The sequence below is a fragment of the Phaethon aethereus genome, assembly GCF_964289735.1.
Source record: "Phaethon aethereus genome assembly, chromosome: 1".
NCBI classification, from domain to species: domain Eukaryota; kingdom Metazoa; phylum Chordata; class Aves; order Phaethontiformes; family Phaethontidae; genus Phaethon; species Phaethon aethereus.
In genome coordinates, this window is record NC_138575.1 from 41552337 (window position 1) to 41684332 (window position 131996).

Below are 131996 nucleotides of genomic sequence, written 5' to 3' on the forward strand. Positions count from 1 at the left end.
TGGTTTCAGAAAGCAATTTCTATTTAGCAACGGCTTTGATTCTACAAGTGCATCTGTGTTGTGCAGTACTACCTAATGTAGCCACGTGCCTATTTGCACAACTTGAGCTAGCACAGATTTGCATTTGTCCTGAACGATGCATCAGCTCTCTGAAAGACAGCTCAGGTATACCTCAGGTATACCTCAGGTATACCAATATAGGTATAGAGAGGCATGTAAACACCCCTGTTCTGTGTCATGATAGAGCCCTTGTGAGTCGAAATTTCCACTGACTTAAATTAAAATTAGCAAAACAGGGTACGAAGTGAAAGATTGGCCCCTACAGCTATAGAGTTAAGATAACTGTGAAAGGGAATGAGTCCCTGAACTTATATTTGGCTCAATGTGAGCTGACCCCTCTATCGTTCATAACTACAACCTAGCTCAGTTAATAGATTTTTTCTGGGGCAGAAAAAACAAGTCTTGAAACCTCACCCCTCAAATCCCAATGTTGTCCATCATGTGCCTCAAAGCCAGGTATAAAGGACAGAGAAGTCCCTAATGTGAGGATGCTTTCAAAGCAGGCTTTTTGCTCCATTCATTTGCCTGCGTAGAGTGTAGATTGGTAAATGGCATGTACTGGGTGCCTTAATGGGTTGAATGCAAGTGAATTGTGCACAGCTATCTAATAAATCATATTTATATGGGGCACTTATAGAGCAATCACATGAAAGCAGTGAGTTCTAAAAATCTCCAGTTTATTAAATCTATATATGTATCAGACAAAGTCTAACTATATCTGCATTCTGCTGTCCTGGCAACATCTTGGGAAATTGCTGAAACACTGAAGACGCAGATGCTTCACAAACCTGAAGGAATATTGTCCTGTTTCTGTGCATTACTACTGTCAAGCCCAGTAACAAAAGGATAAAAAAGTTACAGATGTGTTAGTAAAACTAAAATTATTTTAAGTAAACATACATCATGCTACAAAGCAAATTGAAGAGTGATTGTGACTTCTCTGTCGATAACATCTAGAAGGTGTTAACAACAGCATCTGGAAAGAACGGCAATATCAGCTACATAGCTTCCTTCATTCTTCTGATAGGCTCTATTAGGGGCACATGCCAGTACTACCATTAATCCTTTGGACTACATGGTACGTTCAGCATTTTCAGTAGGTATCACTGAACAAACAAAGACAGTTTTGCCAATGACGTTTTCAATGACAGTTCCTCCTGGTAAAATAGAGGGGCAACTTGTAAAAAGAATCACATGAGGCTTCTCCAGGTTATCTCTGTAGCTTCTGATCATGATTTTTTTCTATTTCCTGAAAAACTGTCTAGAGAATCAAGTGTATTTTGACCAGGGAGGACTAACTGGGGACACAGTTATTTCATCAGGACTATCATCATAGAACTACCAGGATGTTTTTTAACCTTCCTCCTCGTATTACTTACGTTGTAGCTGGGTTCATCACTGCTAGCATGTGACTGATCTGGTCACTTTGTTTCTTAAATATTTCAGACTGTTCCTTCAGAATTGCCCTTTGTAGATTAGGCTTTATTGAAATATGTCTCATACTAATTCTGGTATCATGTTTGCAGAGACAGTTTTATGGAAGATTAGTAGAAAAAGCATTTTTTTGACAGTTACCTTTAACTGAAATCACAACACAGGCCCAACCAAACCTGTCATCTGACATGTTCATAGCAGGATGATGGGAACTTGTTATGGCAAGTTGATCTCGCCACTTTTTCACATGTAATTCAAACTCCCCAGATAAAAAACAAACTCCATATCCATCCATGGCCTAAAGAACTGAGAAAATCACACTGGAAACTGGAGTGAGTGAAGGGAAGGAAATATTCACAAAGGCCTTAGCCTTCAAAGACCAGACTTGCTAGGCTACTTTCATTGTTGATAGAAGGAGGTAAGCTGTATCGGGAGAAAAAATCAGGAATGTCTGGATTGTGGCTTCTGCTCTGAACCATCTTCTAAAGAAGCTTCTCTTTCTTGTGAATATTCTATGTTTCCCTGCGTTCCTCTGGCATTTTAAACTTCTCTTTCATATAACCTATGTACTGCTGTTCAGTACTTTGGGGAAGGATGGAGAGTTCACATTCACTCACCCTCTCTCCCATGCAGTGAACGGTTGTGTCAAGTAGCTCTGTTGTAACAGTTGGTCTAAGAGATGGTGTCCAGGATTCCTTTTGACTTGAGCTGTATGTGGTTTTCCACAGCTTTATTAATAGCTATTAGTTGGTACAGGGGACATGCAGCCATTTTCCTTAATGCCTGAGGAGCTCCCTAATCGCAAAGGCCTGCTGGTATGCAAAGAGTGGAAGGGCAGAAAGTGAGTACAGGCTCCTCTCTTTACACAGTTAGAATGCAATTTTCTACCTGGGAATATATATGGTTTTTCAAGCTAAACATGGGGTTAAAGGCTGTATTATACAAACTCTTTTTCATAAGCTTAACCTTTCTCTCGCATTTAGGACAGAAACAGAGAACAATGTAAGCTGGAAGGAACTTACAGAGGTTATCTGGTTCAACCTCCAGACCAAGGCAGAATCAAATTCACCTCAGGTTGCTCAAGACCTTATCCAGTCGAGATCTGAAAAGAAATCAAAGGATCTTGAAATAAATTATGCCCCAGAGCCTGGGGACGGCTAAAAATAAGGGAGAGATGAGACATTAGTTTCCTTTTGAGCTTTACATGGGAATTGGGATTCATTAGACTGCATCCTCGTTTCTTCAGTCCCCCATCTCTTTTAGCACCTGAAATCACAGAAAGTAAAAACCTGCTTCTGCCTAGTATTTTCTTTATTTTCTTTTCCTGTCTGCCTGATGCTCTTTACCATAGAACTGTTATTACTTCAGGGAGTCCGGGCATTTCAAATGCAAGTTCTATACTTCTGTTGTATTTTAAAGGCTAGATTAAATCTATTTTAATAGCCACTCCGTTATATTTTTGCCTTCAAAGTCTAAAATTGTTTAAAATAAACTGCAACTCGTGTCTTCTCCATTGGATTGCCTGGAGCGCCTGCTGACCGTCCTGGGGAAGGGCGCAGAGCGACGGCAGCAGCCAGCAGAGGGCGCCCATGCTTTTAGCGTCGTGTTGTCGTACTGAAACCGGTGAGCGACGTCAAAAGGCAACATCAAGCGCACCAGCTTCCGCACAGATAAACTCCAGCGCTGATAAGAGGCGGTAACCAAGTTACTTTTTAATTCAAGCAGAAGTATCTATCTCTTGGGTGTGCGTGCTTCTGGCAAAACAATAAATAAAATCCACACCTTCAGGTAATAAGCAGTAAAAAAAGTTATTTGCTGTGAATACACAATTGCATGGGAACCCATTCAACTTCTTCACAGATCAGCTTGTAGATACAGTTGGAATCTTTTAATTAACCCTTGGCCTCATATGCCTTTTTGTCTGTCACCACTTTTTCAAAAGTCAAAATAATACCCTCACCTACCGCTTCACCTTCATCAGCTCAACCGCTGCTTTAGACTCCAGCCTTGCAAACAAATACATGCACTTACTTTGTCCATATGAAGAGTCACAAAGCAGTTGTGCAATGTACAAGAAACACATTTATAATATGTACCTGTGACTTTCCCAAAGAGTAGTTTGTTCTTTTAATGTCTGAGATCTAATTGTTTGGGTTATTTGGTTTGTGTGGGTTTTTTTCCAAATAGCTCTGTTGTAACTCACGTTAATTACTCTTTGTGTGAAAGCATTAATAAAAGGTACCTTATTTTTCATGTGTTATGGATATGTTTTTACAGAAATTTCTCTGAACAGTTGCAATTCACCTGAAAACAATTCTAAACTTATTAGATTTTACTCTGCTGAGTTACTGAGATAGAAATAGGAAGAATAGCCTTGCATGCTAAATGCAATGGAAATACCACAAAAGCCTCTGTTATCTGGACAGCCCACAATAAATAATAAGCTGCATTTGAGAAATGTCTGTGTACCTGATAACACATTTTCCTTATATCTATCAACCCACAGCAATACTAAGAGATGAAATAACTTAGTCTCACCAGATTACTCCAAACTTCTACACCTCAAAATAATTTAATGATAAAATTAACTTACTGTTGAATTTAATGCTGTCTCTCAGATACATATTGTCAAGAAATATAAAGTAAGAGTTCTTACTGCATGGAAGAAAGTTGTCTTAAAAAATGCAGTAGGAAAAACTTTGCTGATACACTGATGCACAACTGTAAAACTGGAGGAAATTCTAAAAATTAAAGCTCCAAAGTAAAATATACCATAAATAATCATCTTTGATCACCACAGTTAATCTGAATTTAGGATTTCAAAATATCTTAGTCTAACTTTTCAAACTGTTTTTAAGTTGTTCTGAATTTTTAATTAAGTTGTGCAAAGTTAGGACAGCAAAAACTACTAGTGTCTCAAAATCAGCAGTTAGATTTTGAAAATGTAAATAAATAGAAATACCACATTCTGAAGATTTCTGGGCACAAATGAGTATTACTAAAGAGTAGCATCTGATTTGACTCAAATTAACCTGTGAATAATACGCTCCTGCCCTAAAAAATGTTGAATACAATGCTAATGTATACACACATGCATATACATAACATAATGCATAATCTGACAATTTATCCTAAAACTCTGACACTGGATGGAAGGGGCAGATTTTGCTCTCTGTTACAAATGGGTATAGCTGCAAGTTGTTGAGAGGACAGAACTCTGAAGCAAAATAAGAGGACAGCTGAATTCTGCACGGCCACCCACGAGCAACACAGCATCCCTTATGAATTCTTCTTCTCTCCCCAAATCATTTAAATTGTGTTAAGCTCCCATGTTCAAAGAAATGCTCCCTAAAATCATCAGCCAACAGACCTGACACCTGTGACTTCTTTCCATAATAACATTTTCTAAAATTCTGCATTAATCATTATTATTCTTAAGTGCATTAACTGCGTATTTGTTCTACAGATGAAGATACGTTCCTTGAAAAGGAAAACCTATAATGGAAATGAAAGTGAAAACATACAAATGCATTGCTTTTGACTTGGTGCTTTTGAAATCCATTCCAAGTGGTCAAACTTAAAAGTAATTATTTTTCAATACAAAGCATTGCTTTCTCCTTTTGTAATTTTCTTTCTCTTCATATATTTTAAATTCCATCTGTTTTCACCATAGTTCACAGAAATATTTGAGAAAAATTAAACTTGACCAAATGCTGCTTTCTATACCATTGCTGCTTCTGACAGATTCCAAGTGGCATTAGACCAAAATGATTAGTATTGATTTACTTTCAACCTTCTGTTTCACCAATCTCAGGGGCTCATAGTTTGAGCCAAACGCAGACCAAAAAATGTACATAAATGGAATATACTAAGCCTGGGATTTTCATATTAGTCCTTGTTTGCCAAAGTTTCCTCTTTCCTGCTTATAACTTCTCAGGGCTCTGTTCTACTGTAGCAGCAATGCTAATCAAAATCGATGCAAGGATACTTTTGCATAGCAACCTTGATTTAACTATCCACAAATACATGAAATTAATATAGGTGCTTTGAACCACCTTCTGTAGGAGTCTATTACTCTTAATCAGCTTCAGAGAGATGCCTGAGAGATTAAATTTGGGTGGTATGAACACTCTTTCCTCATCTCCTACTGTCTCCACTAATTACTAAAGAAAAGTAGCCAAATCCTCAGAGGGCTGACTTATTAACAGAAATGAATGTATTGGCTTCCGTGAAACGGTACTAATTTTGTATTGCTGAGAATCTTGTTTTTTCAGCTACTCTAACAAAATTAACCTTACTCTGGGTTTACAAGAGTCCAACAGATCTGAACCAGGTCTATAAACTATAAATTTGAACTTCTTTCAGTCTTTTAAAAAAGAAGGTCCTGCAGCAACCACGTTTGGAAATTTCAGTGCTAATGACAGCAACCGGAGGCATATTCAAACCATCCAGCATGGGCAATGGTATCAGCCTTGTAAGAGGCTCTCAGGTTCCCCATGTGATCTCCATGGACAGAGATAAGATTTCTCTCAGCTTGAAGCCAGGGGCCAGCAAGTGCCTTCTGCAGGTACCTCTTTGTCTTCAATGATAACAGATGAAGATAAAGGATGCAACACCTTGCTCCCTGCTCTTGTAAAGATGTTGTGTCATGGGTCTATGATGATGCTCTGTTAAGGTGGGATTTATAAATATAAAACTGTTTCAAATAAGTTGCTTGCCTCAAAGGCAAACACATCCCAAAATAAACGTGCCTCCCCTGAAGTCAGCTAACCAGCCTTGCCAAGGAACAGAAGAGCAACCCAATGCATGTTATAAACATGTTAATGTTATATAAGGCTCTGATTCTGACACTCAGTCCAGAAATATATCTCTGTATCTTTCAAAAACATTGAACGCAAATACATAGCAGTTCAGAGTATTAACACTATCATGGGCAGTGTTTGTAGAAGAGCATAGCAACTTAGGAGTTCTGTGTTTCAACTGGTTGAGTTTATTGCAGGTACCAAGACTTCTTGCCTCTTTCTTTTGCAGCTTTTTTGTGGGCCACCTTCCCTCCTCTTCTCTGTAAAGATCTCCCTACCATTCCCCTGCTCTAAATTTCCTATTAGTTCTGAGTATCCCCATTGCCTTTTTTCAAATACAAGGGCTCCTCCAACCCACCCTTTCTCATCTTCCTATAAGTACCTGTGCTGCCATCATTCTTCCTCCTGTTGCTCCACGCACCCCTGCATGAGGGTCCTTCTATCTGCAGCTCCTGGGCAGCTGTAGGCACACAATCACACTTTTCCTTCTTGTTGGTTGCTTTGTCCAAGTTCTTCCCCTTCCTCCACCTACAGCAGGGACCCTGCATGATTGCCAGCTGTGCAGGAGAAACAGTATTTCTTCTACTTCTATGTAAGCGTTCTACATTACCCGTGTCACTGGCAGGCTCTGGTGGAGGCTTTGTGCATGTGTCAAAGGACACAGACCTACCTTTTGCTACTTCCCTCCCTTTGTGTCATTTTGCATTACTGAAGATGGGACTGCATCAACTTCCAAGAGTCAACAGAGGTGGGTTAACGCATCCTGCCAGTTTGTCACCATGTTACAAAGTGAGGATGAAGCATGTGAGCCACAGAAACACAGACACTTCAACATCTGGTCTCAGTAAGTATGTACTAAAAAGATTTGTTGATTAATTTTGCACTGGGCAATATGCAAATAGTTTTCCAAAACTTCTCAAAAAATGAAGTCCGATAAGGTATTTCCTGTTTGATTTGTCCAAAGTCCTAGTCAAGAATAGGAAAAGTACTGCTATCACAATGATAGAGATGTTTGAAATGTTTTGGTCTTACTCACTAATGAGAAATTCTTGACTTCCATCCCTTCAAAGAAATCTGCTTTTTCTGTGCTTACACCTCAGAAGCTGTCGTGGTTTAGCCCCAGCCGGCAACTAAGCACCACGCAGCCGCTCGCTCACTCTCCCTCCCACAGCGGGACGGGGGAGAGAATTAGGAAAAACCTCGTGGGTTGAGATAAACACGGTTTAATAGGACAGAAAGAAAGAAGGGAACAATAATGATAATACCAACAAAGGAATGTATAAGAACAAGTGATGCCCAATACAGAAATTGCTCACCACCCCGTGATCGACAGCCCGTCCCCGAGCAGCGATTTCCGCCCCCCCGGCCAACTCCAGTTTATGTACTGGGCATGACGTCGTATGGTAGGGAATATCTCTTTGGCCAGTCTGGGTCAGCTGTCCCGGCTGTGTCCCCTCCCAGCTCCCCGTGCACCCCCAGCCTGCTCGCTGGCAGGGCAGCACAAGAAGCTGGACTGTCCTTGACGGCTCAGCAACAACCCAAAACATCAGCACATTATCAACAGTTCCTCATCCCAAATCCAAAACACAGTCTCACACTAGCTTCTGTGAGGAAAACCAGCTCTATCCTGGCTGAAACCAGGACAGAAGCCAAATACACAGAGACAGAAATAAAAATACAGATCTCTCCCCCCTTCTGGAGAGGAATTTACATGAAAACAACGTATTACACCACATCTAAAGCCTACCTACAATTTGTCACAATTAGGTGTTTCTTTCTTAGATACATTTCTTCTTTTTGCATGGCATCTGATCCCAAAATGACTAAAACTATTGCAACCACCACAAAAAAGAAAAAGAAGAAAAAAACCATTATTGTGACCTCCTTCAAACAACTACAAAACAATGTAATCGCTCATTATACAGTATCATGCAAATACACTTCAAAAACCACAGGAACCCCAGGGTGTTTGCCACACAGACACAGTGAGAGAAGGAAAGATGAAAAGAATTGGACAGAATTTCTATATGAGCTGCTAAATTAAGAAATGACTCTATGCATGCACATGGTATGTATCAACTCTTGTCTTTTACCCAGAGAAGAATGTAGATCACCACAGCATGTCGAGGACACAGAAATACATCACGCATCTCCACACACACATATTCAAAGGTTTTATGTTTTACAAGTGTTAAGGAGGAGAAAAACCACCACCTTACAACCCTCTATGAACTGGAGTTAACTTCCTCACAATGTGGAGGTATTGGCTTTCCAGGGGAGTGCTGTTTGTTGCTTTAAGTGAACAATATTTTGGAGACCTTCCTCCAAGTCCCACTGACAACCACCACAGAATGCAGCACTCCCTGGACTTACTACCGTGCTATAATGCACAGTAAGGCATTGTTTAAATGTTTGGCTCTGACATCTGCTATTTTATGGAACAAGTAGCTATTGATTAGTTTTGTGGAGTAAGAAAGTAAAGTCACAACACTGTGCAATTCAGGAAACGGTCAAAGAGATTCATCCTTCACAACATATCCTTCCAAAATGCACATCCTTCTTTCAGTCTTTTCTGAGAAAGATTCGAGCCCACTTGCCATTTGTGTTCAAACCTACTACGTGTTTTTCTGTGCATGTGAAAACAGGACAAATCAGTTCAGAGACCTGTTGCAATGATTTACTGACTATCAGAAGGCATGGTTAAGACCACAATATAAACACCTGGCTAGAGGAAGGCTACACTCAATTTGACCTGCCTTGCTGCCACAGTCCCATGTGTCACAGTCCTTAAGAAACTGTATCGCTGCTGATATGATTCTCTAGGGCTAGAGAACAAGCCTTGAATGGGCAGTTAGATATAGCTTCTGAAAATGACTGATGAGCTCTTGTCTGTTTTGAAATATTAATTGTTCTGATAAAAGATATTACTCCTCATCAAATGCCTTACCATTCTTCATGTACCTTTAGACACAGCTTACATGCTCTCCTCTTTCTTCTTTTGGCTTCATGTGAGACATATAAGGATAAGGTAACAGACCAGTAAATGTTAAGAGTTAAAAAGCATTTTCATTCCCTCCAAACAAACATTCAGTAAATCTGCATCCTATGCATTTACATTTTTCCCTCGTTTCTTTTCCCAAATGCCTAGCTATTAAAATGTGTCTGGCTAATTCTGATTTTTCCACTAATGTTGCATGCTCTACTATCAGGTATTTTCAGACTAAAAATAATGTTCATGGCAGCATTTGCTTCAAAGTTATATGGATAAGTCAACTGTCACTGTATGAATTGTAGCAGTAATAATAATACTGTTTTTCTCTTTTTGTCCCTTCTTCCTGTCAGCAGCTTGACTATTGAAGAATATTTCATGTGAACCCAAGTAAATCTTACCTGTCAAATGTTTGATCTTGGTCCTACCATCACACTAACTACAGAACTCTTAAGGGAAGAGTGCAGCTAGGTGGCAGTGTGCCAAACAAAAGCATCAATATAAAAAGACGATTTTTAAAGATGTATGACATAGAATGCCTTAAATAGCATGAAAACCTGGACAAAAACAAGTTGATGTCACATAATCTGTAATATTGTTGGTATTGACGGGCTGTAGCCATGTGGTAAATTGGGACAGCATAATTAAAACTCCTGTATTTCTTTTTTGGTTCTAGGAGAGACTCTGCCCTAACCATCCTACATTTTGGGTACCAGCATTTATCACTAGAACAGAAACGGTGCTATCTGCCTTGGTCTGAAGGACATTGTAAGGCTTAATACAGTGATATAAATACATGTGTTAGCTTAAGATCCTCAGTGAAACATGATAGATACATGATGCAAATGAACGTGAACATATACTGATAGTGTAAATATGGAATAAAATGAACACAGTATATAAATAGCCTTCTGCTGTATGTATAAAAACCCCATATAGTGATAAATCTTAGAAGACATGCACCATTCTCCAGGGCTAACCAGAATAAAAGGACAGATCGGGTGTCCTGCAAAGAGGAAAGGTTCCTTCTGCACAGATCACTGGGCAGTCGCAGCACTGCTCTACAGCAGCAAAGCCTAAGGGCTAGAGGAGCTTCACACTTGCCTAATGAACCCTTTCCATGGAATGACTTCAACACATCCAATGAAGAATTTCCTCCCCAATGGACAGAAAAAGAAATCCCATCCTGCACAAGAGCTTTATTTTCTCCACAGCCTAACCACATGGCTGCACTGCCTTCTAGGAACTTACCCTCTTCCGTAGACAGGAAAGGGAAAAACAAGCTACATTCAACTGTAAGCTTGTCCTTCGCTGATGTGCTTTTTACTTTGGAGCTGTGGTGGATTTGCCTTAATATTTAAGTACTAGCTGCTACCTTTGCAGGATCTGTTAACATTTCTGCTTTAAACTCCGTTTTGGCTGGGACCACTGATCATTTCAAGATTCAGCATAAATTTCCACTGTTAAGCACTTTAGCCACACTCTTTTTTAAAATCAATTAATCAAACTTGTTTAAGCTTACAAAGCTGAAATAGCAGTGAATACTTCGGATATCCGATTTTCTTTTTACAGTCCCATATTTTAAAATCAGATTTCACATAAAGTCTAAAATCTGTCACGGTCTAAGTAACGATCTAAAAGATGCATGTTAAAATATGTATCTGCTGTGCATTCTTGACATACGAATTGGTATGCTTTTTGTGTGTTAACAATACATAATACAATGTATTGTTTTGTTTATTCATATGTAACATTCCATGAAGATATCTTTTATACTGATAAACCGTAGGCTGGAGGGTCGTCACATTATGTATCGCGTTCAGAAGACAGGGGTTTTTTGCCTGAATATCAGGAAGGCAGGAAGATATTCAAGAGATCCCCAAGGAGTTTGTTTACTATCTTGACGAAAGCCGAAGACCACTGATGGCTGTACCATGGATGTCACTCCAAGTGACCAGGACATTATGCTGAGATGTCAGAACCTGCAGGAAATCTTACAGTCCCAATGGCCTTTTGGAACTGTAACAGCACCTCCCAGAGACATTACCAAACTGACAGCTGTTTTTCCTTTCCTCTTTATGGAGAAACAGAGACCTATGAGAAACATGAAAAGGAAATAACTGTACAGCCTAATTTAGATGTACAAAGGTAGGAATTATGCATATCCATTCCTATCAAATCCTTCTTTTGATCTTGAAGCTACCCTTCTTTCAAAAATCTTTAAGTAAAATTGAATAGAAGTACATGAACTGTTTCAAAGCAAGTCATTAGCTGAACAAATGTATTAATACAAAATAAACATCACTCAAAGGAGGTTTTTTACAGCTAAACCCTCATAACTAATTAATCTATGTCTGTGTAATTTCAGATATCTTACACAAGCTAATCAAATCCTCAACAGGAAATGAACAAATAGCATACACTTTGCTTTCTAGAACAAACAAAATACGTGTGTAATGGCCCCAGGTTATATAAATACTGTTTCACTAGAGTTATGAAAAATATTTACTTATTTGTTAACTACAACTATTCTGATGTCTTTTGAGAGTGCATGTTAGGGACTCTAATATCATGCAGTACAGATGCCTAATAGAAACTATTTCACCCTAGAAGTAAAGTATTCACAATTTATCAAGCCTGTAGCATGTACCTATTCAGCACAGCACGAAACTTCTTAAAAAAATGAAATTCAGTGACGAAGGTATCGCTGCTTTGCAGTGATATTAGACATGGGTAAGAAACAGTCAGCGGGTTTTGGGGTAATAGGTCTCCTGGACAAGTATCATGATACATAATGAAAACTCCATAATGAATTCTCCATAATGAGGAGAATTTTTTTTCCTCAGCCATTTCTTCTGGACAATCTATGCTTTCAGCCATTGTTTTTATTAGTTTAGGATAAGGTGATGCTTGGGGAAAAGCTTTCCAGCAGCCCCATAGGCCTAGATTTACAAAGCATTCTGGCCTGCCTAACCAGCCAGACAACAGATCCCTTTTTTATTATTTTAAATAAAGCAGTAGAGCTCCAGTGCAAGATCCTGCTGCAGCTCAGATTTCACCAAATGATGGTCCAGAGGTGGGAACAGGGATTATAAACTGGGTAGAATATAAATCATCTGTTTTGCCAGTCTTTTCATTAGGCTCTCATTTCAGATTTAATTGTAGATTCAAAGACAGTGTAGCAGAAAACCTTTAACTAATGCTCTCCAACGCACACCGAGTAGCCTGACCAACCATTTAGTCACCAGTCTAAACAAGAATTGGGCTGAAACTGGGTTATTAAACTGGTAGCTAGTCTCAAATCTGGAGCTTGCGGTCAACTTTGTTCGCACTGAAAACTGATTTTGGGGAAAAAAGGTTTAAAAGAATTGCCATCCTCACCTTTCCCTCACCAATGGCTTTAGCACACTCAGTCACAGGAGTAGAGTGAAAGCCACTTTCCTCACAGGTGAGGAGCAGAAACCTCCGGCAAGAAGCTGGGTGAGGGACAGCTCAAGAGCTTTCAATGGCAGCCTCGCTGCAAAGGCCGTTCCCCCCTTGGCAGCTGGTCTCCTTTAGAAGACTCCTGCCTGTTGGCATGGCTGCGATTTAACCGAGCGGGAGCGAGGGAAGCGAGCGGATCCCCATCTCCGAACAGGACCGCGGCTCCGCCTGCAGCGGCTCACCAGCGAGCAGCTCTCCAGACCGTCATCAAGATCTGGGTTAGACCTTCCTTCCAGCCCTGAGGAGCACCCAAGCCTCTGTCCCACCACCCCCAGAGACCCTCCGCTAACCGCCTAAGGGCCATACCCCCGACCCCCGCGCCAACCGATGCTCTGATTTCGAATATTATTTGGGGGGGGGTGAGAAGAAGAAGGTTCTGCCGCACGCGCTGCCCAACCGCCCGCCTCGCCGCCTTCCAGAAACGTCCAGCGCGCGCGCCCTGCCCTGAGGGGCGATCACCGCCCTGAGGCGAGCACCGAGTCGCGGCGGCCGCGGGCCCGGCGGGCGGGCGCGGAGGCGGGAGGCGGGGGGGCTCCCCCTCCGCCTCCCGCCTCCCCGCCCGCCCGCCGGGCCCGCGGCCGCCCCCGCCCGCCCGCTCGTACGGCGGCGCGGGCAGGGCCCGCCGCGCTACGGCGGGCAAGGCTGGGGCGGCGTCAGCGGGCGCGCGGTGCCGGCTCCAGGGCTTTAAAGCAGCGTGTAAGCTGAGATGCTACCAGAGACAGCGGCGCGGCGGCGGCGGCCGCAGCAGCTCCCCGAGCTCAGCCGGGCGCCCGCCTTTCGCCCCTGCCGCGCCGCGGGGCATGAGAACGGCCGCCCCACGGCTCTACCTACCCCCCGGGCCCCATGGCGACGTCCCGCTCTGCCCGCGCCCTCCTCCTTCTCCTCCTCTTCTGCTTGCCGGGGCTGCGGCGGGGGGCGCGGGGCGGCGGGCAGCGCCCGCGGGGCTGCCCGGCGCCGTGCCGCTGCGAGCAGGAGGGCGTGCTAGTCCGCGCCGACTGCTCCGACCTGGGGCTCACGGCCGTGCCCGCCAACCTCAGCGTCTTCACCTCCTACCTGTAAGTGTGGGCAAGCCCGCGCGGGCGGGCCGGGGAGGGGGCACCGGCGGCCGCGCCGGCAGCGGCAGGGCGGCCCGGCGGGAGGGCCCGGGCCGGTCCCCCGGCGGTGACAGCAGGCGCGCGGGGTCGGTGCGTTGCCGTGCCGCTACCTATAGAAAAAACACCCGACTTCAAATAAGTTTCTAATCGCTTTTTAATCAGCGGGCGGGTTGTAAAGCGTTTGTAGGTATCTGGCTATGTCGGTGCCAGGTCCGGCGCCTGGAGGATCGCTGTGTGATGTGCCGGTTGGAGGGTAATTAAGCGCGATTGCAACAGCAGAAACTCGATTAGATCTGCAGGGACGTTATCTTCACCTTTGCTTCCCGGGACAGAGCTTTGAACTGCGGTTGCTGCTGATTTAATCTTTAACAGATCTCCTCTCGGGTTGAGGAAAGGCAATAAATAAAAGCCAGCTCCCCGGAGGCGGCCGCGCGCGGGGAGCCGTGCGGTGCCCGGGCGGCCCCGCGCTGCCGCCGCGGCGGGCAGGTGGCTGTGCCCCGGGCCGGCCCTGGGCCGGCGCACCGAGCCCGCCGGAGCCCTACCTCTGCCTCAGAGTACCCGCCTTACCGGGCATCCCCGCTGCGCCGGGCCGGCCGCCGTGCTTGGAAACGCCTTTGCATCTCGGGCGCGCTGAACGACAGCGTGTGGGGACAGTGACGGCAAGAACGGAGAAAATTTGGACAAAAAGACCACCCCAAACCGTGGGGAAACTTTTTGTTTCCTTCTTTTTGGCAGATGGGTCATTGTTTAGCCTCCCTTGGTTTTGTGTGCTGAAAGTGTTGGTGCACTAAAAGCGTTAGCTTAGTGCCCTCCTTACTGATCTTGTACAGTTCTTTGTGATTGCACGTCCAGTTGCTTGTTAATTTAATTCTTATCCTCCATATCCAGCATACAGTATGTCAGCTTCTGAATGTGCTTTTCCGTCTGTGTATTTTGACATGCTGTTGACATGCTTGCTACTATGGTTACTGTAAAGATGCTTTCACAGTATCGTGTGTCTGGGGCACTAAAGTGCTAATTCTGAACTCACTCCTGTTAATACCGTACGTCAAAGGACATAAAACATATGTTGCATCTGAGAAAGTAGATGAAACTAAACTAGAAATGGCCTTGCTGAGAGAAGTATAAGCATGACAACGTAGGCAAGGTAGGAACGAAGTGCAACCAATAAAATCTAAGTATATGTTAGGAGAGACTTTAGTGAAAATAGCATTGGTTTAGAATGAGGATGTGCAGCTGAAAGACTTTTCTAAGTATTAAGCATGTAAATACTGTTCTCAAATTTATCTTAATAAGATCAGGTTTAGATTATTTTATCATAAGCATTTCAAAGTCAAAGCTGTTAGTAATGTTAAGAGGCAGGAGTCAGCATTAGTGATTGACTGTTTACAGTAGGGCAGAACTTTAGCTATATGTAATAAAGGTAGTCTTTAAGACACATACAAAGTCTGCCACTGGTTTCAAAAGTAGCAGGTCAGGATTTTTGGTATACTCCAGACAAATGTTTTGTGGTGCTTTGCGAAGTCATGAGCAGATAGATAAACAAAGGTATAAAGGCATACTGAGGCTGTACATACCCTGTGTCAAGGAGTAGATGCCCTAAATTCATGGTTGCTTGGAGGAATGATAAAACTGGAAAAACTTTATAGAGAACCCACTACATGACTGTTCTATGAAGAAAAGGAGAACATAATTATGCATGATGATGTCAAAATACCACTGCTGTGGTCTTCTGCTGTTGAAAAGATATGTACCTCCAGTATACCTGTTTCTCGGTAGGATTGTGATCTGGTCCGTATTTTTGTTTTTAAATCCTCTTGTCCTTCAACAGGGGAATGTTTTTCTCCAGTCAAGAATTCTGTGCTGTTCAGTAGTGTACACCCTGAAGTAGAAAACGCCCACTGTGGGACAGGCAGGCTTTTAAGTGACGAAGATTGCATACGGGCAGTGTAACAGTATAAAAGACTGGTTTATACATGTGGGCAGCTACATTTACCCTTTTCCAAATTTACCATCCTGCTATCCTTGGATTGATTAATTATTGCCTAAGTATGCAGAGTTGTAGCTCCTGCCTGCCTTCTGTAAAGAACTGTCAAGTCTCATTTTCTGTAGATGGCTAAGCAATGGCAAATTCTAAAACGTGCCTGGCTTCTTATCGAGATGTTTGCTTCCCTGAGCTTGGTAGTGGCCAACAAGATGCTCCTTCGGGTTTTTTTCCCCAGAAAAACAGAAACGTCTTTTCATGCTGTGACAGTTTTTACTTCAGATCAAACCAGGAGATTTAAACTATGTACTCACATTAACCTCTTTCCAGCAGAAAAAAACCATCTTCTCTAGTCAATTCTGTTCCGGCACCATAGACCTATCTGGCCAAAAATGCTCTGTGGTACTACCTTGTGTTGAGTTTGGGCTTTTAAAGATCTTTTTTTTCTAAATTTCGCTCATTTTTATCTTACCTGGACACTTGCATAGGGGAAAAAAAAAAAAAAAAAGGTAAATCTTTTCTTGGTGTGCACTGGAAACTGTGAAAAGTTGAAATGCCAAAGCCATTAAGGTTTGGTTTATGTTGGGACAAATGTGTACAGAGCATTATATATTATGGTGACTGAATTTTGCATGTTTTTTATGACAGTGCTCTTGCAGCAGAGCTAAATGTAGTCTACAGATGGACCTGCTACACATTTCTGCATTCTCATTTATATTGCCAGGCAGCAATTCTTGCCTCCCATCAAAAATCTTTTTATTTATGATTATGTGTCTGCTGCCATGAACTGTTGGACTTTTTAAAAGCAGACGAGGAGAATCCAGGAGTTTCTTTCCATTCCTTTTTCTTCATTTACTTTCAGGCTAAATAATGTACTCAATGTATTTAATGCAATTCCTGTTGACATAAATGTGAATTCCATGTGCTGGTGAAGGGCAGCACTGAGTCTCTGTTTCAAATTAAGAACATGTCACTTTCCTACCAGTACACAGTGAAAAGAAGCAGCCAGGATCTACAGGTCTTTTGCACATGGGACCCTCATTAATTCTCAAACCAAACCTGTGAGTTAGTGAAATATTGTTACCATCTACTGTGATGTGGAAAACTGAGGCAAAGAAGGGCTTGCTCAAAGTTAAAGTTCATGACAAAGCCAGTAATTAAAGCCAGAATGCCTTATCCTAACTCCATTCTTCAAGCACAGGCTCACTCTACTTCCCCTAAATAATTACTCATTAAAAATAGTGTAAAATCTGGCAACTCCTGTTCAAGAATATTTAGTATGATGAATATAAAAAAAATCTGTTTTCATATCTGATGTGATGACAATAAAGAAGATAGCTCTTAAAGACTTCTAGGGTCTCTATTATGTGCCTGGATAGCACAGAAAAGTAAATTGATTATAAATGCCAGGGCTGTCTAACAGTTCAGATGCTGTGTTCTTTGTGATCAAAAGTTCTCAATTATAAACTTAGTGGAATATTTTAAGTGGAATATTAAGTGGAATATTTTCATAGTGTTACCATCTTAGATTGACACACATGCATGCATACATGCGTAAATATTGCAGCATATGGTATGTTGTCTTTTACATTGTAGTTTACTTAATGAGTTATTTTGGGGTATGTTATTTATTAAAATGTTTCATTTTGAATACCTTGTAAATAAGCACAGTAACATTTGGGAAAATCTGATTCATAGAATTTTTAATTTTTTGTAGAAATAATTAAAAAAATATATTTTTCAAAACTGTGATAACATTGATAGTATTACGGTAAAACCTATGAAGAAGTCATCAATGCACATTATAAGGTTCCTAACACATTAGTCTTCAAATAAATTTTGGCCTTCTGCTTCATTCGTTGCCATAATATTGTATTTGATGATAAATATTCCTGTAGAGCACAGTCAAAACTCTATAGGGTATCTGAAAGTGTTTAAGACTACTAAACACAAAAAACCCCAAAACCACCACACAAAGAATTTGGGAGAAAAAAATATTTACTTCTTGAAAGTTAAAAAGTATATTCCCAGAAATTAATTACACTTCTGAAATAAGATAGTTGTTTCTGTGTCAGGAAACCCAAAAACATTAAGACCAACCTTTTGGGGTAACTTTGCCCTATTTGGTCCTGATCTCACAGAGCAAACTCAAGTTTTGTCTGCACCTTCATCTAAGGTGTCTTGGGAATGACCATTGTTTTTCAAAGAGATCAAACAACAAGGTATGTTCTTATGAAGAAGTAAGCTTTATAAAGTGACTTAAAGATTTAGGTGTTAGGTAGTCAGTAAAATGTCTGCCTTTTCTTAGAAAGTACTTCTTTACATAGCTACAAACTCTTTAAACCATTGTTGTGCCTTTCTAGTTGAAATAAATTAAATGAATGTCATGTGTTTCAGTTAATAATCTGATTCTTGTCCCACTTGAGGATGACGGTGAATCCAGGCTCTGGATTTAGAATTTAGTGTTAAATCCCCCTTTTGAAAAGAAAGCAGGTCATTTCCTCTCTACTCATGGCAATAGTAGGTATGCAAAGGTAAAATGTATGCATAGTTAAATTAGAAGTACATAAAACCTGAAAAAGTAACAAACTATTTAAAGTCCATGTTTGCCATTTTTCAAGAGATTTGCTTGAAATTTCGAAACAGTGTGTGTCAACTCAAAGTTAGTTTCTTTGGGAAAAATTTGGATTAAAAATGTATTTAAGAAGAGAATGTCACTCTTCCCACTTGAAAATACAGTGCTAAAAATAACTCTACACTGCTTCCTAAAGAGCCTCATGGTGCTGAGAAGTGGGAAAAAGGCACTCACACACTACCTCTCTCCTCTGTAGCATTGTCTCTGTGGAAACGCTGCATAAAATGACAGGGAAAAGGAAGCTGTCTTTAAGCTGGTAGAATATAAGGAGCTGGCGGGGTGAAGGCACCTTCGGTTTGGTTTGGTATCTGAAGTGCATAGGACAATTGGCCGGGCAGAGGGAGCCTGACTCCAGCTGAGAACGCGTGCACTGGGCTGACCTTCCCAGTCAGCATGCCAGCAGAGATTAGACTTTCCTCAAGTGCTCCCTTGTTAACCCAGTCTTTTCTCCGATGTCATTTGTCTTTCAAATGCTTAAAATTCTTACCAATTTTGCAGCGGTCCAGATAGCTTTCTTTTTTTCTGTTTGTTGGCCAAGATAATACTTCATCTGCATGCACTGCTTACTTAATTCTCGATTGGTTATTTACATGGTCTTGATTAATACAATTTAAGGCATTTTCCCTGACTTCCTTCCTTGAACTGTTCAGCAGATCCCTTTTTTTCTCCAGTAAAAATCATGGTAAATAATGTGTGGTTCCTTGGGCTCCAAGCAAAATGACTGAGGGCAGAAGATGATGTGGTGTTTTTGACATACCAAAATAGCTTTAGACTTCAGTTAGAAGAAAATACCCTAACGTCTCTAAAAAGAATGAGATGTGATCAAAGCATGCTTACTTCTCGGAGATTTAGCAATTCATGTGGCAAATCCTTATGCTACATGCTCTGTACTGTTCAGCGAGACCTGAGAAACTTCTGTACAGTTCAGATGTGAGAACTTTAATGCCTGGAGAATTATAAAGGAAATAAATGTTGGGGAGCGGTAGGGCCTGAAATAATGTTACCGTTACTTGTTGAAGGAGTGCTACCCTCTCTTCTCTCTCTTGGAATCAAGATTGAAATGACAAATGCACAAAAATAAGACAATGAACAGCTTTGACTATATATGACAGTAACCCATGGTAGCACTGTTTTTAGTTCCAAGAAGCATGCTTTTTTCCTAAAAGCCTAGGGACAACAGCTTGGAATTTTTGAATTGGAGACCTTGGAATGGGTATTAAAGCAGCAGCACCCAAGTAGAAATACCATTCTGGAATGTCTTTGCTGTTTAGATGAAAAAAACACCCGTAAGCTGCTGCTCAGAGAGGTGTGATCACTCAAGCTGAGGGAGCCCAAGCCAGCTAGTGTTATAACTAGGCACCAGCAGTACCTGGAACTCCGAGCAGGAATGAAATGGGATAGCAGTGCGGATCCCCAGGAGGTGGTACAGCATGTCCCCAGCTTGATGAGACCTTTGCTAAGACGGTGCATTCTGTATCACCTTCCAGTTTTATTATTTTGCTATGTTTTACTAAGTTTTAGCTATGAGCTTTGGGTTTTGGGGGCAGTGGCCACAGTGCTGAGGTCCATCCCAGAAAGGACAAGTTGTATTTTCATGGCTAGACACTGCTGCAAAAAATAATTCTGAAGTGTAGTGTTATCCAACAGTGATAATTATAATAATCAGCCTCTTCCAAATTAAGATTTTATTGGTAACAAATGGGCTCTTCGTTTGGGCCCAGTTGTATGATTTGGCTCCAGTCCTGCAAATACTTATCCAGATACTTAACTTTAGTGTCAGGAATGGTTCCACTGAAATCACATGTGCAAATGTTTGTTGGATCAAGGCCTTGAATAATTCTAAAACAATTATCCCCTTCCCCAATTATCAACTCATTTGTGTGGAATATCACTAAGATGTTCTGCTACACTGTCTCATTACACAACCTAAAGCATTATGTATATCACAGATTGTTTAAAAGCTTGTCTTTCAAAATTTTTCAAAAGCTTATGTAAAATGAATATTTAGTTTAATCTGGAACACACTGTCTTTCAACGGTATTAAGTTATATAATTGCAATTAAGTAATTTTAAGGACATGGTTTTGATAAAAAATTGCTAAAACTTTTTGCATTATAATATAATAGTATAGTCTTTTTTACAGGAGATATGATATTGTGTGTTTATGGGAGGGGGTTGTATAGATAGGCTTTGGGCCAATTAAAAAATGTATGTTATCAGCCTAAAGCAGTGCAAACAACTATAGCTCCCACCACACAAAATCTCTCTTCTCTTTTGCAGACACTTGAATAAATGCTTTCTTTTTTATTGAGAGTAGCCATGCTTACTAATGTTACCAAACGTAAGCATTAGGTATTTAAGTAATGCAGCAGCATTTGCTGGATTGTGACTTAATTTGTATAATGATTGTGTATAAACTTAACTCTTTAAGTCTTATGATTTTTTTTGTGCTTGTGTCATACAACTTTTCTCATGAAAAGTGTACAATGATTTTGTGTTGGTATTTATGAAGGGGAGGTAGGAGGTAGAAAAATAAGGCTGGTGTTTAGTACTACTACTTCTTATTTTCTTCAGGTTTTTGCTGTTAGTTCCTTTACCATACAGTTCCATCTGCTTTGCTTGAGGATGGACAGCATTGGTATTACACAGAAATAAAACTTTCCTAGCCCTTGTTTCTGCAGCAGTAGGCATCTTATGATGCCAGTTATACCATGTCTTCTGGATTCTGTGATAATATAAATGCTAGTCTAAGAGAATGAGAGAACAGATGTGAGATGATGTCAGCATTAAGGGGAGTGTAACTGCACTGATTTGGCATTCACTGAGTTTGTAAATGAGTCTCTGTGTACCTTGAGGGGAGAAGTAGATCATAGCTGGCAAAGGAACCAAGTAAGATAAGACAAAGTTCTCTCTCACCCATCACTGAAAGTTACCTGTTCTGAACCACCTTGATGATTAACTTGCCTTTGGGTCTTTTATCCTTGATCAGCTTGGCATGGAGGCTGCCTCAGAAATTAAATCTTTCTTCTGTTGGTCTCGCACATGATGAGATTGCAGTTATGTTTGTGGTGGGGTGCAGACCAAGTTGTCCTGTGTCCAGAAATGACATTCATCTGTATGAAGGCATAGAAACCAAAGTTTCTTCAACACCCTGGTTCACAGAGATTGCCATTTCCATTTTGGAAACATGACGAAGGACAGGAACTGCTTCTGGCAATAGGGAGTATGATCAGATAGCTATAGCTGGGATCTAGGTAGTGCGACCTTTGAGTTCTGCTCCTGGACACAGTAATGAAGTAGTTTACAAATTGAAGCAAATCAGGCAACTTTTCTGTAGTTTTACTCTATATATGTGATGGCTAAAACAACTACCTACATCTGAGTTTGACTTAATTTGGTAGTGGCTGGTAAATGCTGGAGATGTGTAGATTAAAAACACTTAATGAAGTGCTAATTATGAGTATGACATGGTAAAATAAGGTGAAATCCCAAAGGATTTTCTTTTCTTCATAAGGATGTATGTCTGCCTTTCAGTTTTGCTCATGACGGTTTATGTGGGCTGAACTCTCTGATATATAAGATTCTTATTGGAACACATGAAGTCTATGCAGGTGTCTGAAAGCAATATTTGACCTGCTGACAAGAAAATACAGGATCCATATGCTTGGTGCAATATGGAAGTATTGCCTGCACTCATGCTGAAGTTGTGCAAAGACAAGGATTTGGAAGAGGGCCAGAAGAAGTGCAGGTTCAACCTTGTGACCTGACAAGGGTCTCGGGGAGTAAATTCCAGTCCTACAGTGTCCCTGCATAAAGCCTCACTATATTGACTTTAACGTGTAACAGGCACACACAATTACAGGAAGATAACAGAGAAGCAATTGTCTACATTGTGAAGATCCAGGTAGCTTGGGAATCCGCCTGTATTATAGAGTAGTGAACTGTGTCTCTCATCAGGCAGCTCAACTGATTTTAAACCCTCAGGAGAAGGAGCAGTAATGCAATTCATGGTTTACATTTTTGGCATGTGTCTGCAATAAGACTTTGTAGGGCACAGTTACCTTGGCATGGTAATTATCGGAGACATTTGTGACTAACTGGCACTAGCGGAGATAGGTCTAAATATATAGTTGTGGTGGGGTGAAAAGTAAGAGGTTGCAGTACTGCTGCTGGGTGTTATTAAAAATTGAGTGTGGGGCACTGTGGAAGAGTAATTGGGCAGAATAAGGAGTTCACATGGTGTTATTTAGGCCTAGCACTGAAAAAGGACAATGTGAAAGTTGATCATCTGAGAATAGCATCTGGGAAGGCTGTAAGTTCCTCAGCATATGGAGACTTCACGTTGCCTCTTACCTGTTGCCTGTACATATGTAGAGTAGTGTGAACTGCTGAGTGCCAGAACTTTACTTCTTTCTGGCCAAGACAGAAGATGTGAAAAGAAAGGGCAGGACAAGCATCTTGGAACATCCTATCTGCCTGAAGGCCAGAGGCGGTACAAAACATAGCTGAACACATTCTTGAAATTTTGAAGTACATGTTTTTAGAATAAAATAAATGCTTCCTGAATACTGGTAAGGTGAAAAACTTTCATCTGGAATAGAAAAAGCCATTCTGTAGAAACAGATATATGTGGAAGAATTTTATAGCAGAAGTATTTCTTAGGTTATTTGGATGGGGTATTTAAAATAAATCATTATAGAAATGGACCCAGTGCCAGATTTATCTCTGCATATCATTCCATGTGTGTAATTTAATAGACTTAGCCAAGAAAGACTTCAGGTAGTTTTTGCTTTGCTTATACTAATGGAACTAACTTAATTCTGTGGAATTGGTACTGCTTAAATAAGTTTAATTTGCAAAATTTGAAGATTTTGGAAAAACATTAATTAACCTAACTAAAATTAATTAAAATTCACTTCAGTATTAATGTGCCAGCTCTCTAATATGCCATTATTGTGCATGATGTCTGTCTTTCTGAAATAAATAAAAAACAACATTTTTTTTTTAGAAAAAAAGATTTTAAGCATACAGCCAAATGATCATTTTTGCCTTGTTTGTGTCAGGATGTAGACTCTGTCAGCAGAGTTGTGTTGTGTCAGGGAATCATGGTCAACTGTACAGACTTTCCAGCAGTTTGAGGAAGGAGGGATTTTCTTTTGTTTTTCAGTCTTTTTGTTGTCATTGTTGATAGCGTTCAGTGAAAAGAGCAACATACTTTTTTGGAGGATGCTAACACAGCACTGTGATACATGCATTCTGTTTATCATAGACAGAAAGAACTGTCATACCAAATAGAGTTATCAAATCACATTTCTGTACATGTTGGTGCCTCCGCTGTTCTGCCTTCAATGGCTGAGACTGATCAATCTGTGAGGAATCCCATAAACCTGAAGCCAGATGTGGTCAGTTTTCTACATTTATCTTCAACCATGGATACAGCATCTTGCAGTCATGTAGCTCTATGTTCCTGCCTGCCTGACCACAGAGCCACACTGTAAGAGCATCAGATTTCACAAGGAATTTGTAATATCCAGATTCACTGGACGGTATTATTTATAGTGTTTTATCTCTGTGTGGGAAGTATATAGGGAAATGCTGCATGCTTTCAACATGCTGTTAGTTTAATCTGTTCTGATAAGGGTTTGTGAAAACTAATTATGAGCCAATTTGGTTCCCAATGAAGCTAGAACTGAAACTCCTTTTGATGATATGGATTGAGCTCCTGGTATGTCACAGTTTTATTGTAGAGAGTTCCGTTGGGTCATGGTGAGTCTAATCTAAGGGAAATTACTCACTCTTTATCCAAATATAACCATATGTTGTGTACACAAACAGATTTGGTTTTCATATTTGGTGAATGAATAATTACCTAAGTACACAACGATAATAATTAATTGTAAATGACATTCATTAGTGGTTGTGATTATCTCAGCATGGAGAGCTTCCATTAGAGTGTTCACAGTTTTTATAAGGGAGCATTAAGGTGGTTGTTCAATAAATATGTACTGATCAAGATTAGACAAAATGAAAATAAGCACCCTGTGTATCATCATGTAATGATATAAATTTGGTAAATGGATGGCTGTCCTAGCCACAGGAAAATAATAACAGAAAGACATAAAGGGGAAAAAAAATACACCTTAGTAGCAAAGCATTATGTCTCTATTCTTTCAGTCAGTAATAGCACTACTGGCATTAAAGATAAATGAAATACATGTCTAGCTGTAAGAGCGTGAAAAAAAAAAATCAGACATTAAATAAGCCTTTTTTTTGTTTTCTATCTGTAAAATGGTGTCATTTATCAGAAACAATTTCAGCAATTAAAACATTTGGTAATCTAACATTTATTAGCAGGTTTTGGACATTAATCCGCGTGTTCCTCTGTGCTATCAAGTCCGTTCACAATGAAATACCTTGGACCGTTTCTAGCTAATGTGACTCTTGGAAGATGGGTCTGAAGAGTTGACAAAGCAACTAGTGTATTTGTATGCTGTTTAACTCCTCGAGCAGCTCCTGGCTTATTAGGTAAATCAAGGTCTTCAAACAGTGTTATGGGGAAACGCCTGAGTCAGTCCACTTGAGTGCAGTTAGAGCAGGCCTGTTGCTTCTGCTGTGACCTTGGGTGCACGTCGGGAACGCATGGTTCAAGACTGTGTAAGCTGACCTGAAAGAAATAGCCCAGGGCTGCAGCAGGTGGGAAGGACGACACTGAACAAAGGGAGCTCGAAATTTTTCTTTATGCACTATGGCACCATTATTGATGAAGATGAAATATGAGGTGGAATTTCTCAGTAGTTATAGTATGAGAAAGAGGCTTTGAAGTTGCATACTAAGACGATTCTACAGTGCTTCTTCAGAGGATATCATTCTTGAGTAAGTATTTTAATGATGCAATATATGCAAGTTTTTCACTTCTAGTTAAAAAAGACAGTTTTTTAATATTTTGTCATGTGTCAGGGCAAGTGTAAAGAAATAACTGCACACAGAGATTGATCTCAGTGCACAGGGGTTTCAGTGTGGAGAAAGAAACCCCAGCAACATTCAAATATCTGTCTTTCCTTTTACGTCATCATCCATCAGAATAGATAATGCAGCTCATGTAAAAGCAAGAGTTTCATTTCCTATGAATATTTTTTTATTTCTTTCATATTCATAATAATCTTGTTGACAGGTGGTCTCTGACTGACAGATTTAGTAAAAATTCATAATTAAATGTTCTGATAGGCAAGATGATGGTTAAGTTTACTGCTGGCATGAGATCATAAACTAATTTTAAGATTGTTGTAAAGCACTTGGAGCACAGATTGCATTAATGTCATATATTGAGCATTAACATATTAATTTAAGACACAGTATTGATGGATAAAAGTTCAATCTGGACAAATGAAAGTACACGTTAGACCATGAAACAATGTCTTCAAACATATGACATGGAATAGACCTGCAATTTTCTCTAAATAATTAACACTTAAGCTTCTCGCTGTAGAGAAACAAGTTTGAGGTGTCACCATGTAAATATATACACGAGGCTGAGTGATATTAAAATCAATAAAACGTTGATTTTAATCCTAGTTCTGTACCTCATGCTACTCTCTTAGTATTTCACAAAGCACATGATGCAGTTGACTTTGAAAGATACTGATTAAGAAGAATTCAGTAAGGGATACTCTACTGGAGTAGAGTTTATGTTGTTTCTAAAATCCAGGCCTGGCAGGCATGGCTAGAAGTACCTTTTTCCATTTTCAAATATTTTCCTTTGTAGGTTACTTAGAACAGCAACACAGCTTACAAAGAAAGTAGAAAAGGCCTAAGGCTGCTTTTTAGAAAAACAGTCAGCTCATAGATATCCTGGGAAGTGGTCCACTAGTCAGAACTGTCAAGCAAAGAATGTAAGTGTCTTTCGCTGGCTTCCGAGGAGGTTTGCTGTATACCATTGTCTGCCTCGTCCTGAGAGAGCTACTTAGAGGCAAGTGAGCCCCGTTCGGACTGATCCACAGCTCGGTCAGTGAAGCACTATTCCCCAGTTCTGTGAAAAATTGTGAAGATCTGTCAGAACTATCGATTTAGTTCAGTAGTTGAAATCATTGGCTTTTCTTGGATCTTAAAAAGCTTATATCTATGTTCTTAAAGTTTCACATTTAGAAGACCTGAAAATATAACTACAAGCTTTGCTAGTTCTAGGTAAAGGTCTCTGGTAAAATGATTGGCTTTATTATACATATTATGTTTTCTGGAGACATAAACAAATACAGGCTAATGCAAATGTGTGCATCTTAAGGCTAATGGTTTCAGCTACAGTGCTTCTCTATAGTGCAGAACCTCCATACGCTCATTAAGTCTTGCCCTTAAAGTGTAAAATACACAAAGATATACAAATTAGTGTCTTTTTCCTCAGTATTTGAATCTCTCATTCTGTCAAAGTGGAACTTTTGAAGTTCTGTTATACATTAACTTTTTCCTTGGATACCAAAGTATCCTGTATTCATGGGAGTTTGGCATTTACATACTTCTGGATATAGCTGCAGACCTACCTGTTTTGTGTTTGAAAGGAAAGACAGATCATGGTGTGACTGGTGTGACATCAGGCAATCCAGCTGTGGGGACTGTTAACCTCCATATCATCTGCTCAGTGCCTGGTCCCTTCCTAGTAAGTCTGTGTTTGCGATCTGCACCTCTAAGTACCTATACATCTTTTAAGACCTCTATCCTTACTGTCTTTAGGCTATTAAAAGTAGGAAAGAGATGCCTTACATGGGAAAACAAAGTTTTCTTCAAGCTTCTCAGCTTAGTGTTCTGGATCCAGGAAGAGGGTTTTTGTAAGATTTTTCTAGCTATTCGGTCTGAATTACATCTCACACTTTTTAAGACATTGACTGATAAGATGAAGATTATTTCCATTCTAAGTTTCAGTTGGTGGAACACATACAGATTTTGCGTGTGCCTGTATACAGGCTGGGAAAGAGATTCTGGCAAATATTTGGGCCTTGGAATATTGATTTTTACATCAATTTCTATATGCTATGTAATTTGGATGTACCTGTGTCGTGGTTTAGCCCCAGCCGGCAACTAAGCACCACGCAGCCGCTCGCTCACTCCCCCTCCCACAGTAGGGTGGGGGAGAGAATTAGGAAAAAAACCTTGTGGGTTGAGATAAACACGGTTTAATAGGACAGAAAGAAAGAAGGAAACAACAATGATAATACCAACAAAGGAATGTACAAGAACAAGTGATGCCCAATACAGCAATTGCTCACCACCCGGTGATCGACAGCCCGTCCCCGAGCAGTGATTTCCGCCCCCCGGCCAACTCCAGTTTATGTACTGGGCATGACGTCGTATGGTAGGGAATATCTCTTTGGCCAGTCTGGGTCAGCTGTCCTGGCTGTGTCCCCTCCCAGCTCCCCGTGCATCCCCAGCCTGCTCGCTGGCAGGCCAGCACAAGAAGCTGGACTGTCCTTGACTGCTCAGCAACAACCCAAAACATCAGCACATTATCAAGAGTTTCTCATCCCAAATCCAAAACACAGTGTCACACTGGCTTCTGTGAAGAAAACCAGCTCTATCCTGGCTGAAACCAGGACAACCTGGCAGTCACTTTGGAAATCTGTAAACCTATACAACGACACTGATTGACCAAGTGTACAGGCAGTAGAGAACAAGACAACTGTCTAAATCTGATCCTTAGATCACTGACTAGATTTCTGTCATGTTCCTAGGTCTGTCCTCTTTGTGGAAATAGTTATTGTCAAACAAATCTGAAAATCCTGTTATCACAGTGAACTGTGTAAGCTCTGATAAAATAGAATCAAATTATTGAAGAATCTACAAATTATAAAGCAATTAAACCAAGGAAAATCAGAGCTGAATTATTAGGCAACCTGTATTCTGAAGGGCAAAATACAAGACTGCAAAATGGATCAGACTAAGGTGGTTAAATCTGTATCTCATTCTAACAGCAACCACGCCTAGCTGCTTTGGAGGATATTTAACTGCTGCCTTACAAGTGGAAACAAATCCCTGTGTTCCATGGTATTTTAATATACTTGTGAATATTCTTATTCCTGAGAGCACACTGACCCTTTCTAAATGCTGTCAAAATACTATTTCAGCTGCCTTAAGGCAACAATTTTTGCAGATACAAATAGAGTGCTTTTGAAAGTATTAAATATTGGTAGTTTTATTATTACAGGAATGTCTTTATTATGAAGAGGATTGTTTCTTCAAAAACAGTGCCATTGCAGAAGCCGACTTTGAGATTCAGTTTTTTTCTTTTGCTATAATTACTGTGCCTGAAAGGACAACAGAATGAGGATGTAGTGGGTATCTTGGGTTCGGTCCAATGATTGTACTTGAGGGTAAGTCATGATATCTTACAACATTGGTGGTTTAGTGAAAAAGATGAGAAAGAGGGCAGGAAAAACCTCATTTATATTTATTTTCTGATATGTTTTATCTATACACTTTCTTTTCTGGTCTCATCAGCACAGAATCTCCTCATACAAAAGCATAAGAAACCAAAATGGACTTTTTCTCCAAGCTGTGAAACATACTTGCTAGATCTATGAGGAAAAACAGTTCAGGAAGGGTAGACCACCAAAAGTGAACTTCCAAGGTGCCAGCATGAGTGGTGACTCCTGACACTCCAGCTCAAGAACAATTGCTGATTTCACTTAGAAGGGCAGAGCACTGGGAAAAGAACTTGCTTTCTGCAGCGGAATTCCTTGAATAGCAGCTGCTTGTCTTTTCTAGTTAAGTTTCTGAATTCACAGAATTGGAAGAAGATAGTCCAGAATTTTCTGGAAGATTGGATTTGGAATAGGAAACTCAGAAAAAAATGTGCTTCCATATTAAGAGTCCCTCTGCAATAGAGACAGTTTAGGATGTTCATGTTGGCTTTCCCCCCCTCGAAGCCAGTTGTTCCCACCCTCCCAGCTCTAGGCTTTGTCTCTTTTAGCTGTGCTGACTCAGCTGTTTGTTGGGCCATGCTCCTAAGCAGATTTGTGAAATAATCCAGTTTAAAAAGAAACACATTTCTGGTCTTTGAAAAATATATATCTCGTTTCACTGATCTGTTTTAGAATGTAGCCACAGAAACAGCCGAACCATCGCAGCTGAAGGGACAGGGACAACTTATTTAGAGTACAGTGAGCAACTGAAGGGGAGTGGAAAACTTTTCAAGTACTCTTGTACCATTGCAGTTTTCAATGCAAGAATCAACATAGAGAAAATGATAGGGATGGAATTTTCTCATCTTTGATTTACTTGTATTCATGTGGGCATTAGCAAAAGTCTTTTGCCTTGATTAATTTGGTATAGTTGATAAACATAACATTTTGTAAAAATTCCATTGGAGGTGCTTACAACAGGCACAATATCAATTCTTCAGACTATTCCAGATGAGTCTAAAATTCAGCAAAACCGAGCAGGCAAACATTCTCAGAGAACTTGAGTTCATTTACAGTGGTTCAATTTAGTACTAAACTGAAAGAAAATTTTTCACCCAGACATAGCTCTATTAAAAACAGTCATGCAGAGCAGTTCTTGAATTTGTGAGTCAAATAAATATGAAGTTTATACACCAAATAATTTCAAAATAATGACAGAATGAAAAACTTTTCCAAAATTGTAAAAAAAAATCCCCTCCACTCCATATTGAAGTACCCACAAGTGAAATGTTTTCTCTGCTTAATGGCAAAGCTCACCCAAGATACAGATATCCTTAGCCTATAGACCACACAAGACCATGTTTAACAGAGTGAAAGAAGACTCATCAGATACGAGCTTACAGTTGAAAATGCCACCTTACCCTGAAATAGCTATGAAATATATCACCCAGAGCAGAACTTCAACAAATTATTAGCAACAAGACTCTAATAATTATTAACCCTGTTGGAGAGCAGTGTGGCTTGTGTGACATCTTTCTGCAATAATTTCATTCTTTTAGACACTGTGGCGCTATATACTATAACAGAAAAATTGTAAGAAGTGGTTGCAGCAGCCAATTTCAAATATACTTGCTTATTCCATACGCAGAAAGGGAATATTTTCTTCTGCCTCCCACCTGCCATTGCATGCTTTGAAGATCAAGCCAAATTCTGCATCGCCAACCAATGCTCAACAAGTAAACCAGATAGAAATACAGCAGTCACATTTACTAGGTTATCGTCTCATATATCACTTCACAAAAAAAACCCCAAAAGGTAGACATGTTTATGTTTCTAAAAAACTTAAACCATTCTCCAATTTTATGTTTCACTTTTCTAAAATTCAGGAATGTAAGAAATGGTACACTTGGAGCACTAAAGAAAATGTACCTATGAATTATCTGATTGTGCGTCTGTTACAGTAGCCAGAGACTGCACTTTACATGAGATGTACAACATGATGATACTGATCAGAATATTTTTTTGTTAATAAGATTTGTGTTTTAACATTTTCAAGCCAGTTCTGTCTTTCCTGAATACTAAATAGAAAATGCCACAAATATGTTTTATAATCACATTCTATGTATATAATGTTATCAGTAACTATATGAAATACGTAACAAGATAAGTAGAATTGTGTTTTAAAACCTTGCTTTTCTGACATAGTGTTTAAGGCAAAGAACACTGTTACATACAATTCTGTATAAAGTGTTTCTTAAAACTGACTTTATTTGTTTTATAGTTTAGAACACTCTGCAGGTAACCTTAAGAGCCTGTTCAATTCATTATCATTAAATCAACAACCAGAGCTTCTTTCTGCCATTCCCTGGCAGGATTAATGGATTTTGGCATGATTTGTGCATTTAACAGTGAAAGCTCTTGCTGGGTGAGCTAGCAAGCTTGACTAATTCTCAGTTGTGCTAACTTCATAAACTTATTTTAAGGTTTTAACTTTGACTAAAGATTAAAGGTAATGTCTTCACACTGATACCTTTGAATATATGATACTCTAATACGATTAGAGTTAATAAGTGTAAGTAAAATATCAAATATATGTTGCATGGTTCATGTTAAAATATGTATGTAATGGATATTTCACAACATCCTGTAAACTGTCATTTTTAATGGTTTAAAATGAGATTCCACAAAACAATTGGATGTATTAATATTAAAACACCTGCATATATTTAAATGCTTGAAATACTAAATGATACGCAGAATTAGTAAACTACATAACTGGAACAGATCATTTGTATTTCAAAACAACTTACACTTGAACCAGAAAAGTGAACAATTATGATTTGATTTGATTTAAAGCTGTCTTGCTCAGCAAGTCATTTTAACCTGTAAAGCATTCCTGTTACTACTGGGTTTTTCACCTTTCCAGACAACCCTAGAATCAGTATTCAGAAAAGCCTAAAGAATGGAGAAAAGAGAGGAAAAAATATTTTCAGCCTGTCTGACAAGACTACATAAGAAGCTTGTGATCAAAGGGTCTTAAATAGACATTACTGGTGTGACAAACAACATTTTTGTCCCTTTATTAGATTTATTTTTCTTCTGAAAACTGCAGTGGCCAGTGTATAGTTTGTGAAAGAAAGCTGGCAGGGTTGTATTCTTTGACTCCTAATTAACACCTTCAGTCTCAAAAGAGAACTAACAGAAATACCATAAAATGTTGCAGCTGCATTGTTATTCCGCTTGGTTGGTTTGTTAAAAGTCGGCTGGGCATTGGCAGCTGTGATAAAGGAAAAGCTCAATGGATGTTTTGTATTGTGCCCACTGAAGTGAAAGAAGGCAACCATTTTATTTTCAAATGGGCAGCTGCATAGTGATGTTTAAATGGAGCTAAATGTGAGATTTACTGTTAATTTATAGTAATTGGTTATAAATAAAGTAGCAGTATAGCTTGGCTTTCATCTATTAAAGCCGTAGAACACAAATTGAAGGGAAATGAGTTATGAAGGCTAAAAAGTAAATAGTAAAATACTAGAGTGATAGAAAATTCTGCTTAAAACAGTTACTTAGAAGGAGTAATGGTATTCATTTTTGCAATGTAATGCAGCAGCCACCTTGGGAGCAGCTAGCCAAGCCATTCTTTAGATTATGCTTTAAGAAGTAAAGGTAAACGTTGCTTTGTCCCACTGTAGTGAAAACCAAAGTTTTAATGCTTGGGATCAGAACCAAAGGCAACTCTGCCTGGAGAGCATAGGTTTGTATTTTGGGTAGTAGAATAAAGGAGGCATTTAACTCTCGTCAGATAAATCTCACTCACATTCAAAAAATGCAATTAGGGAAATATGTAAATCTAGATGTTTCATCAAATACTAGCTAAGGGGTTACCAGTTCTTTCCTTGCACAATGACTGAACTAAAGAACTTCAATGTCTGTATAAGAACCATTGTCCCAGCCCCAGAGCCTGTTGGAAACAGAGTCCAGACTGGCCGTGGGAAATACCTACATATTTGACACAGGCCCTATTTCTGAGAGAAAAGGGGGTGGAATAGAAAGTATGGAGATTTTACTGTTGCATTCTAATCAGCCATGATCTGCCTAATTTGCTTTGATCAGGAAGATAAACTAATTTTCCTATAGGCTGGATAAAAGTAATTAGCAATCCAATGCTTTCATGTTTTTGAAAAGGGTAAAGAAAAGAAGAGCAGAAATTGTAATGGTGGGAGCAAAGTACCCCTTTTCGGCTCATCTGAAAGCACTGTTAGTTGAAAATAGGATGATGCCATAGGAGAGAGGCCCTAATGAAGGTGGCTTTATGGGCTGGGGTGTCATTGTACACCGTGATCTATAATGCTATACAGCGAAACATTTCTGAAAATTAATTTCACATGAGTTTTAGTATATTTAGGTTCTGTTCTCTTTTATAGGAAAAACATAATCCCATGTAAATAGTATGTCTGCCGTTCTCTGAGGATGCTGTTTGATTTCCCAAGGCATTTTGGTATCTTTCTCCACAATCGCATTAGAATAATTCAGTGGTTAATTAAAGTCTGGATCTGCTGCTACCATAAGGCTTTACGATGAGGGTTTCTAAGGCCACATAGTGAAATCAAAACCACCATAGCCATAGCCAAAGCCAAATTACTGGATATCTCCATCTCCTGACTCTGTTAGGTAACAACTGTGTGGTGCTGTGGGCTCGAACTGTGACTGTTAGCCTGACACATGCGTTGTGGTGTAGTATGCCTCAACTAAATTTTCTGGGAGCTGTTACTCTTCTTCTCCTTGGCTTTGGCCATTCCATTTAAGTATAGGTCAAGATGTCTTGAAAGATACTAAGTTTCACTATAAAACCCTTAATATGCAGATATGATGAAATGCCAGGACACAAAACTGCCATCTTCAACCAGGCAACCAGTACTCATTCAGATAATCTTACTGAAGTCCATAGGCTGCAGAATTCCCCATTTTTAATCCCTGTCTTCAAAATGAAGGTTGTTTTGGAAATATTTATTAGCCATCTTAACTAGTATTAAGCAAAGAAGCTTTCAAAGAATATGTGTTGCTGTAATTTTTTATGTTTGACTGCTGTCGATCAGCAGTCTGGTGCTCTGTCAGTAACACGCGTATTATCATAAGCAAACGTCTCTAAATTGTCCATCACACATGACTTAGAAGAAATTACTGGACCGCATTGTTCAGCTTTTAGCTATCTCACTAACTTGAGTTACAAGGGTATAGAAGGTATTTCAGGGGGGCAGTAGGGGCCTAAAACACCCATTCCTTGTGGAGGCCTGACAGACCTTCCATAAACATTAGGACCTCACATTTGTACATACTTTTGTTCCATGCAATAATAATGCAGAGTAGAATCATGTAACCTTATGCTGTACTAAATGAAGGTTAAGGATTACATCTTCTGCTAGATTTCCCCATCTTTTGTATGAATTGAGTAGTTCAGCGGGCAGTTACAGACAGCCTGCTTAATAATTCTGTCCACCTACCTCTTTGTATTTTGAAAGTTATGTTTAAAAAGTCAGATAAGCACAAGGACTCTATTTATCATTTGTGTTACGGTTGTATTGCAGTCCACAGCCATAATTGGGACTGTGGATTCACTGTGTCAGGAACAGTTAAAACACAGAGGCAGGCTCTATAAAAACTTTCGAAGGAAAAAACCAGCTATTTGTGATGAATGGCAAAACCATTTTATGGCGTGGATAGAGAAACAGGGGCATATGTTCTATCTCAAAGACGCTCCTATTAAAAAAATAATATCCTTTAAAGACTTGAGTTTGGAAAATTAATTTCCCCTGCCAGCAAGATGCATTGAATAGTATTTGGGAGGAAAAACTATGTTCCCCTATGATAACACTCTTAAACTGACGCAGATAACAGATTTTTCTGTTGTCTTTCTATGTCCTAAATATGTTGGCATTATGAACATCTGCAGTATCTGTGTTCCAGCCCATGTGATGTGAGCTGCAAAAGCTATGTTCGTTTGAATGTGAGAACATGGATGCAAAAATAAAAATTGGTGGAAGACTTATAAAGAAAAGTAGAAACATTCATTGAAATACCGCTGAGAGTTGTGGTTAGCCTGGGAATAGTTATTGGTTTTGCTTAAGGAGGCAGCACCACCTCATAGATAAATCACTGATCGAGTTTCAGATGTGTATTTTCTCCTGTTTCCTTATTGCACTGCATAGTGCCACAGCAAAATTGGTTTATGTCCCACTCTACAGTCTTCTCAACTCCTAAACAGTAGTTAACGCTTTCTTTATGTTATTCTTTGAAAAGTATTCCATAATTGAATATTGCTCTACAAAAAGCGCAGGAGGGAAAAGCCAGCAAGCACATAATTACTTCATCCCAGAAAATTGTTCCCCCATCCCCTGCCAATACACATCCTTCTTGGACATGGGTGGGCAGAAGTTGCTCCCCTGGCACTCCCAAGAGAAGAGAGAGCAATTCCGTCTCAGACCTTTGAATTAGATCACATTCTCTGTAGGATGTGAGCTAGACTGCAGATTCTTACAGCTGTTATTCACAAACCTGAGGAAGGATGGGGGATTGCTTTTGTCCCTCTTTTCAAGTTGCACAGAAATTAGTTTCCTAAATCCTTCGAGTTTTTCAGCACAAAAACCATGAGGAAATCAGAGGATCTGTGACTCTTACAGGAGGAAGACAATGACCTTAATTATGAAAGTTGTCCTTCTTCCATAGTGTTCTATTCATTACAAAGCCAAGGGTTTCTAAAATAGCATTCTCGTGGTGATATGTAAATACATGACTCTCGAAATGGTGCAGAGAAATAGTTTTACAAGGAATACTTCACACTTTTGTGAAATCACTCATTTCTAGTCCCAGAGGATTCAACACACATATGAAGTCACATCTACGTAGAATTTTGTAGGAGGATGTGTGTGAGCTCTGCCCGTGTTCTGAGCCATCTGGAAACCATCAGCAAAGCACTGAGCCTGACCTTACCTGAGCACTAACCTTACCAAAAAAGGATGTTTTTTATCTAGAGACACCTAAGAATCTGCATGAGAGAGAAACATGCTCCATCTCATTGGACCTAGAGGAGTCTGACTACGAGATAGAACCTCACGTGAATCTGGGCTCCCTAAGCTCTACTTTCATGAAACGTATCCTGAGTTACAGAGAAGAAAGATTTCAAATGGCTTTAAGTGTTGTTACAGACTAACTTGCATTCCCTTTTGTTAGGGTTTTAATAATTTTTATGAAATCATCCTTACTAAGTATTCTGTATTTTTAGGAAGACCTACTTATTTATATTTTTATAAAAGAAAGGCCAACAATGAAGCACAAGTCTTAACATATACAGACAAAAGTAAAGGCAACTTCTCACTTTCACACATGAGGAAAAATAGTTTCTTTCATTAAAAGCAAAGCTTGAGTAAGCAACCAGGCATTACAGTATGCTTCAGATATAAGAAAACTTAAGCTGTATTGGTGCAGAGAAAGAATCAAGGAAGCAGGTTTCTTCATCTAATTTCCTTGCACCACCACTAGTATAAATATTGCACATACATTTTATCTTGTAATTTAGTTTCTCATGAAGTCAGCTGAACAGATATTCAGCTCCAGATTCACATACTGATCCAAAATGCAGCTGTCTAGAGTAAGCAGTGTCTCACTCTCCTAAGAGTCTGTGTAGTCCTAGTTGCTGGAGAGCATTTACCAAAGAAAGTCACTCATCTGAAAATGAGATAAATCTTTCTAGATTTAACTGACTACACTGGGAGCCCAGAAACCTGTTTCACATGCAGACAGCTAACAGAGCTGTTAGGAGCTGAATCCCAGAATCAGAGGTCAATGCAAGTGCAGAAGCATAGGTATCTATCTATCTAGTGCACTCGATTTGCTGTAGGGTATCTATCTCAGCTGTCCCTTCAAAAGGCAATGTGTTGTGTCATAGGTCATAATGTTATTTTGCTCGTGTGGATGTCTCAGGTAACCGATGATGTTTCAGATTACTCTAGGTGCCTATGTTTAGCAAACTAAATTGAGTCTCCATTCTTTAATGCAGCTGGAGCTTCATTTAGATGCTCGCACATACCTGTCTTGTGCCATTTAAGGTACTCCAGGTTATCTGAGGTGTCTCCATGGGATACATATGATATGGCCTCTGCAGGAATTGCATCCCCTATTGTATGGAGAGTGTTGGTTGGAAACCAGGCAGGACACCCTAAGTCATCTCAAGAAGTGACCCACAGATAAAAAAATCTGGCCTAATTTACTTTTAATCAGCCAAGAGACGCATGGCATATTTCCCCTAAGAAATCTTCAAGACACGTGGAGAATTGCAGTATTATTAATACAGTAATTTGGGGTGGGAGAAGGGGGCAGGTTTGGAGTAGAAAAACCTTTCTGTTTAAACTTGTGTGATAGGCTTCATATTAGTTTTACAGTGAGTTGAGCTGCGTGTGGATGATCTGTTATGTCACATCCAAGCTTCAGAGTTTTCTTATTTAAATTATGAGGTCTCTTCCACTGATAGCAAAACAAATGGGTAGGACATGTCCACGTAGGTGGTCAATAAGGCAAACGAAAGAAGCAGATGCAAGATGTAGCCTTCAGCCGTAGTTCATATGATTTCACATATATAAATCCTTGACTAAGCTTCTCCCTTTCAACAGTACTATAGGGAAGGATAATCTTTGTGTATTCTTGTGAGGCATGTCCAGTGAACTTCACTGATCCCCAGGCTGGGTGTTCTTGACATTCACAGTAAATTGTCCAGTATGGTGAAAAGGTTGATTTGTTCAAACAATGAGATCTATCTGGATTGGAGGAAATTTGACAGGGGTCTCATTTTTTTTTTTAAATATTAAAAAATTTGCCTAGCATTACATCACTGGCACCTCAGAATTTACCTGGAGTCTCCAGTGTGTGATCTTGTTCTGGTTTTCTTCTTTTCTATGATGCATGAACATTTTTACCTGATTATTTAATAATAATAATAGTAATAATAATAATAATAATAATGAAATGCCTTGTGCCCTTCGAAATAGCTCCTACCTTGGCTTTGGTATAACTTACCAGGTGCAAAATGCAAAAAAAAAATTAGAACGGAGAGAACACAAATATTATGAGGATGTAAGAACAGCCTAAAAAAAGAGTTTGTGTGTGTAAGGGGCAGAGGTTCCCAGGATTTAAAGTCTGTCCATGTGCTTTATTTGGAGAAAGGTAAATTAATACCGTATTGCCCTAAAATACGAACACAAGGCAGTATGTAACATATTATAAATTATTAAGCCTTGTAAATTTATAAGGTTTTTATAAAATATCATAAAGTAAAAATGTTGAATAATGATTTTTATAAAGTTTTTGTCTTTACTTTCAATATAAAACGAACAAAAATTCTTCTGACATCTGATTAAGGGAAATTTTAGACTGTTTCATTAGATAAAGCAATCAGGTTGTGCTTTAATCAGTTTCGTTGTTGAATTAGAAGAAACATACCTTCCACTCTTAAAATGGTAACGTAATTGTAAAGTTGTCAGTCTAGAGTTCCTATTTGAACTGATTACACTTGATAAAAATAACAAGCCGTGACAAATAGCGGGGCTAGGTTTCAGTAATTCACTGAAGAATGTCTCTACCAAGTCTTTGTGGCAAAATGTCTTGTTTGCAGGACAAATGCAGAGTTGAAATAACAACCCATGAATACCACTGGTGAAATGGCTATGTACACAAGGTGAATGCTAAAGTTTTCTCTTCTGAATGGACCTTTTAATCCAGGCATTATCTAGGCTCTGAAAAAGTCTTCAGTGGCCTTACGTACAGATTAATGGGAAAAGCTGAGACTCAGAGTCGGGCTATTTGCAGAAACAGTTTTCAAGATTTACTGATGGTTGACAAATGCCATTTAAGCTTTCAAAGCCATCAATATGCTATTGAAAGGGATTTAGAGGGAAATCCTCCCACTATAGAAGACGAGGACTTTGAAGGATCTCGGTGGAAGCCCTTGGTCTCCCCACCCCTTCAAACCTTTCACTGGCTTCCTTCAGCATATAGAGCCCTGAAACGCGTGGCTATGGGAAAGGGGGGGGAGGCCCCTTTCAAAGACGTTTGTATATAACTGAATGTGCCAATCTGCTTTTGTTCAGGCATGAGAACTGAATAGAAGTGTTTCCAGAAAAAGTCTCTTGTGCTCATGGTCAGCTTTTCAATAGGCTTTCTGCTAATAGATTTTTAATATGGGAGTTGGAAATGGTGAAATACAAGTTTGAAAATTTTATTGAATTGAAAAATTGCCCAGAAAAGCCTCTCTGCCCTATAGCAATTGTTAATGATGCTACCATTTCCTTCTTTAGCACTGTCTTTTAAAGAAAAGTAACCTCATACATTATACATGTGACAAGACAAATCACCTGAGCTTTGAGTTTAATTATTTAAAATAATGCCCTGTCTTTTTTCCACAGACATTTCAAAACCCATTTCTATGTTCATTCTTTTCTCTGCTTATTTAAAAGCTCATTTTCAAACCACATGCCTTTATTAAAAAATGTCCATTATGGAATTAGGTTAGAAAAAAAGACACCTTAGATGATCATGTTTTTGTTAAAGGGGTTTTAATTTAAGATCTGGATGTCTTGAAGTCCTCGTTTTTTCCTGTGCTGTGCTGAATCTGCAGGATTTGAGATTAAAATTCTGAAGAGCTTAATAAAATTGCACAAATGAAAAAGTGGCAGAACCCGCTGGACAGCTCTGGAGAAAGGATCTCTCTGCATTCTCTGGTGGATCATGCAAGGATATACTGGGGTTTTATTCAGGGATCTCCCGATGGGTTTGTGTTTTTCAGTCAGCACTGATGCCCACAAAAGCCCCTTTGTGGTCCTTTTGGTAGCAATAGTATCCCTCTAGAGCCATGTAGTGCCATCTTCTTCAGTCTGCCACAAGTACGTGAAAGTTGAGATCCACATGCCAAGACCATGACTGAGAGGGGCATCCTTCACACCACTGTCCACATGGGAAGGGAGAATAAAGCCAGCCTTTGGGCTGAGGTAGTGTCTTTATACCCTGTGTGTGGTATGAAGAGGAGCACCAGTCTGCCTCCCACCAACTCCAGCCCCCTCATGAAGGGATGGCAAGGCTGACTGGATTCTGCAGAGTGTGGAAGACAAGGTAATACCTCTCAGCAGAAGACCTGCTTCTGCTTAGCAAGTGGCCTGTCTTTATTTCTGTCCTATTTTTACATTTCTACCTGCACCATTTCCAAGCTGGCGTCTGTTTTGTCACCATTTGGGGGAGGAGTGCAACAATAGCAGTATGTGGCAGGTACTGTCTTGGGCACTCTTGTGCAAGCTGAGACCAATGGTCATCAGCAGTTGCTGTCATGTAGGAGGTGGGTGTTCTGTGTTCGTTTGTGCTACTTGTTCATCGCAAGGCAAATTAAGCCTGTAAGAGATCTCCCAGAGTGTCTGAGCCTTCTAGTTCCAAAATATTGATTCATCTTTGCCCAGAAAGAACCATCACAATGCAGATTATTCTGAATAATCCTTCTGGTTTCCTGATGGAGCTGATGGGAAAGCTGTACTTCATGTGAAAGGAAAATTGAGCAAAAGCTATGGAAAAGAGAGGGTGAGGAAGGGAAAATGAGCAGAATCAGCAGATTGCTTTGGAAGCAGAACACCAGGAATGAAAAGTCAAGTACCCAAATAATTGAAGCAGGCATGAAAACCAAACAGGAAGGAAAGAAAGAAAGACTTTAACAGTGAACTGTACAGAAGTGTAAGAAACAGAAATAAAGCACTTCCTTAGATTGTTGAACCTCCTCACTTGAAAAAAAGGTGTGAGGATGATTTCGTCAGCAGAAAATGTCACATGTTCCTCTCTCTAGTGACTCAAACCAAGGGCATCCCGCCTTTAACTCAACAGATTTTAGAAATGATAAAAGGGCTGGAAAAAATATGTGGAAATCTTCCCAGTGAACCCAGCAGTACTACATTCACTACTCCAGGCAAAGCGATGTGCTGTTGCATGATTTCCACAACTGTGAAATACTGCCTGTTGGGTAGAACCTGGCATTAGGCACTTGGAGGCCTGGGATGACGTCCTCCTCCCATGGGAGTCAATGGGAGTTTTGCTACCAGCATCAGCGGAGCCAGGTGTTTACCCCCAGGCACTGTTCTAGTGCTGACATTGACTTGCTGTGTTATAAGTTTTAAGACATGTACATAATAGGGTGACTGATTCTTTCCAGCATTTTTATAGCACTTGGAATAGCTAAAGGAAAGAGATCTTGGAAAGTTCATTTCATGTGCAAAAAAAGCACCAAAAAAGCAGAGCAGACAGGTGCAGTATAGGGGGGACACTTAGTTCACAATTGCACACAGGTGCAATAGTCTTTGCAGCAGCAGTTTACATTTGTTAAACGTTTGCTTTGGCTACTGATGTTTTGTAATATTGTTCAATATTGTCTCCAGGAAGACCCAAAACTGATATTTGAAACCTGAAACTGAGACACAGCAGTGGATTTGACTGAACAGCACCAGTTAATAGCTTGCCCTGAAGAGATTTTCTGTTGATCATCCTAACAATCACAAGAAGTGGTGGGTCACTGGCCTCACAATGAGGTTGCCAAACAGTGGACTATGTAAACACTGTGACTAAAAGGAAGGAAACAGGGATCATTTATTCTGGATCAGTCTGCTGCCTCTACACATACTAAATATTAGCTTATCCTCTGAACAGCCCAGCTGATCTCAGTAGAAATAGTCCTGAAGTATTTTGTCTCTGAATTAATTGTACAGCTCTGATCCCAGTAATTTAAGTTATTGGAAAGGGAAGTAATTTATCCAAAGAGAAGACACTTTTCTACTAGAAGGAGCACAGCCCTTTTCCCTGAAGATTGTGCTAGTATAACTACATGAAAAATACATGCCAGCCTTACCCAACACGTGAGGTCTCTACCAGAGATTTCTCCTTGGTAGGGTAAGTTAGCGCATCTCAGCCTAGCTCCTTGACCTGAATTGTTTAAAGTTAGCTCAGGTATTTCAATACTCTGCTGATCTGAAAGGCAACTGTTCAGTTACAAGCAAACAAAAAGTGTGGAGACCAGGTATATATGATGTCAGTGTAAGATTAAAGACCTGGTGTTTTTGTGTATTCAGACTCTTTTATACCAGCCCATGTGAAGGTATCTCATGATGAAAGTGAATTTTGAACACTTAGGAAAAAAAATTTTACTGATGGAGAAATACAGTGGTTTTAAGTGTGTTTAAAAAAAAAAAACAAACAAACTTACAAAGTTTTAATCTTTGTAAGAATCAAGCTATACAGATTTCCTGGCACTTACTATTGGAGAAGTCTGGGTGTTCAATCTGTCAGTGAAAAATCTGACAGCTCTGCCATTCCTCTGAGCTCTGTAGGAGGTGTTGGAAGAGGCTGTCAGCCAGCCAGGAGCTGGCAGATCTGGAGGCCCATTGTATTTCAGAGAACAAGCTCTGTCAGACATAAAGAGAAGACATGCATATAAAAAAAAAATCCACAACTTTGCGTATCTGAAGAAGATTTATGATATTTACGTCCTAGGTATAGGATCACCCTGCATTACTCTAAGCCAACACTGCCAACTGAAAAAAGCAGTTATGTTTCACCTTCCTTATTTGTTTCTCCTCTATACTTTAGCTTCTGGTAGCACAAACAGCAGCGCAATGAACAAGCTGAGGGAGCTGATTTAGATTAAAACTTTTTTTTTCCCTGCTGAACTTGTTTTAATCCAAATCAGTTGCCGACTCTGGCTGAACAGCATTCTCAAAAGGAATGGGCAGTGCTGGGGGGTGGGAGGGGCGGAGATCAGGAGTAATTCTTTTGGTAGCAACATTGGTCAAAACTGGGTGTTCTAGTAGTACGACATCAATTGAGTTGTCCATGCAACAGAGAGAAGATTCTGTAAAGAATTACTTCAGCTAAGCGACAACACAAAAATGACCAAATTAGTAATTCAGAGTAGAAGTCTAGTAGTTGTGATATAGCAGAGCAGAGTTTTCTCTGATGAAATACCTGTTACTCTTCAACAACACAAGGTACAGCTAAACTGTAATAAAGGCAGAAGTGACAGTGCTGTGTTAAAACAAGTCCAATCATTCAGCACCAATGCATGGGAAAATGGGAACCTATAGAATAAAGGTAGTGAAGAAGAGCAAACATTTTTATGTAAAATAACCAATTTTACTGAAAATTCCTCTGAGATAAAAACATCAGTTGGGATCAAAGACGTGGACTCTTGTCTTTGCTGAATGATGTTTTTGCCATTTCTGTTACCTAGCCAGAATTTCACCCAGTCTAGAGTATGTGTATTTTGCAGTGAACTGGTTTGGGAATACCAAGTTTATACATATGATAACTGCTACATTACATCACATCACAGAAAGTAGCACTGTGCAAACACCCTGCATTATGAAATTAGTACAGCTGTAGCAGCATTGTGCTGTACCTGGGGTAATTAGCCTTTCTGAGGGCACCTAACATGATATTGTAACTTCTAGCTCTGGACCTGGCTCACTCATCTGTACCTTGGGGACCTTTGCACTGTGCAATGTAGGATATATATTTCCTGCTCTAAATGCAGGTGTGTTGTGCACAGTTTTCCAGATACTCAGATCTACACCATTACTGTTAGAATGTGTTTACAGCAGATGCTCTCAAAGCTGTTTGCTTTTTAATTCTTCAAATCCTTGTGGTGGAATTGAGTTGAGGCAAATTAAGATTAGCAAAATAAGTAACTTACAGTGTATATTGTTACGAATTAAATCAGACTAATCCTGATTCATTTCCACCCTCAGCAGCCTCACTGAAGTAATATTGGATATTTCGGTGAAGGTGAGTTTTAAAATTGGTTTATGTAACATATAATCTATGATGTACATAACTTCCAGTTGGGTGTTCAGCCCAATTGGCTGTGTAGCCCATAATACTTGATTGAGGAATGTTGTACTTCATGACTTTAGGCTTGTGTTTTGAGTCTTTGTCTATACTCGGGTATATTTTTAATTAGCTTCTGCTGTAGTCAAGGTGTAGTACGCTGATAAGCAAACTATGCCATGTTTTTTGTAGATGCTTTTTTCCTCATATAAATAACCATAATTTAGGAGCAGTTTCACTGAGTTCAGAGGGATGAAATTATAGACCTGGAATTAGAAGGAAATTGGACCCCCAGTTTCTGAAATGGATTAGTATGTCCGTTCCTTCACAAAAGAAAAGGATGTTTTTCTATATTATTATAATTATTGTAATAAATAGTTGTAAAAATAAGCAACTTCTAGAGGTGCAGAAAATATCTTGAAACTAAGAGAGTCCAAGGTGTTTTTTTCCCGGACTTGATCACTTCTAATAAATATCTTTTCTCAATGTAACTGTACTTCATCAAAAATAAGATAAACAGTACCTGATAAATAAACAGGTAATGATGAAAAACAGAACAAACATTCTAGTAGTTGTCTTCATAAATTACAATAAAAACTGATATATTTTCCTGTTGTGCATTGTTTCAGTATCTGAACAAGATGAATCGTTTATGCAGTACTTGTATAATAGTAACTCACAAAGTAAAATAATACTAATACAATCTGTGAGCATGGGAGAAAGACAAATTCCATTCAGTCCTCTTTTAATTGCTCTTGCTGGCATCTGTATTATAAAATATTTCTTTAACTATTCAAGCTTTAAAATATGTGATTTAAGTACAGTAAATGATTGACATATTAGAACGTTTTTGTAACTTACCCTGGTAATTATGACTTAGCAAACTGAGTCTTCAGCGCCAAATGAACAGCCATGAACCAGCTTTGAAAGTAAATAGATAATTTCATCTAGGGAGCATCATGAATTTCATACACAAAAAAAGCAGAGGGCCAGAATCTTTGTACCTAAAATGAAATGTCAGGTGCTTGTCAGATTAATTCAGCACTGTGTGCGTTTGATCTGATCTTTGATCTTTACTTTCTTTTTGACCCTCATTGTTTGCTCTGCCCTGCTCCCTCTGCTGGAGTCTTGGATAAGCTGAATGGCAAAATTGTTTCCTGAAAAGATTAATCATGCACGTACTGTTTGCTTTACAAATGTTCTTCAGTCTAGATTTAAGTATGTCTTTGATGGCTGTTTATAAGACAGAATTGCCTTCTATGTTCAGGAATAGTGCATGCTGTTTAAAACAACTGTGTTACAGAACTTCTGCGGTAATAAGCAAAATTTTGCTATCTGTGACATTAGAGGAACCCAGTGACACATGTTGGGAGTGCAGAATTTTGGCCAAAGCATTTTGTTCGTTTGTGTTGAATCCAGACGTGGCCTATCAGCCTGGTTAGCCAGGATCTGATGTTTAATATTCACCCAATGGGTTATGGGCCAATACACAACAGCAGAGAAGAGGTGCAGACAGAGCCCTCCTGACCTTGCTGGATCACCTTTGAGGCTTCTCTAAGTTCAAGGTGCCTGATCCTTCCTATAGATACCTGTTTACAATGGCAGTGGTTGTATCTTCTGTAAGCAAAATGCACTGCTAGAACAAGCACTACTGGTCTGCCAGGGAAGGGAAGGACAGTGCGAGGGGGACAGTGGGAGTACTGTCCATTTACTGGAATAAAGCTCTTCGTGGGGTGCACAGGCAGACATACTCTCACTGCAGGGTCTATTCTCATGTGACCACACAATGTCACTTGCTTTTTGCAGGGCGTATTTTAATACAAAGGTGTTGGGTCTCTGGAAACATTGAACTTCGATGTCAAGTAACAGAAAATTTCTTTAAAAAATGGGTAACAAGTGATCTTGCTTTAGCCTTGCATCACTTCTGTGTTAATTTTTGAAAGTATAGAATGGGATCAGTTGCTGATAATTTGCTATTACAAATAATATTACATGGGATAATGAATTTTTAAATATTTAGTTTGGGCATTTGTCATTATCAATGTGCAGAAGGGCAGAAATATCCATGCTATCACCACTTCTTGTTTACTGTGAATACCTTGATAGAGGGATTGCCTGTTCTGTGTAATATCTATTATTACTCTCTCTCTTTACTGCTTCCTGCGAATCTACCACTTTTTTCCCCAAAGATTTTTCCAAATACAAAGATGCACTGCTTCAAAAGTGAATTAGTTAGTGGAAATTCACATCGTAATCATAGTTTACCACAAAGTCCTTTAAAGAACCACAGATGAAGTTTGAAGCTAGGTGTGAGAAGAAATGCAATGGCTCAATTATCAGGAAGCATTTTTAATGCTTATTTACGCATGCTCATACTATGCCCTGTGCTGCTCTGCATTGGTGTATTAAACATACAAATACATGACTGCCGATTTTCACATTGATTTTGGAGGATAATGTAATCTAGGACTACTAAAATGAAAATATGGTCATTGTTTTCTGAGGCCATTGACAGCTTATGCATCACCATTTGGAAAACCAGTATAAATGCCATGGGGTGGACAGTGTGATCTAATGAAAAGGGCAGTGTACAAATCATCATCAGTGTCTGGTTCCTCTGTGGTGTACAGCCTGCTGTTTGACTGTGAGCATGTCACTTTTCCTTCAGGTGTCTTAGTTTCCCTTCTGCAAAATGATGGTAATTATTATTCTATTTATTTATTGAGACCCTTGAATGAAAACATGCTATAGGAATTTATTTGTAAGAAATAGGAACTACTACAGTGTTGGCAACTTTAATAAGCAGTTGTAGCAAGTGAAGTTATTTTTGATATCCATAGTGAAGCATTTGCATTAGTAGGTGGCATGCACTTAATAGCTAGCATATTCTTCCGTTGTCCAGTGGAGCTACTAAAGTATTCTGCCAACAGTAGAAACAGGAGAGCTGTGTTAAAAAGATAGGCATAGCAACGGAAGAGTGGTAGTAATTCTTACCCCTTTTCATTATTTTGTATGACTACATATGAGATAGTGTCCAATTTTGCTGTAAATAGTTTAAGGAAATTGTCTTAGTTTAGGAGCTGTTCTCATCTGGTAAGAACTCAAGGAGTGCATTCAGTCTGTTGACAGTATATTTATATAAGTTTATAAGCTTTATCTTTCAAAGACTTCCATAAAAATAATCATTCATACATCTTGTTGGGCTAAGGCAGGGCTAGAGGAAACATAACTAATAATCCTAATTCCTAATAATATGTCTTGATAATTTTCTAAAAATCAACCAGGTTGCAACTGTTAAAGATAGGCTACAGAATTCATTGTCTTTAATATTGGATTATTTTATTAGCCATGCAATGGGTAGACAAATTTGTACCCTTCAGTTCAATAGAAGTTTAGCCTAGTGGTAGATTAACAGGTTGGTGAAAGCCAATAGAAGCCTTGCATATATCCTTGCATATATAAAGACAGATTTTTGTTCTCCTTTAAAAGACATAAATATAACGTGGAAAACTGATCTTCCATGATGAATAGTCACTGAAACATCTCTTGTAATAACAGCTAATAGCAGGTTAGTAACTTCGCCTCCAGACTCATCTATTGTAAGTTAAGAACTAGTTCACTTAACTTGTTTTACTGGCTTTTGGGAACTACTCACTTTTAAGATGGTGACTGGATATTTTTCAGCGTGTATATGCATGGACAACAAAACTGGGGGGAAGACCTGTTGTATCTACCTTCCTGGACTCTGTTTTTCAAATGCTCAGAATTTGCCCATATAGTCACCAAGAAAAAACAGATAGATGCATGGCGCAGTTTGCAATATTTTCTGTTCTTTGAAGATTTCATCACGGATAGATAGGATTCTTCTTGCAAGTCACTGGAGACACAGCATGGTGATTGACTGGCACGGAGTATAATTAAGATATCATTATAGTGAGCCATGTTGCCAATGCAGTCATCGAAGCAAATCTTTTTATCTTTTGAAAAGATAAAAGTTTAGTTTGCTGGTATGTTGCTTTTATAGTCAGCGGTCCAACAGGCTGCAGGAATGCTGATGGGAGAACAGATGATGGGTTCATCTGGCTGTTCAAAATAACCTATTGCCTTTCCAGTACAGTGTGTCGGCTCATGGTGCAGGTAGTTTTTCTAAAGGTAGATCCGGTACTATTGCTGTTTACATTAGGAGCATTTTAAAACTCAAGAGTATACTCTTACAATGCAGCTCCTACTGACATTGGTGGGGTTTCCATGTGCTTTGGTGGTGGGATATAGGAGTAGTTCTGTTACACTAACTTATTTAAAGATTTTCAATACTCTAATAATTGTTAAGATTTTCATCACTGTAGCTTGTAAGATTTTACCAAGTTTGACAAGAAGTGTTTGCACTTTCAGCTGGTTTGGTTCGGAGTATACATGCACAGGCACACGAAGGAAACTGAGGAACGGATCTGATATAAAATCAGAACTATTCCACTGAGCACACTTAAAGATCTAGTACCTTGATTTTAATATTTTTCAGCATTACACTACAAATTGTGATGTGCATGCCATCTTTCATCCCCCTCTCTTTTCTAGAGAGAGCAAATTGCTGATTTTGACAGGCTAGTGCTGAAAGGAGAAATCAGAATACCTGTTTGATGCACTTTTTGGAAAGAAGTCATTGCAGGTGCAGGACATAAGACATACCCATTACAATTGTTACTGTTTTTCATGGTAATAATATGTAAACCTACAGTTTACCAGCTAGCTCTTTCTGGCTGTTAGCTGGGCTTGATCTAGCTAATGGCCATAAATCTCATCCTAGCTATGTCTTCTTGGCAGTATGGTCCAAAGGCTGGCAAGTTTGCTGAGAACTTCCTTTATTTGTCTCTGGAGCACTGTGAGGAATTTCTACTCAGCAGCCCAGACCTTGCAGTATTGCTCACATGAGCCCAGTGACTGATTGCATTGCATTAACTTTTTTTGTTTGTCTCACTTCTCTGAACATCCACCCCAGAAGTAGCGCTGGGTGATAGGCCTTCTCTCATAAGTTCCTTAGTTCCCTCAGTGAATAAATAAAGGATGAAATGCATCCATGGTAATTCTGACCCAGAAGAGTATTCTGAGTCTAAAAACTGTAAGCGCAAATGAACAACTCTTTGCCAGTGTAAGCAATGTGAGGTTTTTAGGGAGAAATAATGTCACCTATTTAGCCAACGGGTACAGTTGGAAGATATAGAGGATTTTGATTTTTGTGCCTGAAAATTCCTCAGTTTTTCTAGCTGTATCAGCTAGCCTCATCAAAGAGACTGCCTCTCCCTACAGTTGTCTCCCTTATATTCGTGAACCCTTCTAGCTACAACAATAACACATCACCAGCATAGACTGGAATGGCCTGATCTTCCATGATGAATAGTCACTGAAAATCTCTTGTAATAACAGCTAATAAACTAGTATTAGTCACTAGTGTGTTAAAAACTAGTTTGGAAAGATGTTATTGAGCCAATTTGGAAATAATTTCTGTTACCTCCAGAATCCCTGGAGGTATTTAAAAGATGTGTAGACGTGGCATTTAGGGACATGGTTTAGTGGTGGACTTGGTAGTGTTAGGTTAATGGTTTGACTCTATGATCTTAAGGGTCTTTTCTAACCTAAATGATTCTGTGATTCTATGAAATAGGCATACTTAACATTTAGTAGTTCTGTTGCACAAAAACATCTTTGTACTTCATGTCCCAAGAAATCTGGGAAAATCTGGGAAAAAAGAACATATCTAATAGAATGAGATTATTTAACTAGTAGGTTTAAAAAGAGGTAGCAATTACTGCAGTGTAGACTGGGAAAAAGAAGAGGTTCTCCTCCATCATATGATGTGAAGCACATACTTTACCACATGAGTGGAGTCCAAAAAGGAGACTGGACATTGGAGTTCACTGTTGATAAATCCACCTATGGGGTCTAAAGATATTTTTAAGAAAAGTGCATGTATTGTTGATTTTCTCATTGTGCCTCAAAGCACGTAATGAAAGCCACCTTCTCTTACTCTGATCCTCTTAAGATATTAGGGTCTGGTCTGTAGATTGCTTGTGACTGCTGTCATCATGGAGTCTTGTGAGTGATACAAGCAGACAAGTGCTGCCTACTGCTAATAGAAATTATTATGCTAGAAAAACAGGGTTCAGGTTTCCCTGGTCAGCCAGAGCACTGGTTAACGTTGGTTTTGTAGATTACCCTAAATATGTGTCAATCTGAAGATGAATCACTCCCATCTTCCACCAAAGCTGGCTTTTTAAGTCTAAAATGTGATTTGGTATGTTTACAAAAACCCATTAAGACATGTGTTGAAAATCTTACGGTCAAAATTATATTGTTAAAATACTGGGTTTATCTTAATATTCAGTAGTATATGATTCACAACTTGGATGAGTTTTTCTTTTGCCAAATAAATCCATGTTTTTGTTCCTTTGCCAGAATAAACCCTTTGAGCCTTTATCAAAGCGAAAGGGTAATAACCTGCTAAACTGTATGAAAGAATTAGGTGATAAAGTATTACAGTAAAGAATGAATTTACTGAGTACAGAGTTCTCAAATTATATCTCGATTTTGAAATGAATGCAGAGAGACCTTACCCAACAATGATTTGATAATTGTTGTAAAGTATTAACACATTTCCTTTATTTCAAAATCTCTACGTGAAGTATGTTTTTAAATTATATATTTTAAAATTCAGCAGAAGTTCAAACATCAAAATTAACTATGCTGACTAAAAACATATATTCTGTAATGTGAAACAGACTGTGGGTAATAAAAACTAGATGGAATAGGAATAGGACGTCTGCCCACCAAAGTACAGATAACTTATTTACCTTGTAAGCTCTCAACAGCTGGAAGAAATAAAGTTATCTAAATACTACCCAAAGTAGCTGGAAACTATAAGCGCCACTACAAAACATATATATACACACACATATATGTTTAGATAGTGGGGAGTTTTACATTATCACATAACGTTTGCATAGAATATGCATGTCTCCAATATTTTTATTTCAACAGTCTAGAGGAATTTTGACATAGTTGTGTAAGTCATGTCTTCCACACAGAATTTTATTATGCAGTCTGCTTACAGTTTTTATACGTAATATAGAGCAATTAAAATGATACTGTGGGGCATGGGGAAGACAATGGAAAACAATGGAAAAGCATGTTAAGAATAAAAAGGTATTATATGAAATTTAGTCTAAAACATGGCTTGAATGAGCTCTGACAGAGCTGATATGGCTGGTTGTTTCCTGTGCCAGGAACTACCGTGGAACCCCACCAGGAAGTGTGCTACAGAGCAGGATCACATTACACCCTTGTTTTATGGTTCATTTCACTTATTTAATGCAATTTGAGAACCTGCAAAAAAAAAAGTACAAAAAAAGGGGATGTTTATTATTTGAAAATATGTCATTCCTTTGACTCAAGTAAGTTGGGTTTTGGGGACACAACATGTGCCTAATGTAAGGCAAGGCAAATCAGTATGACCGTGTAGCAGGTTGTACAGCAAAAGCAAAATGCTTCCATATTCGTGAAATGTAAAGAATGATGCAGATAGTTTGTATCTGTACACTTTTGCCTGACTACTTTAGTAAACCAAGTGTGCTACAGTGCTACAACAACAACGAAAATCGTTGTAGTTTTCCTTTACGACGCCAAGTAAATTTTAATGCAATACAGCGGTTTATTAAAATTATGTAGACTAAAAGGGTTAGTTAGTATTCCAGCTGATTTATGGAGCATGATAAAACATTCCAAAATCTTTGGAAACAAGGAACATGCTACAGCCTGTATTTGGTTTGACAAAGCTGTGTTCATACGAAAGAGGAATGTTTAACGTGCTAACTAGATAATGATTCATCAATTCTGGCAGAGGAACTAATTTTTGTTAATGTAGTACTTAAAAATGTGTGGAATGAACAGCTGGATACCGCAGTTGTGGCATGCCATATTAAGTCTCTGTCTGTTTTCCCCTACAGTGATCTCAGTATGAACAACATTACTAAGCTGCCCTCAAACCCCGTGCACAATCTCCGCTTCCTGGAAGAGCTGTAAGTATCATTGTATCCTTGATGGGCATAGTCAGCACTAGACACATTCCTGTGTTTGTCTCTCATACTTACTGTGGGAACCAGATAAAACGGTGCAGGAAAGCTGTCAGCCTGACACTTTTGGCACATGCGGAAACACTTAGTTGAAAAAAAACCAATTGCTTGTGATTCTGGAAATGAACTTATAAAAGAGTTACCGTGAGGGTACAACTTCTCTAAGCAGAGACAGAGCCAAACAAATTAAAATTTTTAAACAATGGCTGTTTAAAAAAGCTGGATTGATTTTTGGAAATAGTTAAAGCAGCAGGATATTAAAAGTTTGAATACTGGCTCATGTTTATTAAAATCGCAAGTAGAGCTATAATCAAAACCAAAGCCTGCTGCCTCATTCTGCCTGTGTCAAGGACAATTGAGTCCACATTTCATAGTCTGAAGGCTTCTTATCCTAATCACTCTTAATTACTGTTTCCTTACTCTTAAATTTAGCATCCCTAAAGGCTGTGTGTAAAATGCAGAATCCTGCAAAAAGCTTAGTTACGCTATCTAGTACGTTCATTGAGGGGAAAAAGTACACTGCGAAAACTAGCTAATCAAGCACAACATCAAAAGAGGAATGCTGGTTTGAAGTGATGGTGACTAACCAAAAGTGAAAAGTATTGTGCATTCATGAGACCTGGATTTGGCAGTGACCCTAGTTATAATGGCCCAGGCTTAAAAAAAATTTTAAGTTCCTGAGGAGTGATTGAGACTCTCTAACTGATGCACCATAGATCTTGTGGGAAAAAGCTGGCACCTACATTTGCATGAGTACCTCTAAAAGTTGATTAGAATCGTCTAGGCATCCAGCCTCTTATGAAACATGGTTTATAAGCTTTTAAAAGTGAAAGCCTCCTTTTTTTATAGCAACATTAGCTGCTAACACACCATAAAACCCACATAAGATATGCAAAGTCATGGTGCAGCCCTTCTTGCAAAGACGCGGTCTATTTTAAGTTACGAAATGTGTACACTCCTCTGTAATTTAGGCAGGTATTGCACTGACAGCTTTTGGTGTCCTTGCTAATGCTCATTTGAATTTTGCCACCTGGTCTTTCTGGCTGGCATCTATGAAATAAATTTAAAAACAAAATTTTGGTAATGCTAACTTTGAACAATATCCTATCTGCAAACAGATTTTCCTTTCCTGTCTTAGTTTTATTGCTGGCAGCATTTGTATTTCGAAAGGATTATTTCTTTTAATTTTCTCCCTTCCTTTAGTTACTTCTTTTCTTTGGTTATCATTATCTGTATTTCTGTTGGCGCAACTTTCAAATAAGATACAGACATGGACATAAAAAGGAGAAATATCACACACCAAGTGTTAACGGTATCACGTGTGTATGAAGTGAATCATGCCACACAAACCCTGCTTGTGGATTGTTGCATCATGTTCATGTTTGCTTGTCCAGTCTCCCGTCAACTGTAATAACCCTACTAAAAGCTTCCAACCCAATGATTTCTCTCCAGGCATTAAAGAAAAGAAGAAAAACAAAAGTTTGGGCTTTTCGTGCAAGGAAACTCTAATGCATTAAGACAGTTACCTTCGCTCATTCATATTACGGTCCAAAGTTAGATGACCCAAATAGTGAAACTTGTGTCGCTGCTTGAGAAACTGCTCAGTAGTCTACTTCATCTTCCTGATCAAGACCTTTGAAAGTGTTCTTACCTTATTCTTGTGTTGAGCGTACTTCTTCCACCAGAAATAGTAAACCATTATCCTTATAACCCTCTATTCCAAATTAAGTAATTCCAGTCCTTCATTGCTGGTAGTACCAGAAAAATATTTCTTTATTGTGTTGTGCTTTATATGCAGTCAGCTCCTCCATTCCTTTCACACAAGCCAACCATTTCCATTTCTCATTAATTCTGATGCTGTTTCCTGAAACCCTTCCAGTTTGTACTCACTTTTTAAATAAACATAGAAAACTGATGCCTTTGAAGAGGTGAGGCAACTGATTGCCTCTTCTTAATGCAGATTCAAATCCATTGCGCTGAGAGACTCTTCAGTGTTCAGAGGCATGTAATACAATTCAGTCTAGTATTACGTAGAAGGTATAGACAACGGAAAGGGAACTGGCTATTCGGTTTTGAAGTAGGGGTTAACAGCCATTGTAGTTCCCATCGTCATTTCTGAGCACTGATTGTACATTTGAAAATTATTTTGCCCATCCAGGCATTGCCACATGACTCTTATTCCCAGCTTACCTGGGAATTCTGTGTTTTGTTTATGTGGGTCAGTTAAAGGGGACTATTGCAAAATACAACTCGGTCCATAATGCAGACATTGTAAAAATAAGGTTTTACGAGCTCTTTAGACCAAAGCAATGTTTCCATGAAATTAAAATGCACCTTGGAAATGTCTATCTGCTCTTTGAAATACAACAGCAGGAGCTTAAAATGCATTTTTCAGGGTTTTTTAGTGTTGAAAAGAGTTTTACTAATCTCTTTATTAGAGGGCTGGTTCAAAAATCTGATAAAAGCTAACAACTGATCCACTGAGCTTTAGCTTAGATGTTATGTCCTAGATATGTGGTTTGGCAATACTGTTTTGACTCCAAAGCAAGGATGTATAAACCAGGTCTGTTCAGGCAGTTCTGACGTTCTAGGCTGAATCTGATCCACTCTTCCAGACAAGGTTAGACACCTTTGCAAGCAGCATTCTTGCAGTCCTGATGGTCATGCCTAGTATTTGTCCTTAATCAAAGACTTTGATCACTGAAGTACAACATATTGAAACTATGCTGTATTTTTGAGGTGCATGCTCCTCTAAAAAAGTTTGGAAAACATTGTGGTATTTTGAAAACTGAACTGTTCCAGCTCTTAAAAAGTTAAGTTTTGAGCAACAGCTTTTATTTGTGAAAATGATGGGCCTTTCAGGCTTGATTTTCTCTTAAAGTGCATGTGATGGAACTCCCACCAAGAAAGAAGTATGCTTTGGCTGCTTGATTATCAGCAAGTTGCGCTGCATGAACTTGTACAACACCATTAAGTCAAATTCTTCATTATAAATTCAAAATAACTGCAGATATGTATCAGTATGACTGAGTCCAAGACTCAGTCTCATGTGGAGTATTTCTAGATGTATGTCATTCTACAATATGTGTAGAATGCCCATGTTAATAGAGCAGTAAGTTAGAATAGTGCATAAAAAAAAGTTTTTTTAAAAAGTGTAAAGAACTACCTAGGGTGGGACTTAAGACTTTAAGAGGCAACTCCATCTGAGTGTAGACATACAAGTTTGTGATTACTAACACTTCAGAGCAGTGCCTGAAACTGTTTTATTTTATAAATCAATGCCTCTATGAAGAGTGAGGAAGAAGGCCAATAATAATTTAAAACTATTTGAATCAGACCTAACTACAAACATCTCCAACTAGATATACCTACACACATACGTATGCATATGCATGAATATATGCACACAAACCCACACATGCACATATATAAGGCTTTTATTTTAATTTTAAACACAGGAACATTCCACAGATAAGCAAAACTCAAGTGATTTTTAGTACATTGCTATTTTTCAACAACTTAAAATAGGTGTTTTAGTAAATCAGCAACAAAGGACTGTTTTATTACAGTTATTTCACCTACAGAATAAGACAGTTCCAAGTAGCTTCCATTTCACAAAATCAAGCAGCAAAGCCACCTTAAATTAATTGCAACCTACATACAGGTGCGAGAAAGCTTGCTGACACTCATGTTATTTCTTAAAATAACCTTGAAGGGAATTAAATATATGTACAAAGTTTTTCAGATTGATCATAGTATTATTACAGCAGTTACTCAAGCAGAAATGCCTTTAAAAGTGCATTTTACTGCAATATTGAAGTGCAGCATTACAGATACTATACAAAACAGATGTATTATGCAAATCTCACCATGATTTGCGTGGAAATCCCTTTACATTGCAGAAGTGGTCAAGAGGCCACTATATATATGAAAATGAAGTCCTAAGTTACCAGGCACAATCTATTATCATCCGTTCTTATTTATTGTTTTCCCTTTACTTCTCTCTCTGCTTTTTCTTCCAACAAAGAAAAAGGTTTTCGAAGCTGTTAATGGCAGTGAGGTGTTCTTTTCCCCCACTGACTTTGAGCAGTGGAATTGAGCTCTCCGGTCCTTCACATCTTTGAAAACTGAGAATATTAGCTCCTGGAATCTTATACAGTCTTTATTTTTGTGCTGGTGCAGGCACACTGTGGCTAGCACTGAAAACTGATTCTGTACTTTTTACCATTATGTAAGCTAAAACATGAAAGTGCTGTAGCCATAGTCCAAAACTTTTTGGAGAAAGTGGGGGAATCTTGCAAAAATCTTTGGACAGGATGCTTAAATACTAAAATCTTTCCCAAAGCTTATCTGCGTAGGTTTAAAAACCTCCAAGGCAAAAAAGCAAACATACCTTCAACTGACTTGCATAACAGAAGTAAAAATGGAGAATTCATATAGCGGTCTCAAACTGTCCACACATGCTTCCTTCCGACGTCACTTGAATACTAGTTTTACAGTTCTTGCACAGCAGGTTTTAGTGGAGCTGTTCCTGGTGTAAATTAGCTTGTGCCACCTCCATCAGCTGAAGTTTCAAGAACTTTCACTGCTAAATGGCTTAGCATCCCATAGGTAATTTCAGAGATGTGCACAATCCAACACATAAGTTGTGAATTCGATTTCTTCACATAAATTGTGAATTTGGTTTCTTCGCTTCATACATGCATACATGTAGAGGCAATCTGTTCAGACTATGTCACTGTGTTCGGTACGTGGTGTCTGTCAGTGAGAGGTACCTGTCACCAGCCAGGCAAGTGGCCTATGGCACATTGTACATTCCGTTGCTGTAAGACAGACTTTGTTGATAACTCAGGGCCGTGGCTTCCCGGCTTTGCTTTAATTACATCCAGGGAGGCACTCAAAGTCCTGACAGAGGGAAAGTGCACCGGTCATCTTGAAATTAACCATATGTTGGTAAAAACAGCCAGAAGATGTTTAACTAGTTAACCAGTTGGAAGCAATTACGGTAGTTTTCTCCCCTAGTTTTTGTATACACAGTTAAGTTTGATTTACTAGAAAAGAACAAACCCAGATGCAGAAGATTCCCACTGTACAAGATTAGAACTTGTAACCTTTACATTCACAAAACAAGGGCCCTGGTGTTCTGGAGTTGTCACTCCCTTTGTTGCTGTCCCTTTGATGCCACCAAAGCGAGTAACAACAAAGAACTCTCCCATGTGGATGTGTCAGCCTGGCACCCTCCGAACTGCCCTTTTCGCTGTCTTATCAAGAATGACAAGATGAAGAACAAAAAAAAAAGAGAAACAACAGAGCAAATGCCTTACCAAATTAGAGCTGCTTGCATTGCTTGTTGAATAGCTTGTGCTGACCGACAATTATTCTGGAAATGTTAGTGCAAATTGCACAGAGCAGCCTTGACACTGGAACTGCTGTGCATCTGTGGTGTAAGGGGGCAGAAGGGGAGAAGATGGGGAGAAGATGTGGAGAAGATGGGGGAAGGAAGAAGATAAAAGAGAAGTGAAAATCGTAAGATATTCATGCAAGTGGAAACAACAAATGTTCTAGGTTGATATCCAAGAAACTTTTTCGGTGCTGCTGCGTTGCTCTTACTGAGCACATGCTGAAGTTTATTTTTGGCTTGTACCTTGTAAATGCTTTCTGGAACTTGTCATTTATTATCCAGCAATATTCATTAGGAACTGGTTTAGAACATCAAAAAAAGTCATAGGAAGAGCTTTTTGTGTTATGCGATCAATACAGATAGTGAAATTATACTTAATTAAACTACGGTGAAATGACTCTTTATTAAACGTGCTATATATCTGTAGATCCTGAGGCAGGATTTTAATTTAAGTCTTACACATTCTGTGTGTACTGCAGTAGCAAGTAGGTTGAAATAGTATCTTTTTTTGTCAGTGGAAGTTCAGCCTGTTTGTAGACTGCTTGATTTCAGTGTAGTGAATACTTCTGACACTTACGCTCTTCAATTTTCCACTTGCTTAGGCTAATGGGTAATGAATTCAGCTAATGTCACATTTATATCTAATAGTTTCACCAGAACAGTAAAACCAGCTTCTTCTCTCTAAGTCATTTTTTTGGATTTCCAAACAGGAATAGCAGTAATTTCTCCGATTATTCTTTGGTGTTGCTTCATTGTACCATTCAGAGAACAGTAGTAACCTCAAAACTTGCATCTACACAATATGTGTCCTTTGCCTATCACACAGGAATGACAAACAGCTAACACATTTTTCATTATCGATAGTTTGATCATGGTATGTCATACGGCAGTACACTTCAGCCAATTCTCGTTATTAATGATTATTATTACTGGTTCCTACCCTTTCTGCTGATACTGGCACTACTGGGATAAAACCAGAACCAGCTTCATCAGAAGTGTAGATGACACTTCAAAGACCCAGCCTAGGAAATGTAATGTATACGACCCACCACTTACTGCTCCACCGTGCTGTAATGTTTAAACACAGAGAGAGGAATTTTAACAAATTTAAGATTGTTCCGGGAGTGGTGGTTTGGTGAAAGCATTCTTTAAACACGGAAGTGATTCTCTTATTGGTGGCATCCTTGGGATCCGCTGCTGGGAATCGTCGTGGGATTTCCTGGCTGATGTCAGAGTACCTCCCGGCGGCTATCCTTGCTGCAGTCGGAAGGCAGGGACCTGGCCGCCTGCGTCGCAGAAGGACGCTGCCTTCTGCAGCGCTGAGAGCAAAACCGCTTGTTCTTGGTGCTGGCCATGGACAGCTTCACGAAAGGAGGGATCAGTTGTCTTTAGCAGTTATTGGATCACACACATGCCAGGTGCAGAAAAAGTCTCTGCCTTTTATAAGTGGAGAAAGAAATAGTACATTTTAGGCGATATCCTTAACTGACAAAAATCTGTGATCTGTTTTATCAAAGCCGGCTCAAGATCAAATACACACTGATTTCGTTCCAACTGCTTGATGTCAGTTGGAGTTATTCCAGTTTACACCCTATGAGAATTTGGCACATGCATTTTAAAAGGCAATTAGGCCCTAAAGCAAGAGCAGACTGTGTTATACCTGAATTTCCAACTAAATTGTAAGTATCAATAAATATAATATACAGCACAATTATGACTTGCACGCTCCCCTCCCCTTTTTTAAAGAAAGGAGACTATCTTTACATTTTCTTCTTTGATCTCTCTGAACATCAGATATTTTAATACATCTTTTGACCTATATTTCTCTTCATATTACTATAATGATTGCAGTTTTAATTAACATGACAGATTGAAATATAAAGAGATAATTAAAATACAGAGTAATATTTAAATTCCTAGTCTAACAAAGTAATTCCTTAAAAACACTTTCAAATATATCATCCATTAATTAACTAATAATTAGTACTGTAATTAATCACCCATTCATTCATACATTTTTATTGCATTGGCCCAAGAATAATCACTAATAAATATTGAATTAAACTCTTACCTCAAAATTTTAGTTGACTTAGTGTAAGTGCTTGATGAGTATCCATATTGTCAAAGGTTTTTTGGTGTAAGAGGCAAGAACATTTCATGTTACCTATTTATAGATGTATACATAAGCTGAAGAGAGTTATAGTTATAGAAATATATAAATTATATATTGGCTTTATATTTATATAATTGGACTAAATATATGTGTAGTTGCATGCTTGCGTATCTTTGATTAAGTTTGATAGGAAACAAAATTGCATCAAAAGATTCAAGATCGGTAATTCTTCCTTGAACAGAGGCAATTTTTTATATCCAGAACAAGTTGGTTTAGAAAAATATTTGGAAATTTATGTTTTCCTGCTATACTTCCATGTTGTTCCTCCACAAATACATAGCCATTTCCTTTATTAGAAATGGAGATAATACTTTCAGGATTGGTACTAGTGCTATTGGTACAGCTCCTCAGAGAAGAGGTAAATGACTGGCAAACATGATACTGATGCAAATGAGAGTCCTATTTTTACTTGTGTCAGCACAAATTTTTCCAGAGGCATCAATGAGACTAAGGTTTCACCACGGAACTTTATCAGTTATTCAGAACAATTATGGCAGTTGGAGAGGCGGATCAGGCTTTTAGAAAGAAGTTTCAAATTACAAAAGAGAATTTCTTATCTGCACCCAAGGTATAAAAAACACACAGTGCACCATTACGTGAGTTTTAATGGAATTTTCTACATGGCATACTAGTGTTTTAGCACCAAAGTCAGGAAGGTTAGTACCACGTAGCAGCAAAACTGGCCCCACTGTTGGGATTTTTCACTGTCGGGATTTTTCACTGTCTCAGGCCTTCTGTAGTTTCAATTTCTATTCACAAAAGCAAAGGTATTTTTCACCCGTCTGTAGGTTCTCCTGTATAATTCCTTTTCAGTTTTCTGTCTGGAGAGTTTGTTAATTGTATAATGTAGCAAATGAGGAATGAAACTTCTGTTTTCCAAGAAAACAGACAAATATAAAACTGAATTGTCACATTACTGATGTTAACCTACTCATCTTTAAATATGCATATATATATATAACGAAATTCATGATAGCATTCTCTTAGCATGTGCTCTCATTCCTTAAATAAAATCAGCAAACCATTTAGTGAACATAAGTAAAATGCAGAGTGAAAGGGACATCAAGGCAAGATAGTAGTTCACGGCATTATTTTTGTAGCAATCCCTCAGTTGAAGGATGATTTCAGATTGCACTCAATTACATTCTGTATAGGATATTGCAGTACATGTGAACTGATTAAATATAATGCAACACAAGTGATGCAATGATATAAAACCTAATCTGTATTAAAGGGCATGCACTGGCACTAGTCTAGGAACATTGAGTCAGTCTGGTATTGCTATTACAGTTTACCGGCAGAGTAATGAGTCTCCAATCTGTTTATCATAAATTTGAGTCTAATGAGGTTCTACTTAACTGTATCTGTTCTGAAATAGAATTTCAACAGATTTCACTGGATTTTCACTTCTTAATAGTGGAGCTTGACTCTTTTACACTGCTTATTCCTGTGATCTGTTGAGCCACGGTAAGATCCAGAGCACCGTCTATTCTCCTACGTTTCAGCGCTTTGCAAGATTTGATCAGTAACTTGTTCCAGAAAATTCCATTGTGCTAATCCTGTTAGAACACAGCATGAATATTAATTGATGTAAAGGTATGCTTTTTCCCAAGGAGACTATTATCTTCCTTTCATGTCCTTCCTATAGGTTTGATGCTACTAGGTTTTGAAATACACTTTACAGGTGCGTGTTCAGCATTTGCTGGACTAAATCTTACTTAAGGAAAGAAGAAAAGCAGCCACTACCCATATCGTACTGTCACTGTCTGCTGCAGACAATGAGGATTAGATTTGCCACAGCTGCTTTCCACAGTTAGTGGAGAGGTGCTTTCTTTATTAAATGTCACACTTCGTTGTCTGTAGAGAGAAGGCTTTTTAGTGTTTCAAGTCCCATCCCAGTAGGTAATGAGGAGACACTTGGTACTAGGCAAGGCTTGTCCTGATGCAGAAAACATCCAAGCACAAAGCAGTTTTGAGCTGGCAAAGAAAAATTATTGTACTAGAAATGTAAAGGAAATAAATAGTTGACTGTGCTCAGTCACAACTTCATATTTATTTGCTTCTTTCTGAGGAGCGAAGTTTTTCTTTTCAGACACAAGCAACAATTGAAGGAGAAAAAAAAAGCTGCTGAGAATTTTCAGAGCTTTCTGTGAGCGTCTCATTAGTTGTGTTATCTTTGGGAATGTTCTCCTGACTTGGTGACCACCATTTCTCAGAACTATGACACTGCAGGAGAAGCCGGAATAGACCAAAGGGGTAAACAGATGGGGAACACTCAAAGGAGAGCCCAGACACACCTTCTCTTAGATCCCACCATAGGCCAGCTATTCCAACAGTGAGCAGAGATTGCCAGCTGGGCTGAACTGCGTTGAAAGATATTTTATAAATTGCTGCCATTTTAGAAGCAGGAAACATGCTTTTCTCTCAGCTCATTTATTTTAAATCTTTTAGAAAGAAACATACAGTAGCATAAAAACTTAGCCTATGCTTAAGTCAAAAGTGTCCTGGTGTCTTGACTCCAAGTATGTGGTAACCTCCATTAATTTGCAAGATTATATGAAGCAGCATAAGTAAAATCTAGTTCTAAAATAATATAGCTCTATATAGCAACATAGTAATGCTGTGTACTTTTGATTACTTTTTCATTAAAGAGATGTGATACATTTCAGCCTGAATGTACGTAATGACATATTTCTAAAATAATGTCAGAACTGCTGGAAATAAAATAAATAACTTTTAAAAATTGAAATTTGAAGTTGTTCAAAGAATACAAGCCAGCCATTTGGTTATGTAAGCACTATAAACAATCTAGTTCATTCCTGCTCTCAGAAATCATTAACTAAATGTTGAACTATAGAGACAGATAGTATGTCCATCCTCAACTGTTCAGGGAAAGCGGTATTTACCCATCCAGACTAAAATCACTACCCAAAGTCCATCCAAAGTTCAGTAAAATACTGGGCAGCTTCCCTCAAATAATTTAGGGTAATGGAAAACAAAATCCCTGAAGTGGAGAAGAGTAAACCCTTAGAGATACTTGATAGGTACCGTAGTGTCAACAAGGGGATTAATTTTCCCCTATGCCAAGACTGAGAATAGAAACACAGTAATAGCAGGAAAAACCTGCAAGGAAGGCATTAAGAATGGTCAGGAACAAATACGCCAAACTTAGTGAGCTTTGCATCATGCCTTAAAGAACTGGTGTGCTAACGTTCATCCCGGAATATTGAAAGAATTACACAATGATCCCAATGAATTGTTTTTGCTGATTTTTACCAAATACTGAGGGTTCCAAAGGGCTGGGAAGATGCTACTGTTGTGCCAGTGTTCAGAAGTGGTCTCATGGAGCGTCTGGGGGATAGGTGGTTTGCCTGAAGTTGGTTCCACAGAAAATCATGAAAAGGCTGTCACGAGAAAGAATTTAATGACTGAAGATATCCTATAAGACAATATTAATTACTGCCTTCAAAATTAGTGAGAGCTCTTTCCAAACTGAAAAATATTCAAAGCAGAACTTAAGAATGACCTGAGGTTTGAAAAACTCATAAGGAGTGAATGCAGCAGCTGTGTCTACCAAAAAGAAGATTAACATGTGGTTTCATCTGTCTAAAGTGTTTGTACAAGACATATTTAATAATTGTGAAGTTGTGATCTAAAAGGAAAAGAAGCAGAATATAAAACAAGGGATAGAATCTGAAACAAAACCAAAAAAAAGGAGAGAGGAAAATACTACATCTCAGTTTAACAGCGCAGGTCATTATCACTCAGAACAGGAACATGGCTCATTATCCCTCGCTTACAACTGTCTCTCAGCTTTGGATATTCCTCTGAAAGATGTTGGAGTTGGGGCCGTGCGGAGGGGTCAGGCTCTTAGGGTGGAATATAGCGGGTGGCGAGATGATCCAAATGGACCTTACAGTCAGAATGACAACAGTTTACTCTGAAAAAATCATCTCCTGAAGACAGTTTGACGGAAAACCTGGCCATAAAAGGGAACAGGGAAAAAAGTTACAAGGAAAAATTTTAGCCATCAGAGACTAGCTGGAGTACAGCCAAATGCAGTACAGTCTGGTTAAAACCATCCTGAACGTCAGTGAGACGTGCAGCATGTACATGCACCGGTGTGTCTCTGTGCTTAGGTATTTCTTTCTAAAGTTATTAGATACACATTACAGGTACCATACAAATGTCTTTAAAGTTATGACAGTCCATTTTCAAAAAATGCCAAACATTAAGCTTACGATAGAAAGCCATGATGATGCTCTGAAGCTGGGAAAAGTGAGTATTACACATTGAAACAAAAATTTAAATCTGCATAATGTCCCAATTAAATTGCTGCAGTCCTGCATTTGGAGCAGGGAGGGGCATGCTTGGTAATTGCCAGAGTCCTTCTCCAGGACCTCTTAAACAGGTCTGGTTTTCTCAGCTGGCACGTTTTACGAAGAGTATTCCAATTCAAACAGACAGTATGAACATGTAGTGTGTTTGGCAGTTTGCACTGCAACAATTATGAAAATTGCTGCAACACAGCCACTCTTAAGAAGGGTTGGTGGCCTGACAGAGCACCAGCTTGAGTCTTTAAACACATGGGTTTACTCTTCTGCTCTTTATCAAGCTTTCCATATGACATTCAAAGCAGCAAATTATAGTTGTAAGTGAAAACCTCAATATCTGTACCTTCTTTTTTTCCAGTGAAGTTTTGCGGACTCCTCATTTTCTGAGGTCATGACATGTCCAGTCATGTCATTAAAATAACAGAGCAAAAGGGTGTTGTGGGGGTGAAGCAATCTTCAGTCTTTCCAAAAAATCATATCATAAACTGAGATCAGCATTAGATAGGTCCCGAGCCTCTACCAGTCAGTGATCCACAAATGGCATTTACTTTTGGGGACCCAGTCTGGTGTGCCTAGCCTAGCACACAGCAGCTTGATCCAGCAAAAACCAAAGTGTCATCACCATTTTTGTTCAGAATGAAAGCTGAAGCTGGAGAAGCCCTTCACACACACACACAAGAAAAATAAGCTCAGCCTGGGAGTGCCTCACCTTGGAGCACAAGTGAGCCGGGCTTGGTTCAATCATCTGTCTGCAGGAACTCAGGTGCATGTGCGCAATTCTCAGATGTCTGAACATCAGACTCCAGTGTACTCCAAAGTGAGACAAGTTTGGCAGCTCTGTGTGAAGCTCTGCAGAGCACAATTAAATTCATTGAGTGGAGAGAGGAATAGCCACTTGCTCAGAGTTACAGGTCACATCGCTCAGCAGGTGTGTGTGTACAGGGAAGAGCCTTTTCCACAAATTGAAAATGCCTGAGAAGTCTCTGGAGCTGGGATCTAGAATCCTGTTTTCTTTCTTTATAGCCCAATTTTTATTTTTATTTTCTGTATGAAAGAGATGTCTAAAGAGAAGGCATGCTCAGGACCCTGTAGTTAGCTTGGGGCAACTAAACTCCAAGGAAGACAACATTTAAGGGCCAGTCAGTGCTGGGTCTTTGGAACTGCATTCATAAGCACCTGGCCTTTTCCATGAACAGTATTGGCAACTCTGGTGCCTACTTCAGTGCTGTAGGTTCCTTTCTGGCAGCTTGGTACCTAGGGCATTTTCTGGATCTAGTCCTGTGGTCTTTCCTGAGGGGCCAGAGGACAAATCAAATGTCAGCTTTGTTATCAAAGCATGGAATTATAGAATGGTTTGGGTTGGAAGGGACCTTAAAGATCATCTAGCTCCAACTACCCTGCCATGGGCAGGGACACCTTCCACTAGACCAGGTTGCTCAAAGCCCCATCCAACCTGGCCTTGAACAATTCCAGGGATGGGGTATCCACAACTTCTCTGGGCAACCTGTTCCAGTGCCTTACCACCCTCATAGTGAAGAATTTCTTCCTTATATCTAACATAAACTTACCCTTTTTCAGTTTAAAGGCATTACCCCTTGTCCTATCATTATATGCCCTTGTAAAAAGTCCCTCTCCAGCTTTCTTGTAGGCCCCACTCAGGTACTAGAAGGCTGCTAGAAGGTCCCCTTGAAGCCTCCTCTTGTCCAGGCTGAACAACCCGAACTCTCTCAGCCTGTCTTCATAGGAGAGATGCTCTGATCATCTTCGTGGTCCTCCTCTGGACTCGTTCCAACAGGTCCATGTCCTTATGTTGGCGGCCCCAGAGCTGGACACAGTACTCTATGTAGGACCTTACGACAGTGGAGTAGAGGGGCAGAATCGCCTCCCTGGACCTGCTGGTCACACTTCTTTTGATGCAGCCCAGGATACGGTTGGCTTTCTGGGCTGCAGGAGCAAATTGACAGGTCATGTTGAGCTTCTGATCAACCAACACCCCCAAGTCCTTCTCCTTAGGGCTGCTCTCAATCCATTTTCCACCCAGCCTGTATTTGCGCTTGGAATTGCCCCGACCTGTGTGCAGGACCTTGCAATTGCCCTTGTTGAACTTCATGAGGTTCACATGGGCCCACTTCTCAAGCCTGTCAAGGTCCCTCTGAATGGCATCCCTTCCTTCCCTCAGCCATGTCGACTGCACCACTCAGCTTGGTGTCATCAGCAGACTTGCTGGGGGTGCACTCAGTCACTCAAATCAGCTGGTCTGTGGTACTTGTCTGCAATTTTGGTGTGCAGTATCTTAGCTGATGGGAAATACCAATTGCATTTGGCTTAACTTGGTCTGCAAGTAGAAGACGGTTACGTCATATCAATCTGCCTTTGTTGCCAGCTAAGAACAGACACTATGGCTCTACTGGCACAGAGTAACTTGACTGGGAAACTGACCCTTACCAGTCAGTTTTCCTGCTTGGGTACAGGTATCATAGCACATTCATGCTAAACTGAGATGTCGGGAGGCTAAATGCAAGATGCTCTGGAATTGCACTGATGGGGAACATGGAAATGCCATTATTTCACATCAAATACATGATCTCTTTCCTAGGCACAAACCTTACAGAATGCATTCTTTTTTTTTGTCAGAGTGGCACGCTTTACAGAGGTATTTGATGTACTTAGCTAGGTCTAAAATACTTTCAGGCGTTCTGAGAAGGAAGTTGCAATAGAATTAGGGGAAAAAGCCCTACAAATTTTAGCAAATACACTTTATGCCAACCTATTACACATCTGCTCACAGGGAAAACTATGATTCCACCAGTACTGTGGTCATTACTGTGCAGATATATTTTTATATTAGTGCAAATGAGTTAAATGTGCACAGGCACCATACATGCACAATTCCAAAAGTGCGTGCCTGTAAATCCAATGATTCTAATTCTTGTCAGTATATCTGTATTTTAGTTGCTGAGATTGCTGTAATCCTTAAAAAGAATAATATGAAAAATTAGGTGTGCATTCTAAACGATAAGCTTGATTTGCAATGAAATTGCATTTTTGTCTCTGCAGTCCAACTGTCAGTAAATCAACTGTACAGTTAAGGGCTTCTTTTTTTTTTTTTTTTTTGCTTTTAAAAGTGTATTAATGACAAAACAAGGCTCTTAAACTACTGCCTCTGGCATTAGTCGCTCAAACATAGCTGTATTGCACTTTTTAACAACCAAATTAATTCCACATGAAGAGAAGAAGTATTCACTCTCTTTCTTTTCCTTTTTCAAACTTTGCAGACGTCTTGCAGGAAATGGCTTGACATACATTCCTAAGGGAGCATTTGCTGGCCTTTTCAGTCTTAAAGTGCTGTAAGTAAACTGTGTGTTGTTTGATATATTTCTGATTTCCTAAATGCTCCAGGGAACTAATTAACCAGTGAAGTTTTGATCAAGTAAATTACATATTTTGATCAGCTCATTTTGAACAATTCAACTGAAGTGAAGATACAGATGAACATCATTAAATCTTTGTTTTTTCATATAGAAAATATCCTAAACACAAAGGTTGGGAAACATTAATGGCATTCTAAAACCAACTTGCTCATCAAGTAGATGTCTCTGTAAAATATCAAAGGTAAAAATTGGTTTAGTTAATAGTTTCTTTAATGGTCTCAAAAGTTCTGATTTCAAGTCTAAAACTCTTAGTAGACTTTTCATGATGACACAAAACTGGGGTAAATTGCCTTTTCCTTTTCTTGAGAGCCGGGGGGAAAAACCATTATTGTAGAACTCGATGTAATTTAAAATGCGGTTCATATTTCGTATCTTTTTCTTTGTGATGTAATTACTATAAGATAAATTATTAAAAAGATGACAAAACCCTGTATTATTTGGAGTAATAAGACAGTACATGTAATTGCTAAAATTATTAGCAGGCCACATCTCACAATATTTATACTAGCGGGGATCTTTGCCTATGTAAAGTTCACAGAAACTGTATTATTAGCAAGAACGCCAGCCTCCTAGGCAGCACCAAGCCGAGCCAGATGCCACTGTAAGAGTATACAAAGCTCTACTGAAAAATACGTAAATGGGAAAGAAGTATGAAGAGTTTCCCACTCCATCTACTCTTAAGTTGGCCAGCTGTAGCTCTTGTTGGCCTAAGGAGATTTAGGCCTGCCAAAAATTATTTCGTTTACAATGTCCCGTCGAGTACGCGTGATTTTGAAGGCAGCATGTACTACTTCAGTTTTACCCACATAGAATCCTTTTATATATGTAGGAGTTGGTCCAAACAAGGATATTAGGCTGTATTCAAAGGGAGGAAAAGATTCTTTTGGAATGAAAAGTGATTTTTCAATCTTTGCAAGCTAAATGATGTGGTATTTTAGAAAAGGGATTTGACAGGTCATTGCTAGCAACCTTCCATTTGAGAAAATTTATTTCATTGGGGAAAATTCAGCAGGTTTTACAAAGATAAAATTTTATTCAAACTAAATCATAAACTCCTCATACAGTTAAAAGTTCCATTTGCCATAGTAACATTTTCCTAAGGATTTCAAGAGTCAATCCTTCACAGCTTTATCAGAATAAGAAACTGAAGCACTTCAGAAGGAAAATAAAATCAGTACATGAGGATGACCATTTCAGAATGACTGGAGGCAATTAGGAGCTAAAGCCTTATTGAAAGCAAATTTGATTTATTCTTTTAACTTCCCTAGCTGCTTTGAAAATGCTGCTCAAAGCTGATGTGTAGCTGTTAACAAAGCTAATCTGCTACAGGTATTTGTTTGCTTTGAAGAGAACTGGCATTTGACAAGGGCAGAGGAACAGAGTATTTGTAGCTTTCCTTTGTTTGTAATCTTGAAGTAGAACCAGTACAAAGCAGGTAAGCTTGTAATAAAATTAAAAATAAATAGAAATAAATTATCTTTATTGTGCTGATTCTGGTTTTTGTGCTACTCAAAATGTAGGATGCTGCAGAATAACCAGCTACGCCAGGTTCCTACTGAAGCGCTCCAGAACTTGCGCAGCCTGCAGTCTCTGTGAGTATACTTGATAAACCAACTTGTAACCTTGCATGAACAGTAATATATGATTACCTATTAATTACCTGTTAATATCACTTAATAATGTGCTGAATTAACTTTTTCTTTTAACTTTCTTTGAGCTGCTTTTCAAGAGAATTGTACTCTCAATTAAACATCAAAAGTGACTGTTTTCATTCCAGTAATTTCATGACACCAGCAGCTTCTTTGCAGTGTTATGAACTAGTTCACCGTCTGAGAAGACACTCCTTGCCATGCAATGCTTTCTGTCTCTCAAGAAGAATACGGTCCCTTGAGCACTGGTCTTTCCCATGGTTTCGTGTTAAGGTTCTTTACAGGGGAAAAGAAAGAATCCCAAATTACTCCCTGGTTGTTTTTTGTTTTTTTTTTTTTCATTTGGTGTAATTTTTTTCTTTTTAAGCAGTATGGAAAACACTATTAACTCATGAAACAAAGTGTACTAGAGGATGCTTAATTATATTCTGTGCTTCAGGCAGGTCTCCGTTTTTATAGTTTTTGACCGTGCCATGCTGACTCAGTCCACGAGCTTCAGTTTTAACAGAACCCATGCCAGAACTGGTAGACCAGGAGTGAGGATAGTCTGCTTCGTGGTATGAATGAAATTATTTTGATGTGCTACTGCCCTATAACATAAGGATGGTTGTACCAGGCCATGCTAAAAGCTGACCTAGCCCAGTATCCAGTCTTCAACAGCAGATGTCAAAGGAAAACTAGAAGGTCAGGCAACGAATATAATAGTATTCCTTTGGTAAACTGTCACAGCTGTCGGAGGTTTGCACTCAGGGACTCACTGAGCCTGTTGTGGCTTTTTTGAACTTAGTAGCTCTTAAAGAATTTTTTTCTATGAGCTTGTACAATTGCTTTTTGAGCCAGTATAACACTCATGATTTTTTGTGGCAGCATATCTGCTGATCAACTAGTCCTGTGTAGCATGGAGTACCTCCTGTTATTTACCTGGAACTTGCCACCACATTTGATGTCCCTTAAGTGCAGCATCAGGAGAAAGTGGAAACGGCAGTTCCTTACTGATGTATGCCAGATTTTATAGACCTCTGTTTTATCTCCATTAGTCATGTTTTTCAGACGTAGGCTGTTAGGATTGTTTCTCATGTGGGAGCTATTCCCTTCCTCTGATCATCCTTGTCATTCTTACTGAACTTTTTTTCAGTTCTCATTGATTTGAGAGGAGTCAAGGAGGGATCAGACCTGCACAGCACATTTAAAGAGTTTGCAGAACATGGATTTATAGAGGGGAATTACGGATCCTTTTTTGTTTGCTTTCCTACTAACTCCCCAAACTTTGTTTTGCTTATTTTTTTAACCTTTACTGAACACTGAGCTGTTATTTTCATACTTATTACAACTGCGGGACCTCTTTCTAGCATGTCGGTAGCTAGTTAAGAGTTTGTGATGTAAAGTTTGAGTTGCCTTTTCCGTAAGTGCCTCACCTGACACCTATCAATACTGAAATTCATCTGCCATGTTCAGTCAACTGAGTATCATGAGTTCCTTCTGCTGCACTTTGCAACCACAAGGCCACTCTTGCTGTCTCAATGCAGGTTGCAGGAAATAGAGTATGTTTCTGAATTATCCACAGAATTCCATTGTCACCTGATGAAAAAAAATACTACGTGTTCTAAAGTATCTAATGATTTTGAATGTGCATCATAAAATATCTAGATGATTGACGATACGCAGGCAGGTTCTTTGGACAGAGCTCTTCTCTGTGCTTTAGTTGACCACCTTATATTTTCGCAGAATTACTTTGAAATAAAATTATTTTCCTGAAAAGTTCCAAGATCCAAATGTGGAAGTCAATCTGGAAGTTCAAATAACTGTCACGAAAAATGTTGCGACACTGTGCGTTGATTACCAATGTCACTGGTAAAAGTCTTAACGATGACAAGGTTAGAGCGAGCATCAGTCCAGTCTGGTTAGAGTTAGGATGTATTGATTGAGAAACGTACCGTCTTGAACATGCTCTTCTTTTTTGTATATAAAGAAGTTCCACCAGGAGGTTAACATATTTTGCATACATTCAGTTCAGCCAAAATCTGAAGAACAGAATTAATGAAATTAATTGATTTTCAGCAAAATTATGTCATCTGTGTATAACTTACCACTACACAGACACACATTATACTGTATTAGCTCCCAGGTTCTTATGTCCCTCTTGAACAACATTTACCTCCGTAATATACAAAGCATTCGTTAAGGTTTTTAAAGGTGAAACAGCCCTAAGAATTAATTATCTTATAATTGTTATTTGGTCAGTGCCTTTTTTCTTTATTGACCAGACACAGACTGAAATATCTCAGCCATATACTTTTGAGGTTACAGTTCTTTCCTTTGATCTTTGAAAAAGTCATGAGAAAGTGCTGGTCTAGTGACTATATTAGATTTTCTTTCTGCTAAACAAACAAAAAAAATCTTGCTGAGATCACATCACTCCATACACTTTCTGGACCAAAACACGATAAGCCAAGCAAACAAGTGTTCCTTTGTTGCTCTGAAAGAGACTTGAATTTTCAGCACAGTTTCTAAACAAAATGACAGTCTCACTCAGGCTTTGTTGCAAATATTTTTTTCTTTGGGGGAAGAAGTTGAAGAAGTAAACCAAACATAGTTTGTGCAGTCTATATAAAGGACCAATGTTTTGTGACAGAATTAAAACAGAGGGAGAATAGGAGTGGTCAGTGGAAACCTTGGACAGCTGTGTAGCAGACCCAAGAGGGAATGATACAGGTTTGTACAGAAAAGGTACTATCACCTGAAAGACGATCACCAGCAAGAGAGACCTCTTTGAGGAAAAGAAAACTATTATTCTTTTGTTTGCTTAAATGGCGTTGTGCCTGTCAGATAAAGGTGTGCACAGATTCAATTTCTTGTTTCATGCAGTCTAGGAATTTTCTGTTCACAAGATGGTTCTTGCATTGGTTTCTGATTTACAATGGGAATTATGTCTTGAAACCTTTGAATTAGCAGGAGTCTTTTCAAGAGTGTAATTAAGAGGTTAAAAGCCTTCACAAAGGCAATTCCTATAAGATAGCAACTTCTTGTATTTATTATGTTTAACTATGTAGGAGGCATGATTTCTGGAAGCCTCATTAACCCTTTGCTTTAGGTTAGTATAGATGCAAAAAACTGAAAACGAGTGACAGAATTCAAATCTCTGCCTTTTGTGGTTTTACTCAAGAAAGGCAGTCATGTAGAGGGGCAAGCCATACTAACTGCCTTGCTACTTTAATCAGTGTGAAGAGGCTTATGTTAAAGTCATTTTATATAAGTATACATATATAAGTGTGTGTGTGTACATGCACAATATATGGATATATATATGCAGACACAAGTTTTCCATGTTCACTCGTAATGGAAATTCACAAATTTTTGCACAAAATGGTATTTCTGGATGATATGCTCCCCTTATTATCTAGTTCTAGGCTCAAAAATTACAGTATAGGTATCAATATTGATAGATACATTAATTGATGTTGTGGCCTGTGGCACACAGAACAAAAACTGACATATTGCAGGAACAAGCAACAATTTCTTCCACTTTCTTGTCCAAGCTGTAATAACTGCTGGCATGCAGAATGGCATGACAAATTTGAGTGATAAATATTCATAAATTTCTTAAGGCTTGACCTACATCTAGAATAGATCAATCTTCTGTAGAGAGCAGACATTATTCAATAAATAAATTTTGTATTACTAGCAACTGATAAGTTGCAGAACTGCGTATGTGAATGTTGCTAAAGGAGGAGAACGTAATTGGTGTTGCTGATGGAAAAGCAAATCTTCTGCTGTTCTTTTATTGGGACTATTGTAATACAAACCTTTGCAGTGAATACTACACATGAAACTTCACGCCCTGTTTATATTCTTGTTTAGCCATCATTGTTAATGAGAAGCTTTTACTGCTGCGTTGTCAGACACAGAAATAGTCAAAATCAAGAACAGATCAGGTGCTATCTCACTGCCCATACCAAACTAGTCATGAAGGACATTTAAAAGCAAGCATTATTTAGTGTATCACTTGCTTTCATTCCTGTAAAATTTAAGAGGACTTTTGCTTTAATAGTAGAAAATATGGCAGAATACAACATAGCCCGTCTTCCAAAAGCGCTGGAAACAGTTGATAGAGGGAAAATATAAACCGTCTTTTCTCTCTTCGCAACCTGCAAAGTTGGAATTTATTGAAGCAGATCAATTTGACTTTACAAGTAAAGAAGATAAGGAAATAGTACCAATGCAATTTGTTTAAAATTTCCTAACAGAATTTGTAAATCACTTAAATTTTATTTTTAAGATATTTCAGTATTTGTGGAGCACGTGGTGATGACACCAAGTTTTACATAAAAGATTATCTAGAAATCATCTCAGATGTTCTTAATAATTGCCTGACGGGAACAGGTCTGTAAATGGGTTTTTCATCTTCTCCCTACTCCTCAAAATATTTGACATTTCAAGAGAAGTTTCCATTCTTAATCCGAACAAAGGGTTGAAGACTTTTGAGGGCACAGAGTTCTGAAACACTTCCAGTTCAGGCTTGAAATTAAAAAGCCCTTCTTTCAGAAATGTTAACTTTGAACAATTTTTTTCCATTTTGATGTTTGTGTTAATAATCCTGATTTTTTGTTAAAAGATGAAACAACTTTGATGTAATCACATTCTCCCAAGACAACTGTTTTTGTGAAAAGACAAGAGCTTTAGTTGTGGTTTTCCATGTCACACCCCATGATAATGAAGCCTGCAGAAGGCATTCTCCTTCTTAGGAAACCCAATACCTCAACAGGTACCCACAAACTCCCTGAGGAGGAATTTCCCACAGTTTAAATCGAGGTTGTGTGTACCCATGCAGGTGTCTGTACACATACACAAAGGTGTCTCAAAACTCACCCATTGCAGTCACCTCATTTTATTGCACATCTTAACCATCCAAGGTACTAGACCCCTGGGGCGCACTAGATAACAGAAGAGTGGCTGAAACATGGAGTACTGGTACAATACCCAACCACCCCTCTCAGTCACAGACACTTTTCTATCTGTGAGGAAGATAGAGGTGCAAGGTTCCCTAAAATGCATGTGCTATTGTATTTGAGTGCAATCCCTAACTCAACCAGCTCTAGGGCCAGTTGCTTTCAAAGTGGGGTGTAAATAGGCTGAACTAGATCAGCAATTCCAGGCCACTGCGTGATGTTTTCTTTCATCTAGTAGAAGCTATTAGGCATCTGACTCTTTCCCATCTTCCGAGCAATCTCAAAAGGGTTTTTTTAAATCACATTTGTAAGGGACAGACAAATTTCTCAACCTCAGAACTGCTAGCCAAAAATCATCCTGCATGGCTGAAGCCTGCCGGGACGTACACCGTATGTGGGAGAAAGACAAGAAGCTGCTGTTGGAGTGGTTAGCACTGTGGGGGGTCACACTAGATTTCTGAGGCGATCCTCCTGGGCACCATAGAGCCAAAGACTACTGCTACAGCCAGCCCAGCAAAGCAAATAGTGCTTCAGAGTGCTCCCAGGGGCCAGCCACGACTGTCTGTCCTGCTGCACTGTTAACAGGGTCCTTGGCGCACTTTTGACCCATGCCAACTAACATTGCCTGAACTATTCCCCGGGGCCAACTGACAGTTGGCACACCCCCGGGACCGTCCCCAGGAGGCGGTCTGCATACAGCCACCTCATTTGGGAGGCTAGGAGAGGTCACTAGCGCAGCGTGGGCCACCCCGAGCCAGTTGGCTGCGGGACCTGGGAGCATTCCCAGCCACAGCAGATGTGCCAGTCTAGCTGTGGACTCCTGATCTGAGTCTGCAGCCAGATTCCTAGGGGAACCCAACAGCTCCTGCTGGGCCCCGCTTTTTCCCACCTGTGGGGATTGAGGGCACCCAGTATCAGAGCTAGCATCCTGACCCACCATCTTGAATGCAGGTTTACTAAAACACCTGAGCAGCATGTTTGGCTATGAAGAGAAACACTAAGGATTGAAACTGAGACCCCCCCCCATGTAAAACTGAGCAGTGGGGCAGAGACAAATGCTCCTAAACTGTGACTTGTGACTTCTCTTTTTCGGTCGTGCTGTTGCCACGCAGGGTTCTCTGTGTCAGTCCTGTAGAAGCCCGTACAAGGGCAGAGCTGAAAGTGAGCTGTGGGAACTGCTGTGCTGGTGTGTTGTAATTAAGCTTTTACAATAGTCCTGGCATTTTCCCCTGTGGACTGAAGGGGATATCCTGCGTAAAGGGCCGTGTTTGAAAAACATGGCTCACAATAGCCAGCTATATTTTCATTACATCCACTTCTCAGAGATAGTTTTGATGTCACTTGCCATTACTTAAATGGGGCTTTAGCCCAACTCCTGTGCACAAACGCTTGAGAGGGTCCACGTCACCACACACTAGCAAAGATGGTGGGGCTGTGGGTGACCCCCTCTTGCCCGTTTACCGTACCCAGACAGGCGCTGTCCCCAGCCTCTGCCCATCTCTGTACCTTGTGGAGAGGCTTGTCTGCGGCTCCCTGCATAACAGAGCCAGGTCAGGAGAAGAGCAAGGTGGTAGGAAAGGGAGGAGCGCACCCCTTTTTTAATCTGCCATGTGCTGTCACTTCTCTGCCTCCCCTGCCTGTTACATAAAGCTCCTTTTCCTTTGGTTTTACCTCTCCTATTTTAAACATAGATGTCGGAAGAAGTATTTTGTCCTTGACTTCTTTATCTGTCTTTGTGGCTTTGCTCTTCTCCGGTCCCTTTGTTGTATTCAGGCCCTCATCCATTGCAAGAAGGGGCACTCCATGTAATAGCTGTTTATTTCAGAGGGGAGAATGACCTGGGAGAAATCTCCTTCCTGATCCCATGTCTAGCATTTGATTTAAGCCTGAATGAATGAGCAAGACATGCCAAGAAGACATTAAGGAATTTCTTGATCACAAGGTACATCCAGGTTGTAGCTGGGCTTGCTCTTGAGAGAAGATGCAGAAAGAGGAAAAAAATATATATTCCCTTAGAAACCTGCCAGTGGCGTAAAATTAAGTATCCATTCATACTGAATTGATAAAAAAATACAAATCATATATTTTCAAACATCTACTTTCACTCGTTCCAGACTACCAATAAATGAGTCCTGTTGATAATTCTGTATGAATAATATCTTTTCATAGTTTATGTGCATGGTTGTAGCATTCACAGTATGTCACAGGAAACACCAGTGGGATACAGTGCACATAGCTGAAGCATTTACTTTGAAAAGTTTGGACATTTTAAGTGAGCTTATGGTGAATTTCATACTGGCTGCTTTATTTACATGCTGCCTATCAGAAGAGATCAAGCATTTTTGTTTCCCTAAATTGGCTCTCTCTGGAATATAATAGCGGCTTTCAAACTCACCACATGTTATCTATATATTTTCAGTTATAAACAGAGTCATGTTTGTGAGTTAATGGGTTTAGTTCTGGAAGTGCCAAAACTTTGATCAACACATGTAAAACAATTGGCTGAAAACGGCGATTTTGATCAATGCTTTATACATCAGTGTGCATTACCTACAGTATGACAGGAAACATAACTGCTGCTAAAACCTTTTAATATTTGCAAGAGGGAAAACAGTACTTGGAAATTTTTAAAAGATTAGATAACAAAAAAGCACTTGAGGCAGTACTTCTTACGAGCACTTGCAGGATACGTAATCCAGTTATAGGACCTGCAGCACAAGTCATCATAGCTTCTTGGTTTCTTCCAAAGATCATTTAAACAATAATCCAACTACCTAGAATCCCATTTATATTACAGCAGTCCTGGTTTTTCTTTCTACGTTTTGTATTTTGTTTAGATAGCCAGTGCTGGGTTTATATTTGGAAACTTCAGCTATAAACAAAATCAGTTCCTTGATTTGCTACCGAATATTGGTAAGGTAAAAATCCTGGTCTCACTGATGACAGCACAAGTATTATCCTTTCAGCCACAGGGTCACATATAAACAACTGACCGTTGGCTTTGCCCTGGCGCCAGGCATCCTGTAACTCCTGTGGAGGCAATGGGGACATCAGAGCTGCACAGGCAAGCTTCGTACTGAACAAGATGCTAACTGTAATACAGTAACACACTGAGGTTGAATAAAGCCTCCATTCTTTAATCAGTCTAACTGTCAAACTAAGGCAACTGTAACTTCTTAGTTTACATACCAGCATCACCCAGGGAAGAAATTTACTTCTGACTGAACATAAAGAAACCTCATCTACTCATTCAAATTATACCTTATTTGAAAACACAGGCGTAGCGTGGTTGTTGCCTGGGGAATGGGGGAGGTACAGCATGAGTATTTCTAAACATTTCCAGCCTCACCCATTTGTTGACAGACCCTTGAGTTATTTTGGAAGCTCTGTCTTTGCTGCCTGCCATGTCAGTTATTATATTGAAAATTTAATTGTACAAGGGCTTTGACACTGAACTTTATAAATTTGTTCCAACTGACCTTGTCTCAGTTATTTGCCAGCCTGGCACGGAGCCTTAGCAGTCATTATTTGTTCTCATGCAGTAGGTAGGAGCAGCGTGGAGTAGGAGATAGAATGGACCTGACATTTTACATGACTGTAAATGAAGAAGCAGCTTTAAATAAAGAGATTAGTATGCCTGCCACAAAGAGTATTGCATTTCTCTCAAACAGACTGAATTTAGGTTGTACGGAATTACTTCTTTGTACCCTGGGTGTGTCTGTTTGTTCTGTAATGTTTTCAAACATCTATTTAAATTCATTTCAGTTTCACCATTCACCTAATTACTCCTCTGTACAGACATCTTCAAGAAAAGTTTTAGAGTGTGGCTTTCATGTTCCGAATAAGGTACAAGTCACTACAACACATTAAAAGCAGAAAAAGCGTATTGGCATACAGCTCACCATCTGGATGTTTCACGAAGTTTCAGAAATCTGAAGCATGCTTTTAAGTATTTCCCTGAAAGCATCACAGTGGGAAAGCAAAGCAGAGCAAGAACAAAAGCCAATGAATATATGACATAGCTTTTCTAGCGCCACATCTGCATAAGGTTCAGTAGATTTAATCCTTATTCACACGAGCGTGAGAGCGAGGTATCACCTGCAGATTCTGAAGAGGTGTGAGGTGCAGTTGAGCTCCCTCTGTTGGCCCTGCAGCAACTGGAGTGTATTTAACAATTCCTTTTTCAAAATAAATACATTGCATTAGCAACAGTCATGTCTGTTTAAAAAGAATTTTGCTCCACTACTAAAAAATGTGAATTTCAGTGCTCGTTAGAATAAACAATACATAAGGAAAGATAAAACAGGAACAGGGACTCAGAAGTGAGTTTTATTTTTGGCTCTTAAAATGGCTGTCCAGCATATGGAAACCCAAGTCAGCTTGCAGCTCAGTGATTTATAGGTTCTGAAAGAGAATCTCTGGCTGAGTTTCTTACACTTTTTTTATTCCATACTTTCCAATAATTGAGAAATCAAACAAATTCATACCAGGTCTGTAGAGAGGCTCTGCTCAAAAATGATCTGTGTGTGCTCTCAGTGAGCTGATGGCTCCAAAGGAGAGCTGGCTGCAGGGAGCCAGCTGACAAGGAGACTTGTAAACACGATGTGAGGTCTCAGGGGTGAGGCTGCAAACAAGATGGAAATGTAGAATCTCCGGGAAATGAAAAATGGATGTGGCAACCCATGTCTATCCTTTGGGGTTGTGTTCTTGATGATAACTTCTGATATCCATTGTGTAAGTCCACTGTTCTTTTCTGAGAGTCAATTTTCTCTATTTCTTTTTCTCCTAGACGTCTGGATGCCAACCACATCAACTATGTGCCCCCCAACTGCTTCAATGGCTTGGTCTCCCTTAGACACCTGTGGCTAGACGATAATTCTTTGACAGAAATTCCCGTCCAAGCTTTTAGAAGTTTACCAGCACTTCAGGCAATGACATTGGCACTGAATAAAATTCATTACATACCAGACTATGCTTTTGGAAACCTCTCTAGTTTGGTAGTTCTGTAAGTTTTAATGATTGTTTTTTAGCCGCAATCTCTGCTTCTTTGCAGGACTTTGACCATTTTGTGATAAATTATTTGAAGGTGCAGTGTTTAATTTAGATGTTGCCTGAGACAACCTTTAATAATTAAATTTCTCCTAGTCCTCCCCAGTTGGCAAATGATAGGTAAAGAGATGTATACACGGGTTAATTAAACATCTGTTTTGTCTTACATTCTTAGTATTAAATTGATATCTTGGGGCTATAAATCTGCGGTTTCCTTCTACATTTGCACCAGGCTTAATTCCTTTACCAAGAGGTCAATTCCATTTGTTGCAGAAAATCTTCTTTTTGAAAAATAAATTTTCTGTATTGTATATGTACTATGAAAGAAAATTATTTTAAATTATCTTGAATAAACAGATTTTTTACGTCTTCCTACAGTTAAACTAGCATTTGCTAAATCGCTTGTTTTGATCTAGATTAAAAGTTTCCATCTCCAGGAAAGAACTATGTAAGTGAATTAAAAAAATCGCCCTATCTAGTCAGCAAAACAAACGGGAAGAGATGAATTGTGTGCCCTCTAAGACTCTCAGGCAGTGTGTACTGAATGAAGGAAGAATAGAAAAAGGAAATGAACTGAAAGCTTTCTGGGTGACTTGGAAAGAATGACGTCCAGTAGAAAAAGTATGCATTTCTCTTCATAGAAAGTATATGTAGTTTTGCATTTTGTTATTTTTGCATACCAGTAAAACTAAATGAAACATGCGTAGCTCTCACGAAAATCTGGAAGGAATACTATGGAGTGTGTTTTCAGCTTTTTATCTTCTGGGAATGTACCAAGTGGAAAAAATTCTAGACTGGCTGGAGAAACTGAGGAGAACTGAGGTGGAAAAGTTATTTCAGGATACTTTTGAAAATGTTAGCATTGTTAAAGAGAGAATGATATATTCAAGCTTCACAAGCTGTCTGAAACTATAGTCTGTAGGGCACTTTGCATATTTTAGCATATTCTAGCCCCAGTGTAAGCATTGAACCTGGCACATACCAGATTCTTGACAATTATAATCACCATCTCTCCCTGTGCTTAATATACTCATGTAAGCATATAGGGCACCAAAAATGGAGAGTAACAGCTGCCTTGTGCCACAAAATCTTTGCCTTCTGTTCACATTAAGTACCAATACCATTCAAGTTAGAGAGTGGATGGACTTGTCATTTGACTGAGCTTCTGGACTTATCTCAGTAATGCTGAAGACAAATGAGTGTCTTGGACATCATCCTCTAAATCTAAATATAGTGATAAGAGGACAGTTAAGAAATGCAGGAGAAAATTATTCCTTTTCATGCCCTGATTGCTTCTGCTCAGTTAGGTGTCTTTATTTTAGATCTGCCTTGCTTATTTCTAATCTTCTGGGCTTCATATTGATTAATAATTGAATCATTCCTCGTGATCTACAACATCTGATATTTTTGGCTCATCAAAATTGTTGTGTGTGGTTCTGCTTTCTTTTGTTTTTCAGTCTGGCAAATTTTCAACTCAGTAAAAAAATGCATGGTCAATTGGAGAAGGTTTGAAGCTCTATCATTGAAAATCAAACGTAATTGGAATTTGGAGATACATTCTGCAGCTAACTAAGACATTAAAGGCCAGTGTAAAAAAAAAAAAAAAGTTGATTAGGTTTCTTCCTAGGAAAGGAAAAACCCACAAAATGGCCTTTTGCCGTCAGAATCCCTGCCTTTTATGGACAGGTAGACTCAATTTCTGTAGGTTCTGCAGAACGTTCAGACAGCCTCTGATCTTTAACATTATTTTCAGAGCAGAATGAAGCATTGAAGAGGAAGTGCCTGGCAGACCCTCATTCACAGCCCTTCTTTTCTTTTAAAGTACTACTCCCATAGTTTCTCCTATAAGGGTAGAGTGTCAAGAATAAAATGAAAAATCTGGGAAAAAGGCATCCTTTTTAAAAAACAACTTGACACGGCTCCAAGTTGTATCTGCTCACATTAATGCGCTTCACACAGAGTGGATTTTTCCCACGTCGGTCCAAAAGACTTCGAAATAGGCAGCAGTCTGAGCCTTTGTGCGGGGCGGTTGGTTGAAATATGTAACAAAATTACTTTCAGTTACTAAACATTTGAAAAAGTAGTTGTTGATTTTTATAGTTTCAAAGGAAGGCAAGTTACAGCACTTTGAAGATTGGTTAGTTTACTCATCTCAGTGGAGCTATGACTTTTTTGTCCTATGACTTTGTGTCTTCTTTCATTCTGCAAGCCTGATGCTCCTTTCCTGTCTGTGGTATTACCCATCTCCTCACTGGCTCCTGTTCTGTGCTGTACCCTCTAACACCCTCTGAATATACATCTTCCAAATATACACCTCACACCCCACAGACAGTTTTTAAGGCAACGCGTTAAACCACCACTGAGAATGTCTACAATTTGCCAGTATGCGATATGCAAACCCGACCTGGAACTCCAGGGTATACCCTTTTTAAACAATCTAGGTGGTTTTAAAACAAATCCCTTTTATGAAACCACATGGAACACTGCGTGGATGGGAAGATACTGGGAAAAGGGAGGGAGGGCGGCAGAGGTGCCTCCGATACATGCTCTTGCAAAAGCATGACTTGCATATAGTCATTGCATGCCTGAAAATAAGTTTCTTTTGATTTAACCATCAAAATGTTTTGCCTGAGTCCACTGTGTGCAGTGTGCTTTCCTGACTGTGTGTTTAATGTTCCCCTGCAGACATCTCCATAACAATAGAATCTACTCCCTGGGAAAGAAATGCTTTGATGGGCTCCACAGCCTAGAGACTTTGTGAGTTGACCTCTTATTTGTTTCTTTTTTTTTTTCAGTGTTTTCATTAATATTCTGAAAGCATAAAAATAGCCTAAAAGCCAAATGTGGTTTTTGGCTTGTTTAATCGCTGAGTGATGGTTTACAATGACACTATGTAGCGAATCCCATTTTTTACTGTAAAATTAGTTTGCCTTTTTAATAAGCATTGTCAATTGATAAATTGTTTGAAGGACAGTTGAAAACTGTCCTTCAAAGCCATAGAAACAGCTATTCATGAACAGTTACATTTGCCTAGTTTTGTATTATTTATTTGTCTTGTTTAATCAGTAAAGTTAATAGCTAGATTGGGAAATTGTCACAATGAAAAGTTTTAACATTAAGAAACTGTCTTGCCATAGAGGAGGGTTATAAAATTAGATGGGTTTATTTTTTTATCTCTGGAAAAAGCAAAAGTACCAGGTAGCCAAATTATGCTTGTGTTTTATAAGGGAGGAAGAGGAATGTTTCAGCTGTATCTAGGTTCTTGTCTTTAAGGAGCTCTGATAAAGAATAGCACTGGTAAAGATTGAAATTTCCTCATGTTTTCACCATAGTTCTGTTCACAGCAGCGCAAATTTTCTTGAGTTTTCTAACAAAAAATAATTCTACAGAAGAACACCAAACAGGAACGCAGTGCTGATGGTTAGCACAAAGTATTTCATTACAGAGTTAATTGAATAAAGATGTCTGCTAGAGTAGACCACAGACTCCAAAAATGCTACAGGGACAGTAAAACCTCGCATATCCTTCCTACTGGCACCTGCTAGAATCAGCTGTGTCATTTTCAGAGATTTTAGATACTTCACTCAACCAGGACAGAGGCTAAAAGGCCTGTTAAGAGGAACAAATGGACAAAGTTTCAAATGTGAATAATGCTAATCTAAAGGTGACTATTTGCTTTCTTATCCACAGAACTATGTACTGGCCACTCTCATGTTTCATTAAGATCAGAAAGCAAGAAGTTGGGGGCTTTTTTGTTAATCAGTAGTTTTGATTAAATTGGTCCCTGGGCACTGAACTGCAATTTTACAATTTTGACTTTTAGCCGGCTGTGAGTTGAGAGGAAGTCCCTTAGTGTAGCACCGGAAGGGGGGACGGGAAAGGGAGAAGGAAAACGTAATGGTTTGTTTTGTTTTTATAAGTAAGATTCACATGGCACTTGGTCAAAAATGAGGAAAAACAGAACAATGGAATAAGTAATCGCAAACCCAGTCCCAGCCACCTGGCATGAGAGAGATGAAAACATAGAAGACAGTCATGAACCTGGGAATAAGAGTAGGTGCAGCCACTTCACTGCAATAGGAGAATGTAGCACTCGCCTCAAGCACAGTCATTGCATGCTGTGTAGACCGGTTTCCAGATACTTTCAAGATAATCTAAAGAGATCTCGGTGTAAATGATGGACGCCAGCTTTAAGGTCATTTGTTTGCATCAATGCATAGGTCTGGAAATCACATATCACTGGAGGGCAAAACCAAACCATACACGCCTGTAATCTCTTTTTGTCAATAAGCAGGAGAGAGAGATTTACAAGCAGGAAGGAAAGCCTTGTTGAGTTCAGACAGCAGTTTCCTGCCTGCATTACTTCAGCCTGATACTATTTCAATTTCAATCTATTGTAAACCGTGATTTGTGTTTTGCCTGTTCAAAAAGGCTTTTGCTCAAGTTTTTCAGACTATATTCTTCACACAGACGTGCCAGAGAGCATCACAGTAAACTGGTACGTCTCAATTTTAGTTTCAGGTGTCTCCTGAATGGCAAAGGATGCACATGTCATGCTGAGGGCAGAAGTAGGCTTATAGTCCATTCAGCCTACCAGAATAAAGTCTAATTACCACTGCAGCATGAGCAGTTCTTAAAGCAGAGGTCACTACCCTAGCTAAACTACCATTTTTACCATTTGTGTGGTAGAAACATTCTCCGTATGAATATTGACAAATGTTAAAATTAACAACACAGCTAATGGTAACGTTGAACTTGCTCTATGTTTTCCCACTTGTTTTAGCCAGAGGAAGATTTCCCCCAATCTTTTGTACCCTCCAAACTCCAGTATCTCTTATTTTTATCACTTAACCATTGGGAAAAAGCTCTTCGGAGATTTTTTCAACAGCAAAAAAAAAAGAAAGACTAATACAACTAGACAGTGAATGAGGCAAATGAAACCTTTATAGTGAGGTGTATTAGCCATGTAAAATGCAGCTTACCATAGAAAGCTGTTGCATACTCTGTTTGAAAGATTTTTTTTTCCCGTTAATACTTGCACATAATGAAAATAATGGCCAATTTACAAAATAGCAAATCCCTTACTAGTATTGAATCCACTTGTGTTTTCTTTATTGCAGAATAGCTAAGATATAACTAAAAATAGGATGCTGATAAAAAATAGGAATGATAATGTGCCCTAAATAGAGTTTGCTGGAAAACATCCATATACTTTTGAGGTTTTTCTGGCTTTTGGTTGTATGTATTTATTCAGTGCGTGGGAGATGATATTTCATTACAAATGCCAACAGTTCTATGTTATCCATTATGCAGTGCATAACCTAAATAATAACATCTATTTTCACACAGAGATTTAAATTACAACAGTCTGGACGAGTTCCCCACTGCTATCAGGACACTAACAAACCTAAAAGAACTGTAAGTACAAATCTTATATTAGGAAGGAGGATGTTTTGTCTAGTGTGTGATTTTTTTTTTTAATACTGGTGATTTTATCAGCAATCCTTAAAAGCTGATATCCTAGGAAAAACTAATAAACATGCCAACATGCATAAAAGATAATTTTCAACATTCAGTTTAGGGCATTCAAGTTCTGATAACTTTTACTTTTATACTTCATTGTGCAGTGGGTTTTTCCAGGAGCTTAATCCTTCGAATACAGTAAATAATAAACACAGTTAATTCTCTTTGCGTCCTAAACACAACAGTTGGATTTTGCAAACAATCCAATATATCATAGTCCTCTAGTCTGAGAAGAAGATGTGTCACCCTTACTAGTCCATCAGGTTTAAATGTCATGATGTTCTTCCCTCCCTTCCCCCCATTAAATTAAAGCAGTTCCTTTTCAATATAAATAGTCCTTTGTAATGCTATAAATAAAACACTTCTGGATGCACAGACATAGTTTGCATTAAAAAAAATCAACAATGAAAAGAAACCAGCCAAGTTTATTGTAAGAAACAGCTGAATTATAAAAAAAGAATTAAATTATATTCACACATCATACACACAATATACACGTCAATGCATATGTTCAGAATTCTTTCCATTTGAATTATTTATCGTGTTACTGGTACCATCAGCACAGATTTTTGAAAAAACTAGGCAATCGTATAGCAGTTGGACATGGTTGTACACCTGCTACATCGCAAACTGATCTTAAAGCTGCCTTAAGTAGCTACCCGGGATTTTTTGCAGAGCAGGGATCCCCAGGCAGTGTTGAGTGCAGCTCAGCACCTCCATCGCTGGCAAAGAGTGCTGCTCTGGAGGAGGGACTGGGGCTATGAGTTTCTCAGCCCAACTGTTCTCAGCTGCTGTTGTGTCATCTGTCAGCTAAAATAATTGGTATGAAATCCAGCGGCCTCGAAGGAATGACTTTTTGCTGACCTCTGGAGTCAGTAGCCAAACATGGATAACCCAGGTTCGCAGTAAATACACCTTGTCCAGTCCAGGAAACTGCCCGATGTCCTTGAGATTACTTACTGGTCCTGCAGCACTTCACCTCTAAGTATCAAGCTTGTTGTTTCAAATAAGATCCTAGGTGAAAGAAATCTTTGGAGTATGAAATTACAGCCTGACATTCCAAATCCAGCACAGACCATGAGACCATGTGCTTCAGTACTTTGTTTGGGCCCTGGAAGCCAATCTTAAAAGCACGAGGTGTGTCCCACACGGTTGTGCACGCTCTGTCGTTCTCAGCCAAGTGGGAGCGCAAGCCCACAGAGGTTCAGCTCATTGCAGGGCCACCTTAGTAAGGGTGTTTCTGGGTGGGACCTCATTTCTCAGATTTTGTGCCTGAGCTGAAAACACAGACTGTGGCTTTTTGTCTACAGCTTGGAGGCATCCAAGGCAGACAGTCAGAACTGGAGATCTGCTGGCAAGTGGCCAGCGAGTCAGGGCCATATCTGTCTGATGCTACAGGGACACCATTGTCCCAGATGCTCTGCACCTCAAGGTCTCAGCTGTAGGAGTAGTTATCTCTCCAGTGTAAGTGGGTATAGCTGTTACCTAAAGTTAATGCATACGTAATGTTTTCCGGACTGGATTTTGAAGGTACCTATAGAAGCATTTTTCCCAGTGTGGCTTTTACATAGTCTTTTTACCCAGGGGTGCTGGTAGTTATACTGCTCTTTTGCTCAGTATGTGAACTGACAGGCTACAAAGTGCCTTCAGTTCAGACAGGGTGTTCCGCTTGGGTACAGTGCCCCAGGACACAAGCTGCAGCTGTGAGGACACTCTTTTCCGACCAGCTCAGAAGTGCTTCAGGCTCTTCTGTACATCAATGCTGATGGCGGGGCTGCTCCCTCACTCTAACTCAGAACTGTGATAGGAAGACAGATACTGCCCTGGGAAGTAGTAGAAAGCTAATTTCCTTAGCTTTCCTGCCATGCAAGGAATCCCATTCAATACAGCCACAAAACCAGTCTGTTTACTGGTTCTAGATTAAATAGGATCCTCATATTGCTTAGAGTCTGCATCTACGTGGATGCACTTTTTATTGCATGCAAAAGAACTGGGGATTTAGGGCCTTGCTCCGTAGCTCATCAGCAGCAGCGCAGTGCCTAAACAAGTAAAGCCAATAATGTGGGACCTGTTCAAGTAATGGCGAAGCGTGCTTGCATCAGTGAACAATTTGAGGCTTTCTAAATGCATAAATTTAAGCTGAGAAGCCTTTTTCATACCCGACTGAACTAATGGGAGTTTCCCACACAAATCATCATTGTTCTTTTGAAATCTTAGTTGTTTCTTTTGTTTTTCACAATGGAGAATTACTCATATGAATAAAATCCAGTAATTAATGATGAGACAAAGATCTGGCCCTCTATCCAGCAGGCACAACTACATTGGATAGTTCGTTCATGTCCCCATTTAAAATACTTCAACAAAAAGGTGGTTGTGGGAGGCTTAACATATTACAATATAACGTATAAAATCATTTACTTGATAAACTTGTGCAATCCATTATTATCCCAGCAAAAGAAATAGTTGCAGTTTAACAAGTACAGAGAGAAATATATATACAATTTTCATTATTTATTTAATTATTAATATTTAACTATTAATGTTATTAGTTCATATGTTTGTGTATATTTACATTATATCTATATACATACACACATAGATTCGTAGATACATGACATACAGCTACAAAGCAGCTTCCTACTGAGGGTATCTGAATTTTGAAATGCCCTTTTGCAGTCTACTTCATTTGAATGGTTTTATTCATTTGGAAAAGTGGAGAATTACAGCTATTTCATTGCTTTGCTTTTCTTTTGCTTTTTTCAGTTCTGTCTTGTTCCAGAAAACAAGGTCATACCTTTACATAGCGACACTTTTCTTATTACAAACAAAAAAATTTGTGAATACAGATTGCCTTCACTTTTTTTTTCTTACCGTGTAAAACATTTTTCCTTTTCTAGGGGATTTCATAGCAATAACATCAAGTCAATACCTGAGCGGGCATTTGCGGGTAATCCATCACTTATTACAATGTAAGTGACAGTAGTCTTTTCAATGACTCTTCTTGTTGGAGAACGTGGAACTAAGTATCATATTTGTGGCTGTCAAATAGGTCTTCTTGTGAGCGTGTAAAAGCAAACAAACTCATATCTTTCCAACTTCATGGAAAGAATGGCAGTTTGCATGCCCTGCTTAAGATAATCAAGTAGTGGTCTCTGGCCTTTGACCTGTTATTTGAATTATTTCTTCTAAGTCTCTTAGCGTTACTGGCAATGTAGAAGCTAGGAAAAAATTACTCTTGATGGATTCCAGTCTGAGTTCCCATTGTCTTACACGAGAATGCATTTAATGGGCAAACCTCAAAATAAGAAATTATAGAAAAAATGTAAGAAAAAGAGCAACTCATCTTGAGCAATATTGTTCTATAAGCAAAAGCAACCTGGCTTAGAAAATGCAAGGGAACCTCTTCTGAGTACGTGAAGTTCTGATTTCTTCACCTGCTAACTTTAAATTTTTCTCAGGTCATAACAAAAAGTTCTTCATATTTGGATTTCTATCTCTGTAAACCTGAGAGGAAGAGGGAATATTTTGTTGACTGGCTTCTGGCGTTAAACCCAAGAAAACAATGACTGCTTGAATGTTCAAAATGTGAAATGATGTTGATGGATATAGATTAGTGGGTGAGAAAAGCCCAGAAGTGCACCTCCGCTACAACCAGAGGTGCACAGTCTGTGATTCATCATAGAGAATTTACTCATTTGCTTATGGTATAATCACATAATAGATTCAGAATCTTTTAAATCGTTTTTCATAAAATGTATTTTTATCCTCTTTTTGCAGCCATTTTTATGATAACCCTATCCAGCTTGTTGGAAAATCTGCTTTTCAACACTTACCAGAACTCAGAACTCTGTATGTGTTTACTTTTTTATTTTAATTGTCTTTATCACAATATTAGAGTTGTCCCACACTTCACTCACCATAATTGAATTGAAATGATGTTTTTAAATTCTAGGACTTTAAATGGTGCTTCGCAGATAACAGAGTTTCCTGATCTGACAGGGACTACAAGTCTGGAGAGTTTGTAAGTGCTAAAGAAGTATTTTTGCTTTGTTTTATTTTTTTGCATACTGACTTATTCTAAAGAATGTCCTCACAAAAAAATTGTTTCGCAATCTTTAAAAAGTAGTCTTTTTTTTTCTCTCTTTTTTTTTCTATAAATACTTTCAACAGGACGCTCACAGGAGCACAGATCACCTCTCTCCCCAGATCAGCTTGTGACCAGTTGCCTAATCTCCAAGTGCTGTACGTTTCAGTAAGATTATTAACATTACATTAATGTAAGAGATTAACGGACAAATTAAATCATTATGATTTCAAAACTACCCAATTACTGCTATTTCTGTGTATCACATTACTTCTTAGGAATTCAGCTCAGGGAGCAGGCCCCTGTGTTACTCAAAAAGTTCAAAACCCTTATCAGTCAGGATTTCCCATACGTTACTGAGAAAGACAATTACTTTGCATATTTTTAGGAAAGGGTAAAGGAGTTCTTGATTTTGTTTAAAAAACAACAGAACTACTTTATTTTTGTTGATTCTGTTTCTCCTACAGTAGTCTGAAGTTTTTTTCCTCACTGAGTCAGATAATTCAGGGAAGTGAATGGAAATATAACTGAGTAAGGAGTGCAGTTTTGAGTCCTTGTTACGCTCCTCTTTTAGTTTCTTTTACAACCAGACATAAGTAGCTGACTGAAATTTTAATAGACTATTCCTTGGCATAGTTGGGGCATAGTTTTTATACAAAATATCTAATATTATTTTAGCTTGGAAATTTCCTTGGAGTTTGCTTAATCACTAACGAAAGCAATCATTGTGTCTGCTTCTTTGAGAATGAGCCAACAGCACTTTCCTCTATGTATTACATCACTAGGAATGTATTTGATATTAGTTCTCCAGCCAGCATTGAAATAGCACTAATTATAACACATTATTTGAATACCAGCATGGATTTCATGAACATTTCCAGAAAAAATTAAGTTTTAGTTGATGGACTCGGTGTAATCGTTTCCAGAATGATAAAAGACAGAAACAGAGTCTGTTGCCAGAAGAACGTCTGCACACAGACTTAAGTTTAAATATGCCCTGTATTATTCAAAAACAATAAATAATCTAAAACCAGAAGGCAAATAAATGCTATAGTAATTAATAACTTGTATAGTTCATAGTAGAGTAGGACTGTCCATTGGAAATTCACATTTTTTATTTTTGAGTATCACCCTATATTATTAGAACTTCTATTTAAAAGGGTGGGGAACCAATTCGACAGCAATTTCATGTACTCAGAGTTGCTCTTTCCCCACTCCCATCAGATCGGAACGAGCCTGCCAAGCCCACATTTAGGTTTGCACATTAGTTTTGCCTGTACCACGAAGTATAACGGTGCATTGAGCCCCACAAGTTACTTGGGAGACTGAGATCTTGAAGGGGCTTCCTGGCTCAGATAGATGCACAAACACTACAAGCGCAATCACTGCTTTCAGAGACATCCTGCCTCACCACCAGTACTTCCAAACGTGGATTATGTACACAGAGGCTTCCTGGGTGTCTGTGCACCTGCAGTAAAGATGTATTGTGAGAACACGCTCCCAGCAGTCCTCGAGAGACTACCCTCAGCACAGCTGAGTATGCACCTCAACACAGCAACCAAAACCACTTGCCCTCTGCTGCTGCCCAGAGCCTCATGTATTAACAAAGTGGGAAAAAATCCTTAGAAATAAACAAGTGAAATATTTCCTGGAGCTCTAACAGAAACTGAGGGGAGAAGGGTTTTGGTTTTGGGTTGCCTTTTTTTTGTGTGCGAAGAGGGAGTGTCAGTGTGTACAAAATTCAAGCTGATAACATATTTTTAAGAAGACCTAAATCACCAAAACAGAGGCCGTAATCTTCCCTGCTATAACAAAAAATATACATATATTGATGGTAGCCTTTGTGCATAGTAGAAGCAAAGTGGAATACCTTAAAAACACACATCACCACTAAAAAGCACCACTTCCACAAATCAGATATGGAATATTCTAAATGCTCCTGTTGGAATAGTAACAGTGAAAATAAAATTTTACCAAGGAGGTAAATGGGTGGTGATGAACCAATTTTAAAGAATTGGAAACAGGAGTGAAAAGAGATTACTCTTTTACGTGATAATACTGGATAACTGTGGAAAAAAATTTCCTAATTATAAACGTAAGCTTTCTTTCTATATTCTTTTCACTAGCAAATTTCCCATTCAGTTTTCCCTGAGCAAGATGTATATATAGGATGAGACTGCTGGGTGGTGGGGGCGGGTGTTTGGTTCCTTTCTTTTTTTCCCTCCAATTTTGCAAATTGCCTAGGCTTGGTTTTGATTAGTTATATTATACTATAAATCAGTCCAGATGTTTCAGTTATTCTGTAATTTGTTGAGTTTTGGCTCAAGTCTTTTTAAGGTTTTTTTCCTCCATGTAGTGATTGATTTCAAAGTTAGTTCCAATATTTTTTTTAACCACTTCCCTCAGTTATAACAGTCTAAGGATCAGATGCAATACTACTTAATTAAAAGTGTAGAATGGAAAGCTGATTACAGTCCATTGTGACTATTACCAGAAAGATACAGGATCTTCGCTGAAAAAATATTAGTATATATATTCAGTAGATTATTTTAAGCGGTTTAAATATTTATTCAGAATTTAAACATGATGAATATGAATTCTATGATGCAAATCCAATATTCCCTATGAGCAGATGGCCAATATTGTTACTGTAAAACACTCAGAAGAAGTCTACAGTTCAGGCAGGAAATCTTCAGACAATGCAAGGAATTTGCAAACGTAGGATATGGAGCTAATGCATCTTGCCTTTTCCCCTCCTCTCTCCTCCTCAGTTAGAATTCAAAATCTGACAGATGAGAGATGGTAACTGAGTTTGCACATTTCTATTCTTCTATGAGTGTGGATAAAACCAAGTTATTCTAAATTAAGCATGAAGGTAGACAATGAGAGATCTTTTTCTTTTAATGTTACTTTGATGTTAATCTTTTATTTTCTTGTGTATTACAGGGATCTGTCTTATAACCTGCTGGAAGATTTACCCTGTTTTACTGCATGTAAAAAACTCCAAAAAATGTAAGCATCAAACTATCCTAAAAAGCCTAAAAAGAGGCATCTATATAGAAAATCTGTTTGAACATCGTTAACTTGGTTATTGCTGGCCAATTTGACATATCCCAAATACATACCTTTACACTGTATTGAAGTGGATCATAAACACAATCTAAAACACTCAAAAATGTCCTGCAAGTGCCTTTGAAACTGAGGAGATTCTTACTGCTATTTCAGTGACTTGCATCACAATGAAATCGGTGAAATCAAAGCAGACACGTTTCGGCAGCTGGCTGCTCTTCGGTCTCTGTGAGTACAGCCCTAACAGCCATTCCGTCGGGTTCTCAAAACATGGGGTATACACTGTCTGCTCACTATCTACCCCAAAACGTGCTTGTTTCTCTTTTTCTTTGATCTTTCACCCGTTAGGTCATAACTGTGAAAGCAGAACAAACATTGTGAAGTTTAGCATCGGCAGCAATGAATTCAAAGATGTAAACTTACAGCTATAAAAGCTGTTACTTCTAAAGGTTTTGCAATTGAACTAGATGATTGTTGTGGGTCCCTTCCAACTGAACTATTCTGTTCTGTTCTACTCTCTTTATTGAGAGAGATACTGAGCCAGAGCTAGTATCTGTTGGCAGGTCATATAATAATCAGCTCTAGGGAGCATGAAATCTTTTTATGGAGAGCAGTGTTTTAAGAAATTTAGTCTAATCCTGTGTCAGTTTATAGTTTTCACACAGATGCATATGCTAACAGAGTAATTTTGTCGAGAAACTACTCATGGGTGGAAGTCTTTGCAGGATCAAGCCCATACATTTTTTAAGAGTTCCTTTCAGTTTTTTGATTTTTCAGGGGCAGTGAAGATTGAGATTAGGAAGTTAAACCTGTTGACAATGGATTTGCTGTTCTTGGTCACATCATGATGACCTCTTAGAGTAGTCCATATACCCCACACTTCTTTCTGCTGCCTTGGGAAGCTGTGAAGCAGACTGAAAAAACTGTGTTAGACTGCAGAAAGCATTAAGGAGTTCTAGAGAAAGTTGTCAGCTTAATAACTAACATCATTAACTGACTAACATAATTTTAAAACTGAAAAAAGATTTTCCACTATGAGATATGCAGGAGCTTATTGAAAATATTTGCATGTAATTAATACCTTTTTTATATTTAGGCCTCCTAATCAAGTGTATGAAAACTTCCATATTCACTCAGTGAGTATGTAATTTTCTACTCACTTTTCTTGTAGGGATTTAGCTTGGAACAAAATTAAAATTATTCACCCCAATGCCTTCTCCTCTTTACCATCTCTGATCAAACTGTAAGTATTTGTATATCTTCTACATCCAAATTTTCACATTTTTCTTGCAAAAGCATATAAAAAAATTTAACAACTTAGTACCCCACTCAGCAGAAATTGAGGCTTTCTCTGTTCTAATTTTCTGGTCTGTTGAATCAGTATTTAAATGCCTACTGTCTTGTAGTTCAACTACCATAGATATTATGGCAAAACTGCATATAACACTGTGTAATCAGAGTGATTTGGGGTCCATGAAGCATATCAGTGTATCTGCCTTTCTTCATTCAATTAGTTAGCAGTTTACTCTCTTTTAGCAGGGGAATATTTCCTGTTGTGTATCAGGACTAAGGAATTGGACTCAAAATTAATTAAGAAACATTTCCCAGTAAGCGTCATTATTTCATCATTCCTCATTTGATGGAATAGTTTTTCTTCTTTAGTAGCTTCAGACAGAGTAGTTAGTGGTCAAAACATCAGCAGTCCAATTGTGCAGGCCTTGTTCACAAGCACTTCTCAGTCCTTACTTTTTTGCTGTTTCCCACTGTCATTGTAATGCCTCTTTTAGGTGAATCCTTGAGGCACTGGGTGTATGGGAAAGACGTGAAAGAAAATTTCTCTGGAGTCATCCTGCTCCACAGTTGTCAAAAAGATACACTGCTGGGTATCTGCTCACAGATAATCCAGTAGCTGCTGGGAAACCGAAATTTGGAAAGGGGTATTCTTTTGTGTTGATGGGCAAAGCCTCCCCTCTGAATGCACTAAAAAATGTCCATGAAGAGAATATTGCCTATAGCATCCCTTTTTGGGGGCCCTCCTCAGGACACCCCTACAGAAGAAAGGGTGAGGGAACATCATGCTGCCAGCAATAAATTGTAGCTTTGGTGAATAGCACAGAACAGTCAGGGAGGGTTAAAGAACAAGCCCTTTCCCACACACACAGCAACACAGAGCACCAGTGATTCCCAAAATGCTAGTCTGCAACCCTGGTCTGACTGCAGTCAGTGGTCGCCTTTACTATTGCAGTAGGACCAGAATTTCACCTGTTGTATGTAACATGTTTAACATGTGCTAACATGTCAAACAACATGTGTTTAGCATGTTGTGAGCAGGAGGACACACACGTGCACACACAGGAACGCACTAAACCAGAAAAGGCAGAAAACCGGTCCATCAACACGCCTCTTACATTATCTCTAGCCCCTTAAATTTCCATAGGCAGTCTAAGAGACAGGAACTTTGCTGTTAATCCTTGGGCACAAAAGCATTTCAGCAGACTCCCCTTCTTCCTCCATCTTGACTGTTGACTATCTTAAGTATTGCAGTGTAGACAATTGTGAAGAGGACTGAAAAGACATATAATAAATGGAAGAGAGAGGGAGAAATAGAGAATAGAATACCTCTGGGCTTCCCCCTCTTTAATTACTTTACCATTTCGCCTTGGTGACAATCACTTTTTCATTCACTGTTTTTTCTTTCCCCATTACGTATACGTGCTGCGTGCTGTCTCTCTTCAGCTCCTCGGACAAACCTCAGTGTAGAACTGTCACCTTCATCTGCTCCAGCCCAAATCCGTCCTACCCTGAAACACACGTCTTCCCCGTACACCTGACCTGCTCCCTGTGGAGCTTTAAGGGCAGCCGTACCCTCTCACATCCCACTGAATCTTTCAAACTGTGGGAAACTGTTCTGGTACCGGCTCCCTTTAATTCAATCTAGTGAACAGTTTTAAAATTCATTCACTAGGCTCAAAACTGGCACTATGAATGTTTGGAGTCAAAATTTGGCAACAGAGACTTAGCTAGGTATTACTGTTAGCTTTCTGCTAGACACATAGGTGCATACTCCTGAGTGATGCTGCAGCTTTGCTCTGCTGACTGGGGCCTCTGTGTAATGCAGTCATTTTTGATGGAGTTAGAAAAACCTAACCTGTTTTTCCAACGTGACACTTCTAGTGCTGAAGAAAAAAAAATGAAAGCCCGTAAGCTGATTTTTATTTGCTGTTATGCAGGGATGTGTCATCCAACCTTTTGTCTTCTTTTCCTGTGACGGGGCTACATGGTTTAACTCATTTAAAATTAACAGGAAATCATGCCCTACAAAGTTTGATATCATCTGAAAATTTTCCAGAACTCAAGTGAGTATATCATTAAAACTAATAAGCCACATTTGTGTTCATGTGCAATGGGAGGTGTGTCAGTGTGTAACGCATGTTACTTTGTATTGTCAGTCTTTGATCTGTGCTATTAAAACTAAAGCAAATATGATAAAAATGATAGGCTTCTTTTATTATGCTCACTTTTAACTGAAGAAACTATGAAGGGTTTTGAAATATTAACCCCAGTACTTGCTAGATACGAGCCACATCTGCTTCCTGGTGATACGTTTGAAAAGCTGTTAAAACAATATTGCTAGCAGCTTAGTGATACGTCCTACTTTTACTGGACTGTGCTTACAGAACTTCCATTATATTTAATGAGAAAACAGCAAATATCAAGGGAAGAATATACTCCTGAAGTTCCAAAATATTTGGCCTCTTTTGTTTGAACATGTCTTTTCTGTAATCTTTTAATTAAGATTCAGATAATACTTTGCCATTATTACTAAAATATTTTGATTCTAGTAATTTTCTGCTGGATGCTCTGTGATACAGGAAGGAAATGTTCTCTAGAGATCATTTGCAGCTCTGCCAGTCACTGGATGACCATAGAGAAATCACAGTAAAGAGAGTTTTGCCTCTGACTTCAGGGTATTTGGGAGTGTCCCCTAACTCTCCTTCGGTTTTTATATTTTAATTAGAAGATGCCAAGTGCAACGTATATTTTTTCCATGTTTTACTGTAAGAGGTTTGATATTACAAAATTTGAAACAATTAAACAGCATGCATGTAGTTACAGAATCACAGAATGGTTCAGGTTGGAAGGGACCTCTGTAGGTCATCTTGTCCAACCCCGCCCTGCTCAAGCAGGGTCCCCTGGAGCCGGTTGCCCAGGACCATGTGCAGATGGCTTTTGAACATCTCCAAAGATGGAAACTCCATACTTATGTCCTCACTAGAGTTGCCTTTTGCACTGGAAAAGTCTCATGAGTCTTAGCAGGTGGACAACTCAAGGAGACGTTGCCACTAATGAAAAGGACTGGAGTGTTTGGAGGTATCAATAAGGGAATTGTGAGTAGAAGTGCAGAGATGAGTAAACTTCTGCCTACGGCACTGGAGGGATCCACACTAGAGCACTTCTATGATGGCAGGCTAATATAAACAGAGAGAAGAGCTGCAAAAAATGGTTCCAAGGTATCATGAGTGGTGGCAGCTGAGCTTCTTCCATGCTTTTTCTTCTCTCAATGACTGTCCACATGTTGAGGCAGGTGACAATTCTAACATACCTGGAGGTTCTTTCAAAGAATGTGAACACAACAAAATGGATTACTCCAACCTATCAAATATATAGTGATGTATAAACCATGGCCTAGATGCATAAAAGGTGCTGGAGAAGTCCTAGGATAATCCACTATTCAACTGAATGATGTACAACTAAGATTTTTTAAATTCTTTTATGAAAATTATTCTTTATATGATTTTTCCACCAGTAAAATTATGTACATTGCTCAAATGCAACTACCATGTATTTACTCTGGGTAGGTAGTTAACAAGGATGTGTCAGGCAGTAGCTTAAGACTTAAAAAAGAGTATAAAAAGTATGATTAATATATCTAGGGTTGATTAACATCTGTAAGAACACATTATATCCAGTCAGGAGAGAATGGGGTAAAATCCTGACCTGGAGTCTGCGGGACTTTTATAACGAATCAAAATGAAGCCAGGACTTCACACAAGATCACTGCACAGACAATGCATGAAGCACCAAACTTGAACAGAGATCTAAAAGAAAATGAAATTTCACCCTTTGTAATTGTTGGAACTAGACACTGGTTACAACATTAAAGGCAAATTCCTGTATAAAAGCTTCCTGCTCATCTAAATGGGTCATTGCTGTTCAATACACAGACACATCAAAGAGCTGAGCATCCTCTGCCCCACCTTCAGCAAAGACACAAGAACGCTCCACAGAGCCCAGCCCAGCCTGCTATGGCAAGCTATGAGGAAGTAAAGTCAAGCTGCCAGCCACTCCTTCCTTCTTGATCTGGTGCTTTGATTCAGCGCTCTAGAGAGCTCAGTGATTTGCCCCATCCATCACAACTGTGCCTTTCCAGCCACCGTCAACCCCACACCTTTGTGAGGCGGAAAACAACCTTGTATTCTCTGCTGCTTGATCTAAAAACAGAAAAAGAGGCATTCCTTGCTGCAGGAAATGAATACACAAGGATACAGATATCATCAGTAAGATAAGCAATATATAAAAATAAATTTAGCCAGTGTTTCTAAAAGAGTTTAATTTGACAAAGTCCAAATCTAATCACCCACATCAAGTAAGCACCAGCCATAAAACGGGCTGCTTCCAGCACGGTACGGCTGAGAGTTGGTGCCTTTTTTTTTTCTTTTTTTTTTTTTTTGTTAAAAGTAGCTTTTGCAAGAAATACTAATTTCTCTGCATTGCCAAGTATGTTTTGTCCTCTGTGTTCTGGGTCCCAGTCATTCTGTGCAATTACACTTTGCACACAGATTCAGAAGCATTCGCCAATTTGAGGCCTACATGTATATCCTAGTAACCCAGGGGAAAAAAGAAACAAAACGTGTTCAGGTTTAACTAAGGACACTAGAAAGACCTACAGAGAGGATAAGAAATAGGAGTCTTGCTCTTTAAAGATAATTTAAAAGCAGTGGGGGGTTTTTGGCTACTCCATCAAAGCAGGGGATCATCACAATGTGAGAAGTCCACATTTCCAGCATATGATAGGCCAGCAGGCTGGTAGAAGCCCAACAGCATCTGGAAATCTGTCATATTAAGCACATAGAGGTGTTCGAATAACCAGAGAATACATTTCTGTGAGTCCCTTGAGCCTAAAATACCCACTAGTTGTTGATTTCCCCAGATGTATCACCGTCTTCAAAAAGGTCTGAAGCCACAAGTTGCAGTGGTCACCTTGAAGAACTGACAGTGTTTCTTTTGATAATTTTTTTTGCTGTTGTTTGTGGGGATTTTTTTCAGAAAAGGGGCATTTCTAGTTGGAGATTGGGATTGGTTTTGGGCCCAGGTTACTAGCTATGGGTTAGTCTAGTAATCTGTGGGTTTACTAATAGTTTCTTTAAGAAGGGCTTCTGGGAAATGTGTTCAAAAACGTTTAATTGAGATAATCTCTTTATCTTAAAAGATGACATACACAGGAATGAGTTAGAAATTAAGCATTTAAACCTGCTGGCGTGAGGTGGCTTGATAGTTCGATCTCAGTTACCTTGAACTTCTATTGGAGTACCTTAAAAATACCTTACGTAGCTTTTTGTATCGGGTACAAGGGTACAGGTTATTGCTGCTAATTCCCAACAGAAATGTAAGTATATAGAATCTAAGTGCACTAGATGCACTAAATGCACTGATTTAAAAATCACTTTAGAGCTTAGGGTTCCATTTGTTCTCCTTTGTACCAAGGTTTTGGCTAGCGCACAAGTTTAAGTCCCCTTGGCGCTGGGCCTGATTCAGACTGATTTCTCTGCAGATTTCCCAGGGGGTTAGAGGTTGCTTGGAACACTCATTATGTTAATTTACATGATTAACCTGTTGAAAGTAATCTGATAGGAGGATATAGTTCTATTTTATTCCTTTTAAGTTAAGTCAGAATAACTTCTAGTCACCTCTTTATCTTTGAATTTTTTGGTTTACTGAGCTTTTGGAATTGAGGTGAGTTGTGAGGTTTCACTATGTACTATTGGCAAACTGTGTAAATTAAATATATCTGCTTCCAGAGCATAAAATGTATCTAAGGAATAGAAGAAGTAGTCTATAGAACTGGAATATATGTAGTTCTTCCGTGCTACCCCAGAATTTACATATCCCTAGAGGAATTAAATTCAAAACATACTGGAAATGAGCAATTTTCTGACAAAAGAAACCCTCAAAATCATTGAAACTCACTGACCAGTACACAGGTATGTGTTAGGAATACCAATGATCTTAAAAGACTTAGGAATGAGGATACAGTGTCCTGCAATGACTGCATTCATTTTCTAAGACAATTAATAAAGTAAAACCTTTTCCTCGGTGACATGTGTTTTCACACACAGTGCCTGATTCATTCACCTTTTGGTTTAGAACACTGCTTTCTCGATCTCTACACAAAAGACAATCTCCTTTTTGCCATCTTACTGTGAAAAGAGTTGGATGTGGAAAGAGGTGGATGAAGTTTGAATTCCAAAAGTTCTCATTCTCCTCAAACTGGAGAAATTCTATTTGGGAACTGATGTTTTAGTTTTGCCTGTTAGGCAGGTAGATGCAGTTGTGATCTTTGGATCTGCTTTTTTAAAAGAAACCATTAAGAAAGTAACGTGGAGAACGCTGTAAAATCATTCAAAATCATAAAACAGAAATACAGCTCTAAGAGTAACATTCACTCAACTGCAAGGCACATATCTCCTACTTTCATATCTCCCATGAAAATGCGTAAGAAAGCTTCATTGTGCCTGTACTAAAATTAGCCTAGAAATCATCTGCTTTGCTGATGTGGAATTTTATTTGTGAGTCCTCATTTGGTATTATCATGACTGATTTTTACCCATAGATATTTTTACTTTCAGTCATGGTTATTTAAACAAGTTCCTTTGTGCTAACAGTAGAGGAGCGGTACAATCCAGTAACCCTGGTGATAAACCAGTATCATGACATGCTTCCTTACTCTCCTACAGGGTCATGGAAATGCCTTATGCTTATCAGTGCTGTGCCTTTGGAGCTTGTGAGAGCCACTACAAAATCTCCAGCCCATGGAACAAAGATGAGAATAGCAGCATTGACGATTTTCACAGGAAGGATGCTGGGTTGTTACAAATTCAAGGTAATCGTCATCTTTGGCTTTTAAATCTATGGGAAGGCTGTGAGGAGCCTGTGATGTTAAACAAATCCAGTACTCTTTCACAGTCACAGAGGCAGCCTCTCACTCTCTCTTGCCCGATAATACGTTATTCAAGCATTCCTATGCTTAGCAAACTCATTTTTTCAGGTCTGCCTTTCAATAATCTCACTCGCTCATCTTTCCGTCCAAATAATAACTATAATAATGTGGGAAGTGAAATCTTCCCTTTATTTGAGAGACAGGGAAGTGGTGCTGGTATGTAAGCCCATACAAGAGCAGGCCAGCAAAGATCCAGTTTCTTGCCAGCCTTGGAAGAAGCAACGCATCCTTGGCTCTCCTGCTGTCCACATGCTTCAGGATGAGTCACAGAGCTTATGTGGCTACTTTGGCTGCCAACATTTTTTCCTGGCATTTCCTGGGTACCAGAGAGCGCATCTGCTTTCCAGGACAGAAGACAGCTGTATTTTTCTTCCTCTTCAGCACAAGGTCTATTCCTTGACCTGTTACCTGTTACATAGGTGCGCACAGGCATGTTATACCATCCTGCTTTCTGTGCTATCTCTGCTCCTGCAAACCAGCAAGTCTTAGAGTTCAGGGCTAGCCCCAGCAAGAATAGAGCCAAGAATATATGGTAGACCGATGACATTAGAAACAGAAAAACTTGTGTTCATTCTTAGTAGCCTGGCACAACAGCAGAATTCATATTTAAAACGCCTTTCTAGGCAGTCGTCACACTGCAAGTTACGTAATGGAGAATGTACCTGTAAGTGATTATTTTCAGAGAAGCGACTGTGCCAACTTTTTAAATAATCCCGAGTACAGTAATTCAAAACCAAGTAGGTGTACATCTGCTTCTGCTCACAGTTTGGCAGGCAAAGGGACAAGACCAGGCCTTAAATACCACAAACTTTTTTGCAATTTGTACTAAAAGAACCTTTCCTGAAAATTGCAGTATCAAATCTGGGTATTTTCTCCCCCACAGATGAGCGTGACTTTGAAGATTTTTTTCTTGACTTTGAAGAAGATTTGAAAGCTCATCATTCAGTGCAATGCTCACCTTCTCCAGGTATGAAACTGCCAGGCAGATAGGAATCCAAGCACAGTATTACGAGATATTCTAGATGCAGAACAAAGCCTGAATCTGATACTAGGACAGTAACATGATGTTTTGCAATAATTTGATGAGATTAATACAAATACATTGCACCATAATACAAAATTTTGCATTGAAGTCTGGAAAACTGTTCAGCTACTGAATTCATCTATGAGCATAACCAAAGTTTTACCCAGTCCTCAGGCAGATCCTTGCTCTGGACCCCTTTTCACAGCAATTGATCCCCTTATCAAGGGAATGAGAGAGCAAAGACTCTCTTCTACCAAGACACAGATGATAAAGGGGAGCAGAATCTTTGCTCACTCAGTCTTTTGCAAAGCTAAAGTAATTCTTCTGAACTTCACTGAGTTATTCTACACTTGAGCTTCTTGAACAGCACACAGTTTAGTTCAATGGCTAGGAAATACCAAACACTACTGTACTGATATATGTAGTCCATCACAAAGGACCCTCAGCACTGTCATTTTCTTTATAGAATAGTGCATCCCTGGCTTCGCAGTGTGGCTGAAAGGAAAAAGAAATACATTGATTAAATTGCAAAGCTACAGGCCACCAATTCCACTGACAGTTTCCTTTAAGGCAAGGAAAGAAATATGTTTTTGGAAGGTCACTTCTAGCTTTAGCAGCCATGGTCATAAGTTTTGCTTGCTTGATTAAGCAAACATTTTCCCTAGCCTTTCTTTCAGTGTGAAATGTGAATAAAAACACTCAAGTGACAACTAGTACTTCTGCATTTATTCCAAGCCAAGATTCTTGTTTGCAAGAGCAAATAATAATACATTTTTTAAAGTTATATAAAGAGGAATAGAAAAGGTAGGAAGCCAGAAAATTTGGAACCATTTGACCATCACATATTCTCCTATGACCTAAATATAACTACTGAGTTCACAAAAAAGTTGCTGTCTTCCAGGTAAGTTATCACCAGACCCAAGTGAAAATTTAGTTTCCATGTTGATCTTTCAAATGGCATCTTAGAAAAACTTGCAAACTAACACAACAGATGCTTACGCCTACTAGATGGCAACAGCTGTAGCCATAATGCGCGCATCTCAGCTGCGGGGTTTGTGTCTTCATGGAGAAGCACAGACCACTGTGAAGGACTTGCTTTGAGAGAGCATAGCTGGCTTGTACCAGGGTAAATAATGTTTCTCAGACTACAGAGCACTCAACTTCAACTGCGCAGCATATGCACCTCAAGTCTGTGGGAATATACAGCAGGCTTCAATCATAATGACCTGACTTCAGCCACAGGTCATCAGAAGCCCCTCCAAAAAGGCAGCACTTCCAAATCCAAAGACAGTCTCCATTTTCTTGGACTGTGTTACAAGGTAGCCTATGTGGATTTGTCCATATCCATTACATCACACTTCACCAGGACTCATTACCAACCTGACCTAGTTTAGTGAGAGGTGTCTTTTTCAGCTTTTTTCACACACTGACAAACATCACAGCACTTACTGAAACTACAGACTGGACATTCGCATTGAACTTGTACTGCTAGGCAAAAAAAGAAACCCATAGACTATCCGGGTTGAGGGACAAAGACTTAACGTGAACCAGTAATGCAACATGCATATAAGCAGCATGTCTACCAAGGTCCCCGATTACTCCGAAGGAAGAGAAAATTTCCAGCTCCACTTTTGGACTGAAATTCACTACTTGGCTGTCCTGAGTACCTACAAGAAGCATGAAATGTAATGTCTTAGAAAGCACAAAATTATTTTTTAGTTTACCTGGGTTTCCCTTGCCCTTTTTATTTTGTCATTTCAGGTCCCTTCAAACCATGTGACCATCTGTTTGGTAGCTGGCTGATCAGAATTGGAGTGTGGACCATAGTGGGTTTGACCTTTATTTGCAATGCACTAGTGTCTGCTACAGTTTTCCGATCTCCATTGTATATGTCCTCCATAAAACTTTTGATCGGTTTAATAGGTATTGTAAATACTTTGATGGGTCTGGCCAGCGGAGTACTGGCTAGCGTGGATGCATCAACTTTTGGTAGCTTTGCTCAGTATGGAGCACGGTGGGAAAGTGGAATTGGTTGCCAAATAACTGGCCTTCTCTCCATTTTTGCTTCAGAGGCTTCCATTTTCCTCCTTACCCTGGCTGCACTTGAACGTGCATTCTCTGCAAAGCACGCTACAAAGTTTGAAACAAAATCCTCGATTGCTAGTGTAAAAATTGCCATTTTCTTTTGCTTTACATTGGCACTAATCATTGCAGTGATACCTCTCCTCACTGGGAGTGAGTATGGAGTTTCTCCACTTTGTTTACCACTACCATTTGGAGAACCCACTGCTATGGGCTACATGGTAGCACTGGTATTGCTGAACTCCCTTTGTTTTCTGGTAATGACTATTGCTTATACAAAGCTCTACTGTAGCTTAGAAAAGGGAGAACTAGACAACATTTGGGATTGCTCTATGGTCAAACATATAGCCTTGCTCCTTTTTACTAATTGCATTCTTTATTGCCCTGTGGCCTTCTTATCTTTTTCCTCCTTACTAAACCTCACTTTTATCAGCCCAGAAGTGATTAAGTCAATACTGCTAGTGATTGTCCCACTGCCTGCATGTCTAAACCCACTCCTTTATATACTTTTCAATCCACACTTTAAGGAGGACTTGGGAAGTCTGCGAAAGCAAACTTTGTTATGGAGGAGATCAAAACATGCTAGTCTGATCTCTGTGAATTCGGAAGACATAGAAAAACAATCATGTGACTCAACGCAAGCATTGGTAACCTTCACAAGTGCCAGCATATCATATGACATGCCTACCAGCAATTCACTAATGCCATCGTCTTATCAAATGACAGAAAGCTGCAATCTTTCATCCGTCGCATTTGTTCCGTGTCGCTAGTTTCAGTGGCAGTACAGAAAATATCTATGTTTACAAATTTTGTAATCCCGAAAGTAAGTATGGATGTGTGTATACAAGCTACAGAGTGCCTCTGAATTAGTGTTACACACATCAAAAAACAGACAATGACAAAACTTACAGCAGGCTGAAAATCCCAATACTTGAGCCTTCTCAGCCTGCTTCCAAAATGCTGGGATGAAGAGAGAAACTGAAAGCTGCTGCAGTTTGTGCAGTTGTATCAGCTGCTCTCTTTTAAAGTAGCACTACTTAGAAAGGGCATCCGTTGGTCAAGAGCAAAAATAGCACGGTTGGTAAGCTTTTTTTCAAAGCATCACATGGTACACTTATTTTCAGGGGTTGTTCCCCCCCCCTCGTTTATTGTAATTTTGTTTTAATAATAGTTTTTCAGTGCCATGACTGTTTTTATAAGTGTCTGTGTATGGCCCTCATTCAGCAAGGTACCTAAGTGGAAGAGTAGTCCTGTTGAAGTCATAAAGGTTGCTGCAGAATAGACTTAGATGAAGCTCCATGTTTGATAAAGCTGATTTAAGAACTTAACTGGCATTGGGTTTGGTTTTTAGAAGTCACTTGACTTGACAAAGCATTTTTAATTGTCAGCTAAACCTTCAGAAAAGCTAACCTTTTCTAGTGAGGTTCTGCACACTTTGGTCCTGAATTGCTACCATGCCCGTAGAATTACCCCGAGAATTACTGCTGATGAAATTGGCAGATGACTCATAGAATTTGAAGTGTGGAAAATACTGCATAGAAAGTCATCAACAGAAAAAGACTGGTGAGCTGAGGGCAATTAAAGGACACCAAAGACACTCACATAGAAATGTTCATTTAAGGCCATTTGTCTGGGAACAAAAACTGTAGTCCGGCTCATGGCATGATCTCTGTCCTGTGAAACAGTGATTCTAGAAAGCCTCTAGTTCATGGTTACTAGTCAGTTGAAGATTTAGAGGCCACTGTGTCCTTTTGGCTAAGGATAGTCAATATCCGTAGCCAAGGAAATACCAAGTAGGAGTGAAGAGGTTGTATGAGCTGTGTTCTTAGCGCTGATGTCGGCACTACTGGGATATTTCAAACAGTTCTTGCATTCACATGCTGTAAAGAACGTTGTGAAATTGAAAAGGATATGAATGTCATAAATTGAAAGCAACTTAAGAAAGAAGTGACTTGAACACAGTTTATAAGTAGCTACTTCTGGGAAACACAAGTTTGAGAGCAGAGGACCACACAGTCAAGAGAAGAACCTGGTAACATCAACTGGAAGTTGACATTAGGGATATGCAGCATAGAAATAGAGGTGCAAATTGTGAATAGTGACAGTCAGTGATGGTCAGTGACGGTCAGTGACGGCTAGTGGAACTATTTGTCAATAAAAATATCTAACTTCAGATTGGATACATTGCCAAAAAAGGTATTGGAGCAGCTATTAGTATTCAGGGGCTTCTGATGGCTTTAGTTTAGGAAAAGGTTAGATTAGATTAACACAGTTCCTCTCTGGCTTTAAATCTGTTAACACTTTGCTGAATCAAGGCATGTATGTTTACACATCAGAAGCATCCCAGTTAGAGGCAATAGACTTCAGGTCTTTGCCAAGCCTACTGTCAAAATATCTCAGACAACAGAGCCACCTTCACTTCCCTAGAATATCAGGTTTTGACCTTGGCCAGGCCATCAGGGGATATTCCAATATTCTCCTCCCAGATGTGGCACCTTTTGCTCAAGTGAGCTGATCATTTAAGACACAAAAATGCACAAATTTACTTTTTTTTGTTGTTAAAAGTAGCTCCCTGAGGAGTAACATTTAATGGCCCAGCACTCACTGCTCAGTTAATGGCCACTCAACCTCCAGGTGAAAGAGACTAATTTTTTAGCATTACCAAGGTTAGGCTAGCCCAGTAATTAAGGTAATCAGTTACAGATGATCTCTGTTGTTCATCTGTTACTGTATGTAAAACTTACCAGGACTCTAAGGACAGGTTTTTACAATGAAGAATTGGTTGCCAACAATGGATATGCCTTGATTTTCTTGTCCATTCACACTGGCATATTTTTAGTTTTGCAGTTACAGATGGCATCAGTTGACTTTGGCTGACATGTTCATCCTTCAGGAAAAAAAAATGAACCGATGCTGAAATTATATATGATAAAGTCAGCTGAGTACTTATCTTAATCCTTTATCTCTTGTGGCTTTTGAAGCAGTGCAGCATACAGCTGGAGAATGATGCCTGAAACCACTTTGGATTAAACAGAGGATCAGTCAACCATTGCACAATACCTATTACCATGTTTACTTAGCTTTAATTTAACTGGGGTCCATCTGTGCTGCACTGCTTAATGTCAGTGAAATTCCTTTCAGCTCGCTATATTTAAGTTTGTAAAGTGATTTGAGAAGCAAAATAATGTTATAATTCTAAAGACTAGTTAAAGAAAGCTTCTTTTATCAGAACTTTTTTAGCTTGCAGAAAGTCCTAAAGGCTTTGTGTCTTATTTTTATAAGCATGTTTGAAATATTTTGATCAGATATTTTAAACTTGAAACTGTTAAAATTCATTTAATAGATTTTTAAAGTAAAATGTGTAAATATAGAACTGTATTTATTACTACAGTGAAATGCAACCACGGTAAAGGACATGAGATTAAGCCCTGTACAGTTTCATATTGATATTTGCTATATTTTCTGCTCATATATATTACTAAATTCATTATCTGTAAATAATATAATGTAAATGTGTAGTGATTGTAAATAGGTGACATGCTTTCTTTTTCTATCAGTGTTCCAAACATATGTAAGTTGTAATAAAATGTGACTAAACAGTAAAGAGCATTTAATCAGGACCTAACACCTCACAAAATTGCGTGCATCCTCAATTAATCCTTCCCAAGTTATTGTAATACTTACAGTAACCTCCCCAGATGTCCGAAATCCTTGGCGAAGTATAAATTACAGGTTGCCTGCTCTCATTAAGTGCCCAGGGAGCAAAAAAAATGAAGAATAGTGTTTCATTTCAACACAGACTAAGTCCTTTACCAAAACTTCACTCACAGACCCTTAGGAGCAGATCCTGTCCGTATGGCAGTGACAGCCTCTCACAATTGCCGCGTGCGAGACTGGCACCTCTGACTGTGTGACAAGGGCGTGCATCAGGTCAGGCGAGGAACCTGCGCGAGATACCAGCAGGCTTCAGACCATATTGGACTACATGAGAGATGAGGTTCTGCTGCACGAAGCTGCTGGTTCTGGTGAGATAGCAAATTCTCCCACGTGCATCTTTATTTTCTCTCCAATCCCAGAGAGACTGGCGGACGAAGGAGGTCAGGGGATTGCCAGACAGCTGGCAAAGCTCATCCGATACACGGCAGGGCAGCGGTAGCACCTTCACATATGAAATGCATAGGATGCAGATGCCAAGGGCAAATGAAAGGTGGGGCCCAAAACCTGGGACTTGGCAAGAGTCAGGTTGCTCAGGCTGCACTAGAAGTTACAGCTCAGCTGAATTAAAGACAGGCAGCAGCTAAGCACAGTCATGTCATCATCTAGGCATCAAGGAAAGGCAAGACAGTGGATGCGTTCTTGTTAGGAGGGACTGCAGCACAAGACAGTTATAAGTGCTTGGTTTTTCAGAGATTGTGATTTGTAGGTCTTTTTCTGGGAAGGACTTGAAAGAAAGAGGTAAAATACTAATGAAGTAAAAACTCTGAGAAAGCAATCATTTTTGGAATTCACTCCATATGGCAAGTAGCAAATTACAAAGGTTCAAAAAAAAAAGTAAAATTATTCTAGATGTAAATTTATTTTAGCCGGGAGTGTGCAGGTTCTCAGCATAGGTAAGGAAGCTAGAGTGGATGGGGTCATTTCAGCCAGAAGTGCCAGTGGAGAAGAAGTAATTTTGGTGGGTGAGTTCCAGAATAGTCTTCTTGAGGTGGGACAGAACCAGCAGTTAATGGGGATGAGAAAGGTATTAATTATCTGTAGGAGGGAAAAAACAGAAGCATGACAAAGACAGCATAGGGACGTGCATAAGCCAGGGAGGCCAGAGGGCTTCAAGAGACAGGACGCAAAAAAGGGCAGAGTTTTGTGGGATATTAAGAAGGATGGTGGAGTTTTGTGAAGAATGAAGAGCTCAGAGTGCATACAAAAGGATGGAAGCAGTGTGATGGCTGAGGAGACTGAAATGGTTAAGAAAACAGGCAGTGAAGATGCATTCACGTGCGCTTATTTGCACCAGAGAGCGTAAGCAATATTAGAGCTGGGGGCCATAAGGGAGAAGAATGACATTGTGTTATTCGAGGAGGGGAATACTACGGCTTGAACGTAGAAGGGAAAGAGAATAACTACAGAGGAAGAGTGGGCTGGTTAGCGAAAGCCTCGGTGCAGAAGGGAGAAAGAGGCATCGAGGTTATACATCTTGGTACGTGGGAGAGAGGCTTGTATTTATGTACCAAATAGTGAGCAGTAGTGCCTGTGGCCACAACTCCAGCGTTCTGGGCAATGTGCCGTCACACGTAAGTACAGGCGACTTCTCCCTTAAAGCGCTCACGCCACAGACGTGGTGTTACCTGCAGTACCAACGGCCGGAGGGTTTGCTGCAGGCTGTGCCACGGGTTAGCTAGGTCGGGCAGAGCGCACCGCCTGCTCGCTGCTCCGGCACGCTGCATGCGTTACTGAGTTCTGTCTGGGAACTCGGTCCTCGGGGGAGTTGCAGATACGTGAATGGCCACGGAAAAAGAGCTAGTCAGAGATACACATGAAAGCCATAAAGAAGATGGGATCACCCGTGGGAAAAATAGATGGGGACAGAGGCCAAGCCTTAGACACTAGCAGAGGAGCACAGAGAATGATGCTGCAGGAGAAATGCTGCGTCAGCTGGGCATGTGGCTTCAGAGCTCGTTCCCAAAATGGGGGAGAACATTCCTGGGTGATCTGATGGTCATACTTGATCTTGAATTGAGACCAACCACTTGCCACAGTCCTTGCTGTTGCTGTTGCTCCACGTTTGCTTTCTGCCTTAGTGGCCTACATATACTAGACAGCAAGAAGGCTGCTGCCACGCAAAGTACCAAACTATCTCTTATCCTTGTCATCTGTAATAGGAATTTCAGCTTTACAGTATTGGGCACCACTTATTTCCTCTGACTGCTTTATTTTAGGAAGCACTGGAACACTAATCTCATAACCAGACATTTCTCTGTCATCAGTTTAGGTTGCTGTATGAAAGTTAAGGTCTTGCTGAAAACCTCATTACTCAACCTCTTAAGAAAGACTCAAATAATTAAAAACGTTTGTAGCAAAATTAATGTTCTTCCTTCAGGAAAGCACTGGAAGACAAGGAAGTGGAATCAGAAGAGTAAGAACATGAATACAGGAAAGCTAACAATAAAAGACCAGAATAGGATCAGAGCAGCAACAACAGTGTTAGAAAATCCTTCCCAGCTCCATGAGGCACAGTGATTGTGCAGATGTCCAGGTGCTGCAGGAGAACATGGCTCTCAAACTCCAGCAGAGCTACTTCCACCAGCAAAGGATGGACCAGCATCTCCACCAATCGCAATAAGCACCTTGTTCTCTTTCAAGAACATGTGCCAATCAAGGGACAAATCTCTCATTCTCCAACAATGTTATTGTAAAAAATAGTGTGGATAGTATTGTATATTATCTAAACTAAGCCGAGGAAATTGATTCAACTCTTTACCTGTCTTTGCTTGAACAGAGTCCCAGCTACATGAGATTAGAAATTTTAAAGAAAAATGCAAATTTACCTGTGCTAATAAATAAAGTAGAGGATTTCCATGTGTTATACCTAACACTCGCAAGTGTACTGGAAAGAAAAGGCAGTATCAACATTAAGAACATCTTGTTCACATAACGAGAATTACAGACTCCAGTGACTCTGGAGACATAGGAAATATGAGTATGTTCCCTCTGTAAAACAATTTGTTGTGGCATTGTCAAAATTATCTAAGGATCTGATCTCAGTCATAGGAAAAAACAAACATTAAGAATATTCCTCTTGAGAGCTGGCCCACAGCCAGGATTTCTAAAAAATTCAGTCACAGACAAAGAGTCCACTCAAAATCCCTATTTAATCTTCTCACAGGTGGCAACATTTTCCACTTGTCAAGCAAAAAATATGCTTCATTAACAAGGGAAAAAACTGTCCATCTGTGAACCTAAAGACTTCCACTAAGAATTATACATGCACATACCAAGAGTCTTCTCCAACTGGCCTTGAAAGTCTCAGGACTCCAAAACTAATACTTGAAGGAAGTTTCAAACATCTCCTTTTTCATCTGATGTCATTCTTGATATGTAATCACTGTTTTAACAGGTGTCTGCAGTTATTAATTTGGTTCCACGCATAAGAATATCTTCTCGGGACTATCTATAGATGTCACTGCAGTCATTATCAGCATTTCCAGTTTATGAGCTGACCTTTTCCTGGAGGAAGGAGCTCTCCCAGCCTTCTAAGAAAAAAGTAATTGAGGAGATTGTTCTACTAGAAACAGAGGTTTCATCTCCTGTAGGAAGTACCACAGCCTTCTGTGAAATCCTCGTAGGCCTCTTTCCTGGTTAACTATGAAAGTGAACTCCAGAAATTTTTGAATGGCCAAGGAATGAATTCTAGGATATCAAATCAGTCTTAAGTCTGCAATGTTAACAAATGCCTCGGCACTTCTCTCCCTGAACATTGTCATCAGTCAGCAAACAAAAAAGGAGCCAAGATCAGTGTTCCAGAGAAGTACATAGACAAGATGATTGATGAGAACGTGTCTAAACCATGGCAAACCAGCCAAGAGCCAGCCATTGGAATCTTAATTCGTGAAGTGGGAAAATAGTTCCCTGACTTCACTGAATGCCAAGTATGAGGAGTTTTTGCTTTACCTGATATATACTTGTCCCAGTATACAAACAATTCTTCATATTGTTGGATTTTCTTGGGGAGGTGGGGGGTTTTTTTTTGGTAGGTTTCTGCAACTGGCAATATTCTGGAGTTCGTGAGATTGCAGCATATTCTTCAATACTACAGTGTAACTGCATACAAATTTTATACACAGATTTCCCTGAGCTGGCTATTCCTCAAGGAAACTGGCCGTTGCTTGCCACTAGGGTAGCCATAGTTCTACATGTTTGCTCTTTTGTTTGGTAATTGCATGGTATATTTGATACTTGCTAAATTCAGTGTGGTAGATGAGCAAGGTGGAAGGCCCATTTGTAGAACTGAATGAGACAGAAAGCCATTTCCTTAAAAATGGGGGTTATATACTTCCCTCAAGTTTCACCTACAGCTGCTTGAAAATTGTAGGAAGCTTGAAGAAAACATAAAACATAAAATTTTCCACTGGACTTGTCTCAGTTTTGCAAATAAATTTAACATCAACCCACATCGATCTCCAGCCTGTAGAATCTATATATGAGGCTTGAGATGCTCCAGCTGCCAGGATGGTCATCACTTATGTTCACACTTGAAGATCTAAAATCCATCATACTAATTCCTAACCCCAAAATACAAGACAATATAGCAAGTCAGAGTTTGCAAGACCTACCCCACAAGAAAGCATCTCCGTTCACAACTTTCAGGTCTTTAGTCTAGAAATTTTCATTCTAACCCAATCTTATAACAAAATTGCAAAAGGCAAAAACAGGACTACATTCATGAGAGTCCATTTAATGTCATTCAACTTCAGTACAAATTTCTTAAGGCCAGGTCCTAGTTCTCCCCACCTTGGGCAGGGTCCAGGCACTTTGTTTACAGTACAGTCTAACTCCAGCAACAACTGAAGTCAATCAGAGTTTCCTGTTGGAGAGCACGAATCCCCACGTGCCTGTGCAGAAACTCCTGTTCATATTACAAAACACCCTGGTATTGTGAAATACCCTGACTGTGTAAGCCCAGTGAGGAAGGGACGTCCTCAGAGAGTAAGGGTACCTTTTTGGCACTGTCCCGTTCATTTACTGCACACTCCAAAATGCTGTTGCCTTGAAGGCGGCTGTGGACAAACGCTCTGTTACCTTCCTGTTCCTACAAAATCTGCTTCTCTGGGTGTCCCTGGTACTTCCTCACTGCCATCTCTACCTGCTTCTCTGTCCCACTTCTCTCATGCTTCTGACTAAGTAACCTAGCTGAGCAGCCTGATCTAGTTGAGATGTCTCTGCTCATTGCAGGGGGGTTGGACTAGATGGCCTTTAAAGGTCCCTTCCAACCCAAACTATTCTATGATTCTAGGTAGTACCCAAGATGTGCCTCTGGCACATCGGTTTAGATTCCAGAAAGCTTGCAAAGCTTTGGGGGCACGCTCTCTTGCTTCGCAGAATCACAGAATGGTAGGGGTTGGAAGGGACCTCTGAAGATCATCTGGTCCAACCCCCCTGCTGAGGCAGGATCACCTAGGGCAGGTTGCTTGTATTTACCCTGGTGAAGGGGACTCTATATCACCTCCTAGTTTCAGGTAGCTTTCTTCCCAAACTACAGTATAATGATACGAATTACTAGAGCTGTTCATGGTATAGGCTATAAGTCTTTGTGTCCTGCACACATGAAAACGGTACCGTCGTCAAGTCAGGCTGAGGCAGAGGCAGTGACAGGAATTACCCAATCATACATTACACTAATATACAACAACTGCAGTCAGAGGCCAGTCAATTGAAATTTTTTCACGTGCTTTTGTCAGCAAGTTTGCATTGCTCCCTGCAAAGCCAGTCTAAAACCATTTCAGGGAGCCATGTACTCCGAGGAGATGAAGACCTTTTTCACTCCGTATGCATTTGAAGAATTTTAATTTTCCCTATGCACAGCGCGACAAATATTTGACTACAACACTCTACCACCCTGTTTTCGAGAATAAGGTATAAAGAAGATCAGTCATAATGTCTTAAATGTTCTCATTTTTCTAGCAGAGACTATTACAGTTGAGAAAACCATCTTCATAGGAAAATGCAGTGAGCAAGTAGGGATCTGCACAGAGGTACAGCACAGGGTCAAAGCTTGCAGAAACGTGGAGTCCCCTGCACGGGTTGAACACCCCCCATCTTGAAATAATCTGCAAACTGCATAACTAAAGAAAGGAAAGAACTGATCTACAGGAGGGGTGTTAGAGCACAGTAGTGGTAAACTGATCCTGACTGGATGGATAAAAAGTGTTATTTGGGAAATAACTCCAGTACGCAAAACTGATTACTTTGAAAGGGAGATGGGTTTATCAGGCCCAGGGGCTAAATCACATAGTAGGGTAACTGCAACTAATACATCATTTCTGTCCTTTGTGAGGAGTTATTCCTCTCTTACTGGAGTACACTAGGAAAGAGAGATGGCCAATGCCTACATGGTGAAACGAAGCACTTCACAAGCAGAGGGAGTCAGATGACTCAGTTCGCCCTGAGCTGATCTGGAAGTAACAGCAGTCTTGAAGACCTTACCAAGGAAAAAGATCTGACACCAGAACTTCCTCAGCTGTGTGCAATGACCAGGCCCTTCTCTTGCTCACTTTAACCAGAGCATTTTCCAACAAAGATTTTGAGGGAACTGTAACCATCAGGCTGTGTAGATGTGGTATGAGGGGAATATCTGGAGGAAATCTCAGCAGTGATGCCTATGCCAAAAAAGCAATGGTGCTTCCTGTTGAGGAGGAAAGCAAAGAGGTCTGCAATAAATTGATCCTACCCCTGAAAGGGCCATGGGTGAATATGGGAGCAGTTCTCAGGTGTGATACAGAAGTACATGCTTTATCTGCCTGAAAATTGGCAGACTTGAGTGATGTAATACACAGTCTTACTCTCTAGGCATCTGTCCTCCATAACTACAATCTCCCAAAAGAAAAGAGCAGCCCTCCTAGCATGCCATTTTTTGATGTAGTGCGTGGTGATTGAGCTGCTCATCATCACCTGGACACATAAGCATTCACTGTGAGATTTTTCAGCCTTGTGTTTTGAACAGCCTGAAAGTCTAACATGGACACAAAGCTTCTGCTTCCCTGGAGACCCAGTTCTGCTCAACCTGGCCACCCAAGTGGGCTTCTCCATCCAAAGGGATGTATCCTATTGTGGAGGACGTGGGGAGCTAAAGACACCAAGCCCTGAAACATTGGGAGAGAGTATGTATCTAAGGGACAACGACATTCTTGCTGAGCTGAAATGAGGCAATAAAGCACAGGGGATGGTGCATAGCTAGGAACACCTACAGCAGAGTTTGGCATGTCTTCAGTATCATGAAGACAAAGAGTCAATGTGCTCTGTGAGAGAAGAATACCATTTCACTGTACTAGTTGGCAAGGAGATAAAGTCAGGACAGACTGGAAACTCTGTAAGAGGAAACTGTAAGAACACCATGGGCCAGAAAGGTTGTGCAACTACCTTAGAAAAAGGGAGACTACAGGTCAGAGAAATATTCTTTTGGAGTAGACTTCTTCAGAGAACGTGCCCTGGCTCTCCAGCCCAAGCCCTCATGTTGGAGGCTTTTGTCTGTGCAGGGAGTGGTGCCAAAGCATCTGCCTCAGGAAATGCCACCTCTGGAACTGGATGTAGCCTCCGTGGCTTCCTGAACAAGAAGCTTTGCCACTGAAAGTCCTGAGCCCTGCTTGCTCTAGGCTTAAAAGTACTGCAAGCGGAGCATTTCACAGGAATTTGCCCATCTCTAAGACAGCAAACACTGAGAGGTTGTATAGAGGTTGAGAGGTGGAATTTGGAAGAAACACAAGAAAAGATAACCTTTGAAGAAGCCAGAGCAAAAGCATTTAAGAAATCTTGTAGTCACCAAGTGCCTTATCACAAAAAGCAAAGAGAAACTGAAATGGCAGTGGGCAAACTGCGTATGCAGCCATGTGCTGGGCACAGGGGAGGACTCCACACTACCCTTTATTGGTATTGCAAAAGGGGGAAGACATGTATGTGCATCCACAGCACGAGACTATTTGTGGACCATCAGTCAAAGAAAGAGGATAAAGATACTCATGCAGAAACAAAGCATTTCCATTAAAAAATCATTAAAAAACACCTTTATGCAAGGGTCAGTAGAAAACAAACAAAACAATAAATCATTGTGTTTTATTGGGTTCATCAAGTGTTAAGTTTAGTGAACAGACCAGCTATTCAAAATACAAAAGCTTCTTTTCTTATATTTACTCCACTTAAATAGGAATCAGTGATACTAGCTTGTACAGAACTGAAATAAAGGTCAAAGTAAATTACCAGTATTAATTATTTAGTTCTATCCCTGAATACTGCTTTTCTACCTACAAGAATTGATAGACTTTCCCTTGAAAAACATTCTGTCTCCCTTTCCCATTCTCTTGACAGTAGTCTTTACACAACACTGCTGGAGTACATAGGCCTTTCCAGGTCTTTAAGCACTTTTTCTCTCCTCAGAGGGTTTTACAGCAGTAAGAAATCCATTTTGTGAGCCATAGGTGAACTGTTCTCAGCATTGATCTCTCTCTACTTTTATTATTATCTGTGTTAGGAGAGCACTTTGGAGCTTTGGTCACAGACCAACATCCCGCTGCTCTAAGCGCTGCATAAATACAAAAGGAAAAGGGCTGCTTGGAAGCTCTCAGAGCTAAACTCTGTATGCAAGTAAGCATAAAGAGAAAGGGAAAAAATGGGAAAGAAAGCCCACAGGCCTTTCCAGTGTGGAATTCAGAGGCTTTGCAAGTACCTTCTGCACTTCAGTAGATTTCAGAAAGTTTTTATTTCCATACCAAATATTCCGTTCTGCACAGTGGAACTTCTCACATTTGTAGGCAGTGAATTACAGCATAGTCCTGAAAAGTGTTGCTTTATGGTAGAGCGAAGCATTTCTCATCAAATCTGGGACCTCATAAATGATACACTAGGTCCGATCTTTTTAGAAGGTAAATGAGTGACAAACAATAGAGCCGTTGTCCACTAAGGACCATTCTTACACCAAGAGCCTTTCCTAATGACAGCAGCATCATAAAAGTGCTTTGATCTACAAAGGATCAAATATCTTTGTTTCCTATTAACATAACTTTTTTTTCCCAATGGAGCACAGAGTATTCCTGATAATGGCACTCTATTAGGATAATTAGAAAAAGATTGCTCAGCTCTATTTCCCCCTTAGAGTTCCCTGGCAAATTTCTCCTTTCGTGTCATTCAGATTTTCTACCCCAAATACCTCCGTCATAAGGAAAAAATTTAAAAGTTTCACATTTATGGCTCAGAAATTTAGGCTGCCAATGTGATGTGAACCAGCTATTAAAAGATTCTGAAGAAGGACCCAGACTGAAAATTAAGCCATCACCTTTTAAAAAACCCTTTTTTTTTTTTTATGTGAGCAAGATTGTAGATAATTATGTCATAGATCTCGTAATAAGGTAGCAGGAATTTGCCCTGGGTTTATTTGCAAGGGAGGCATGAGAAAGCATTACAGGAAAAGCTTGCCCCAAGGGATTTGTGGGTGTAATATGACCAGAAGCAGAATTCGTATGACACATGACAGACGGAGGAATACACTTGTTAAGAGAGTATTCCCAGACATCCTATTGGAAACCTAGATTTCTTACCTTGTCTTGCCGTGCCATACTCAGGCTTTTGCCTCTTCCATCACAGATGTAGATCTGAGGTCGCAGGCAGCGAGGGCCAGCTGGAGAAAGTCCGCCTTGTTTCGCCAGGCACCTAGTGCCACCATGTGCCCAAGCGTGCCTCTCCGCCGTTGTGAAACACTTCTGTCCCCTTTCAGTTTCTGGTTCAGTGGGTCATCCCTCCTCTGGAAGGCTCAGAAGGACAATTTGAGGAAACTCCCTGTGCAGATTTTGGGAATTCTGGTGGAAGGGACGCTCCCAGGCTCTCCTGCATCGGTGGTGGTGGAGACGGGCATGAGGCTGGCAGTGGGAGCTCTTAGGCTTCAGTGATTTTCCATCCGCAACACAGCAACCTTGATCAGCAAGATGGTTGCCAGTCATGACAAAACACTTTTAACTGCAGAAAGGAAATAAGCAACGAAGAGATCAACTGATAAAACTGATCAAAGGGCTCCAGCATTATAAGAGAAAAGGATCTCACCAGCCACGCTGAGAAAAATTACGGCAGGAAAGACAAAAGCACAGAAAATAGAACCCAAACAAGCAGATCTGGGAAAACGGGGACTAGAAAGTCATGTACAGAGGACTCTCATGTCCATACAGAAGAACGGTCAGGAAATCAAAGAAACTAAGTGTATTGGGACTTACTTTTGTTCATATCTATGTATTTATTATTCCATAAAAAGCACACATTCCTGTTTGCTTCAGCTCTCTAAAAAGGTAGGCTTTAAACCCAGACCATTTGGAAGGCTGGAGACAGGACAAGGATGTCCTGAACCTGTTGAAATGTTACAGTTCCCAATTCCAAAATCTTAAGGCAGCTGGGACATTAGAAAACGTGCTGGAGAAGCCAAGGAAAGGGTGAATAGTGCAGCCCACTTTGACAGCCCACGTGTGCAACCTAAATACTGCAGCCCAGCAAGCATGGAGGTGGGAAAATTGCAGCAGGGATGTATGATGAGAGACACTCCTCAAAAGCAAAAAAGTCCTAGAACGTACCACAATCTGCACACAGTTGCTCAATGAAATCAGGATCTTCATTGCCATGACCACCACAGTTTGTATAAGCCATATGGAAAAATAATCACTTTATTAGGAAAGCATCCCCTTTCACCCTGCATGACTGCTCATATACCTGTTCTTTAATCACTACGGTGCTGAGGAGGTTGACATTTCATGCTAGCTCAGGGGACCTGAAGGAAAAGAGATGTGAGCTGCACCGTAGGGTTTCAGCTGGAAGAGCACTCGGGCCAGTGCCAGCGGCCCAGCTGCTGCTCTTGCTGCCTCCAGGAAACGGCATCGGGATCCCATCTTCGGCAGTTTGGGCACTCAGGACTTCCAGGAGCCCAGCTCCATGCAGCAAAAAGCCAGGAGGCTCTAGCCAGTGTGCTTGGCTCTGTGAGCTCCTCTGGCTCTAGAGTACCAGCACATAACCTGGCTCGTGCCTCTAGACACAGTGGCTACGTCTCTACTGTAAATTAAACAATCTGGGGATATTCTCTGCCCTAAAAGCATAATCCAGGTCTACACGCTTACACTCCCTCCAATCCCTTTTTCCCCTCAAAATAGGAAATCTTGTCCATAAACCGTATTGGGAACAGTGTCTAGCCTACATTAATTCACCAAACAATAGCGGGAGCAGATGCTGTATGGGCCAAAACCATGCCAGGGAGCCTGCTAACAGCATGTTGGAACTGCTAGCCTGTGCTTGAGTCCATATCTTGCCCAATCCCATTAATACAACCAATGTTGTAGATGGAATGCTATCAGTGTGTCCAGCAGACCTGAAAGCACTATATCCCAGGCAAGCCGGTGGATTTCTGACTCTGCTTAGAGACTTTCCAGTCTGCTCCATTACCCAGTTGCCTGTGATCTAGCAAACACAAAAAACAATTTTGGATAAAGCCCAGTCGCCCATCAGCAGGTGCTTTGTGACTGGATCAAGGCTTCTTGACTCCAAGTTTCTATGGACTATTCTCTATGCAGTCATTTGTCCCAGTTATGGTTTAGGATTTCCACTACATCAGAAATCAGAGTATCTACAATACAGGGAGCGAGCTCAGGTCCCAGCATTGTACCTCCTTGTTCTCTGCCCATCTACATGTTGGGTGAGAGAAGGCCAGGCTGAAAACAGTTTTCATTGCTCCATTTCAACAAACACTTTTCATAACTTAAAGCCTCTGGACTGCTTAGTAGAATTGGACAGAAAAAAAAAAGGCAGAAAGACATACACATATAATAATCAAGTCCAACCTTTGATCTAGGTTGATCTGATAAAGCCCTGACACAGGGCCTTCAAAAACAGCTCAACATAGCACTCTGGAAGGATTATGCTGAACAAGTGATAAAAGCACAGGCCTTGTCTTCATTGGCACTTTACAGCCACTGACCCACTCACGTGCTGATTTCAGACAAAAACATTGACTTTTGACCTCCCAGATGAATCCCACCGGTCATTTCCCTATCTCCCATCATGCAATTATAAATCATCTTACTTACATTATTTATGGTGCGATATTTTTCTCTCTCCACGCTATTCTCCAGACAATCCATCAGACTATACTGGGGCTTTACAACCAGAAAACACACGGAAGCAGGACTTCCTACTTACCGAGCCAAAACTACTCCATTCCGAGTTGGTACACAAGCACCACGTGTGGGTCCGCCTGGACGTTGCGCAGCTGGAGCAAACAGACACACTATAAAAACAAGGAGCAGAAGTTCTTTGCAGTCTAAACAAGAAAGGCTTTGGCTTTATCCAAGTCTCCCATATTTGGCTTCTGACAATTTAGTAGAAGATATGCCATGGGTTGCTGGCTGAAGAACGCTTTAAGAGCAAGAAAGTCCTGCCTGTTTTTCCTGTATGCAGGGAGGGGGGTAAAAAGAAAGGGGGGAAGAAAACCCTAACCTTTCTCCCTTTCTCAGAGAGAATTACTGTCATCAAAACATGTTTGCTTTTATGATGTTTTCCAACTTCTGCTTAAAGAAAGTGTCTTACACAATATTCTTCCAGTTAGTGCCTTGTATAATCAGCAATGCTTTTATCATATATTTGTGCTGTAAGGAGCACAGAAACACACCACGAAAACCTTTGGTTTCAGATCAACAGGGAATGAATGCAGCACAAAGACCAACAAAATCCTCTCAATAATAAAAAGCACATTATCTTCTGTAAACAGGCTGAGTTGGTGGACATGGAAAGGTAGATACTGTTGTGAATGACTTCCCAGTGCAGCAAATGTATCTCAAAGCCCTCATGTATATACTCTGAAGTTTATCATAGCTTTCCATGTCCATACTGGGTGGTGCCCCCAAAGACAGCATAGACTATCCTGCTGACTGCTAGCACCAAGGGCTAGTTTGAGGCATGGATACTGACCTCTCAAAACTCCTTCTGCAGTGACCTAGAGAGACATGGGCTCCTCTAAGGGAATCATTCAAGTAGGGAGCCTAACTCTGGTTCTTTAATGAGTGCCTGACAGTACCCAGCTACATGAGGGCCCTCTGCCTCCAACCCTCTGTTGAAGACTGTGGCTTAGGAGGCAGAGAGGTGTCTGTTCTGTCCACACTGTACTGTAGCATGCATCTGCCACAGAATCTGATATTGCTATACCCCGTCTCCCACATCCATCATCAAACCTTCAGCATACCCTGCACTGCTGTCTGTAGGCATAGCCTCAGCTATCTCAAGAATTTTATGAATATACTTTGCTAAACCACTGAGTTTGTCCTCTATGTAGGCAGGTTTTTAGCTGATCCTCCCTCAGTCATTCTACGGGAACGATGGTGTCATACCTGTAATCACAGTGTTGAGAGCCACTGCCTTTTTTGAAAGCATGTTTCAGTCTTGCTGGTCCAGCTAGGGCCATGTAAGGAATGCACTGCCACTCTTTCCTGCTGTCTCAACACGAGGAGATTAGACAGTTTGGCTTCTATTGACCGTGCAGAGATCTGAACAGTGCAGGTCTCGGTGGTGACCTTCTTACCAAAATCTACCCAACCACTCCTGGCAGAAAAAGGTGTTTTAACATCTCTTCTAGAAGAGAAAGGAAGTTCACAGAAGGTTTCAGAGGGAGAAGGAAGCCTCAGGAGGGAAAGGTGCAAGCTGATGGGAAAGGCAGATGTGATACAGGGAGTAGGGCCTGAAAAATATGAGCTATCGCCACATCACATCATCATAACTAAAACTGTCTCATGCAGGATTGTAAGGACGGTTCTTTTGCCTTCCTACTCATGCTGTATTAACTGTGGTGAATACAAGAGAAAACATCGTTGCTCTTGAGACTTATACTTGGAAGTTCCCCAACTACCTTTCTTCAGCCACACAGTTTTCTCAAACTGAGCAGAAAAGGGACTGCTGACTTAACTAAAAGTGTCACAAAGGAGAGACAGATTGACAGTTGTCATGAAAATAAAAAGCAGGTATAGAAATCAATGAGGACTATCATCTCAAAGAGCAAACATTCCTCACACACCGCCTGTGGCCATCGCATGCTGTGGTAGTGGTGAGAAATCAATTCAAAATCATCCCCTTTTTCAAAGATGCAGAGTTTTCTCCAGCTCAGACTCTTCGAACCAAGTCAGTTACACGACAGCATCACTGTATTTTCTATGCTATTTTCTGCTAGAGCAGGCCCTGCTGTCTGCACTGAAAGGCTTCCTCCCGTTTACTCTTTATGAACATTTTATTGAGCCATGATATGGTCACTTCTGCCAGTACCCCAGGTGCAGCACCGCAAGCTTTATGATTGGATTTTATGCTCCCATTAAGAGAGAGCAAACAGACTATAGATAATTCATTGTCAACAATTTTACAAGGATAAGTTTCAGTTACAAGCCATACTCTGCTTTATTATCTGCTACTCAGGTAGGACAACAACAAATAGTAGTACATAATAAAAAAGAAAAGTAGCAGTTAACGTCTATATCCTTTTTTAAGCCAAATTTTGATCTTGGGTTCCTTGCAAACATTAAGCCACCTTACAGATAAGGATATGCTAACACACCTTCTCTGTTCTTCAGGGCAACAGATTTCCCCTGGCATGAAATGCCGACCGACTCTGGAAAACAGCCCGTTTTCTGCTCTCATCTCATTCCTGACCACTCCCTAAAACCAATGATAGGATGACCCCCAGTCTCAGGTGAAATGGCAGGACATGTAAGGACATCTGCTGGTTTTAGTCTAGATTCCTCAGGTAAGATACGGCTCCATCTATTTCTATACACTACAACTACCTCAGTAACCTACCTGGAATTTCTAAAGGATTTGAAAGATGCTGAAAAATTTTGAAGCCAATGCTGCTACATCTTTGTTTGTACTCTGTCCAAGCTAGTTAGGAGCATCACCACATCTACAATTACACTTTCATTACAGAATAGAGATATTACTTGTATATCTTATATGTTAGATAAAGTAGGTAGAGATATTCGACTATCAGTCTTTTCATTAGGTACAGAACCCACAAATGTATTATCTTGTAACCAATACCACCACGACATAGAAGCTTACGTTCAACTCACTTAGAAACTACCTTTGAAATCTATCAGATGCAAAGACGTGATACAGTGTCTAGCAAAATTATTCAAATTATTTCCTTTTCATATTCCCAGCACCAAGGAAATAAATAACTTTGTTAGCCAGATGCTGAAAGGCAAGCTAGGTTTTAACAACTTACAAGGAAACTCCATAAACATAAATGGGGTTGACTACATGCAGTTTGTTAAAAATTCTGTATTACTAAAACAATGTAAATAACAAGCATTCTCCGTATCCCACCAAAATCAGTGTCAGTGAAACAGCCTGTGATTTTCTGTGGATACACAAATGGCGTCCTTTGAACCAAGAGGATGGAGTTGAGTTTGTTCTACAGCAGTTCAGGAAGATAATGGCTACTGGGGAAAAAAAAAAAAGACAAAACCAAAGCACAGAAAGCTATCTAACAGAGATGTGACCAGAGTCAGTCAACACAAAACCTGCAAAGGGAAGTGGGACTGCAATTGGTTTGACTGACTGACCATCACTTGGCAACCTTATATTTGAAATCTGAAGTATTACTAGTGGGGAGAAATGACATTATTGATCAGATTGTGTTTCCATGTTCATATGGAAGAAGTCTGCTCCTAATCCTAAAAAGCTAATGAGATGACCCATGCAGTCATCCCTCAACTGAATGGTTCCATGACATAAATTTGTGTGATCAGACTTCTCATTGACATATTCTCATATTGTTGATCTCCTGGAGGGTGGGAGGGCTCTGCAGAGGGATCTGGACAGGCTGGATCAATGGGCCGAGGTCAACTGTATGAGGTTTAACAAGGCTAAGTGCCGGGTCCTGCACTTGGGTCACAACAACCCCATGCAACTCTACAGGCTTGGGGAGGAGTGGCTGGAGAGCTGCCTGGCAGAAAAGGACCTGGGGATGCTGGTCGACAGCTGGCTGAACATGAGCCGGCAGTGTGCCCAGGTGGCCAAGGCGGCCAACAGCGTCCTGGCCTGTATCAGAAATATGTGGCCAGCAGGAGTAGGGAAGTGATTGTGCCCCTGTACTCGGCACTGGTGAGGCCGCACCTCAAATACTGTGTTCAGTTTTGGGCCCCTCACTACAAGAAGGACATTGAGGTGCTGGAGCGTGTCCAGAGAAGGGCAATGAAGCTGGTGAGGGGTCTGGAGAATGAGTCTTACAAGGAGTGTCTGAGGGAACTGGGGTTGTTCAGTCTGGAGAAGAGGAGGCTGAGGGGAGACTTCATCGCTCTCTACAACTACCTGAAAGGGGGTTGTGATGAGGTGGGTGTTGGTCTCTTCTCCCAGGTAACTAGTGATAGGACAAGTGGAAATGGTCTCAAGTTGCACCAGGGGAGGTTTAGACTGGATATCAGGAAAAATTTCTTTACGGAAGGAGTGGTCAAGCATTGGAACAGGCTGCCCAGGGAGGTGGTGGAGTCATCATCACTGGAAGTGTTCAAAAAATGTGTGGACGTGGCGCTTCAGGACATGGTTTAGTGGGCATGGTGGTGCTGGGTTCATGGTTGGACTTGATCTTAAAGGTCTTTTCCAACCTTAATGATTCTGATTCTGTGATATTCACATAAAACAAAAACTTTATTGCCCTGTAATTCTGAATGACATTTCATGGGACATGAACTTACATTACCAATGGGGAGGAAGGGGCTTAGCCAAGGTCCAACCACTTTAAGGAGGGATGCAAGTCCATGAGCATTCAGGAGCCCTGGGGACACGCACCCATCCTACTGATGGGGAAGCCAAGAATTAGGTTTATTTCTTCTATCAGAAAATTCATTCAAGTCTAACCTATTAAATACTCCACTTAATAAATACAATCTATTTTGATGATATCCAAAATCCTGAGGTGGCCTTATTTGTGGACCAAAGGAAAAACAAAACCAGGCAATGTCCAAAATTGCTAGAAAAGAGCAGAACAACAGAGGGTCAGACCAAGTGGTTCTCGGGAACACAGAGAAACCAACTTCTGCAAGGAAGATATTTTTATTTTGTGATGCTTTTCTTCCTTCACTATGATTTACCAGCTTCCAAGGGGCAGCTTTCTGTGATTGCTACCTGTTGATGGTGCATGTTTCCTATTGCTCCTCCTCACTAGAGCCCAGACTCTTTGATACTACTTTCTGCATGAAGGGCATTTTAATCATCATGGGAGTATCTCAGAGGGGCTAATTTCTCTAGAGATTTACAGCTTCCAGATTTTGAAGAGTATAACCATGACAGCAACTGCAGTGACAATGAAGAGTTTATCTATCTTAAGGCCACATCAGGAGCATCAATTGCTTCCTCAAATATGTTACAAGTGAATTTTCCTTCATAAGAAAATTTCAACTCATCCATACATTGCTATCCATACATTTCTAGGAGAAATGTGCTCATGAGCATTAACTCTAGTGGGATAATTGCGCCTCTGTAAGTCATTGTGGTTTGCAATTTTAAAACGGGCCAGCTCAAGAGTGCTCCAAGTCTGATCACTTCCACTTGTCTCAGGAAGGCTTCCTTTGACACTTGCTACATACCTAGAGTTTGGGGCGAGGGGGTGAGGAGGAAGGGTTCAATTTGCTACTGTTAGTAAGAAAAATACAAATGTGGATATGTTCTTTTAAAAAAAAAAAAAAAGGATGCTAGGTAGTTCGTCAGTTTTCTCAGTATTGTGTCCAGTTCTGGGCTCCCCAGTTCAAAAGAGAGGGAACTTTTCGAGAGAGACCAACAGCGGGCTACGAGGATGATTAAGGGACTGGAACCTCTCTCATATGAGGAAAGGCTGACAGGCCTGGGGCTGTTTAGTCTGGAGAAGAGAAGGCTGAGAGGGGACCTTATCAATGTCTATAAATACCTGAAGGGTGGCTGTCAGGAGGATGGAGCCAGTCTCTTTTCAGTAGTGCTCAGTGATAGGACGAGGGGCAATGGGCATAAACTGCAGCACAGGAAGTTCCACCTCAACATGAGGAAAAACTTCTTTACTGTGAGGGTGACGGAGCACTGGAACAGGCTGCCCAGAGAAGTTGGGGCGTCTCCTCCTCTGGAGACCTTCAAAACCCGACTGGACACGTTCCTGTGCAACCTTGCCCTCGGTGATGCTGCCTTGGCAGGGGGGTTGGACCAGATGATCTTCAGAGGTCCCCTCCAACCCCTACCATTCTGTGATTCTGTGATCTCCTTACGGAGATTTGGCCATTATATTTATCAAACGCTAGAGTAAAAGGTTAATATCAGCAGATGAAGAACTGGCAGAATGAGGAAATGGCAGCAAGGAAGACCTCTGCTATTTTTCACCATGTAGTTGTTGTTAGGACTGGAAAACAATGATTAATCCTCCAAAGGATTTTAATCCCAGGCCCCAGGTGATAATTACAGAGAATCTTCAAGGCCGGGTAAGATTTTTGGTGACATTTATAGTAAAAGCCTAGAGGAAAAAAAAGGAGCTAATTCTTCCTGATTAGACAGAAATACACTCAGTCTTTCATCATCAACATAATCTCAATCTTCGGTATTGTGGAATTGGTTCCAAGCATCCAGATGGACATGCTATACGTACAGGACAGTACCACAGACCAATGCATATATAGGCGGTTAATCTGTATTGTGCTCTTCAGGAATGCTGGAGGATGTGGAAGTTTTCACCCCCTCTTTTCACTTAGCTCCTCTGAAGACGATGAGAATTTCTAAAGTTTGGCAGGGTATTGTCACTTTGAGAAGTTAACTACTCCTTTGAGTAGTAGTTAATGAGCACTGAGGGCAGCACCAGCACAGGTGCACAAGGAATATGCCTGAAGGATTTTGAGAGCAAGCCAATTCTACACCTGACCCTCACAGATCTGAGGCAGGGTCTCAACCACCTGCCATACAAGATCAGCAAGCATCCTTACTCTTCTCAATTTAAACCATTAATTTTTTGTTTCTGCCAATCACCTAAACAAAAACTAAAATACATCTTTCACGGAAGGCCATGGTTACCTCCAGAAAGAATAAAGCTGGGCAGGAAGTCTCTATCAGTAACTGCAATCCCTGTATTGACTATGTAAAACAAAGAGTGTGCAGTGGAGGAACAGCTGAATAAAAGCACAAAAGTCCATAGCTAGCTCTTAAGCTACTGTATACACTAAGATAAGAAGTATTTACAAACAAAGTTAGTCAAGTGCAAAAGATCACATGCTCACAGCTCTGTCGCAGCCAGAGCTGATAGGAAAGAACCTGGACGGCAGGCCTGACTCCATGCTTTTTGCCCTCGACTAAAGGAGCATGAAGGCAATTAGGGGCCAGGTGCAGCTGGTGAGACAAAGGTGGTGAAAGCACACCGATTCCATGTACATGGAACATGACAGAATCGTAGACTGGTCAAGGCTGGAAGGGGCCTCTGGAGGTCATCTGCTCTAACCCCCTGCTCAAGGGCGGCCACCTCGAACCAGTTGCCTAGGACCATGTCCAGACAACTTTGGAATGTCTTCAAGGGTGGAGACTCCACCACCTCTCTGGCCAACTTGTGCCAGTGCTCAGTCACTTCCACAGTGAAAAAGTGTTTCCTGATATTCAGCCGAAACCTCCTACGTTTCAGTTCGTGCCCATTACTTCTAGTCCTATCACTGAGCTAAAAAGAGGTTGGCTCCATCCTCTTTAACCCTCCTTTTGTACACATTGGTAAGATTTTCCCCTGAGCCTTCTTCAGGCTGAAGAGTCCCAGCTCTCGCAGCCTTTCCTTATATGTGAGGTGCTCCAGTCCCTTCATTGTCTTTGTGGCCATTCAGTGGGCTCTCTGCAGTAGCTCCATTATTTCTCTCATACTGAGGAGCCAGACCTGGACACATCACTCCAGGCGTGGCGTCACCAGTGCTGAGAAGACTCACCTCCCTCAACCTGCTGGCAATGCTTTTCCTAATGGAGTACAGGAGGCTGTTGGCTGCCTTTGCCACAGGGGAACATTGCTGGCTTTTGTTCAACTTGGTGTCCACCACGACCCCCAAGTCCTTTATCTACAAAGCTGCTTTCTAGCCTATACTCGTGCCTGGGGTTATTCCTCCCCAGGTGCAGGTCTTTGCACTTCCTTTTTTTGAATTTCACGAGGTTCCCATCAGCCCATTTCTCCAGCCTGTCGAGGTCTGTCTGGATGGCAGCATGACCTTCTGGCATATAAGCTACCCCTCACAATTTTGTGTCATCAGCAAACGTGCTGTGGGTACACCCTGCCCCATCATTCAGATCGTTAATGACAGGACTGGACTCAGTATTGACCTCTGGGCTTACACTACTAGTGACTGACCTCCAACTAGACTTCGTACCACTGACCACCAAATTGTCGAGCCGGTTTTCAGTCTACCGCCCTGTCTGCTTATCTAGTCCATACTTCATCAGCTTCTGTATGAGGATGGCATAGCACTTCCCATGACTATTGTCCACGGAAGAACTCTGCATCTTCCCCCCCCACATACTCCTGGAAGCCTAGCTTCCTCACGGACACCTAACTTGGCATGAGAGTGACATCACAGTGACCGTTAAGTGGGTTCTCAGATATGAGAGAAATTGGTTATGAAATCTTTAATATCAAATACCAGCATCCACTTATAAGTACTAGTCAGGTTCTGATGCGCAGCTCTAACACCTCTTGTAGTCTCAATATCAATCAGTGCTCAAAAAAATTCAGGTAGCAAGCTGTTAATTGTCAGCACAGATGAACAGGAGGAAGAACGTTTTAATTGGGTAAAAAGTCCTATTCTTTATGTGATTACATTTTTGATATCTTTGCAGTTTTATATAAACCAACCAGGAAAAGCTGTCAATAAATTAATCCCCTCGCTCAAGGCTTGTAATCTGGATAGAAAAAGGTACAAAAGCTTCTGTTTTCACAATATGTCCTAGAAGCACAAAAAGGGTAAGATAAAGCAGCTCAAGAATCTATCGAAGCACACAATGCAGTTCATACGGGAATAGCATTAACTCAGAACCACAAGCAGAAATAAAAACCAACTAGGTACAATTGCATGACCAATGACTGCAATTCAAAAGCCTGGATGCTGCTGCAAAACAACCTGCTAGATGTGGAGGCCAACAGCTGGGAGTTAAAGCATATTACTGACATCTGACGGGGGCTTAAGAACTAGAGCTTGTCAAACACAGACTTTTTACCAAGGCCTATAGTGACAGGACAAGGGGCAACGGTTTTAAATTGAAAGAGGGTAGGTTTAGACTGAACATAAGGAAGTTTTTTGGGGTTTTTTTTTTTTTGTTTTTTTTTTTTTTACAATGAGGGTGGCAAGACACTGAACAGGTTGCCTAGAGAAGTTGTGGATGCCCCATTGTTGGAAGCGTTCAAGGTCAGGTTGGACAAGGCTTTGAAGAACCCGATCTAGTGAAAGATGGCTCTGCCCACGGGACATCAGTCTACTCAGCTAACTAGGGATTTGCATCAGACCAGAGCCCATCCCCTCTCTGCACCCACAGATACCAATGCCAAATGTTCAGAGCCAATAAACCCATTGCAGTTATCCAGAACGACAGTATTCTACACCAGTGTAGCCATTTCTGCATCTCCCAATACGTGTTTAAGAACAGCACGAATTGTATAAATGTTAGTGATGGACATCCTGTTTCTTGGTGGGTCTGCTTTCATGGCTGAAGGCTGCTTAGCTTCGAGACACTTACCAGTTGAGACCCAAGAGAAAAATTCCTTCTTTTCTGAATCCCAGAGTAAAAGTAAGGGCTCACAAGCAGCCTCAAGCTGAGAGCAAAGCCAGTCATTCAGAGGGACCTCAAAAAAGTGAAACAGAAAAGAGGTGGGGAAAACTCAACATCTGACAATGCTTCACTCTAAGAAAAAAAAGGAAGAGTGGAATTGAAGCTATGAGAACCTCAGAACTGTTAAAAAGAAAGCTGTCTCAAGTGATGCCTGAAGTTAAGGGGTAGATGCTCCTTACGTTCTTTACAACAAGGCAACTCCTAATGGGGTCTTCGTTCCTGCTTTTTCATTTGACTTCCTCACTGCTCCCTTTCTCCTTGTAGAAGTTTAAGAAACTTGCAGATGAATTGGAGAATGACATAAGTAAAGGAAAATGGATATCACACGATTCTGCTTCACAATCCCAGGCAGTAAGAAGAGTTCGAGGTTCTTCTCATTCTTACTCTTCAGCCAACAGGAGGCAGGAGGGCTGCCAAACACAAGCAGCATGATGAAAACCAATATAATTCAATTAGAACTATTTATTTTTAGAAGCACAGAAGAGTTTGTAGTCAGTGTGAGCACTCTGTTTCGTCTCATTTACAGATGATCCAAGTAGGCCCCCAAGTAGTGACCTCCAGCTGTAAGAATGTAAGAGCACCAGCTGTCCACCACATTCAGGAGAGCACCAAACAAGACTTACAGGAGGCAACAGGGCAGCTTGCAACAGCTAAAGCTAACAGCAAGCTGGGCAGCGCAAGGAGTTTCCTGCAAGACTGCAGTGCTTTTCTGAAGAGCTTCCTGCTCAGCAGCAGAACAGGAGATGCCCAGCTGACATCTGTAGCATGTCGACTGCGTAGTTTTTTACAATATTGTCAATGTTTACCTGCTGCTCCTAACTGTCTTTTCCATTTTGTGTCTTCATGTTCTCATGTTCCTGTATACCTGCATTGCATCTCTTCAGTTTGGCAACCTCTCCATACCTCACTTACGAGGTTCACACCCCTGCTGCTATCAAGATCAGGAGAACCTGCTCACTCATTCATTTCAGGTGACATTCCTGTAACATTGAAAATTCCTGGATCTTTTTAAAGTTTCATATCTAAACACAAAGCAGGCAATACAAGTTCTCAGATGTGGATTCCCTTTCATATTCCACAGGTCTGCTTTTAAGAATTGCTAATTCCCAATAAATATTGCTATATAAAATGCAATTAACCAATGGGCCTAGAAAAATGAACAGGCTTATCCTTGAACCCATGCAAAGAGAAAGTGTCTTGCAGGAAAATACTACTTTTTATCCCAAAACTTTTTAGAAAATAGGAAAAGACAAGTCTCAGTTATCTCAGGAAGGTTAAGACTACCTTAAGTCTTTCTTCTGTTTACCTCACCTTTTTGCTTCCCGCTGTACCTACTTTCCAAAATGTCTTCACCTTATATTCTCTCCACAACTACAACAAAGCTAGCTTAAAAATTGAAATTTTGTGAAAAGTGAACAGCACACCATCCCATAAATCATTGTCTTGATAAGCGTGAAAATGACTAGTACTGAGGTGATCTTCATGTAGGTCTTCACTGAATGTACTAAACAAAACCATGAGTAATTTCCATTTATTTTTCTTCCAAGTAAATGCAAGCTGAATGTTTTGTTCATACTGTTGTGTCTTTGCAATAGCCAGAATATGAAAAGTACTGCAGTGGTAGTAGTTTGGTGCAGTACTATTAAAGACTTAGATTTTGTTTCCAGAAAGACAAACTAAAGGCAAATAGTCAGATCACTAAAGTAGCCATTCTGAGCACAGAACAAGTAGCAGCATAGTTTTTACGTTAAAAATTACTCCCCCTCCCTTTAGCTCCAAGTATGTGAGAAGCCATTAAATTAAGGCAGAGTACCTATGATTAATCCATGATGAAAATTTACTCAAGAAAGAGACACTAGACCCTTTCTTATAGTCACGGTGCAGCAAGGCAAGAAAAGGTAACAAAGTAAACCGTGAGAAGTATAAGACAAGCCTAAGCTAGGGAATGCGTAAGACAGCATTAAAAGTGCTACAATCCTTGACAGCACTAAGCTTTTCTGTTTTTAAAAGTAGAATAGTTAAAATGGTATCACACCAGAATAAATACTGCAGGCGCTTAGGTGTTGCTACAGAAAATTACCAACTGTTTATCAGAAAAGTTTTAAAGACTAATTTTGAAAGGATATTTGAGCAGCATGTATAAGTCAGTGTTTACCATACTTGAAGTGTTTAATTAAAGAATTTAATACTGCACTTTCATGGTCTACGCCTTTTTCACTCTGAGCTGTACCACATCAGAAGTTTGAAGAAATCAGGATACCACTCTACTACAGTGAAGAACGGGTTTGAGTCAGCTTTTCTGCTACAGGTTTTGTAGTCTCCAGGAAAACCTGGTCATTGAAGGACGTATTTGAAGTTTAGTTATTTTATAATTCATGCTTAAATATAGCAGTTGTAAGGCACTGAATGACCCTCCATTCACCTACATGAAAACCAGTTTTCTGGTTTCTCTCACCGCTTCCCCCCTCCCCTGCCTTTAGGAGAGCTGCTTTATGTGTAACTTAGTAGAGTAAGGATTTTCAAAGTTACTGGAAGCTACACGTCACAAACCACAGCCTCATTCTCAAACGTGAAGACCACTCGTTCACGATCTTCATGGCATCTTTGTAAATCACCTATGCAACAGGTACTACAATCATCTTTTGGTATGTTTTGGCACAGATGGAAAAACAGGTGGAAAGCCAACCTGATGTGACCTGTCACTGGTTCAGTGGGCTGACAGTATCTCTGCAATGTACACGGAAACATTCTAGTGACACTGGAAAGTGGGCCTCATTTCATTAAAGGTGAAAAGGACAAAATATAAAATGTACTTTCCATTACTGAAGTGGTATTATTGACAGGAATAGTTATGGGACAAACATCTGTGTGCCTGAGGCATGAGGAGGAAAAACACCCATTGAGATGTAGTTATTCCACAGTCACAACAGGCAGCTCAACCACATTTGCCTACCTTTTGATTAAAATAACAAGACAACAGATTTTTTTTTTTTAAAAAGGTCAGCTTGTATTGAAAATATCTCTGTAAAAACACCTGTAATACTACAAGGTAGTACCAATACAAAAACAGATCAATATTAACTTTCTTTAAAGTGTTAAACTTTATTATAAATTAAAATTTCTTTACAAAAATTGCACATAATTGACCACTCTTAGGTTCTGATGCACTGGCATTTGCAATAGTTTCTTTAATCTTCAAGTTTAATAGTCTCTGCCGTGAGTCCAATGCAGAAAAGGGCAGTAAGCAACCCTCTTAGAGCCTTCAAGTGCAAGAAGCATACTTGTGGCCACGGCAGTTACACTTTCCTTAAGAGCGGCTGCTTTTGTTTTAAATCCTGTAATGAAAAAGTCTCAAAAAAGGTTTAAAAAAAGGAAAAACCCAAAATGGACTACTTGCTTTTTACTGTAAACACAGCCCAGTAAATTAATCCCAAACACAGATCTCTCAGGCATCAGCGAGAGTGTCAAGTGAATCAGGAACAGCAAAACAAAGAAAACAGAAAATAAAA

At 39.9% G+C, this 131996-nt stretch overlaps 1 protein-coding gene across 1 annotated transcript; it reads left to right on the forward strand.

The window, feature by feature from the left end:
- Nucleotides 1-13513: 13513 nt before the first annotated feature.
- LGR5 (leucine rich repeat containing G protein-coupled receptor 5) lies at nucleotides 13514-103694 on the forward strand (the record flags this gene model as incomplete). The annotated part of the gene is made up of 18 exons (XM_082014290.1): nucleotides 13514-13823; nucleotides 51756-51827; nucleotides 67065-67136; nucleotides 68741-68812; nucleotides 78605-78820; nucleotides 81550-81621; nucleotides 84214-84282; nucleotides 87285-87356; nucleotides 88165-88236; nucleotides 88340-88408; nucleotides 88558-88629; nucleotides 91418-91483; nucleotides 91697-91768; nucleotides 92712-92783; nucleotides 94771-94896; nucleotides 99556-99701; nucleotides 100702-100785; nucleotides 102604-103694. Exons 1-18 carry the CDS (start codon nucleotides 13612-13614, stop codon nucleotides 103692-103694), a joined length of 2727 nt encoding a protein of 908 aa, XP_081870416.1. The 5' UTR covers nucleotides 13514-13611.
- Nucleotides 103695-131996: the final 28302 nt, after the last annotated feature.